The sequence below is a fragment of the Eulemur rufifrons genome, chromosome 8, assembly GCF_041146395.1.
Source record: "Eulemur rufifrons isolate Redbay chromosome 8, OSU_ERuf_1, whole genome shotgun sequence".
Lineage (NCBI taxonomy): Eukaryota > Metazoa > Chordata > Mammalia > Primates > Lemuridae > Eulemur > Eulemur rufifrons.
In genome coordinates this window covers 60,533,567-60,677,745 of record NC_090990.1, presented here as the reverse complement: position 1 = coordinate 60,677,745, position 144,179 = coordinate 60,533,567, and the positions used below count along the sequence as shown (strand labels likewise).

Genomic DNA, 144,179 nt, shown 5'->3' with positions numbered 1-144,179 from the left:
GTCAGAAAGAATTCATTTTTCTTATTTTCTATTAGCAGATTATTTGACAATTGAGCCTGGCTATTGAGGGCTGGAGATGGAGGGAAGTGCATAAAAATACAGTGTAGAAATGGTTCACCTTTATGTTGTGACAGTAAAGAAGGCAAGCTTCGAGACGATTTCTCTACTGATGCTCGTTTAATTCATGCAGAACCCATGTATTCAGCTTCTTTATTTGCCGGTTTGTTTCAAATGGTCCAATAATGTCGGAATAGTAACATCAAATCTTGCTGCTAATTCACACGTAGGTTGAGATGGATTCGCTTCCACTACAGCTTTCAGCTCATCATTATCCACCTTGGTCTCAGGTTGCCCATGTGGCTCATTTTCAAGATGAAAATCACCAGAATGGAGCTTCTCAAACCATCAACTTACTGTGCGTTCATTAGCCACATCCTTCCCAAACACTTCATTGATACTTCGAGCTGTCTGTGCTGCATTGGTTCCACGACAGAACTCAGATTCAAAAATAACTCGAATTTTTGACTTATCCGTGGTTTCACAAAAATTGCTCTAAAAACAATATTGAAAGATAATCACAAGCCACACCGTGCATTTGAAAGAATGAGAATGTATCTTCACAATTTAAAAAAAAAAAGTGTCAAAGTGAAATGTCAGAGATATCAACTGTCAAACTTAGTACTTGAGGAAATCGGACACTCCATACTTGATAACCTAATAGCTATGTACAAAATTACCCTAACATAACTATTCTTGTGAGAAGTACCAACTGCTTTTTGGACTCACCCTTTTGCCCATTTTGATTCCAACCCAGCTCTATCTCTATGTGCTAAGCTTTGGAGTTTATATTGACTTTCAATTATTTCACTTGAGTAATACTCCTAATTAGTGCAAGCACAAGTCCTTTATCGTCTCTGAAACACTGCCAAGCTTTGCTTTCCCCTCAGCAAAGGAAAACTTAATTAACATTTTGTTAATTTCTAAAAGTGTTTCAATTTGTCCTTCTCTAAGGTTTCCACCTGCTCTGAGAAAGGGGGAAAAATATTCATAGATAAAGAATACAGTAGATGAGGCATAAAAATTCACGTGGAACTAATCCAATTCTCAGCATGATTCAGAAAACCTAGACTGTTTTGGAAACTATTGTGGCAGGTTGTATATAAAGTATTAACCCATAAATAACAGGTGAGGGGAGGTGTGAGACAGCCTTGCAATCCCTGTAGGTCCCACCCCCACTTTAAACTAATCCTGGCATCTGCTGCCCTCAAAAAAGCTAGACCATACTTGAAATGCAAATAGAAACAAAAGAAGTTAATTTTTAGCTTTTAAGCTTCCAGAGCCAAGGACCCAGAATAAGCAATAAATTTGGAAGACTATTTAACTAGCCAATACTTCCATCCCTCCTCCACCCCACAATAGGAAGAGCAAAAAAAAAAAAAAACCTTTATAGATTAGAGGAGGTAACAAGAGTTTGGAGAAAAACAAAAGATGAGTCCTGTTCTTTGCCCAACCCTACCAGGACCTTGTAGCATGAAAGGGAGGTGGTTGTCCCCGTCAGCCTAAGGACATGAGACAGGCCTCTGTGAGAAGGCCCTCAGCCCTGCAAGTTCCCCTGCCACAGAGAGGAAAGGGAGACTACAGACAGGGCTGGAAAGAGCCCTGACTTGTTTCTCTGTTCTTGAGTGGCACAGCAGAGTGTCTGAAATTGCCATGCCCCAGACCCCAAGGGAGACACAGAAATTAGCAGAGAGAGAGAGAACTAGAACTCCAACGGTCCCACAGTGGGGTTGGCAGAGTTCTGAGATACTCCCAAGATTCCCAGCCCCTGGGGTCAGCCCTCAAGTGTATCAGGACTTTCAAATATAAGATTTTACAACAGTGATTAGGCTATCTTATATGGCAAAGGTGAAAGGAATTTGAAGACACGATTAAAGTGCCTAATCAGTTGACCTGAATTAATCAAAAAGGAGATTATCTAGGGTGGGTGTGACCTAATCAGGGGAGCCCTGAAATTGGGAGTGAGAAAGATTCTTCCACCGGCCTTGAACAAGCCAATGGCTGTGTTGTGAGAGGGCCCCCTCCCCCTACCCCCGCAAGGCCCTGAGGGCAGTCCTAGGAGCCCAGAGTGGTTCCTGACCAACAGCTAGCAAGAAGTGAGAATCTCAGTCATACAAATATAGGAAATAAGTTCTGCCGACAGCCCAAATGAGCTTAGAGGCAGATGCTTCCCCAGAACCTCCAGGTGAGACACAGCCTGACGACCCCTTGATTTCAGCCTTGTAAGACACTGAGCAGTGGACTCAGCTCAGCAGAGCCTGCACTTCTGACCCATAGAAATTGTCAGAAAATATATGGGTGTTGTTTTTTTTTTAAGCCACTGGGTTTGTGGTCATTTGTTAGGCAGCCATCGAAAACTAATACACACAGCCAGGAATAAGAATACAGAGAGGAGACCATGAGGCTAGGGGCAAGATGGGACTCTGTGGATACCAGCTTGGATGGGGACATGCAAGGCTCAGCAAGATGAGCACTTTCACAGGATACAGCAACAGAGACCTGGACACTTTTAATGAAGACTCAGAAATCTCCCACCTATTTGAGGTGGCATTTGTACCTCTCCCCAGAAACCCCAGAAACAAGAAAATTGGGAGGATAGTGTTAAAAACCCTAAAGTTAACTGAGTTTAAACATGAAATGTGTAAGAAAAATATCAGAAGTGCCTGAGTTTATTTCTAAGTGGTGGAATTAAGATTTCTGCCTCAGACAGCATAGAAGTTCAAGATAAAAAATTTTGTTATGGGAAGAGGGAGAGGTTTCATTTTTACATAGTCAAGTTTGGGATGTGAAATCCATTTCCGCCCCAGCATCTTCTACTGGAGTTTTGCATCAACAGGCAGGGCCACATTACAGAAACACAGAGCCAAGGGTAAAAGGTCTCTTTTCTCGCCAACATAGTTACCCTGTGGAAATCAATTTAAAATTAACATCCAGGGCAGCCTTAAAAAGTAGCCCCAGAGACTTTCAGAGTGAAATGGCAGAATAAAGCCAGAACACAGACACCTGCTCCACTCCAGACCTAACACAATGAACACCAAACAAATGTCAAGAACCAGGAGCACTCAAGGGAAGGGACACAACTCCAAGGCCATGATTGAAACAGTGACTGGACAAAGAAAAATAGGAAGATTCCAGGAATCAAGCTATGTTTCCTCCTCGGCGCTCTTGTCTCCCCTTCACCCACCCTCAATCCCCACTCCTCGAGCAATACATAGGACAAAAGGTGAGGCAACAAGGACCTGGGGAAGATTCACTAATCCTTCAGTGAGGCAAGAAGTACATGGAGAAGGAAGTAGCAGCCAGGAAGATGCCGAGATGATTCCTGACAAGAGAATCTTCTTCACTGTAAACTCACCGTTTTATTTTTTCTAGCCAAAAGAAAGTAAATGAAGATTCTACCCAAAATATATAAACAACATCAAAAATGTTATAAGAAAGATAAACAATTCAATATAAAGAAGGGTAAAATTCAGAAACAGATGGATGTTTCAAACAAGAAGAAACAAAAATTGCCAATAAATATATAAAAAGATGCTCAACCTCACCAGTAATCAGCAAAATGCATGAACAACACAACGGGATTTTATTTTACACCCGACAGACTGGCAAACATTAAAAGATGTAACAACAACAAGCATAGGCAAGGATGTGAAGGGCTGGGGGTTCTCCTAAACTGCCAGTGGGGACATAAATTATAAGCCCTGGAAAGCAATTCAGCAGTGTTTGGGATATTGGAGGCAACTGATCCCAGATTTGGATGTGCTGCTCTGATGCATTTACAGAATAGCCCTAAAGCTGCTAGTTTTGAGTGGGGCCAGAGCCACAGAACTCTGCAGGAGGTCTGAGCTTGGATGCACGCCACCCTTGTGACCAGTAAATCCAGGCGAAGTCCAAGTATCTGTGATAAACAGAGATGTGGTTTGGAGTCTTTGGCAAGCCCTAATAAAAGAATCACAGCAAAGACCCTTGGGGTCCTCCTCTGCTGATAATTTAACTTTCACCTTTTAAGAAACAGCTCCTGGGTTGCTAGTGGACCTAGCTGAAATAAAATGCTTGAACAAGACCCCAGCTACCCTTCATGAATGTGAATGAGGTGCTATGTGATCGGTTGTTCCAGTTATCTATTGCTGCATAACAAATCACCCTTAGTGGCTTAAGACTACAAGCCAGATAACAGAGTTGTCTATGCAACAGTCAGAAAGGAGAGATATACCCAAATGGTGATTTTTAAATCCCCTGATCGTTTTAAAATTACATTTGCAGACTTTAATAATTCAACTAGTGAGTACCTTCTACCTCACTTTGCAAATAATTTCCAGATCTTTATTGACTTAAATAGCTGTATCTATAAAGTGTAGGAATGGGGGACTGTAGGGACTACAGAAATAGACCGTAGTAAGAAGCAGATAAAGTATTTCCTGTATAAATCCTCACTTTCCCAGAATTACGATACTTGTGAACATTTTGGAATGCAGTTATTCTGAAATCATAATGTAAGCACAAGTTAGTGTTACTGTTTATTCTCAAGTGAATTCTTAGTAGGAAATCAACCTGACAAATCTTGGCTGCAGAGAGAGATGGCAAATACCTCTAGTTTCTGGTAAATACCATTACTCTTTCAGCTGTATCTTCCCCCAGACAATCACAGAGATGGGTCTCCTAAGAGTGCATTTTAAAGAAAAAGTGAATAGGATGACAATAACCAGAACTGAACTAATGACTGATCTTCCAGCTCCCGCAGAAGAGCAATGTACCTTCTTGTACACCAACATCCAGAGGGCACATTCGTGTTACACGTGTATAGCCAGACATTGCCAGGCAAGGTGAACAGAATAAACCAATTTACTCTATCTCTGAGTACACCCCCACCACCACCACAAAAAAAAAAAAAAAAAAAGAAAAAAAAATCTTGATGAGGAGATTTCCAGTTAAGATTTAGAATATTTACTTAGCCAAGTTCCAAAAAGGTTCCCAAATACAACAGAGCACTAGAATTTCCAGAGTAAGAAGTAATTCACTGCCATTCCTCCTATCCCATAAAATCAGCAGAAATTTTAATTATTTGGTAGGTAAATCTTATCCTGCTCTCAGTTACAACCAACAGAAGTTTCATAAAAACTGCACAGGCATGGTGGCTTGCACTTATAATCTCAGCTACTGGGGAGGCTGAGGCAGGAGGATCACTTGAGGGCAGGAGTTTGAGACCAGCCTGGGAAACATAGCAAGACTCTATCTCTAAAAAAATAAACAACCTGCAGTCCCAGCTACTCAGGAGGCTGAAGCAGGAGGATCGCTTGAGCCTCAGTGAGCTATGATCATACCATTGCACTCTAGCTTGTGTGACAGAGCGAGATCTCCAAAAAAATAAAATTTAAAAAAAAAGGAAGTTTCAGAAGAACTATTTCAGGTCACTAGCATCATTTAAATAATTTCTGCTTCAAGTCAATGAAAAGAAGGTCAAAGTTTCAGTTCCTGACAGGTCAAGCAGCATCCCTCTGTTCTTTGGGCAGTGTCTGGCTCTCCAGAGATCATCCCATAGGTACTATCAGAACCAATTTCATTATTATCCTTGCTTTGTTTCTTATCCCCTTTAAGGACCAGAAACAAGAGAGATTCAGAACCCATTCTTCACCATTAACCCACAACTTGCCTTCCTATTGTTAAACGTTTCATTTCATTCCTGGCTCAGGTGTAGCTTTCTGGAACTCTTTGCCTCTCATCCCTCTCCCAGAAGTATAAAATGACTGTCTCTCCTTCACTCTCAGATCCCTTCACCCTTTCTCTGCTTAGCACCACTGTGATAGCACTTACCACACTGTGTTATAATTATGGGGCTCCCTCTCTAGATTATAAACTCCCCTGTAAGCACTTTGGTAAACCCAGTGCTTAGCATGGAGCCTGCACATGGAAGCTTCCCAATCCATGTTTTTTGAATGAATAACCTGGCTTCCTGTCTGTAGCCCTGGATTATGCTTTTTAATTTAACTTCCAACCATACTTTCTTCCCCCAAGGTTGGGGCCTTTTGCTTAAACACTCGTCTGGGCTTCCATTAGCAGCCCGCCCCAGCTGCAGAGCCTTCTGATCAAGGTAGTGTGACATTCTACTGCTCCCTCCTGGCCACAGCCCATCTTGTTCCACCCAGTAACCCTTTCCTCCATCCCAAGTGAGAAATAAATCAGTGTCCTTGGACACGTAGGGACAAGACAAAATAGTGCAAATCTTTTTCTACTATTTGAAATACAATTCTAAGAAATGCTATCTGATCTGCCAAAGACCACATACACCACTGAGCACCCAGCAAGCAGCAGGCACCATGCTGTGCTTTACATGTATCATCTCACTTAATCCTGCCAATGCTATGAGGAAGAGATTATTGTCCCCATTTTTTTTATTATCAGAATATTATGGGGATACAAACATTTTGTACATGAATTGCCTTTATACAGTTTGAGTCAAAGTTATAAGTGTGTCCATCACCCAGATAATGTGCATTGTACCTGTTAGGCATGAATTTACCCATCCCCTCCTCCCCCATATTGTCCCCATTTTGAAGATGAGAAAACTAAGATTTAAAATTTATAGGCCGGGCGCGGTGGCTCACGCCTGTAATCCTAGCACTCTGGGAGGCCGAGGCGGGTGGATCGCTCAAGGTCAGGAGTTCGAGACCAGCCTGAGCAAGAGCGAGACCCCGTCTCTACTAAAAATAGAAAGAAATTATATGGACAACTAAAAATATATATAGAAAAATTAGCCGGGCATAGTGGCGCATGCCTGTAGTCCCAGCTACTCGGGAGGCTGAGGCAGTAGGATCGCTTAAGCCGAGGAGTCTGACGTTGCTGTGAGCTAAGCTGATGCCACGGCACTCACTCTAGCCTGGGCAACAAAGTGAGACTCTGTCTCAAAAAAAAAATAAATAAATAAAAATAAAAAATAAAATAAAATAAAATAAAATTTATGTAACTAACCAAAGATTACATAGCTAAGTAAATAATAGGGCTAGAATTCACACCCAGGTCTGCCTAACTCCAATGCAATGTCAATGCTATTTCCACTATACCGCTAAGCCATACTACAATGGTCCTGACATTGGCCTGTACCACGTATACCTCATGAACACACTTGAAACAATGAAAAACATATCTTCAAGACAGAAGACACCAAGACTAAGGAAAGGGTAAGCCTTGGAAAATATGAAAAAAATCTTTTGGTCAAAGGAATTTGATGACAGTTAAGACAGACATAGCAATGGAAAGTGTTGTAACTCTGGTTGAAAGATGGTGCAACTTTTTAATGAATCATACTAAGATTCAAATAATTAGGAAAATGAGACAGGCCTTCGTAAATAAAAATCTCTGACATATGTTTTTAAATACATATAACACTATGTGAACAGAGAATGCTACACAAAAACCAAGAGTTAATTATGAAATTGTAATCTTTTTTCCCACCCTGCTTTTTCAAGCACACAAACTGTCTCATTATTTGTTGTGAATATTAAATAACCCAGACCAGAAGTGACTAGCATGCAAATAACTGTGCAACACAAAATGTTCTCCTAAGATCAGATAACGGAACAAGATTAATCAGAGAAAGTATTTTCACTTGCAGATAATCTTCCACTACTTACCTAGAGAAAGTATTTAACTATTTCCTTGATCAAATGACAGATAATAGTACAAACAAAATTTACATGGGAGGGGGGGAATTATGTTTGAGAAAGAGCTGGAGTTTTAATATATAAATCTGTGCTCCTTAATCTAGCTTCAAGTTACCTATGATTCGCCTCCTCTCCCCCAACTCCCCTCCCCAACCATCTGACTGCCTTGATTTATTGCAAGCCATTAAAGAAAAAGTCCACTCATTCAAACATTCCAGACACACTAACCTTTGCATTCATCAAACATGCCAGCACTTTCCCATGTCAAACCCTTCACTCCATCTGCTTCAGTCTCCCCAACACATCCCTTGCTTAGCTGCCTCCTCATCCCTCAGGTCCCAGCCTAAGTGTGTCACTTCCGTGGAGAGGCCTTCCCCAACCGGGAACTGCCAAGCCAGTCTCCCAAGCTTTTCCCTCCTGCTGCATCCTTCTCTTTTCCTTCAAAGCCCTGGCCACTCTTTACAAAGACGAGTTTATTTGTTTAGCTCTCTCCCACACGAGCTCCATGAGGCTAGGAACCTTGCTATTTTGTTCACCATTGTTTATCCAGGATCTAGCACAGTGTTTAGCAGTTAGTAGGAGCTTGAAAATATTTGCTGAATGAATCAAATTGAATCAAAATACATAATATCCCTACACCCTTTACCAAGTAAGTCCTCAATCAAAAAACACCATCACTAAACGTTTTCCATGACATTGTGACTGATTCTTAAACAAGCCATCCAACCAGGTGTGGTGGCATGTGCCTGTAATCCCAGCTACTCAGGAGGCTGAGGCAGAAGGATCTTGAGCCCAAGAGTTTGAGGTTGCTGTGAGCTAAGCTGATGCCACAGCACTCGCTCTAGCACGAGACTCTGTCTCTAAATAAACAAACAAACCAACCATCCATTTCTAGTACTGCTCAGTGAGCTTCAATTAAGGTGGATTTTATTTAAAACTAAACCTTACTTCACTTTTCCTAGCAATATAAATTACCTTCTTTGATAAAATCTTAATAATTCTGATAATGATAATTGACTTTAATGCACATGCAACTTTTTTAGTGGTGCTTTACCTATTCTGAAGCTGAGGCTTAATGTGTTTTTGTAATTACTTTTGCAACAATATCAGAAAATTTATATCTGTCCATGTTCAGTTCACCCTTTTCCAAAGTTACCTTCTTCAAAGGAAAATTTATTTGTAGTTCAGTTTAGGTTGTACAACCACATCTACCATTTTTTGTTGCATTGTTTGCTGTTTTAGAACCATCTGATGCACTCGCAAGAGGATTTCATGAAACTTCTGCCCTTCATCCCCTTTATCCAACCCCTCACCAACCCCTGAGTTCTTACTTCCTAGATGTCTCTGAAATCCCTTCACTTTTCTCCATCGCTCTTGCTTCCACCATGGCCAGCATCCTCTCCTGGCTAGGAAGGACTGCATTCGCTCCTAAGCGTCTGCCTGCACCCATCCTGGCTCCCTCGACGCACTCTCCGAAGCCAGAATGTTCTTTCCAGGCTTGTAGCACTTTCCAGCCCCCACATGCTCTCCCTACCATGCAATCACACTGACCTCAGAGACGCCCAGACTGTGCACGCTCCCTCCCACCACAGGTCCTTCGCACATGCTGTTCCCTGGGCCAGAACATTCTTCTTCACCTCTTTGTCTAACTTTTCCTTGTCCTTCAGCTTTCAACACAAGCTTCTCTGCCTCAGGGAAGACACCCTGATCGACTAACCCAGCGGAGTCCCTATATCTCATTCAGGCTTGCAGAGGACCGTGTGCCTCTACTCCAGAGCACCCATCGCAGTTGTGCGGGTAAGTTACTTTCCCTAGTCCCTGCTCCCAACAAGGCTGTGAGCCCGTGAGACCAGGACCATGTCTATATGTGCTCACCTTCCTATCCCCAGCACTGAGCCCCTCAATAAAATATTTTGGGGAAGCTCTTATTACTCCCATTTTACTATTTCGCACAAAAGGAAACAGAGGCTCAGAGCTCAGAGAGGTTATATTATTTTCCCAATGCCACACTGCTCCTGACTAATACAGCTAAAATCCAAATCTAGGTCACATAAAATGCAAAATGGCATGAAAAATATGATGACATCTTTATTAGGAATACAAGCACAAGTGGGCTATAACTGGAGGGAAGTATGTAAATACCAGAAAAGTTACTTTAAGGTAATAAGATTATAAAGTGGGTTTTGGGTTTGTTTTTTTTTTTTTTTTTTTACTTTTTTCCAAAACATAAGAAGTTTGCCATTTTAAAACAGTCTAACGGCCATTCAGGGCCACTTTCCTCCATTCAGGAAAAGGGGGTGCACTCATGGGCAGAGCTGCCCACTCAGCAGTTGTCCTGCTGCGCTGCGCACTCTCCTCCCATCTGCTCTGAGCCCCCTGCAGGCCCCGGCTGAGCCACAGGCCCCTTGACAGGATGCGCTACTTCCAGGGGGTCTCAGCGGAGAGGACTGTGGGGCAGGCCACACATCCTTGTACTGCCCCCCTCCCTTCGTTCTCCACTGCACTGATAGATCAGTCTTTACTGACAGCTTAGATGGAGCCAAACAAAATTGTAAAGTGGGCGTGGATGTTCTTAACCCTATGCTAAATAAGGTTGTCATTGAAATCCATGGGGAAAGCATTAAAAAGTTAAAACTCTTCACAGTGGTGTCCGGCTGGTCACATCCTTGTTCTTGTTCCCCTGTCTTCACCAAGCCTCCAGCATTGGGTTCTCCACCTCCCCTTAGAAATAACCTCACTCTCCACCCAACGGGAACTGGTCAGACTCTAGAGTATATTGTCCAATTCCCCACATCCCTCCAGCTCTGTGTTGTCTGTGGGATACAGTGATCACTCAAGTGAACATTTCCCTAAGCCTGAGTTATTCACATTAGAATATCATCACTCGGGACTGCTTCAAGGCAGCTCAGGTAGGCTCTAGCAATCTCCCGTCTGATTTTTTGAAGATCTCCCCACCACTGTGAAAGGCAGTTGTGCTTCCTTGTGCTTCCTGACCAGCCAATGGTTAACTACCGGCTCAAACACAGATATATTCACCTGCCAGTAACAAATTATAAGCCTCAGGGCAAGTACAGCCCAAATCTCCACAAAGGAACACTAATGTTTTGCTTGTTGTATATAATCTGCACCTCTATCTGTCCCTGCTCACAACAAAGCAACTTGCACCATTGTGCAGAGTAGTGGCAATGCCCCTCTGTTCATCTCCTTACCTTCATCCTATGCCCCCGGGTTTACCAATGAACAAAACACACCTAAGAAACAAAAGCCATGAGGAAGCCACCTAATCCTTGTCAGTACTCTTTAGCTAAGCAAATCTTCAGCTGAAACCATGAAATGAAAGAATGTTAATTTACTTTATGGATCAAATTTTTGAGATAGGCATTCTCCCAAATTCATTAAATTACAGTTTAGCTGCATGTATAGACTCCTAAGTTAGCATCTGTTGTTTCCCCCTCAGCATTTTGAAGATACAATTTCATTTTCTTCTGACATTAATTAATGCTGATGAGAATCACCATCAGTTTAGCTGACCTTTTTAATAAGTCCTCTGTCTCTTCTCTCTATAAGACTTTAAGATTTTTCTTTGTCTTTGATCTATAAACTCTCCATAATGTTTCTAGATATAGATTTGGGTTTATTTATCTCAATCCAGACTAGATAGCCTCCTTTAATCTGAATATTTATATCTTTTTAATTCTGGAAAATTAATGGTCATTTTTCTTCAGATATTGCCTCACTCCTATTCTTCTTGATCCTATTAGAGACATGAAATAACTTTTCAGTCCAATCTCTTTCTCAGATTTTTCATCTCTTCTCTACACACTATATTCTGAGTGATTTTCTCAGATCAATCTTCCAATTTACTGATGTTATATTCAACTATGTTTAATGTATTGTTTAACCTAACTATTGGGTTTTTATTTCAATATCTCTACCTTTTATCTTTTATTTCCAGAAGTTTTGCTTGGTTATTTTTCTTATCTCCTGGTTCATTTTTTATACTCTCCTGTTCTTCTCCTGTGGGCTTTGCCTGTGGGCTTTTTAAAACCTTAAAAATATTAAATATACTAATTATAAAGTGCATTTTAGGTTATTCTATTATCTCCAGTTCCTGTGGTATTAATTCTCTTGTTAGTTGTATCTGCTGACTCCTCCTCATGGTGATTTCTTTCCTCTTGTGATTTGCAATTTTTTATCTGGAGCAAAAAGTTCCATGACCTCTGGTCATCTCTATAGGACAATTTTCCATTTTCCTCTGCTGGAATTCAGCTTCTATATCAGTGTATATATTAGTTTTTCAGCTTGGCATTCCACAAGAGTGATAAGGCAGGATGCTGCCCCTGCCTTTCCTGGGCCAGTGAGCCACACTGGTCTAGTCCCTCTGTGGGATGAACAGTTCTAGGAAGCTTCTTGCTCTATGTAGTGGCCCCAGACCTATTTCCCTACCTGGCACAGTCCTGAGACCTCACCTTCTGACTTTGTATGAGTATTAAAATTCCAAATCCCAGCCAAAAAGGGCTTTATCTGGCTTCACCATCCCCGAGGTCTACCTTAGCTTCACCTTGCCCTTCTGATTTTGAGTTTCTACTACATTTCTTACATCTGAGAATCTTCATTTATTTCTTTTAAGCTTGGCTCAGTTCTTTTTAAAAAAATTTTTAATAATTTTTAATTTATATTATATTTCTAGGTTTTAGAGTGAAATTTTCTTCCTTATCATATTATGCTATATTAGTCAAAAATTATTTCATAATTTCTGTACATGTGGAAAGAAAGACAATGTGAGGACTGACTGTTCTCAAAAAATAAATGTTTCCTATAGTTGGAATAAAATTTAGTGGAGACAGAAGGAACCACGACACATCCCTGAGCTAGCAGGTCCTGAGGGTCAGGTTGGACACCTTGCCGTTTATCACTGTCCAGCACAACTGAGGGATGTCGATCCAGACCTCTTGGCTGCCACAGAAGTAAATGTCCCATGGCCTGTGACATCCTCAGGACTATGAAATGGTGTTCTCAAAATGCTAGGGACTTTTACTAGCCTGTGTCATACAGGATTAGATCAAAAAAACAGAAGCCACACTAGATTTTTTGAGTGAGAAAAAGTTTGATACAGGGAAATAGAGGTTTACATGACCGTTGAAAAGTTGGGGATCAAAGGTCAGGAATGCCACCTCTGAACAACTCCAAGTACAGGGATTCCAGAGATACCTGCAACAACAAAATAGGCAAACCTCAGGAAGTTGCTGGAGGCTGCTGTGAGCCATCACCAGTAATGCCAGAAGGATGCTTAATAGCTGTGGGCACAGCCCACACCCGCCATCCATCAGCTGATGACTGCAGGCCTCTGTAAAATAATGGCGTCTCCTTCCCTCCACCTTGCAAATGTCAATGGAGTGCCTCTCATTAGCAGACTCTAACCAGAGCCATGTACTTAAGGGAGTCTGGAAAATGTGCTTTCCAGGATTGAGTTCCTGTTGTTGAGGAGAGATATTAGAAGGGGGAGGGTGGTACTGTCTACAACAATAAAGAACATATACTCTGGGAGGCCGAGGTGGGCGGATTGTTTGAGCTCAGGGGTTCAAGACCAGATTGAGCAAGATCAAGACCCCATCTCTACTAAAAAAATAGAAAGAAATATTCTGGACAACTAAAAATATATAGAAAAAAAAATTAGCCGGGTATGGTGGCATATGCCTGTAGTCCCAGCTACTCAGGAGGCTGAGGCAGGAGGATCGCCTGAGCCCAGGAGTTTGAGGTTGCTGTGAGCTAGGCTGACGCCACGGCACTCTAGCCCGGGCAACAGAGCAAGATTCTGTCTCCAAAAAAAAAAAAAAAAAAAAGAACATATAGCTCTACCCTTTATTGCACATATTGTGTGAGTGTGTGTGCGTGATCCCCCCACTCAACTCTCCAATGATACAATCAACCTATTTTCTGGGGTCATTTTAAAGTTGAATTCCATTGATCTATCCATTCCAGGACCTATAACATATCTTTTTGTTAATGTAATTTTATATTATATTTAAATTCTTAGAAGATAATACCTTATTTTTTCTTTTCACAATTTATCAGTTTTTTCATTTTAGTTTCCCAAGTGAATTAACTTGGTTTTTTAGATTTCTCAAAAAATTCAATTGTTTTATAAATTTAAATTATGATAAGCTCATAAATTAATTAATTAATTGGAATTATTTAGAATAATTTATATCTTCAAAGTTTTTAGTACTCCAGTCAAGGAATAATATATATTTCTTAATTATTGTTCTTCTTTCATTTTTCTCAGAAGAGTTTTTAATACATTTCATGCAAGTTCCACTTATTCCTTCAGATATTTTTATGTCTTCTAAAGTTCTTATGAGTGAGATGTTTTCTTCCATTACATTTTTTTGTCTAATTTTTAATAGGTATGTCTAGCCACTTTATTAAACTTTTACTCTCTAATCCTAATTGTTTATACCTTATTTCTTTTGGAATTTTTGGGTGTGCAATATCTTCTGAATATAATATTACCGAGTTCAGCATGATTTTTATTTTGGGTCTTATTGGATTATCCATAACTTCTAGAATAATGTTAAATTAAAAAATGGTAATTAGTAGGCATCCTTGTTTCATTTATAATTGTAATACTATCACCTCCAAAAATTTGGTGTCAAATAGTAAGATTAGGAAGCATTGCTCAAGGTTTTAAAATAGCAAAATGACACAGACATGTTTCTGTTGGGAAAAAAACAGGAATCTTTGTCTTTGCATGCAGATAGACCCAGTGAAAGAGCTTGGGCCTTGGAATCTGAGATACATGGATTCAAGCCTGAATTAATCTCTTTGTGGGATGCAGAATTCTAACATGACCCCCCAGTGACTCATGCCCTTTCCCCTCAGGTGTAGGAGGGACTTGCGAATATGATGGGATATCGTATGCTTAATCGGTTTATATTATAAGCCACAGTTGACCTTAAAAAAGAGAAATTATCTTTAGGGGGCCTGATCTAATCAGACGATCCTTAAAAAGGATGGGGCTTTTCCTAGCAAAAGGGATTTGAAGCATGAGAGGGATTAAACACAAGGGATAGTCTCTCTCACTGGCTTTGAATGTGGGGAAAGGCATGTGGAAAGCAATGTAGGCGGCTTCTAGGAGTTGAGAGTGGCCCTAGCTGACAGCCAGCGAGAACACAGAAATGCCAGGCCTATACCCATACGGAATTTAATTTAGCCAACACCAAGACTGATCTTGGAAGCAGACTCTTCCCCAGAGCCACCAGAAAAAATAATGCATCCTGGCCAACGCCCAGATTTCAGACTTGTGAGAACATGAGCAGAGAACTCAGTCACCTTGATCAGGCTTCTGACTTAACAGAACTGTGAGCTAATGAATGAGTGTTGTTTTAAGCTGCTAAGTTTGTGTGACTTATTATGCAGCAAAGAAAATTAATATACAATAGCTAAGTGAACTTGGATCTACTCCTTAACCTCTCCAAGCTTATGTATCTTCACATGTAAAATGGGGAGGGTAACCACATTGCAAGAGTGTGGTGGAGGCTAAGAGGTAATATAAGTAAAATGTATGCTATGGCTGCTACGGCATGTTGCATACAGGCCCTTACAAAGCCTATTCTTAAATATAAGAATAGCCAGGGTCACTAATGTTGACCGTACTAGGAGAATCTCCTCAGCTGAGAGAGAGGTGGCTATTCCACAGGGCCCCAGTGCTGTTCCCAAGGGTTCTACTTCTTGTGGCAGACAGAGTGGTGACCTCCCAAAAATGTCCACATCCTAATACTTGGAACTTGTGAATATGTTCGGTTACATGGCAAAGGGGAGTTATGTGGAATTAAGGTTGCTAATCAGCTGACTTTGAGATGTGGAGATTATCCTAGGTAATCTGGGTGGGCCCAATGCAATCACAAGGGCTCCTATAGTGGAAGCAGGAAGCAGAAGAGCAGGAAAGTCTGAAAAACCACAGCATGAGAATGATGTGCTCAAATGTCACTGGCTTTAAAGACTGAAGAGGTCATGAGCCAAGGAATGCCGGCAGCCCCTAAAAGCTGGAAAAGGCATGGAAATTGGTTCTCTCCTAGAGCCTCCAGAAAGGCATGAAGCCCTGCTGACTCCTTGATTTTAGCCCAGTGAAAATCACATCAGACTTGTGAACTATAGGACTATAAGATAAAAAATTAGTGCTGTGCTGTTTTAAGCCACTAAATTTTTGGTAATTTGCTGTAACAGCAACCGAAAACTAATCCACTTTTGCTATGTTGCTTGTTCATTCTCTGGCCTGAGAACTAATGCACTGCCTCCCACCCACGTTCAACCCCAGGCCCAGCATATCTGTGCATTGACACCCAGCAGCAAAGCGATGACATGGCTAGAGCACTTAAACAAGACTTGACCCAAATTTGGGGGATGACAGAAGCATTACCTTAACAGACTACCATAATTTACAAACCGACTTCTACTCCATAAATGTATTGTGTTAAGTGACATAATAGATGTTAAGTATTACACTGGCCTAGAGAAAGCAGTCAACAAATATTAGCTGTTATTATTATAGTGATTGTTTTTGTTGGTAATCCCCTCATCAAAAAGGGAGGCTTTGGCTATAAACACCTGAAGAAGCTATAGCAACTGATTGATCATGGTGACACAAACAAAAGAGATGGGTCTGATTTTGGATGTAGATGGCATAAAAGAATGTGAGGGGGGCCAGGCATGGTGGCTCACGCCTGTAATCCTACCACTCTGAGAGGCTGAGGCAGGAGGATCGCTTGAGATCAGGTGTTCGAGACCAGCCTGAGCGAGAGCAAGACCCCGTCTCTACTAAAAATAGAAAAAATTAGCCAGATGTGGTGGCATGCATCTGCAGTCTCAGCTACAAGGGAGGCTGAGGCAGGAGGATCACTTGAGCCCAGGAGTTTGAGGTTGCTGTGAGCTAGGCTGATGCCACAGCACTCTAGCCCAGCCAACAGAGCAAGACTCTGTCTCAAAAAAAAAAAAGAAGAAACGTCTGCAACACAAACCATAGCAATAGTGACACCAGCTTCATACAAGAAAACAGGCCAAATGGGAACTTAGTACACAAAATAAAAAGCACAAGTGAATTGTTCTTTCACAGATCTTTTCAGTTAACATGTATTTGCGTATAATGCTGTATCAAAAAATCACGTTAAAGAAAGATCTAGAGAAGAAAGATGGAAAGGAAAATACTTTATTAACAAAAATAATAACGGCTGACATCTACTGAACACTCATTCTGTGCCAGATTGTGTGCTAAATGCTTTGCAAGTAATATGAGCTAATTTGGGTCACAATTATTAAAATTAAGAAAATATTTAAATGGATAACATCCTCAATGCCCACAGTTCTTGCTTGTTAAAATGTTATTTTAATTCTTTTAGACTATGCCAAAGTATTTGGAATCAGAGTCTACTCATATCTACTAAGAAAAATTTAGGCTAGTTTTTATCCCACATATCAATTTTTACCAATTTTTAAGTGGAGATGCAAATCCACAAGGCTAACAATGTTGCTTGGAAACTATAAATCAGCAAAGAACAATACTCTGAACAGACATTGGGACCAAAACAATTTGACAAGTTCTGCAAAGACATAGTCCAGAACAGTTTGTATAACTGCATCAGGGCTAAAGGCTTCTCAAAACTCTCTCTAAATTCCCTCACCTTAGCTTCTTTTAGGTGGAGGAGCAGTCCCAAAATGATCATCTTCTATGGAATTCACAGTGTAAAAAGTCATGAAAAACAAGAATGGGGTATAATTATAAGAAAAATAAGAAAGCCTGAGAACAACCAGAAGGGCTTTGTGAATTTATGTTTATGACAGGAAAAACAGTGATAAAACCACTGGGGAGCAGAGGATATAACAGATCCATTCATTCATTCCTTAGGTAATAGCACAGATGCTAAGTACCAGGCATTATAGTAGATGATAAGAATGCAATAATAAATAACACACTGTCTCTGCTCTTGGGAAGCTTATATATCCCTCTCTCCATAACTGAAAAAAAACAAATACACAGAAAAATCAGTAACAATATGGAAGACTTAAGGAACACTATTGTGGCCTGAATTGTGTTCCCCCAGAAGATATGTTCAAATCCTAATCCCTGGTACCTGTAAATGTGACCTTATTTGGAAATACATTCTTTGTGGAAGTAACCAAGTTAAAATGAGGCCATACTGGATTAAGGGGGGTCCTAATACAGTGACTGGTGTCCTTATAAGAAGAGGGAAAGTTGGACAGAGACAGGAAGAATGCCACGTGACCATGGAGGCAGAGATTGACGTGATGCATCTTCCAGCTAAGAATTGCCAGCAACCACCGGAAGCTAAGAAAGAGGAAAGAAAGATCCTCCCCGAGAGCCTTCAGAAAGAGCACGGCCCTGCCATCACGTTGATTTTGAAATTCTAGCCTCCAGACCTGTGACAGAATAAATTTCTGTTGTTTTCAGCCACCCAGTTTGTGGCAATTTGTTACAGTAGCCCTAGGAAATTAATACAACTATCAGCCAATTTGTCCTCATTGACATTTATAGGGCACTCCGCCCAACCACAGCAGAAAACACTTTCTTTTCAAGTGTAAGGTATCAAGATATGGCCTATATCCTGGACCGTAAAACAAGCTTCAATAAATTTAAAGGGATTCAAGTCACACAAAGTATATTTCCTGACCACAAAGGAATTAAATTATAAATCAATAACAGAAGGACAGCTGGAAAATCCTCAAATATTTAAAAACTAAACAATACACTTTCAAATAACCCACAGATCAAAGAAGACTGAGAGAAAACATTTAGAAATCACATCTCTGATAAAGGTCTTGTATCTGGAATATATAAAAACTCTCAAAACTCAATAATAAGAAAAGAAAGTCAGGCGTGATGGCTTGTGCCTATAATCTCAGCTACTCAGGAAGCTGAGGTTGGGAGGATCTTTTGAGGCCAGAAGCTTGAGATTAGTGTGGGCAACACAAGGAGACCTCATCTTTTTTTAAAAAGAAAGAAAGAAAGAGAGAAAGAAAGGAAGGAAGAAAGAAAAAGAAAGAAAAAAGAAAGAAAGAAAGAAAGAAAGAGAAAGAAAGAGCGAGCGAGCAAGAAAGAAAGAAAGAAAGAAAGAAAGGAAGGAAGGAAGGAAGGAAATGGTCTATGAAAATACAAGGGGCAAAATATTTTAACAGAAACTTCACCAGAGAAGACATATGAATGGCAAATAAGCACATGAAAAAGTGCTCAGCATGATTAGTCATGAGAGAAATGCAAATTAAAATAACAGTGAAATACTACTACACTTGAAGAGCTAAAAATCAAAAGACTGACCAAACCAAGAGATAGTAAGTACGTGAAGGACCTGGAACTCTTATATACTATACTGCTCTTTGTAAATGGTACAATCACTTTGGGAAAAGGTTTGGCATTTTTTTTAAAAAGCTTGGCATACACCTAATATATGATCCAGCTATTCCACTCCAAGTTATTCACCCAAGAGAAATGAAAGCCTATGTCCACATGTACAAAGACTTGTACACAAATGTTCATGGTACTTTTACTTGTAAACGACCAAAGTCTGAAATAACCCAAATGTTTGCCAACAGGCGAATGAATAAGCAAAATGTGAAGTAACCATGCAATGTAATACTGCTCAGCAATAAAAGGGATAAACTATTGATACATACAATAATATGGATAAATCTCAAAATAATTATCCTGAGTGAGAGCAGTCAGTCAAAAAAGCATTAATGTTAGGTAGATAGTGAGGGATTCCAGGTCTCCTAGGGAGGAAATTGGGTGTTGCTGCAATTCACCACTCCCCTACCATGGGCTTTCAGAGAGCCTCATGGGATATCTGCATGGGCAGTAAGACTCAGGTCATGCAGCTCCCAACTGTCCAATCAAAGTGGTTCCATGGTGATGACTGAGCCACTAGGGAGGTCCCAATCTGGGCGCTATAAAACAAGATGCAGACCATAACCAAACTCCCTTCTTTTTTTTGCATCCTTCCTTTTGCTCTCTTTGCTGTGACAATGGGTCCAGTCGTCATCTGTGGCGTATGCATCATGCTTTGTAAACCTATATCTTGCTCTTGCACTATAATCCTATCTTCCTCTCCTCAATAAACCTCATTTTCATGCTTGCCTTACTTTGGCGTGCCTGGTTGTTCTCCAGCCATGAGCATGCCAAGAGTCGACATTTCATTGAAACCTGACATTAATCATACTGTATGATTCCATTTATATATATAAAAGTCTAGAAAATGCAAACCAATCTAAACTGACAGAGAACAGATCAGTGATTCCTGGGGACAAAGACCAGGAAGCAGAGAGAAAGAGAGGAGTAGGAGGGAGTGATTACCAAAGGGCATGAGGAAAACTTTTCTTCTTGTTAAAAGTAAAATAAGCTCAGGAAATAAAATTTAGCTCCTGTTTAATTTCCATACCAGATTTGGGAAAAGGCTTAAATAACTCCTCAGCCAGACCTATAGAGCCACCAGTGTGCAACACCAGCCTGGGAAAGCCATACGCATGATACTTCAGTACATGAGAACTGAAGTATGGACTGTGTCCAGCAAAAGCATGAGAGCTGGGCTGCCTGAGGCCTTGGGTTCCAGACTCACACCCCAGTGTGTCTGGAAGGCAGGACATGGAGTCAAAGATTATTCTCAAGTCTTAAGATTTAATGTTGTTTGCCCTGTTGGGTTTTGGACTTACTTGGGACCTCTTATTCCTTCCTTCCTTTGTTTTGTTTTCTTTTGGAATAGGAATGTCAATCCTATGCCTGTCCCACTATTGTATTTTGGAAGTGCATCACCTGTTTGATTTCACAAGCTCACATCTGGAGAGCAATTTGCCTTGAGTCTCACCCATATAGTGATTTAAATGAGACTCTGTACTTCAGGCTCTTGAGTTGATGCTGGAGTGGGTTAAGATCTTTTGGGGCTATTGGTATGGAATTAATGTAGTTTTGCATGTTAGAAGAGTGTGAATTTAGGTGGCCAGGGTGAAACACTACGGTTTGAATGTGCCCCCAAAGTTCATCTGTTGGAAACTTAATTCTCAATGCAACCGTGTTGAGGGGTGGAACCTTTAAGAGGTGATTAGATCATGAGGGCTCTCTCCTTATGAGTGAGTTAATGCTGTTATTAAAATGACTGGCAAGAGCAGGTTCTCTCTCTTCTGCTCTTCTGCCAAGTGAGGACACAGTGTTCATCCCCTGCTTGTCCTTCCACTTTCTGCCACGTGAAGATGCAGCAAGAAGTCCCTTACTAGATGCCATTGCCTTGATCTTGGACTTCCCAGTCTCCAGAACTGTGGTAAATAAATTTCTGTTCTTTGTAAATTACCCAGTCTGTGGTATTCTATTATAGCAGTCCAAACAGACTAAGACAGTGGACTTCCATGGGTTTGCTGAGCCCTGCCCATTCTTCAGCTCTCACACATTGAAGTCCCATGCCTGTGGCTTTCTCAGGCTGGAGTTGCACGCTGGTGGATCTTGGGGCAAGCCCCACTCCCACAGCTCCACTAGGCATTGCCCCAGTGGGAACTCCACCCCTGTGCCAGGTCTCTGCCTGGGGCCCATGGCGGTGCATGGTGTCCTTTGAAATCTCAGTGAGGTAGCCATGCCACCACAGCTCCTGCACTCTGTGCACCTGCAGAGTTAGCACCACATGGATGTCTGCAAGGCTCACCACTTTCATCCTCCAGAGCAGCAACCTGAGCCATACCTGGGCCCACTACGAGGAATGCTGTGCTGGAATGCTGGGAGCAGAGGCTTGAAGTGGCTCTAGGCAGCAAGCTCCAGGTCTCATGGGTGCCCTGGGCCTTTCCCTCCAAACCGTTCTGCCCTCAAGGCCCTGGCACTCTCGGTCTGTGATGAGTGTGACAGCCTCAAAGATCTCTGAAATACTTTCAGGGTCATTCTTCCATTGTCTTGATGAATAGCATTTGGTTTCCTTCTACCTATATGAATTTCCTTATCAAAAGGAAACTCTTTTCTATTTTTTTACATAGCCAGGCTGAGGAGTTTCCAAATCTTTACATTCTGCTTCCCTTTAGATTATAAATTCTGCCTTAAAATTGTTTCTTTCTTCTTACATTTTACTAAAGGCACAACCACACACACACACAAAAAAAAATCACAGATTGAATAATTTATAAAGGATAGAAATTTATTTCTCACAGTTCTGGAGGCTGAGAAGTCCAAGATCAAGGTGCCAGCATCTTGTGAGGGCCTTCTTGCTGCATACTCACATGGCATAAGGTGGAAGGGAAAAGGGGGGATGATCACTGTGTCATGATACAGCAAAAGAGCAGAAGAGAGTGAGCCCACTCCCATAGCCCCTTTTGTAGCAGCATTAATCTATTCATGAGGGTGGTGCCCTCATGACCTGAACACATCCCATTAAGCCCCACTTCCCAACATTCTCGCATTGGGGATTAAGTTTCTAACACATGAATTTGGGGGTATGCATTCAGACCATTGCAGTATGACTGGAGAGGAGTGTGTGAAGGGAGAAGCACTGGACAGCAAAGTCAGAGAAGTAGCAAGGTCCAGATGATAAGAGACCTCGTAGGCATTGTGAAGCCATTGGCTTTTACTCTGAGTGCATGGGGACTCTTCAATGTATTTTGAATAGAGAAGTGATATATTAAACTTCAAATGTGAAAGAATCACTCTGACTGCTGTGTTGAGAATAGACTATAATGTGGCTAGTACAGACACAGAAAAACCAATATGGAGGCTATTGCAGTAACCAGAAGGAAAGATGAGTGGGTTCTGTTCCAGAATAGCAACAGTGGAGGTAGTCAGCGAAGGTCAAATTCTAGGTACATTTTGGAGGTGGAGCCAACAGGATTTGCTCATGGGTTGCACGCGGAGTATGAAAGAGAGAAGTTGAGGTTGCCTCCAAAGTTTTTAGCCTGACCAACTACAAAAATGGAGGTGCCATCAACTGAGAAGAAAGCTGAGGATGAAACAGATTTATTAAGAAAAACCAGGAGTTCACTTTTAAACATAAATTGGGAGAGAGAGCTGGCCTGGGGATAACGATTTGGGAGTCATTGGCATATAGATGGTATTTTAAACCATGTGACTAGACAAGATCTCCAAGGGTGATTGTAGATAGAGAAGAGAAGCAAGGACTAAGAGAGCTTGACAACAATAAAGAGCTCAGAGAAAAAAGAAGGAGACAGAAAAGGGAGACTGAGAAGAAACAAATAAAGTAGGAAGAAAATGAAGAGATTGTGCTATCACGGAAGGCAAATAAAGAACATATTAATATATCATGGAGGAGGGTGAGATCCGCTGTGTCAAATGCTGCTGATGGGTCAAGTAAGATGAAGACTACGAATACACTATTGGATTTAGTCACGTGGAGGTCACTGGTGGCTTCAACTAGAGCATTTTCAGTAGACTTGGGGAATGGGGTCAGGGGGAAGCCTGATTGGAATGTGTTTAAAGGAATTTCTAGCTTTTGCTTAGGATCTAGAAAGCTGGAAAAAGCATTGCCAAAAAAGGAAAAAGAAGAATCTACAAAATCACAACGTTTCTTAAACTCATCAGAAAGCTGAGGTTGCAGAACAGCAATGAACTATTCCAAAATTTAGGGAAACAGAGGTGCCTTCAAGGAGAGAGGAGATGCAAGAACTTGCTCGCCTGAGGCAGATACTGGATGCTATATAAGCCAATAAGGATCCAGCTAAAATTTTTAACAAATTACTAGGTGCATACTGTGGGCCAGTATGAGAATACAGAAAACCTTGTAGGCACAAACACAATGGGGAACTTACAGACTCTTTTCCACAGACCTCACTGGGCTGGGAGCACAGAGGGAGACCTGAGAGAGACTTTCTCAGGTGCAGTCCTGAGTGGTGCAGTCCTGAGGAGGGAACAGCAGCCTCTGTGGAAAAGGCACAAAGCCCTGATTAGATCCTTCTACCTGTCTCCCTGACAGAAAGATGGAGGGAGAGTGTGGGAGCTTGTGATTAACTCAAACCGCTACAATGTAGGCCTAGCAAAAGGATAAGTATGCCCATTTCCAGACGTCTGCCTTTCAATCAGAAATTTTGACTTGAAGGAAAATGAAAACACAAATATAAAAATTTGTGGTATGCAGCTAAAACAGTATTTAGAAGGAAATTTGGAACATTAAATATGTTAGAAAATAAGAAAATTCTCAAATTAATGAGCAAAGTCTCTACCTTAAAAAAGTAGGAAAAAATAATGATCAAATTCAAAGCAAGCAGAAAGGAAGAAAGAATAAGGATAAGAGAAGAAATCAATAAAATTGAGAACAGAAAATTGATTTTAAAAATCCAAACACAAAAAGTTGATTCTCAGAAGACCAATAAAATTGATAAATTCCTAGCCAGACTGATCAAGAAAAGGAAAGAGAAAACAAAATTACAAAATATCAGGAATGAAAATGAAGACATCTCCTGTAGACCCTACAGAGAGTATAAGAATAAGAGACTATTATAAAAAAAAAAAACAAAATAAAATGGACAAATTTTACATCACACTGCCCAAGCTCACTTAAGAGAAAATAAATAGCCTGGTTAGTTCTACATCTACTGGACTCTGTCTACACTTGCTGTTCACTGTACTGGACTCTGTCTACACTTGATGTTCACTGTACCCGCGATGTTTTTCCCCAGATCTTTATATTCACCACCCAGTTCAAGGGTAATTAGGTCTTCTCTGACCCCTCTCACTAAAGTGGCCACCTTTCCCCTGTCACTAGATAGCACATACATTTGGTTTTATAGTCTTCAAAGTATTTATACCACACGAAATGATCTTGTTTGCTGTTTTATGGATTTGTTTATGGTCTGTTTCTTCACTTCGTCTTTTCAACAGTGGTATTCACAGGACTTAGCATAGTGCTCGAAATGTTGCAGGTTCTCAATAAATATTTTTGAATAAACAAAATGAATGGTACTTCACTAACGCAGTCATTTCCTATCAGTGGTTAATTTGTCTGGGCTAAAATGGATACATCTGGGGTGCAGACTTCAACAAGTCCAACCTCTAAAACTAAAACCAAAGCCAATGACTCTTTCTACTTTGTATTTATTCAGTTGTTCTCCTAGTCCCACCATCCAAAAGAATAAAGAAGTCAATTAAGTTCAACAAATCTGCAAGAAAACACCAACTGGGAAACAGAAACAAACAAAATATTCTTCTATTTAACTATCTAAGTGTAGCAGAAATATTTTTTCCTTCCTACTGCCCACTTATATATATTAATACATTTAATCATCATAAAAACCCAATGATTGGGTATTACTATAATTCCTGTTTTATAGATGAGGAAACTAAGGCACAGAGAGTTTAAGTCATGCAACTATTAATTGTACAGCCAGGTTCTAGAGACTGGGCTGCTAAGCACTGCCTATACTATGGGTAGATACCCTGCCTGAAAATCCACAGGCATTTTCCCATCTCACCCTTCCCTCCATCCTGCTTGACCAATCACCCAGCCTGAGGCAACTAAGAGGCAAGTACCTGGGAAGCATCCAAGAACCGAAGGGACATTAGAGCAAGTAGGAGAGAGATCCAGGATTTTCCCTAATGACCATAATGCAGATCGCTACATGAAATGGCCCCAAGTGTCTGCAACAACAAACTCCCTCCCTTTAAGAAGTTAGCTAAGTCAAATCAAGCAGAGGAACCATTCTAGAGTTGGACCAATCCCTGGTTAAAAGATGTAACTCAAAGCCAAAGTAAAGTGCTGCTTTTCTCCTATAATTGACTGGCAAAAGTAACATTGTTAATATTAGGTTGTGACACACCCCCTTCCAGAAAAAGGGTAGAGTCCTGGGGTTACATAAGGAAAGTGGATCCGCAGGAAACTCAGCAGATTGGGACATTTTGCCCAAAGCCCGGGGTTCCAGCCTCCTCATAGCAATTTGTAACAGGGAGTCGTCTGAGTTTCAATGTCAATGTCTCACACAGTTCTTATTTTACCTCCCAAGAGACCAAAAAAAAATCAGAAGAGTTTTTGTCTTTTTTTCTGCCAAGGTTGTTCCCTCAAATGAAAAACACAGCTTTGTCCAGCCAAGAGGACAAAAATTAACTTAAAAAAAAAAAAACAAGGAGGTCATCTGAAAAGCCTTATTCCTTGAGCAAATTATTTCAGGCATCTTGACTGCTAACACACAGTATATAGTCTCTTGAAAGCTCTAATAACTCTTCTACATCAGGCCCAAAAATATTGCCCTCATAGCCAACAGGCCTTCAGGGAAAGTCAATACCTCTGATGTTTTCTTGCAAAAAGAAATCTGCTCTTCACTGATGCCAAACACTTGTGTCTCTGACCTCAGTGGCTCTCAACATACAAGACCCCACCCCTTTCAATAGCAAACATTTTTCAACGCTCCTTTTACTGTCCTAAAATGGACTTCATAAAAAAAAAATTGTAACCTTCCTACACATATAATCTTTTAACAAAACAGTATAATATCCTACAATACAAAGAAGAAATGAAAAGAATGGGACTTATAATAAAATAACGTATATGCAAAGAGGCTCAGGCACAACAGTACCAGAAGACAGAGTGAAGGACTTGGTGCATCTACACAAAGAATTAGTGGGAATTTGACATCTACAAATACAGACTAATTTAGGTGTATTGTATTGGTGATTGGAATGCCAAAAGCAACGTGGCTATCAGGTAATGTGATTTTCTTAAATAGGGAAAACTCTTGATAAAATTCCAAACAAATCAAGTATACTCTTCCATCAATTTACATAGTAGTTGTAGTCATGGAAAATTCAGCCTGTTTTGAAAAAATGTAAAAAATACTATGAATGCATATGTTATTAGTTCTAGATTCATAATTATGAAGAAGTTTCCACTTACCTAAGTGATTGGAGAAGACTTCAAATTATGCAAAACTTGGAACAACTCTTCCTTGTGTGGGACTGTCCTACAAATTGCAACTTACTAGCAACCCTAGCCTTAGCCCACTAAATGCCTGTAGCACCCTCTCAAACAACAAAAAATATTCCCCCATTGTCCAAAATGCCCTCTAGGGGACAGTATCATTCCTATTAATGATAGGGCACTCTTTTATCTGTGTGATTAAGAAAACAAGCATATTTTAAAGGAGATCTCACTTCGAAGTTCAAGTTTTCAGACTTAGCTTTGACTTTAGTACATCTGAATCAGAAGTCTGGAAACAAGTCTGAGTTTTGGAGTCAGGCCTTGATTTAAATTTCAATTTCACCACTCAATTTACTCAATTTCACCTGGTGTCCTTGAACAAACCCTTGACCTCTCTAATTACCAGTTCTTCTCCTACAAAAGGGAAAAAATTACATCTTTATAGCAGGACCACAAATTTAACTTGCACTCAACTCAGTAATGTCTTCATTGTCCACAAACTAATCTGGCATCTCTCCCAAGCCCGCATTCACACTTAATGGGGAAAGAATTAACTGTATGTCCAATGCAGTTTAAATTTAATCCAATTTGATCATTAGAACAATCCCTTTGAGTAATGTTGGGAATCTCTAGGGGAAAAAAATATTTAAGCTCCCAGCTGGACTGGCTTCACGGGCATGAGACCTGTGCAGCTGCACAGGGCCCTGCACTCCAAAGGACCCCACACCTGGTCCAACGCTCTGCCGATACGATCTTGAAATTCTTAACTTTTGAACAATGGGCTTGAATTTTCATTTTGTACTGGGTCCAGCAAATTATGTAGCCAATACTGGCCTTCGACAGCCGCCTCCTTCTCCTGCTTCTCTCCTTAAAATGGCATCTGGATATCTGAAGAGAAGGAGTATTTATGGGTTCTCAGAGCACTGGGGTAAGAGTCTCCTGGCCCCATGTGGGGCATTAGCATGCATTGGGAAGTTACTACTGGCCACCAGGACAATGACCATTATTCACCTAGGGCTTCTTGCTGAGTTAGAACCTAGTAGCACCTCTGCATGATTGAGCTTCACCCCTGAGGTGTTGGCTGCAGACTGAGGAGTGATTGTTCTGACCCTCACTCAGTCTGCAGGCCTGGTAGTCCACCCTGCCTTGGTGAGGCAGAGTGGCAAAGGATACCTGGAAAGCCTACTAGCTCTTGTCACACCATCCATAAAACATGGAAACTGAGAGCAGCATAGGAAAACAAAGCCACAAGATCTCCTTCTGTCTGACCACGCGGCATGGCCAAGTTGTTGTGGTCATACCCCAGGCTGGTATAGGGGGCAGGACAAGAGATGTGCTTTCTAGGGCCCTCGATTCAGAAATGGGAAACAGCTCACCTCTCTGCCCTTGCTATTCTTACTCTCACTTTTGTAACACAGCTTCCTCTTTTCAAGCCAAGGGAAAAAATTAAAAGACACTTCTCGTCCTATTCCATTACACAATCTCCTTAGCTAAAAAAGGCAGGGAATGGGGAGGGGGTGGTTCTTTACTTTCCCTGTATCATATCCTCCTGCTTCCTGATGCTAACATGTAGTTAAGCTTTAAATATGTACAAGTGTGTCTTCTCTATATCATGGGGACCCTTCTGTGATCTGAGTTTTCTGGGCTCAGCTAGTAATGTGTGAAATGAGAAAAAAAACGAATTTAGCAAACCCTCTCTCTCTACAACACCTAAGAGATCAACATCTCACTTTCTCTTTCAATAAACCTCTTGATACCCCCTTAGAGGCCTGGGTTTTTTTTGCAAAAATAACTATATATATATAAATAAGAGGGAAAATAAAATGCATCCGTTTAATATTTGCAAAAATTTTAAGCCAAACTCAACCACAAAAAACAAAAAATTCAATTAAAAAGTGTGCTAAGGACTTAAATAGACATCTCGCCAAAGAAGAGATACAAATGTTAACAAGCATGTGAAGATGCTAAGCATCACTAGTCATTAAGGAAATGAAAATCAAAACCACAATGATCATACACTCATTAGGATAGCTATCATCAAAAGCACAGAAAATAACAAGTGTTGGCAAAAATGTGGAGATATTGGAATTTCTGTGCTTTGCTAGTGGGAATGTAAAATGGTGCAGACACTGTGAAAAACAATATGGCATTTTTTCACAAAATTAAACATAGAACTATCATATTTCCCTGCAATTCCACTTCTAGGTATATACCCAGAAGAATTGACAGCAGGGACTCAAAAGGTACTTGTGCAGCAATGTTCAGAGTAGCATTACTCACAATAGCCAAAAGCCGGAAACAGCCCAAATGTTCACCGACAGATGAACAGATAAGCAAAATGTGGTGTATTCATACAGTGGAATATTATTCAGCCTTAAAAGGGAATGAAATTCTGATATATGCTATACCATGAATTAACTTTGAAGACACTGTGCTAAGTTAAATAAGCCAGACACAAAAGTACAAATATTTTGTGATTCTACTTATATATAGCACCTAACATAGTCAGATTCATAGAGGAAGGAGGCAGAAATGGGGAGTTATTATTTAATGGGTACAGAGTTTCAGTTTGGGATGAGGGAAAAGTTCTGGTGATAGATAGTTGTGATGGTTGCACAACAACGGGAATACACTTAATGTCAGTCAACTGTACATTTAAAAATGGTTAAAATGGTAAACCTTATGTTATATATATTTTACCACAATAAAAACAAAGTCAGGGCAAGGGACGAGACGGTGGACTAGAAGCAGCCTGCACCCACTGCGCTAGGGATGCGCCTTCTTCACAAGAGCGTGGTAAAACACCAGAGAGGCTATGGGGGACATTCGGAGTGAAGGAGAAGGTGATAGGTGATTGATTCTGCAAGATCGGCAGGGACCTGGGGGAGGTATCCACACGTGGAAGGACAGGAGGAGAGAGCCCTGCGGCTCCACGCTCCCCCTGCAGGAACTGGGCGGAAGCTGCGAGGGGCCCCCCAGCACCCCCACAGACCTCTGGTCTGAGCAGGGAGCTGCTTGGAGTCTGTGCAGCAACACTGCACCGGAGAGGGGTATAGCATGGACCTGGTGGCCACTGTTTCCAGGTTACTGCAGCTGACGCCACTCAGAGCTCCAGGTCTGCAAGGGGCTCGGCTTGGCTCAGCCGCCTGCCTCCGTATCATCCCGACTAGGCCGGGGAAGGAGCGGGCAGAGCAGGTGCTCTCCGCTGCTGTGCCCTGTGACTGGGGGCCAAGCACCCCTCCACCCCAACAGGGTATTTGAGTAGACCCTGGCACCACACATGCCACCTGAGAAGCCATAGCAGGGACTGCATTTGCGGGACCTGGGCAGGGAGAGAGTCCCTGTCCAGCAGCCTCACCCCTGCGACCCCCATGCTGCCACTCCACCTCAAGGTTACCACCCTACTGTCTGATCCCATGGCCCTGCCTCCAGGTGACAGCTGTGCCTCCTAGGCTCCAGCACTTCCCCGTTCCCCCTCTGAGGCCCCAGCGCTCCTGCTAGGCCCCACAGCTCCACCTCTGATGCTTCAGGGCTCCTGTCGGGCCCCCAGGCGCCAACCCTGAGGCTTCATCACAGCTGCAGGGCCAGTGGCTCTGCCGGCCCCGCGGCTGTGCCCCTGAGGCTCCAGTTACCCCGTTGGGCCCACAGGCTCTGCCACCCAGGGGCTCACCACAGCCAGTGGGCCCACGGCTCCGCCCCCGGAGGCTCCCGTGCTGCTGTTGGGCAGCAGGCTCTGCCTCCAAAGCTCCACTGCGGAAGCAGGGCCGCGGCTCGGCGCCACCTTCCGTCCCGAGGCTCTAACCCTGAGGCACCGCCGCTGCTGCTGGAAGAGCAGCTCCACCCTTGAGGCTTCAGCACTTCCACCAGGTCCTGAGGCTCTGCCCCTGCAGCTCCTGCACTGCCAGAGCGCTCCCATCCCCAGCTAGGAGGCTCCCCACAGCCATCAAGCTTCATGGCCCGCCCCCGGGGCTCACAGTGGCCGCCTGAAGGGAACAACCCCGGGGCCCAACGGTCCACAAGCGACCCATCAACATCGAGCCACTATCACATCTGGACCTAGTTGGAGCAAACACAGCGTGGGCATCTACGACCACTGCCTAGACAGCCTCGCCCAGCTGTCACTATCATCTCCAGGGGGAGAGCCACATAGATCAGTACCTCCGAGAAGATCTTGCCCAGCCCCCAATTTGAGCTTCCAACAGTGGTGTGGGCAACAACCCACCACTCCACATAAACATCAGCAAGCATTGGCTTGAACTGTGATGGTCACAGGAAAATGGGATGAAACAGAACAGCCGCATTAAAGGCTCTCATTGAGCCTGCCCCTCTCCTGCTGGGTCAACCTTCCAAAGGAGGTCACAAAAGTGCTGTCTAGAAATCTCTCCTTCTTCTCACTAAATAGGAAAGTTCTCAGCAAAGGAGAACAAATGCCCTGCAAACCTATCTGTACTGAGCTGAGAGAAGAGGATTCACAGGAGAAGAAATCAGCAAAAGAACTCTGGCAACATGAAAAAACAAAACAGTTCAACACTCTCAAGGGATCACAATGGATTTACAGCAAAGGACTCCAATCAAAAGAAAATTGTCAAAATACCAGAAATGGAATTCAGAATATGGATGGAACATAAGATGAATAAAATTGAAGAGAAAGTTGAAAACCAACAAAAAAAAGCAAAAAAAAAAAAAACACTTCAGGTTATCAACAGAAAAATAAAAAATCACTAAAGAGCTGGAGAACGTAAGAAAGGATATGATAGAACTTAAAGGAATGAAAGAGTCATTTAGCGAATTTAAAAATATAGCAGAAAGCTTCAAAAACAGGCTAAACAAAGCAGAAGAAAGAATGTCAGAACTTGAAGACAAGGCTCTCGAACTAACCTAGTCAGTCAAAGATACAGAAAAGAAAGTAAGGGATAATGAACAATCACTCAGGAAATATGGGACTACGTGAAGTGAACTAATATATAAATTATACGTACCCATGAGAGAGAAGAAGAAAAAACAAAAAGTATGGAAAATCTATTCCAGGGGATCGTTGAGGAAAACTTCCCTGGTATCACCAGAGATTCAGTCCTTAGATCCAAACAACTTAGTAAGTATGTATGTTATAACAACTTAGTTATCACTTGAAACATAATACATATAAATTTTTTTAAGATAATGTTTTGTTTCACTCTTAACCACAGTAATGGGATATATGAACCTGTTGGGACTGCACAGCTTCTGATATCTTGAAATCAGGTGGGACACCACCACCCTCATCTCCTGTTCCACATCAATTTCCATGCAGTACTTGCTTTTTATTATAGAAATCTCCAAAATCCAGCTTTGTGAAGGTATGACAGCTTCAAAAGGAATGTATCAGTATAATGTTAACACTGCAAACTACATCAAGCTAGTAGTTTGTGTGATGGCCAACAGTCATAGGGTATAACTATGTTTCCCTCAAAATTTTAAAATGTCACACAACACCCTGTGAATTCACCATGGCATCCCAGGGCACCTCAGCCACAGGTTGAGAATGTGCTGTGGTAGATGGTTGGGGTAATGGCCCCCATGAATCATGCCTTCCTATACCCATGTACTTGCATAGCCCCCTCCACATTGACACGAGCCAATGTGACTTGCTTTGGCCAATGGAACATTTAGCAAATGTGACACAGGCAGAGAACTGAGGGGTATGTGCATTGGGATTTGCCCTCTCTCTCTGCTGGAAACCCTTCTGCCACCATGTATGTGACACTCAGGTAAGCCCTATGAACGATGAGACTTCGTGGAGAGAGGTCCCAGTCATCCCAGCTATCCCAGCTAAGACCCCAGACATGTTAGTGAGGCCAACTTAGACCATCCAGCTCCAGCCAAGCCAACCCAGACCGAAAGAACTGCTCACTGACCCACATAATCATGAAACACAATAAAACATTTTTTGTTTTAAGCCACTATGTTTTGGGTGTTTTTAGGCAGTAAAAACTAACTGGTACAATGTTAAAGATATTGAGCTTTACGCTTTAAGCTATGGGGAACCAATAAAAGAATCCATTTCTAAATTAAGTTGAATAAGAGTTATTAAATGAATGAATGCATATTCATTCAATTGTCCCCTTGGAGTTCTCTTAGAAATAGCTTGTGATTTCCAGTCTTACAGTCTCAGGAACAGATCCTAAACTCATCAACATTTCATTGTGAACTGGATTAGAAAATTTTACTTCATTTGTTTGGACCACATTTCCTAAAATTATCATGTCAATGATCATTAATCTGTAAGGAAGCCTGTTTGTAAAGGAAAATGTGAATTTTAATTTGCTTGTCAAAAAGTTGAATAGTAGTCTTATTGTAAGAATGTCCTGTTCAACCAGAGGTCAGATTGCTGACCACCATAACCACAGTTATGGCCAAAACCCAGCAGCAAACTCAGAAACAGATGGAAATGGCCTCACAGTGGCAGAGAGATGTCTGTCACAGGATGCTGGACCTTGATCTAATCAGAACCTTTCCCAACCAAATGCTTGCACAATATAGCAGGATTTCAAAAGAACAAGAATACATGGGTTCCAAGATGGAACGCTTTTCAGCAGGGGAAGTAGGCCAACAATCTAAAAAACACAGGCATGACCTTGAAAATACAACAACCGGGAGTGGCCCTTCAGGACTCCATGGTTTAATGACCTCAGAGAACATCACCACTCTATAGCACAATAAAATATTCCTTATAACGATAAGACTGAGTCATCAAGAAAATGTTAAATGTTTACTGAAATGAATTGAAAACACTTCAATAAGATTTCCATTAAAAATGATTAATAAAAATAGTTTAGGCTCTTAAAGTAGTAAATGCTAGCCATCTAGAAATTCAGATATGTGGAAAATTCCATTTCCCAGGAGCCATTGCAACTAATGATGTTTTTGGCATCTCCATAAATTGGAGGTTACTTTGTGCACCAGCTCACACTGACCTTGCTATGACTACTGCTTTATTCTCTTGAATGGAAGAATTCAACCACCTCTCAACAGCCCCAGGATGACTGAGGCACTGGCTCTCCTCAGACAGCAGCTTCAGCCTCCTGGGAAGGAGATAAGGAGACCAAATGAGGCAGTGGAGGAACATGACTCGTGTCTCATTTGGGCCCACAGGTGAGCTTCCTTCTGACCAGGTCAGGCTCTGCAGAGAAGCTGGGGGCAGGGGTGTATCCACAAACCACCAGGGGGCCTTGTCCTGTGAGTGGTGTCCATGTAAAGGAGGTGTCCAGCTGGGAAAAGCTGATCCAGTTCTAGACCTCTTACCTGTGACCAAGGTCCTGCTTACCTCCACCAAGGAAACTGCCTGAGAGACAAAAGAATAAGTAAGGTAAAGCACGCACCAGACACCATAAACATAGCAAACAGCTGCAAATACCGCCTATGCAGAGGAAAAAAGGTAATTAACCCATTTTTACTTCACTTTTAACAAAAGTATTACAGATGCTTCAGAAAATACAGATGAGAAAAGAAGGGAGAAAAAGAGAGAGGAAAAGAGCAAACTATACACATAGATAAGTGTGTTCATATGCAGACGCTGTGTTAGAATCCACTTTTCTTTATCAGCATATGCATCAATAGGATCATTTTGAATAACTACATCATATTTGGTTTCATAAACATATATTTTTAATCAATCCCAAGTTTTGAGATATCCAAATTTTGTTTTGTTATTACTTCTTGGGATGTTCAACACTAACTGAGCAGTAGAGGGGAGTTAGACAGATGGAAATCAAAATATCAAAAAAGTGTATTTTTTTTTTTTAATAAAAGCAGGATGGATGACATGACTCAGGTATGCAGTCCTAACATGGTACCTGGAATTAAACAGAGTTTTCAACACAGGCACAGGCAGAGTGGGAAAACTGCAGGCCTCCCCCATCACAGCTCCACTGGGCAGCGAGCCCACATAAGCACAAGCTCTCTACAGGCAGACAGATCCCAAAGTGGGAGGACTGGAAGGAGAGGATCCCTGACTCAGCAACTAAACAAGTTACTTCTTTTCCCTGGGAGAAAATTGTGAGGTGGGAGAGGTCCCAGAAGTATCACAGAAGTGGCTGTCTTTCCACACGGAAACAGGGTGCCAGACAAAAGAGGTTACCCACCCAATGTCATTCTGTAAACCAGGCTGCAGTAAATATCCTTTAATCTACAACTTTGTGCATTTGTCGTATTATTTTCTTAGAACAAATTTCTAGAAGTGGGATTCCAGAGTCAAAGATAAAAACATTTGTAAACCGTTTCCCACATACTATCAAATTGCAGAGAAAAACTACAGATTTATACTCCTAATAGCAATGGATGAAAGTGCCCATTTCTTCACAATCTGCTATTGCAATAGGTTAAAATGTTATCCCATTATTATCTCATTGTTTTGGTTTGCATTTCTTTACTAGTGAAATTTTTTCATATATTTATTGGCTGTTTTTATTTCTTCTTTACTGACTCCTTTGAAAATTCCTTGCCCATTTCTCTAGTGAGATTTTCATTTACTCTTATTCATTTGTACAAAAATATTTAAGCAAGTCACTCTTCTTAATCTCAGAATTGTGATGCATTGGGTGGCAGTTAGAATCATTAAGCCTAACAAAACATGACACTGATGTTGAGAGTGATCATTTCCATATTTATTAAAACTTTTACTTACACCAATGGAAGAATATATTGGAAAAAGAGACAGGTTTTTGGCAGAGGTCAATATCTACAGCTCACAGGAGTGCTTAGATTTAATATCTTCTCATATTAAATTATACTCTTGCATTTTTATTCCAAATTTTAAGTAATTGAATTATTGATTCAGAAATTTCCAATGTGAAAAAAATCCTTTATAGATGTACTTTATTTCCAGCATACTCAGTATATGGAAATATGAAATTTTAGAGGTAAAAAAAAAAGACCTCAGAGAGTAATTACTTGTTCTCTTTATTACAAGTCCATTATCAGAAACTTCAGGAATAAACTACTGACTGAGGGAAGGTAGACTGTTAAAATGATTGAACTCATATAGACATTATATAATTTACAGATAGCTGCCAGGATGTTGATCCAGAATTTGCCATGGATAGCACTTTTATATTTGTAAGTATTAAAACTGTTTATAAACAATATTCTTAAAGAACTTTTTATGGATTATTCAATAATATTTTTGTAAGAGGTCTTAAAGGATATTGAACAAATTCTAGCAAACAATGCCTTGACAAAAATGTCCTTAGTCATTCTTTCTACTAAAAGAATTTCCATTCTTAATGAAAACAATTATAGTTTAAAATCTACTAAACCATTAAATTTCAGAATTCTAAAATTCCTGCTATTATGCATCGTCTTTACATTTCTCAATAAGTATATCGGTGCCTCTTAGCTGCCTCATAATTCATTACCATTCATTAATTCAATAAACATTTTTAAGAACTTGCTAGCAAACATTATCAAGAACTTTGTGCCACATTTGGAGCTAAGAATACAAGGATAAATAAAAAGAGTTCCTACCCTCAAGAAAATACGCAGGCTGTCTGGAAAGTATCCAGCCACTGTTAATATAACAAGAACAGTTATGTGGCTGGATACTTTCTGGACAGCCCTCGTATGTTCTGGAGTTTATGGTCTAGTAGGGGAGATAGTCCCTAGCTAATTGTGATGGTTAATTTTTATGTGTTGACTTGGCTGGGTTAAGGGATGCACAGATAGCTGGTAAAACATTATTTCTGCATGTGTCTGTAAGAGTATTTTCAGAAGAGATTAGCATTTGAATCAGGAAGCTGAGTAAAGAAGATGCCCACACCAATTTAGACAGGGATCATCCAATACGGTGAGGGCCTGGACAGAATAAAAAGGTCTCTCTTTGAGCTGGGATATCCATCTTCTCCTGCCCTCAGACATCAGAGCTCCTGGTTCTCCAGCCTTTGGACCCTGGAACTTATACCAGTAACCCACTGATTCTCAGACCTTTGGCCTTAGACTAAATTATACCACTGCCTTTCCTCATTCTCCAGCTTGTAAATGGCATAACATGGGCCTTCTCAGACTCCATAATCACACAAACCAATCCCCATAATAAATCTCTATCTCTCTCTCTCTCTCCTGTTGGTTATGTTTCTGTGGAGAACTCTGACCAATACTTTATATAGTGGGGGAAATTAGGCAGGTAGCAGAAAAACAGAGTTCATGGTGATACAATCAAGCATTGACTGACAGCCCAAGGGAGCAGCCACTAACTGAGGCTGAGGGGTCTTCTAAGAAGAAGTGACAATGAGTCATTGAGACCTGCAGAATGAGCAGATTCTAGCCAGGGGAAGAAAGAAAGGGCATTCAGGTGTAAAGGCACAAAGGCAAGATGGGTAACCATGGGGAGCACTATGACAAGGAGTTTGGTTTAGTTGAAGCATAGAGTTGGGGTGGGGATAGGCAGTGGTGAGAGTTTGCACTAGAGAGGGAAGAATAATGATGTTTCCATATTTATTATTGAAAATTTAGCATATGCCAGCCACTATATTAAGTGCTTTATACTTCATTGAATCCTAACAAAAATTGATGAGGAAAGCATTATTCTTACCCCCGCTCCCCCATTTTACAGCTAAATAAACAGAATCCCAGTGAGATTAAATCACTTGTCCAAGGTCATATATTTTACAAGTGGCTAAGATAGAATTTCAACTTAGAAATTCCAATTCCAGAGTCTAGGCTCATCTGCTAATTATGAATGAATTTTATGCTATGCTAAGGAAGTTGAACTTTACCTTGAAGGCCATTGGGGCGCCAAGAAGGCTTTTAGGTAGGAGAATGACATGGTCAGTTTTCATTTTAAAGGATGGCCCAAATTACTGGCGGGGGGGGGGGGTTGGGGGTGGGGGCAGGGCAGGAAGGAGGGTCTAGCCCTGAGACAGGACCACCACATACATATCTGCATGTTGTATCCTGTACAACTCTAGGGAGGGCCATTAAATTGTGGTCTATGAATGGTGCTCCCTTGGTGTTGTGCAGTGCACAACCTACATGGCCATACTTAATGGCCTTGCAGGTTAGGAAGCTATTAGTCCATTTTTGTTGCTGTAACAGAATATCTGAAACTGGATAATTTATAAAGAAAAAAGGTTTGTTTAACTCAGTTCTGCATGCTAAGAAGGTCAAGGGCGCGGCCCTGGCTTCTAGTGAGGACTTTTGTGTTGAATCACAATGTGGCAGACAAGGTCAAAGGAGAAGGTGACACATGCAAAGAACAGAAAAGCTGAGGGGAGTCCTGGCTTCGTAACAACCCACTCTTCCAGAACTAATCCATTCCCACGAGAACTAATTCAGTCTCTGGAGCGTGAGAACTCATTCACTAGTGCCAGAAAAACACCACGCCATTTATGAGAGATCTGTGCCGATAACACAAACCCCTCCCACTAGACGCCCCCATCTCCCAATACCACCACACTGGGGATCAAATATTAACATGAGTTTTGATGGGGACAAACCATATCCAAACCACAGCATACTACTGTAAGCATAAATGTATGAATGCTTGGACTAAGGAAGGGCAATGGCAAAGAAGGGGTCATAATCCAGAGGTGTTAAGATGTAGAATCAACAGGAGGTGATGACTATTTGAGTGAAGATGGTAAAGCAAAGAGAGCAGTCAAAGATAAAGTGGTTCTATTTTGTATCAGTCTGGCTAAGTGGTAGCTACATTTTAAAATCCCCTTCCCTATTTACTTCTGGGTTAGGTTAGACCAAAAGAGAAACTTGTATGAGATTCAGAAAGTGAAGTGGACCAGCAGCCATTAAGCTCTGAAGGTCGTCGGGGTCATGGGTGATGAAAGAGAGACACAGGTGCTAGTAGGTGTCGGTCTGTCCTCAATCCTCTCCCCAACTCCATATCCTCTTCGGCCTCCACGTTCAGCTGTTCTTTTCATCGGCAAGCCCTGCTGACCAACAGCAACCCATGACCAGATGCCTACTGCAAACTCACGAGGCATCAGCTAGGAAGGGGCCACAGCCTCCCATAACTTCTACAACAGCCCCATTTGTGGTCCCTCCTGAGGAGATTCCCCTGGAGCTCTGACTAGTCTGCCAGGCCGGTGTTTCAGGAGGGCTACCAGTCACTCGTCCCTGATTCACCAACTCTCCTCTCTGAAGCCCTACTTTCCCAGTTCCTGATTCCAGCAGGCTTTTTTGTAACAATTAAAAAGATTATTCTAAAATTCATATGGAACTGCAAAGTAGCCAAAATGACTTTGAAAAAGAACAAAGTTGGAGGATTTTTCACCATTTGATTTCAAGACTTATTATAAAGGAATGTATAACAGAGCTGTGAGGATGGACAGCCAAATTATACAGGAACAAAACATTGGTAAAACTGTTGCCTTCGTTCTGGAGATGTTTATATCCAGATAAACTCCATGCCTACAGAATGTGCTGAAAATCCAAGCTCCACAAATATAAGCTGGACTTCTAACAACTTTTATGTATGCAAACAAATGCATTATAAATGAGACTTCTGTAAGAGAAAGGTGCTCAAAGACTCAGTACACTGGGTCACTGGTACTTGTAGCAGGATTTTCTGTTCTTTCTCATTCCCAGTCACTTTATGACAGCTTAATCTTTTTAAATCCTACTTTGGAGCATTTGAGCTTCTAAGAAGTACTTTGGATTACTGAAATTACAGACTTTGTTCTGAAATTTCTTTTTATAGCTCAAAAGGTATTATTTTATTGGTGCCTTCTTTCATCATGCCTTTAAATCTAAGGGTTACTGGTATTTGCTCTTAAAAAATTATGTCAGTATCTCTGAATTTTGTTCCCATACCAGTGTGGTTTTGTTACTTTATTGGCTTTGGGGAGTCTGGTAACATAACTAGATAGATTCTTGGGATATTACTAGCTTTAGTCTAGCTCATTTTAAAGTTTTCTGATTTTTTGGTATATCTGAGAACTTTCAAATAGATTTTGTGAATATTTTTTACACAACCAAGTTATGGAGTGATTTGTTCAGATGTGGGTATTTGTTCAGTGTGTCAAACTGAATTTCAGAAACCTATTCTTTCTACCTGCTAGCATATATTTTCTAAAAAGAATCCATTACCTTAGGGTTTAACAGAGAGAAAACATGTCCACTGTGCAGAACTGTGTTTTTGGACCACATAAACAAATGAAAGATGGAGCCACTTTATCACACCCTCAAAGATATTAAGTCCTATAAACTATTAAATCCACAAAACACTTAATTTCATTTGGTTATGGTGGCTATTGCTAGAAGCATGAGGATGGACTTTCAGTTCTATAAGTTCAGAAAAATGTCTCCAAACATTTTTAGAATATTAGCATATAAGTGTGTATTTCAACTGAGCATTTTTTTTAAGGTTTAAGTGAATGAAAAAGCACTGTCTTTTTAAAAATTGTAAGTAATGGTCAACCTAATGTGTATTTCAACAACATTTACTCTACCCAAATTACTCAACAAATGTTTGCAGTATAAAATTGTAAATGTATTTTTTTCTTAGGGTAACCAAAACAGCAATTGGATACTAGAACTAATGGTTTTAGAAGAATTCATTCAAGTATTCTTTTCTGACATTGTTTTCAGGATGAAAACATTTTTCATAGAATTTTAAGATACATCTTATCCAAAAGTAGAATTTTCTTTAGCATCAACTTTTATAATTTCCATTCTCAAAATTTTTTTAATTTTCATAAAATTTGTATTTTAATAACAGTCCCATATGCTATATTTTACCCATAACAATTGGATTCTTAAGTAAATAATAATTGACTGAGGATGTTGTATTTTAATATTGCATTATTCTCTGTAAAATGATTAACAATCTATGAGAATCAATCACTTGAATTTTTGAAAAACCTCAATGTCATTGCAAAAATTACATTAAAGGTAGCCTTTCCACCCAAACCTATTGGCCTCAAAGTAGCTACCATTAAATTGAGAAAGAAGGGCCTGGGGGCAAGGAGACAAATAAATAAGTGAGACTTGAGAATGACATCTAGACAAAACTTTGGATATATTTACCAGCATGTAGAACTGTCTGGAAGCCAACAAATCAGAAACTTTCTAAGTTTCTGCGTAAATTTTATGCCAAATAAACATGATCCCCACCTGAAAAAGCCTTTGGCTATTTGAGCAGCAGAGCAATCCTCAGGACCCCACACTTGCATAAACAGGAAGCCAGCTGTGAAAGCTGTATGGCTCTCAAGAAGAAAACACTCCCAAATGTCCTCTTCAGATGTGGCCATGGAGGACAGGACCTGAAGACCCTCCCAGGGGGTGGGCCAAGTGCCTCGGGCAAGGGAGTTCCTCCCAAAGAGCACAAGGAAGGAACTTGCCCACCCACGGGGTAGGAGACCTTCATAATGTCTGCTCACTAGGATTTTGTGAGTTCTAGGACCAGTAGTCACTGAGTGTCTTCCACTCTTCTCTTTTTTTTTTTTTTTTTTTTTTTTTTTGAGACAGAGTCTCACTCTGTTGCCCAGGCTAGAGTGAGTGCCGTGGCGTCAGCCTAGCTCACAACAACCTCAAACTCCTGGACTTAAGCAATCTTTCTGCCTCAGGCTCCTGAGTAGCTGGGACTACAGGCATACACCACCATGCCCGGCTAATTTTTTCTATATATATTTTTAGCTGTCCATATAATTTCTTTCTATTTTTAGTAGAGATGGGGTCTCGCTCTTGCTCAGGCTGGTCTTGAACTCCTGAGCTCAAACGATCCGCCCACCTCGGCCTCCCAGAGTGCTAGGATTACAGGCGTGAGCCACCGCGCCCGGCCCACTCTTCTCTTTTTTGAAAAAGTTTTTATCCCAATCATCCTTCCCCTGCTCCACCATTGCAAATTGAGAGAGGAGGGGATGAACAGCTTGTGTTTTTATTCACAGGTCACCACAAGAAGCCCCATCCAGACACCATGGAGAAGGTTGTGCATCATCTAGAGATCCTGAACTTTGTGCTGCTGCTGCACTGACTTTGTGGGTCCTTGGGCTGCTCTGAGGGTTTTTGGTTTTCCTCCCATGGGGAGAGGGTAAGTCTGTTCTGTGTAAGAGAGGAAGAATGGAATAGATCATTTGTGACCAGAAGTAAAGAGCATGGAAGAAACTGGTTAGCTGGTCCCCCAGAACCATTCCCGTTTTCTCCTGGGCACCCTGCTACACTCTGCTTCCCAGCCTCCCTTGCAGCTGGCATGCCATGTGTCTCCATCCTAACCAATGAAACGTGGGCACCAGGTCTGGTCTATTTAGCCTCTGACTCATGACCCTTCGTGCTCTCTCCCTCCAGCTGGCTAGACTGGAGATGACGAGGACAACCTTGGGAGCCACGGCGTGAAGACAGTGGAGCCACAGGACGGAGAAACCTGCATCACTGAAAACATGTGAAGAAAGGCCACACTCTCTAAGAGTGACTGCATTTGACTATAAGCTTTAATCATATTAAGCCTCTGAGATTTGGGAGTTTATCTGTTACCATCACTAGGTTTCCCTAATCTATACAGAAGCCGAAGGAACAGCACAGGGCAAGACGGAGGATTGAAATTCATGAAATAGCCTGAGGAGGCTGAAGAGTTCTCTCTGGCTGAAATGTAGATCTAAGGGAGAGAGTGGCAGAAGATGAGCTAAAACATTTCCTTTGGGCAAACTGCTGCAGGTCTTGATGCCATGTAAAAATTTGGGCTTTATTCTATAGAAAATGAGGGCCATCAAAAAATTATTTTTTCTTCAATTTAAAACCACTATAGTAAATGGTGCCAGTAATCTGCTTTTTCTAAAGCAATTAAGAATCCAAATTTTTCACACACTGTTGCTCCCCAAAATTGAGAATATGAAAAATGTAATCACCACGCTGACAACAGCTTTTGCAGTCTGTTAAAGCTGCAACTCATGTCAAAATGAATCCTGCCAAACATGTACCCGAATGTTTATAGCAGCACAATTCACAATAGCAAAGATGTGGAAACAACCCAAATGCCCATCAATACATGATTGGATTAGTAAGCTGTGGTATATGTATACCATGGAATATTACTCAGCTATAAGGAATAATGAAGATACAACATCTCTATGGTTCTCCTGGAGAGAGTTGGAACCCATTATATTAAGTGAAGTATCCCAAGAATGGAAAAACAAGCATCACATGTACTCACCAGAAAATTGGTTTCCCTGAACATCACCTAAATACACATCTAGGAACGACACCAATCGGATATCAGACTGAGGTGGGGGGTGGGGGAGGGGATGGGTGTATGCCTACACAATGAGTGCATTGCGCACCCTTTGGGGAATGGTCACGCTTGAAGGTGCTGGCTCGGGAAGGGGGGGGGGAGGGAGGGATATATACCTACATGATGGGTGCAACGCGCACTATCTGGGGAACAGACACGCCTGGAGCTCTGACTTGGGGAGAAAGGCGGTACATGGGCAACGTATGTAACCTGCAATTCTGTATCCCCCATAACAATAAGATGAAAAAAAAAACAAAAACAAAAACAAATAATAAAAAAAAATAATAAAATAAAAAAAAGAAAAAGAAAATTGAGAAATTCATAACCTTCAGAGAAAATCTCACGTTGTAAAATCTGGTTCTTTATGAAACTGGGGGCTGTGTGTGTGCATGCATGAGTGTGTATGTGTGTGTACACATGTGTGTGTGATATGTTTTCAGGTAATGAATGATATTCATGCAACAAAACAAGACTGAAATGGGGCTTCAATTAAAACCACATTTACACACCTCTGTGAGCTAGAGACTGCAAAACATTAAAAAAATAAAACCACATTTACCAAGCTCCTTCTATGTTACCAGTGTCCTGATAGGTGCCTGATAGGAAGATAAATAGATGATCAACCAGGACTTCAAATCACTCCCAGACTGATACAAGAGGTAGGCACACGAACAGGTTAACCAGGTTGCACCTGAACATATGCTATTATAAAAATAGGACTCACTAGATCTATGGGGGCTGGGAGAGAATCAGGGGTAACTGAACCTTCTTAGCTTGAATACTGAAGATCCTATTGATTGGATCCAAGCTACCTCTGCAGGCTGAAATTCCATTACTTTTCTTCACACAATTACTTGCTCTCATACCTCTGCTACAATTTTCCATCTGTGCTTTGCCCCGTGCCTGGAATTCTCTCCCTGCCCTATTGCCAGCCATTGATTATGGTGCCACTAATATCCCACCTGTGAAATCTTCCCTGGTTCCAGAGGGTTGTATTCTTTCCCTTCTTTATAATCCCATCATCTCTCTCTCAGGAAGTCACCACTCTCCACTTTACAGGATAGCTATTTTCTGACTTGCTGGTCTTGTCTGATCCCTACTCTAAACCGCAAGCCTCCTGAGGACAAAGAGTGTTTGTTTCTATTCCCTTTTTATATTTCCAGTACCAAGTATAGCAACTTATTTGTACATGATGGATATTCATTAAGCATTTTCCAGCCGGGCACAGCGTCTCACACTTGTAATCCCAGCACTTTGGTGGGCCAAGGCAGGAGGATCACTTGAGGCCGGGAGTTTGAGGTTGCAGTGAGCTATGCTCATGCCACTGTACTCTGGCCCAGGTGACAGAGCAAGTCCCTGTCTCTAAATAAATTTAATTTAATTTAATTTAAAAAATAAGTATATTCTGAGTGTTACAATTTTAAACCCAAAATCGACTGAGGACACTAACTCTACACACACTAGTCATCACTGTAACCCACTCTTTGATCCAGAGCTTAATTGTTGGGTGATCTACGACGTCTTCTCAGGGAAGGCAGACAATTCTGCAAGAGAGTCAGTGACGATGTACAAGGAAAGTAAAAATAGAGCTACACCCCTGGTTCCAAATAGTGCTTGGTTGTATCGCAAAAATCAAGACTGTCCAATGAGCCAATATCTTAGCTTACTGATTAGAAGAGATTGAAATCCCCAAGTCTTCTTTATTGCAAAACAACCTTTTTATAAAAGAATCTCTCTTAACTTTTAAAACACCATGTCAGCATTCTCTCTTACACAATCCAGCAAGGAGAAAATGGGCAGTTGCCTCCCTTTCTAATATCAATACCATTAGCAAATGATATTGACGTGGGGGCAGCTGGGTGGGAAGGCAATATTGACTATCTATAATGTTCCCACATTGGTGCCGTAAGAGAGTTGGAAGCTACAACACAGGGACAAATCAGCATTATTCAGTATAGGATGGTCAAAGCCAAAAGTAGAAAAGATCAATGTCTATAAAATATTAAAGTATACCAAATTTGTTTACTAAGATCTGGAATCTAATAAAGAAGGAGATATATGCTTGAAGTTTAAGTGGAGATGAATTTAGGGTAAATAAAGATATGCACTAGTTTTTTCTAAGTGGGGTAAACTTTGGATTTTTTGTTAACTAAAAGAGCAGACCAAAATGAAAATATAAATAAATCCATAGATAATGTCCCCATAAAGTTCATTGATAATAGATTTTTGTGGGAGTGGTCCCCAACGTGTTGGGTTCTGGCCTGGTGGCCACTGCAATTATTACAAGGAGATCTTAACTGCATACCCACATCAAGCCCTGTCTAGGGCTTGTACAAATGATGTGCCTAGCACGTACATACCACCATTTGACATGAATATGTACTCCACCAATGAGTAACAGAATCTCAGGAAAGTTGGCAGAGCCAGGCAGGCTAATCCAGCAGGGACACACTCCGTGGGAGAAGCTGTCCAAGAGAAGGAGAGGACTCTACTCCTCAGGGAGGCCCTTGATCCTTGGAGGGATCATGGTAGGAGCACCAGCTTTGAAAGGCCCTGAGTAAAAGGAAGAGAGAGGGATAGAGCCGGCGAGATGGTATAAGGCTGCCTGGAGGGCAGTGGAACCTCTCAGCACTTCAGGAAAATTACCATGCCACAAAATTCTGTATATGGTTAAATTTTATGTGGGAAATGGTTAAAGGATTGAGCTTCTGGTTGTGACAAAGGGGTCATTCCAGACAGTAAAATAGCAGTAAGAAAGCAAAACGTGAGGAATTAGAGTGGGAAACTCAAACACAAACAGCATTTTGCCTGTTACAGGCCCTGGAAATGGAGTTCAAGCCAACTTCCATCTGATCTTCAGGGGCATCGGGACCTTGAGTAATCCCTTAGTTTCTTAAATAAATTCTCTTAAAAATATTCCTGAATCCCTGGAAGACTTTTTTCCATTTATTTCCTCAGTTGATAGAATAAAAATAATTTTTACAACTATTACATGGAAAAAAAAAAAAACCTTTCATAATGGAAGAATTAAGAACCACTATGTTCAGAGCATTAGCCCATTATGGTTGATGTCAAGAGGAACAAGTTGTTCACCTCATCACAGAGGGAAGACTGACCTGAGTCCACTGCAGGACATTGTCTTTTTGAGAGCATTTACAGACCACCTCCCTACCCCATGGGCCATTGGATAAATAAGAATGCCGGCCACAGGAAGGCCCAGATTGGGTGTGAATGGCCAGAGCTTTCATCAAAGCTTCACTTTCCTTTCCTTGCTCTACCTAATTTAATCCTCACAACAACCCTATATGGTAGTTAATATTATTATCTCAATAATGAAGATGAAGAAACTGAAGCACAGAAATGACCACCATCACACAGCTAGTAAATGCAAATGTTACATACATTACATCCAAAAATGAACTTTTTCTCTCAACCTTTTCTTGTCCTCATAGTAACTTTTTATATACTTTACTAGTCTGAATTTAACACAAGGACTTTTTAGCCTCAAATATTTAAGAATCTACAATTCCCTTTATAGCAATTAGGGGTATCATTTACATTTGTCTCTCTTATTTTCAAACTTAGTAATTGAAAGTCTAATTTAAATCTAGACTGACAATTACTATGCCTTCAGGGAACGACTAAACTTACTAAGACACAGATTTGACATTAATTCTCTTAGAGTTATGCTCCTTTCTGATAAAAATCATACCTAAGTAAAGGTTATTATTTTTCACATTTACCATGTAGAGAAAGACAAGGGAAAAATGTCTGAGTGAGGGAAATGAGTACTGAGGAAGCGGAAAGGACAATTTAAATCAGGTGGTGATGATTATTAACAAAATTACAAACAGCCACTAATAAAATGCCTGGCGGAAAAAAAAAGAAATCAAACTTTAGGACTATGAGAATGATGTCTAGAACAATGATGTCTAGAGGGTTAGTTAGAGTTAGGAGAAGGTCTCAAAGCTAGGCTTCCCTGACAGCAGGAATCACATCTGTATGTCCCCAGCATAAGGTATAATGCAAACCTACATTATAAGTGCTCATTAAATTTTTTAAGCTGAAAAAGAATGGATATTTGTAGAAAAGTAATTTAGCAGAAGGAAATAAAACGAAAAAGAAAGGCATGTGATGTCCAGGCATGTGAGGCAGCTTGGTCACAGGTTTATTAGCAACAGAAGCTGAGATTCCAAGACCTTCTCTTTGGATTATCAATTGATAAGTTCCCAAAGCCTGATATACTTTCTTAGTTCAAGAAAGACTTGGGCTGGGCACGGTGGCTCACGCCTGTAATCCTAGCACTCTGGGAGGCTGAGGCGGGAGGATTGCTCGAAGTCAGGAGTTTGAGACCAGCCTGAGCAAGAGTGAGACCCTGTCTTTACTAAAAATAGAAAGAAATGATCTGGACAGCTAAAAATATATAGAAAAAAATTATCCAGGCATGGTGGCACATGCCTGTAGTCCCAACTACTTGGGAGGCTGAGGCAGGAGGATCGCTGGAGCCCAGGACTTTGAGGTTACTGTGAGCTAGGGTGATGCCACGGCACACTAGCCTGGCAACAGAGTGAGACGCTGTCTCAAAAAAAAAAAAAAAGAAAGAAAGAAAGAAATACTTACATTCTTCCCTATGACAATAGAATATATCAAAAATTGGATATTAAGAACCCCCATTACAATTTTTTTTCCTAAAAAGTTAGTAACTTTTCCAGGTTAATTAGGGAGAAATAATGTTCACATTCATTTCAAATTCTCCTTTTCTGATATTTCTTCCTACCACCTTTATACATTTGGGCTTTGTCTTTTAGCTTGAAAAATCTTTTTTGAAACATATATAGTAGGATTTATGTTAATCTCAGTTCTGATTAGAAATGCAAAGTCAGCTTCACTTTATGTGTAGCATTGTGGAACTCTGATGCATGCAGAGGTCAGACACTCCTTCAAAGCCATGAGAATTCTCACATATATATGGCAATACAAAACCTTTTCACTTCATATAGTACATTTTTTAGGAAGAACCCCAAAATTTCACAACAGATACCTGTATTAATAGAACATCAATTACGTAAAGCCTTTATCTCAAAACTTTTAGAGCAAGAGCATAACTGCTGACCCAGATCACAGGGTCAAAACCTTTGCAACTGGAAAAAGTGCCTTGAGATCCTTCAAATTCCAATATTCTATTTAAAAGCATCACCACAGCCAATTATGTGGACACAGAGTCAACTCACTAGGAAGCACATACAGAAAGGGAGACTTCATTAGGATTGAGGTGTGGGCAGAGAAGAATGAAAACAATTAACCCTGGTGTTAGATGTCATCCAATAATTTTTCTAACCAGTCTTACCGATGAAATTATAAAATCGTAGAAATTTAGGATTGGAAAAGGCATTAACATATCTAGATTTTAGGGCAAAACACTGCATCATATGCATGACTACTCATATTTTGTTAATGAATTTCTTATAAAGAAATAAAGTTTAATAAAGTGTATTTGGAGGAGAGTGAAGAAAGTCTGAATTGAGCACTTTTAAACATGCTGGCAATTTTATTTCCAACTTGAGGTAAAAAATGACTTGCCAAAAACCAAGGAACTATAGCATAAAACATTTAGGAAGACATTTATCTGGAAAATTCTGATAGTTTTTTAAAATGTTTAAGCATCTGTTCTGAAACTGATTTTAGGCCACTTAATGGAGAAAAAGACAAGATTAACAATCAAAAAGAAAAAAGCTGAAAAATATGGACACAACTTCTCTGTCAAATGGTGAAACTGTGGTCACAGATATGTGTCTCTGCTGGTCCTAGCGGAATCTGTCTCACTGGCATAGGTCAGCCACTTGATTTTTATTCTGACATTTCTCTATGGCTTTGTAGCCAGATTTCACAAGATGGTATCTTTTCCCCTAAAGTCCAAGACTTTGTTTAAATGATGAGTTCATAGACGCTAAACATTTCCCAAACTTGTTATCACTAGTCAGTCACTTGGTTCAATTATCTAAGCCCTTTCACTTAACACAGGACAGAAATGACCCTGATGAGACTTTCTGGAGAATAAGGCTGTGCGGTCTGCCTAGAAGAACCGGCTTTAAAAATTATGTCCTCCTTTAGCTCTACAAATGTGTCACTTATATCTCTGAGATAAAGCAAAGCCTGAAACAAAATACAACTGTCAACCATGTAACCTTGGTTTTCTGGGAGAGTCCAAATTCCAGGTACTTAAATATAGTATAAAGTGTCTAATAATAGAAGTTTGGTTAAATAAATTGTAATACATAAACAATGGGCAACCATACAGCCATTTAAAGGATGTTGTGGAAGAATATGAAATGGAAAATGTCTGTAATATGTGGTTAGATTAGAAGACAGGATACAAAACACAATTAGAGTACAATCCTGATTTCGTAGAAAAAAAGAGAGAGAGAGACAGGGAAACGACAGACGTATACCAAAATAATAATTGTAGTTATATTTGGGTGGTAAAATTACGAAAATTTTATTGTTACTTTGAACTTTTCCATATTTGCTAACTTTTCTATAAGAAGTGTTATTTTATTAAATAGATTAAAGATAATTGTAAAAAGAAAATACAGTCACTATCATTTATTCAGCAAAAGACATCCTGAAAAAGTGTAATAAAAGTTGCAATATTTTCTATAATCTTCAATATAAATAAGCATCTTTTGCATGGTCTTTGAATTTGTTCTCACCTATTCTTTCTGGTCAAATCTGTATTCTTTTGTATTGCTACATAACAATTTACCCCAAAATCAGCAGCTTAAAACCATACACATTTATTATCTCAGTTTCAATGGGAAATAAGTTGGAGCAGAGTTTATCTGGGTCCCCTGCTTCCTGGTGTCTTTGTCAAAGTGTTGATCCACGGTCTACAGTCTCATCTGAAGGTCTGACTATGGAAGGATCAACTGACCAAGCTCACTCAGTGATTGTTCACAGCAGTCAGTTCTTCATAGGCTGTTGGACAAACGACCTCAGTTTCTTGCTAGCTGGTGGCCAGAGGTTGCCGTCATTTTCTTAACAATGTACCTCTCCCACATGGCAGCTTGCTTCATCAAAGCATGCAAGCTGAGAAGACAACAGGAAGCGTGTGCTAGGAAGAGATTCTCTTGCTAGCAGAGAAGTCACAATATTTGATAACCTAATCACAGAAGTGACAATCTATCACCTTTGCCATAGTCTATGGGCTAGAGCCAAGTCATTAAGTCCAGCCCACACTCAGGAGAGAAGATTACACAAGGGCATGAATACCAGAAGATGGAGATCACTGGGGACCATCTTCAACGTCTGCCTTCCACATCATGCTTTCCCATTAGCCTTTTTGGCAATTTCTCTGCTATACCTTGGAATCAATTCTACTCTTTTATATCCTGTAATTTCTCTTCCTTCATAGTCTACAAATTCATACAAATAAATACAATAAAAATCAAGTTCTGAATGAGCATCATGCTACATTTGTAAATTAATTGATAAAATTTCAGCATGGTTGGGCATGATGGTTCATACCTGTAATCCCAGCGTTTTGGGAGGCAGAGGCTTGAGGCCAGGAGTTCAAGACCAACCTGGGCAACAAAGTGAGATTCCTGTCTCTACAAAAAATAAAAAAGCCAAGCATGGTAACACACACCTGTAGTCCTAGCTACTCAGGAGGCTAAGGCAGGAAGGATTGTTTGAGCCCAGGAGTTTGAGGTTACAGTGAGCTATGATCACACCACTGCACTCTAGCCTGTGTGGCAGAGCAAGACCCCTGTATCAAAAAAAAAAAAAAAAATTCAGCATGATGTCTTTATGCAACAGTTTCTATAAAACAGGAATTATCTCTTTCCAAAACAAAAAATTCACATTTCCTAACAATTTGCACATAGCATCATTTGGGAGCTGGGGCAAATTCCTCCACAGTTATTGAATTATTTAGGTTTTCTACCCATGTTGGATCAATTTGTATAGTTTTTTCCCAAAATATATATATATTTTAACTGCAGTTTATTCACAAGAATTCCTTCTTGAGTCAGGCAGATTGCTGCTGAACACTAGTTTTCAGTATATTTCAAAATTATTTAAATGGAAAGGCGGGAGAAGGCAATCAGGCATTTCTAGCTAGCTGCCATCATATTCAGAAACATCTCCATCAGCTTTTGAAAACTCAACGTCTGCCTGGCACTGTATCAGTAGTAATAATAAGTACATTTATTGAATATTAACTATGTTCTAGATACTGTGCTAAGTGCTTTAGGTATAATGTAATCTTTACAATAATTTCACAATAAGCAGGTATTATTAATCCCATTTAAGAGACGAGGAAATGAAATATTGAAGAAGTAATTTATCCAAACTGTAGGTGACAGAACTAGTTTTGTATCCAAGTCTATATGATTTCAACTCATTTCTTTAACTGTGATGCAATTTTGTCTTCCATTATGAGCCATTTTTCTCTGCCAATCTTCGATGTATTACTTAATTGATGTTTATAAACATTACCTATTTCTCTCACCTGTCACAGATGGTGAAAGAATCTGAACTGAAAAAGGAAAAAAAAAAAAAAAAGGAGTCTGACTCTATAAGACACAAAAGCCTTTACTACGATGTTGCAAGAGGCATAGGCTTGGGAAATCCTAGGCCTTTCCAAAAGCTGATAATGGTCTACATTTTACACCATTTTCTTGCCAAAATGAAATTCTAAGTGCAGGGCCTGTTCCATAGTACGTTAAATGATATGGCAATGATAGTAGCTCTTACACTGCTGCTTTTACGTCTTAGAGCCAAGATATTTATAGCAGCATGAATTTCTCAGTGTATGGGACACGTAAACATTACATTATCTACAGTTGTTAAAACAAAAATGAAGATATCTATTATGAGAATGACTGAACTAGTGCCTCAACAATCAATCAGGGGCAGAATTATACTAATTAAGAGTCAGTGATTAGAATAATTAAAAGAGAGTGAGTATTCATTTAGATCAGTTCTTAGAGTAAATAAAGGGAAATATTACTATCATTTAGCCTTGCTTGTGAAATCCAGCTTGGAAAGTAAATGTGTAATTTATTGGAAAGATGTTTTAGCATGGACAAGAGGGAGACAAAAAAGCCATTTAGATCAGTTAAAAGCCTATTAGTTCCTTAATATGATTTGTCTATATCCTTTGCATTGAGATATTCTTTAATAGTGAAGTTAGCTTAATAAAGTCATTTCAAGCGAACCACCATTTGCATAGGAACAAAGGGATTTTTTAAAGAAAAGTAGGAAAACTAGAACACTTCAGTCCCCCAATAAGGCAGGTAAAATACAACTGAAAAAAAAAACACAGTGGCTGGTTGCCACTCACTGAGTCCCATACTAAAAGCAGCCCTGATGTGGCCATTTCACCAGAGACGGAAATGCAGACAGAGTAGTGTACCAGCAAGTTGCCTCGTGCCACACAACTCAACAATCAATCTTTGAAATTCACTTGTACTACATGTCTTTGAGAATATCATCCTCTAATGTAGAAGATTTTGTCTTAAGGAAATCGTATCTGCTTGGGTGGTATTCTTCTATCCTATGTCCAATAGTTATCTTCACCAACTTTCATGTAAGCCTCAACAAAACATGTTAGCTAGTTCTTATTCATTTAAGCACCAATTTTACCTAAAAGTAGAAGCATGGCAGCATAAACAAAGGAAAAATAGTTTACCAATCTATATAAATATGTTCTAGCTATCTGCTTACTATCCATCATGCCAAAAACCAGCCTGGAGGGATGGATTTTTACCAATTTGGAAAATAAGTTTGGGTTGGTCTGATTTAAATATAGACTACTGGTAATGACAAAAAAAAAAAAAAGAAGAAAAAGTGTGGATTGGCATGTCCATCATCTATTTCAATCTCTTTGTGTTATCCTTCTTATACTATCATGGTCAAAAAGCTAAATTACCTCTCCGAGATTTCCTTGCAGCTATGAGTTCTGGATATGATTTGATTCTGCCAACAACGTGCACTCAACACTTGAATTCAAAACCAAGTTAATCACGACAGAGACAGGACATGGGGCATCTTTCATGCTGGTGCAGATAGATAGGAAGTAGTATGGACCCAGAGTTGGTACCAATTTAGCAGAAGCAACTTTGGCAGCCCAATTGGGCAGCAAGGCTTTGGAAATTCATTCTAGTGTCTGTCTCCTCAACTGAGAGTCTTCTCTGGAGTCCTTCAACAATTCTGAGGCCTTTTAGTAACCTAAACTAAATCCCTTTCCGCTTAAAACAGAGTGGATTCTGTTCTCTGTAACTGAATCCTGACTAACAAGATAGTTTACATAAAATTCAGTTTATAGGGCCCAGGAACAACGAGAGGTTGAAGACCATCAGGGGAGGCACACTCTCTCAAGGGCAATGAGACTGATGCTCAAAGTGGAGATTCTTTGTGCCCTCAAAAAGATGAGTCAGGCCAGGCGCGGTGGCTCACGCCTGTAATCCTAGCACTCTGGGAGGCTGAAGCAGGAGGATCGCTCAAGGTCAGGAGTTTGAGACCAGCCTGAGCAACAGTGAGACCCCGTCTCTGCTAAAAATAGAAAGAAATGATTTGGACAGGTATAAATAAGAAAAAAATTAGCTGGGCATGGTGGCACATGCCTGTAGTCCCAGCTACTCGGGAAGCTGAGGCAGAAGGATCGCTTGAGCCCAGAAGTTCAAGGCTGCAGTAAGCTATGATGGGGCTACTGCTCTCCAGCCTGGGCAACAGAGCAAGACTCTGTCTCAAAAAAACAAAAAAAAGAAAGAAAGAAAATGAAGCACATAGATAGGTCCCCATGACTGTCAATCAGGAGAACATGATCTCTCACAGGCTACTAAAATCCACGTTCAACATTTGGTTGGGATATTTGGTTCTAATTAGGAGGAACATGCCATATCTAATAACACACTGTGGACAGAGAAAACAAATGTCAGTGTGAAAATGAACCACAAATCAGCTATGTTAATAAATCTAACAATAATTTCATGTGTGACATTCACCACCTAACTGTCCATGCTACTCCTGAAACCAATTACTAAGCTCCAGAGATAATGAAATCCTTATAATCAAAGCAACGTGAAGAATTCAGACATTTAAACTAAGATAATGCTTACAACACTGCTTTTCAGTAGGCGTAGTGAAGGAAAATTCTCTAGAAGCCACGGATTCCCTTCAGCCTCCCCTTTGCTTTTACATGTCTGCTATTCCAGAGATAACATTCTGAACTGAGGGCATTGATCTGTGATTCAGCTGCTTCTCTCATGGGCAACTCAACCTCATACAGCAGCAGGAAATCGTCCATATAGCCCCTGGACCAAGAGCAGGCAAGTATGGTCTGTATTTTTATAATTACAGGAAACTATAAATATTCCAACTTTAAAAACTCTTGTTTCTAACAAATGTCATTTAACTATAGCAATGAGTATCCCAAGTAACATCAGGTGATAATGGAGCTAATACACACTCAATAAGAAGAAAATTTCCACAGTATCATAGCTCAAAAATATTAGTGAATTACTTAAATGTGAAAAATATCAGAAAGAAGAAATAGTTCAACTGACAGCTGTTGAAACAGTAATATATGAACCAATGCCTGGCCATAATTCTATCTCAATGGAAAAGTCTTTTCCTAATGTGAATTATCTACATAATATGGATTGCTAGATGCAAAGAAGTTCAATTTGCTTTATTTATTCAAGCAAAGAACAATTTAATTCACAATCAACTGTTTGCATGAACCTCATTTGAAAGTTTTGAAGTCATGAATAGGGTTTTAAAGTTTTTAATGTGCCTATTTAATTTTATGCTTGGTATGAAGTCATCTATAACTTTCACAGGGTATTAACCATAATCACCTCCGCAGCACTTCAGTGTGAGTGAGAGCACTTCGCCTCTCAGGTCCAGAGGAACCTCAGCTGGTTTGGTCGAACTAGTCATTCACTTTGAATATCCTCTGGGACCACGTGATATAATCCCCACGGTTCGGCAAAGAAGCTATCTGGGTATCAAAGACACTTTCGCTGTCATGGGCTATCCTTACTGGGATCACAGATGAGCTCAAAAATCAGACTGGACAAAGCAGAATGGATACAAGAATGTAACAAATACCCGACTGGCTATTCAGGTTCTCAAAAGAAGGAAGTAGACTTGAGGTAGCAGCCAGGGCAAGCAATGCCACCTACTGGTCAGCCAAGGTAGAAAAAAGGAAGAGCCTAGTGAATTCACTTCTGTCATACTGGGCGACCTGGGGCTGTGAGAGTGGGAGATCCCCTTCTAATCAGTGAAATAAACATTAGATCACCTGGAGGAAACTTTCTGAAATATAGCTAATTCATTTTAAAAGATTAAACCAAATCTATTTGCTATGTTTATCAAGAAAGTTGAGAAGGAGAATCACAAACATACTCCATAGAATTTTAGAATGATCACTCTCTAAAATGCCACTGTCTTGCCACTTTCAGTCTACCTACTTCAGAATTTCCCTGGACCTCATTTAAATTGGAATTCAATAAACATGCTCCCATTACAAATGAATATTTGATTCTCTGGGAAGGAACATGATTGATCTCATTTTTTTTTAAATCAACACAATTACAAATAGACTTATTTTGAGTTTAATATTGAGGGAAGTCTCACAAGTATTCCTTATTCATTATCTTACAAGTTAATATGTTGAAATTGACTGGTTTTCTGTATAGGAAGGGATTGAGCTGGAAATATATTAAGGAAATTTATAGTCATTTCTATAAATTCACCCCTTCGGCATACAAATTAGAGTTTTAGTCCAGAAATGGGCCTTCTGAAGCAATATAACTTTCCAATTCATTCCTCAGAACTTAAATATCTCAGAGTTTTAAAAGTGGTTAATAATAAGATTCCATGGTCCATAAAACCTCAAATGCTAACGCCATTTTCAAACAGGAAATGGCACACAAGGCATTTGATAACAAGCTGTTACTTTCTTAAAATTTCTCTTTCATACTATCAAAAAAACAAAAAGCCTAAAGAACACAGCAATTTCCCTTAATAGTTTTCTGAGGTATAAACTAAACAATAATGACTCCAGAAAGCAAAATACTCACAGGACCCTTAAAGGATTCTATGGCCAGCCTTCATCCTGATTCTCCAAAAAAAAAACTCAGGACCTTTATAGTAGTAATCTTTTTTTTTCCTTTTAGAAATACTGACAAGAATTTATTATTCCAGTGACAATGTTTTTAAATATTCCAGATTTAATAATTACTAATTTTATTTTTTTTACCTAAAGAACCACTAAAATCCTTCAGCATATGGTTTCCAACCTAAAATCTATCACTTAGCTATTTAAATCTACTTCCTGGCCTGACCTCTGCGAAGCTGTTCCCTCACTCCGGCTGAAGAGAGCAGTCATTTGAATCTATAACCTTGCTCTCCAGGCTTTAATCCTCTACATAATTTTCTTTGGTTGAGTGACTAGTACATTTTACATTGTTCTGGTAAAATATTAACAGAATCAGCTTTGGAGAGAGCTCAGGACTTAAACTCAAAACTGAGTTCAAATCTTGCCTTTGCCATTAACAAAATATATGCCCTAGAGCAAGTGATTTAATTTCTCTGGGCCTGTCTCTTCATCTTTAAAGTGGGGGTAATCATTACCTACCTCAAGAAGTTGCTAAAAATTGGGTGAGGTGATCCATTTCCTGTGACTAAGCACAAAGTAAATATTCAACAATTATTTGCTGAAGTTTCTCATCAATAATTGTTTTAAGTGTTTAATATACACCAGGCTATATGCTAAGTGCTGGCGATACAATAGTGAGAAAGACAGAAACAATCCCATCCCAAGAAACATATTAAAGTGGAAAATAACATAAAATAAAATTATATAGGACAGGGCGCAGTGGCTCACACCTGTAACCCTAGCACTCCGGGAGGCCAAGTCAGAAAGACTGCTTGAGGTCAGGAGTTTGAGACCAGCCTGAGCAAGAGTGAGATCCATCTCTACAAAAACTAGAAAACTTAGCTGGACGTAGTGGCCCATGCCTGTAGTCCCAGCTACCCGAGAGGCTAAGGCAGGAGGATCACTTGAGCCCAGGAGTTTGAGGTCACAGTGAGCTACCATGATGCCACTGCACTCTAGCTAGGGCAACAGAGCAAGACTCCGTCTCAAAAAAAAAGCATACAAATAAAGTCATTACTAATAGCCATGTGTTATGATGGAAACAAACAAGGGCTGAGATGGAGAATACAGAGAATAAGGGAGGGAAAAGGTGAAGAATGGCTTCTCCAAAGGAGTGGCATTTAAATTAACCACAGCGAGGCCCAGCGGCAGGCATCTGTAGTCCCAGCTACTCCAGAGGGTAAGCAAGCGGGGAGGATCACTCAAACCCAGGACTTCAAGTCCTGCCTGGGCAACATAGTGAGGCCTCGTCTTTAAACATAAATAAACAAAATAATATAAAATAATAGCCAAAGGATGACAAGGATCTGGCTGTACAGATAGGAGGAAGAATGCTCAAGGCAGAGAAAATAACAAGCAAAAAAAGCTCTGAGAAAGATGAGACCATAGAAGTGAAAAAAAGTTCAATGTAACCACAGCACAGAGCTAGGGCGAGTGTGAAATGAAGTGGGCAGGGCTTCAGAGGCCACTAAAGGAACTTGAAGGAGAGTGATGTGATCCCATTAATGTGTAGCAGGAAGGGTCACTCTCTCATGTCCCAACCAGGAGTCTCATGCTAGTTCAGGCCAGCCTCCCCAGGTACAGATGCGAAGGTTTCTCCCACCATTCCACCAGGAGAAGAGGGACTACTTCTCCTTTCTAAGGCTTATGCATATGGGTCATATCATTGCAAAAAAAGTGTCTGGGAGTGGGGCATCCACACATATAAGCCAGAAAGGTTTGGGTTGATGGGGTGACACTCCTGATGGGCAATAATGAACAAATCCTCACCAAACACTGATGATAGGAACAAGCAGGAGATGGGAAGTGCTGGTGCTATGAATGCTTTAAGTCTCCAGTCAGTGAGTCAAGCTTCTGCAAGGGGCTTGGGTGCTTGTGATGGTTAATTTTATGTCAACTTCACTGGGCTAAGGGATGCCCAGGTAGCTGGTAAACATTATTTCTGGGTGTGTCTTGGAGGGTGTTTCCAGAAGAGATCAGCACGTGAATCGATGAACTGAGTAAACCAAATGACCCTTCCCAATGTGGTTGGGCAGCACTCAACCTATTCAGGGCCTGAAAAGAACAAAAAAGGCATAGAAAGGCAAATTCTTTCTCTCTGCTTGATCTGGGACACCCCTCTTCTCCTGCCCTTGGACACTGGTGCTCCTGGTTCTCAGACTTTGAGACTTAGGCCAGGACTTACACCATCACCCTACTCCACCTTCATCCTATGACTCAAACTCAGTTTCACCACCTGCTTTCCTGATTCTCCAGGCTGTGGATGACAGTTTGTGGGACTTCTCAGCCTCCATAACAATGCTAGCCAATTCCTATATATCTCCATCCTATTGTTTCTGTTTCTGTGGAGACCCTAAATGCAGTGCTCAAACACCTTCTCCACTGTGGTCACTGTGGGTCTAAATGCCTCTGTGCCATGCTAAGAGATCAGGAATCTTGGGAAAGCTTTTGTTCCTGTCTATCTAAACACTCCATCTGGCTACAAGGTGCCTGTGGGAAAATGAGGCACAGTCCTCCTCTGCTTGGACCTCTGAAGACACTGCTCTCTCCCCATCCCAAGGACACACATGCTTCTTTATGCCTTTAGTCTACACCTGTGAAATTCTCCCTTTGCCTTTTCCATCCTCCTAGCTCTCTCACAGCAGACTCTGTGGGCCCTTTAGTAGCAGAAGTTGAATAATCCAAAAACTAGTGCCCCTTCCCTCAGAGACAGAAAGGGCTTAATGTCAAATTCTTGCAGAAAATAAAGAAATGAGACATTTACATTCTCGCTTAGAAAAAAAAGCTGTACCCTCATGTCCCACCACAGACATCTTTAGAGCACGCTCATCCTGCGTAAACTCCAAATTGCAGGAGGGCCGGAGTGGGGGCAGAGGAGCAGCCCAGAGCCTGCCGCAGCAGCTCAGATGAGGCACGAGGGTGTGGACTCAAGAGGTGACAGCAAAACCAGGAAGAAATACAGATATTGGGGAGATATTTTTGGAAATAGGATGAAAAGGACTTGCTGGTGAATTTGACGGGGCAGGTGAAGGAGCAGTGAGGGGAAGTGTGATGCCACTTCTTGTCAGAGAAAATTGAGGAAAACAAGACTTTTAAGAAAAATGTAGGCCGGGTGCGGTGGCTCACGCCTGTAATCCTAGCACTCTGGGAGGCCGAGGCGGGTGGATCGCTCGAGGTCAGGAGTTCGAGACCAGCCTGAGCAAGAGCGAGACCCCGTCTCTACTAAAAATAGAAAGAAATTATCTGGCCAACTAAAATATATATAGAAAAAATTAGCCGGGCATGGTGGCGCATGCTTGTAGTCCCAGCTACTCGGGAGGCTGAGGCAGTAGGATTGCTTAAGCCCAGGAGTCTGAGGTTGCTGTGAGCTAGGCTGACGCCACGGCACTCACTCTAGCCCGGGCAACAAAGCGACACTCTGTCTCAAAAAAAAAAAAAAAAAAAGAAAAGAAAAATGTAAAGTTTCTTCCTGAACATGTTAAAGTTTCAAGACACCAAGTGGAGATGTCAAGGAAGAAGTTGAATATCTGAGTTTGGAGCTCAGAAGAGAGGTCTGAACTGTAGATATAAATTTAGGAGTCATAAAAATAAAGATGTTTAAAGCCACAGAAACAGATGAGTCACCCAGGAAAAATGGGTAGAGTCAGGGGTAGGAACCCAGAGGCCTGAGGAACCCCACAATGGAGGCTGGATGAGAAGACAGAGCCGGTAAAGGAAGGAATAAGAGGAGGGAAGGGCACTGCAAGAATAAGGCCACAACTGTCCTTCTCCCAAAGCTAAAATATCACAGGGTTCTTCCACCTGTCCTTCAATTTGCAGGATTTCCTCACTTTCCCCCAGTGCCACTGCGGAAGAGGTCATATTTTGTTTTATGGGGAAGAAAGTTTCTGGTTTATTTCATTTTTATGTTTCTGTTTACTTTTCACTGAAAAGCTATTAAAATTAAAATTAAAACAAATCAAATTATGTATATAATAACCGATCTGAACCACAAGGGGGTAGAAATGCTAACTTTTAGGGAAACCACTTTTCCAAGGCTGAATTAATTCATCAGATCTATAACTTTTAAAAATCATAAACATTATTCCCCACATATTTTTAGATGACACATAAGATAAAGCATAAATCGTGTTCAGTACTCTACCCTCTACACGAAGGGACGCTTGCTAAAAGAAAATCTATACAAGGAGAATTCAAGAAGCTTTTTTATAAGCTTAGCTCTTCCCTAAGCAGAACCACAGCACCCACTGAAGTTACTGTCATTGAGAGAGGCCAATCTTCTTATCATGCATGTCAATTCCACTCAATTAAAAGCAAAAAACGTTCTTTAAAAACCATAGTTTCAGAGGATCCTCATCTGCAAAACTGTAAGATAAAATACCTAACAACGGTAAGTAAATAGCTTATATTTACTTATATCATCAGTAAGCATCAAACACTGCATGTAAACTGAAGCAAAACCATCACATGGGTTAACCCACAGTGCGTCAATCAAGAAGTCTACTTCGTTAAGGTAACAAACCTTTCCAGCATACCAAGTTATATTTAGAAAATAAGCTACTTTGTAAAATTAAGAAAAATCCCATCATAAGTAGCTTTTTCCCACACTACCTGATGTTCATGTTAGCACTTATCTAATTGTATTAGAAATCACTTTCATGTCTCTGCCTACTTGAGAGATCATAAGTTCTTGGAGTCTTACCTATCTTTCCACCCTAATGCCAGGCCAGAGCCTTCAGAGACCTCAAAGGAAAGGTCCATGATTCACCTAGAGGATGTGTCAAAATGCAGATTGCTAGGCCTCACCCCCAAACGTATGGAATCACCATGGTTTCTGTAATGATTTCCAACAGCGCTATCAAGAAGATAATAAATACAAAGGACATAACTACCTAAGAGCTATGGGTTGGTATTTCTTCTACTTCTTAACTCACACAATTGTTTGAAAACTACTCCATAAAATTTGATGAATGAAAAAATAAAGGAGAAAGTGTCACCCTGAGTAAACCTTCATCTTGTAACAGAAACAGCTTATGACTTTTATCTTAGATCATTATGGCAGGTCCATGCATTTCCACTGAATCAAAGCAAATAATTTTGGGATTTTAAGGCAGAGAGACCTTATTATACCTTGTACAAAATACATTAAGAAAAAATATACCAAAGATATGTTAAAAACATAAAGCCCTAAACAATACCTTGAGTTATTCCTGTCATTTATTTAAACAATATTAAAAAGTCTAAAATTATTAAACCCAACTTTTTTATGACAAAAATACCCATCATTTTGTTTCATGAAAAGGTATATAAGAAATATAAAATTATAACTTTACAAATAATTCACTTTTTGATCAACACATAACTAAATATGTATATCTGTAAGTAGAAATATAGTAATACATTTTAGAGCAGTATCAAAATATAATTTACACCTTCATATATTTATTAATAGATCCCCAAATTTCAAATTTAAACAAAATATTTTAAAGTAATGCTATGATTTTTACAAAAAAGAAAACCTCTTTTTTTCCAAAAAAAATGTAGAATGTCTTACCTATATATAGTCCATACTATTGCATGGCAAAAATGGTTCAAAATATAAAATGTTTACTCAAAACTACCTTTAGAAAATAGTCTTTAATTTCTTATTTTTTTTACCTCTTGAAAAATATCTATGGCTATACTTAAATCTTATGAAGACCAATGTCTCCAATTGAAATAAAGATGTCATATTCAATTTTCACCCTCCTAGCAAATAATAACCATGAGTCATTTCTTAGAACTAGGTTTTCAGGTAATAGGGTAGGGACAGACTGTGCTATTTTGTACACTTCACAACTTTAGAAACATTTTATAACCATGATATGTGTAAGAACTTGTAATTACTCTATCTCCATCAATCCGTGTCAAGAAGATAATAAACGTGCATTTCGCACAGGGCACTAATACTTGGGTCTGTGAGTTGAATAGCATCTCCTATCTCTGTATTCACTAATAGCTTGGGTAAAACACTTAAATGTTCTTCTAACCTGGTACCTTCACCAGAGTAATAGCAACGCTATTGGTATATTTTTAGAGATATCAGAGAGTGAAAGGGCCATTATATGATCAATCTTTTACATCTTTGGTTGATAACTGTGCTCTACTTAGAAGAACCATTATGTTGATAACTCCATTTTGCTGATGAAATTCATTTTGCTATTATGCTAGACAGGCAATGATAACTGAAGGAGACCAGCGAGTCTTTAGGTGTGATAAAGATCTAGTAATAAATAACAGGGAACTAAATAAAGTGTGATTTACTTGGAAAATGTCTATTTGCTAAAGTTACCAGGGGAAATATTGCATATATCATTTGAAAAAAATAAATTATCTCTCTTTAGTTAATTATCAGTCACATTATAATATTGGATACAGCAGCTCCAGAGGTTAACTGATTACTGCTTTTATAATTGAATTCTTAAGGAGTTTCACATCTTAAAATTATATAATTATATTTTTGAAACACCACAGAAACCCAAAATGTACCTATTTGTAATTATCAGAATGTGTACATCTGATCAGGACCCAGCTATGTTCAAAGCCCCAATGAGCCCAATTTTCAATTATTATCTGCATTTCCTACCACAATCTAAAACAACACATTGTATGTGCTCTTAGTAGTGGCCACTGAAAGAAGATGCTGTTTTCAATGGAAGGAAATCAAGAACAAATAAATTAATCATCCCTCACTGGGGAAAAAGAAAAAAAAACATAGAACAAGGGAAAATAACAGAGGCCTGAAAACATCTGACAGTGCCAATAAAATGGAATGTTTAAAAAAATGATGTGTCTCATAGCAGCAGCAAAGTACTCCACACTTATAGATTATGGGACTACACTAAAAACAGACCATTTTTGTGCACTGAGAGTTACAAAAAGGCACAAAGTTCACAAATAGATGCATTTTCAGGTATAGGAACAAAATGGCACAAAGAAACTGACCTTATAATTAGTTTAGCAATAAAGATGATAGATAAGGACATTTCAAGGGAAAACCTACTACAGGTAATATATAAAGCACTTGGGTCCAGCTGAAGCCCTTAGTAATGACAGTGCTCCACTGAATGCTGACAGACAAGAATAGTTACAGCTATGCATGGATATTGGCACCTTACACACAAAATTCTAGAAAGATCATTGTGAATATGACATTCCATAAATCACAGGGAATCAGCACCATGTTGCAGTTCAGCCTTTATGCAAGCCCAGAAAGGAAGAAGAAACTGATATCCATCAATAATAAACAATGACTCATTTAAAATCTAATATCTAGTGCCAAAAAATTAATTTTGTTGTTGTTTAAACTGTCTTTATGGGCCTCCTAAGTCAGCCAATAACTTTCCTATCCCTAAAAATATAGTCTCCTTTTTGATGTCTTTCCAAAAGAAGCGGTATTAAGAATAAATATTTTGGAATCTCCAAAAGAAATTCACTAAACAAGTACCAACAAATTACAACCTGAGGGGATTCTATTTTCAAGTGATGAGCAAGGGCAATGGGACAATCTTTGTTACACATTAATGACTTAAACAGCTTCTCTACAGGTTTCAAAATAATCGGACAAAGAATATCAGCTTCACAGCATTAAACTTATGGCAAAGGGGAGTGGATGGCAGTAAAAGCAAAGTTTTCCCCAGAAAACAACAGAGTTATCTAAGCAATAGCCCAGCATGAAAAGGGAACTACTTCTGATTTCCCAGACTATGTCCCTCACAGGTGATTATTTCTGATTACCATGGCAGCACACAGCATTTTTCATCTAACACTTGAGAAGAATGCTTGGTCACACCACGCTCTGCCTTATTAAATGATCTATGTTGCAACCATTCATTTCCATTTCTCTTACATCTGTAAAATGTCATATAAGAATGATAAGACAGTCATTTACCCTCAATTTTCTCAAGCATGTAAGGTTTAGAGGGAATGTGCTAGAACTCTAAAATAATAGGCCAATATATTTTCTCAATTCTCCCATCCTCCTTTATTTCCACTTGGAGGAAATCTATTTCTGATAGTATCTCCTCTAAAGTTTAGGGGCAGAAAAAGGCTGCTGTTTAACCCCAAAAAATTTTGTCTCAAACATAGTTATTTTGAGTAAATATCTTTCAAAAGATAAATTCTATAAAGGACATAAAACGTTCCCTGGAGTGCTTATAAACGGTAACATGAAAGTAGCTATGAGTGAAAAAAAGAAATACTGTTTTAAGAACCAAAAAAAAGAAGTCAAATGCAAGTGGTTCTACCCTACCTGCCTCTTCTTCACCCTTCTTCCACAGATCAACCACGCACACACACAGCACAGTAGATTTCAACCACAAGTTTTAAGAGCAATTACAAAAATGCAAAGAAAATCTTTCAATCCTTATTTTACAAAGAGAGAACGCGGGCCTTAGAGATCAACAGGCCATAAGAATCTTCCTTCCCTTACTCAGTGAGTCAAAAAAAAAAAACAAACAAACAACGCTTCTAGACCCGTGGGAGGCATAATTCACATTGTATTTCCTGAACTTGTCCTGTTCAAACCAGTATAACAAAATGAAGATGCTATGAGGTAAATCATACTCCAATTCTAATTTTCATTACATTGAGATTTTGCAAAAGAAATAGAAAGCTATTGCAATCAACTACTTACATGTGGGAAACAAAGCATGGGAGTTAATGAGGAGCAAAATCATCTCTCTAGAAATACTTCTTAAAACTTTTTTAAAACTTTTGAAGGAATATTAAAAGTGATCATATTTTAGGAATTTATTTCAAGAATACTACATAAGCAGCTGCATTAAAAAGTTCCCAGAAATCAAAATTATATTTCAAAGAATGTATTCATACACATACAATTAAACCAGAGTTCATACAGTGTCCAAAAGCAGATCTTACAGGGCTTTTTTAAAAATAAAAACAATGGCTCATTTCTTCAGAGGCGGATCATCCACGTCATAATCATCCTCGTCTGGCATCTCCAATGGCTCCCCAAAGATCAAAGACAAATTCATCTGGGAATGCAAAGTCTCCAAGAGTTTCGTTGAGTGCCGTACAAAATTCATCTGGATTACCTTTGTCCTTTCCAGCTTCAAACATTGTGGTAGCTGTCAAAAATAATTTTTAAAAATTAACGATTAATGGAGATAGCATCAGGGGACTGTGAAAAATGGCACTAGGAAAATTACTTTCCAGAAGTCACATGCATATGTATCATATATTTCTAGTGCAAATTAAAACAGTAAGATACCCCTCTTACATATCAAAGTAGTAGAGATATTTTTCAACAATCTGTCCACTGCACTCAGGTTTGCAGCTGCCACCCTTGCCCTCTACCCGACCTTGAGGCCCATCATTTGGGAACCTCGGGCATTCCTGTGGGTCAAACAAGATCCCCTGAGAGAAAGCCCTATGGCTAACACTGGCAGGAAACTTAGAGTACTTCCCTCATCTCCCTATAGTCACTAGCTCTCTCTGCCTCCTCCTCCCACTGCCAACTATGATAGAGTCTAGTCCTCCCTCCCCAAAGGAAAAAAAAGACAAAGGATGACAGCTTGCAAGAGAGCAATAAAGCTAGGAAGAAGGAGAGGAAGACATATCCACCCACGGAATCAAGGTACCTTTTCTGAGCTCCTCTCCCGATTAGGACAGAAAGTGAAGGTGGTACCCTTGCTGTTTTTCTAGTAAGTTGCCTAGGCCCCATATTCTATGTCTGGGAACCGGCATCTTCAAGAGTACACATTCCCATTGGACTTGCCCCTAGGTGGCTGGGAGCCCATGAGCTTCAGCTGGTTTTTGCTCAGCTCCCTATAAGCACCAACAACCAGAAAGAGACAGTATGAATGTGACTTGGGATTTGGATGAAGAACTTCCAGGTGAAAGGGAAACACCAAATCCCAAGAGAAATGCTCCAGCCTCTCCTTTCCTCCCAGGTTAAGAATGAGCTAATCAAAGCTCATAGGATTTCCCTTAATAGGCCACAAGATTTGGTCTTTCAGCTAAATCCACCAGGGCTCCTGAGAGCAGACAAGAGCTGTTTCTCTTCCCAGTGGTTCAGTACTAACACAAGGCAGCCTAGGAAGAAAGGGAGAGATGTGGCCCTCAGAAGGGCCCCATGATCAAAGCAGAAGTGGGGTGCAGGTGGAGTGACCTGGTACAGGGAACAAAGTTCTAGTAAGGTGAGCAGGGCTTCCACCTCGCCAGGCAGTCTTGTGTGGGGCGGGACAGTACAGATGTGGTGAGGAGGATATGGGGGCAGGAAAGAAGGATAGCAGTCCGAGTGATGAGAGATTGGTGACATGGAAATTGATCACATGAGTCTATATATCAAGAACAATGGGAATCAGGTTTGTCACTGCTAGAGAAGGATAAATAGGGAAAGGGAAAAAACAAGAATAAACCCTACAGAATTGGAATTGCAGATATCAGTGGAAATATATATATATTCAACTGAGAGATTCCAAAAATATAAATGCATGCATACACACACACAAACACATACACACACACACACACACACACACACACATTTCTCAGTCCTGGAAGCATGACACCACAAGAGTAATGAGAACATAAGAAACTCAGAACTTGCTTCTTTTTTTTTTTTTTTTAATTTTTTTTTTTAATTTTTTTTTTTTTTTTTTTGAGACAGAGTCTCACTCTGTTGCCCAGGCTAGAGTGAGTGCCGTGGCGTTAGCCTAGCTCACAGCAACCTCAAACTCCTGAGCTCAAGCGATCCTCCTGTCTCAGCCTCCCGAGTAGCTGGGACTACAGGCATGCACCACCATGCCCGGCTAATTTTTTCTATATATATATTTTTAGCTGTCCATATAATTTCTTTCTATTTTTAGTAGAGATGGGGTCTCGCTCTTGCTCAGGCTGGTCTCGAACTCCTGAGCTCAAACGATCCGCCCACCTCGGCCTCCCAGAGTGCTAGGATTACAGGCGTGAGCCACCGCGCCCGGCCAGAACTTGCTTCTTAAATATCATTCCCCACTAAAAAGAATGAGAGTTCCTTGGAGAAGTGCTTGATTCGAAGGCTGGAGCAGGCAAAGCACAATATGAACCAAGAGCATCTTGTACCAGAAAGAAAGTATTAAAAAAAAAAAATGATAGGAACATGTGAAAAGGACACACAAGTCAGAGGGCAAAAGCTCCCATTGACCAAATCAGGGATAACTTTAGCATCAAAATAAGTAGTAACGGTAACAGATTATATAACTCCATTGAATAAAATATGAAACCATGACTCCATAATGAAATAAATGATTAATTGATTGATTAAAGATAGATAAGAGAAAGAACTAAAGAAAGAAACTGATTCATGAGGAACAGTTTATTTACATAGTTTCAAAACATCTCCCCACAAAACACTTATTAAGGAGAATAACTTTACAATATAGAAGCCTAGCAAACAAGTGAAACATTAATAAGAGAACATTAATCAAAGTGAACATTAATAAGAGAACAAATCAAAAATCTGTGCCTCCTGATAAGATGTAATGAAAATAATACAACACCACATTTATGTTATTCCTGACAAAGAAGTGTGAAAACTTGAATGTAATTATGGAAAAAAAATTAGACAAACCAAAATTGAGGAAGATTCTGGGGGAAAAAAAAAACGTGACTTATACCCTCCAAGAACATCAAGATCATGAAAATCAAGTAAAGAACAGGGAACTATGGCTTGCAATCTCTGGTTTTGGTTCCTAGTCACAAAATAAGAAAAATGCTCTTCAAGATTCCCATACTCTAACCTTACAGTCCAAAATGTACAAGCTCACTCATTCTGGCACAGCAGAAAAGTGAAGAAAACCCCAAAGCTCAATACAGTCCCAGAGCTGATCAGACTTCCATAGTTCTACATGTTCTACCTCCACTACCATGGCTGCTATTACTAGTAATAATTACTAGTGATCATTACTAAGAATGATAATGGCTACAGCTATTATTTGTGATGTGACAGAAACATATTATTTAATCTGATCCCATGGCAACCTTGTAAGGTTGTATTATACCCCTTTTAAAGACATGGAAATTAAGGCTCACAAAGAAATTAAGAATAGAGCATGCACTTGAACATGTGATAAATTTTTGCTAATGCATTAAATATAAACATAGCTTTTAAACATCCTTACAGGAAAAATAAATGGTACAATTTTATACTTTTTGATGAAACATTATATCTCCAATTTAAGAGAAAAGCAAAAGAAACTTTAGCAAAATCAAGTACTTTTTAGAAAGTTATAGCATATTAACATAAGACAGATATTAAAATGAGTTTTATCTGTTGACTATAATAGAGCTGCAATAATATTTAATACCTGACTACAATCTGGCAAAAAATATTCCATTAAAAGAGAATTTTTATACCCCATATAGCAGCTAAGGTCTGACCTCTAGTGGCAATTTTTCATTACTACCACTGAACTATTTTTACATTATTTTAATAACAAACCTATTTTGATGATGTAGGTCAACATATAGTTTCCACTAAGTTTTTAAATATGTAAGCAGAACTTTTAGATATAAAATATTACTACGTGGTTAAAAATTTTGGTATCAAAGTCCCAGAATTACAATTACCCTGATTTGATCACTATATGTTATATGCTTGTATCAAAATATAACATGTACTCCATGAATATGTACAATTATTATGTATTGGCCGGGTGCAGTGGCTCATGCCTGTAATCCTAGCACTCTGGGAGGCTGAGGTGGGAGGATCACTTGAGGTCAGGAGTTCGAGACCAGCCTGAGCAAGAGTGAGACCCCGTCTCTACTAAAAATAGAAAGAAATTATCTGGACAACTAAAAAAATATATGTAGAAAAAATTAGCCAGGCATGGTGGCACATGCCTGTAGTCCCAGCTACTCGGGGGGCTGATGCAAAAGGATTGCTTGAGCCCGGGAGTTTGAGGTTGCTGTGAGCTAGTCTGACGCCACAGCACTCTAGCCTGGGCAACAGAGTGAGACTCTGTCTCAAAAAAAAAAAAAAAAAATATTATGTATCAATAAAAAATTTAAAAAAAAAGAAAATCCAGACACTGAAGAGATTTGCAACAATGTAAAACAAAATCATTATTTTCACTAGATCAGTTTTTGTATTAAAAAAATGCAATGTTTTAAAGCTATGTTATTTATATTAACATTTAATTGATTATTATTTAAGTAAAGTAATAAATAAATATTTTTTAATTTCTCAAAAAAAAAAGTCCTAGAATTAAATCTTTTTTTTTTTTTTTTTTTTTTTTGAGACAGAGTCTCGCTCTGTTGCCCGGGCTAGAGTGAGTGCCGTGGCGTCAGCCTAGCTCACAGCAACCTCAAACGCCTGGGCTCAAGCAATCCTTCTGCCTCAGCCTCCAGAGTAACTGGGACTACAGGCATGCGCCACCATGCTCAGATAATTTTTTCTATACATATTTTAGTTGGCCAGATAATTTCTTTCTATTTTTAGTAGAGACGGGGTCTCGCTCTTGCTCAGGCTGTCTCGAACTCCTGACCTCGAGCGATCCACCCGCCTCGGCCTCCCAGAGTGCTACGATTACAGGCGTCAGCCACCGCGCCCGGCCCTAGAATTAAATCTTAGCTGTTAATTTGTTAGGTAACTTTGGGCAAGTTACCAGACTTCTCTGACTCTCACTTTTCAAATCTATAAAATGGCAAATAGTAGGATTTAGATAAAGATTAATCAGCCCCATTGTTAATTTCACCATGAAATCTGTAACTTGACCTCATTCTATGGGGAAGATCTTCAGCACTTACCTTCACTAAGACTTTTCATAAATATTAATATCAACCCATTTCCAACAAGTCACATGAGTCAAACATCAAATCACAGCCAATTTAGAATATAATCTCTAATGAAAATCTATTTCCAAAATTTCATTGGCTTTATCTGAGAAGGATGACTTTGTATAGTGTTTGTTGTTTTGAATTTTTTGAAAAAAAAGAAAGTGATCCTAGGAAGAAATGTAATTATCTCTATTAAAACACCATTAGTGTATACTTTTTCAGTAGTTATAAAAGACTGTATAGGAAAAATGGAAACTATCATTCAGATTTCCTTTCCACATATCTCTGGATCTCTTAATAAATTAGAAATCCTAATTTTATTAAGAATGAAAAAAAGAAAACTAAACACTGATGAAAGAAATCGTAGATGGCATAAACAAATAGAAAAACATCCCATGCTTATGGATTGGAAGAATCAATATCATTAAAATGACCATACTGTCCAAAGTAATCTACAAATTCAATGCAACTCCTATCAAAATATCAACATCGTTTTTCACAGAATTAGGAAAGGCAATTCTAAAGTTCATATGGAACCAAAAAAGAGCCCAATAGCCAAAGCAATCCTATGTGAAAACAACAAAGCTGGAAGCATCACATTACCTGACTTCAAATTATGCTACAAGGCAAGAGTGACCAAAACAGCATGGTGCTGGTATAAATATAGATGTATAGATCAATGGAACAGAATAGAAAACCCAGAAATAAAGCCACCAACCTACAGCCAACTGATATTCAACAAAAACATACACTGGGAAAAGGACACTCTATTCTCTAAATGGTGCTGGGAAACTGGATAGCCATATGCAGAAGAATGAAACTGGACCCCTATCTCTGACTATATATAAAAATTAACTAAAGATGTATTAAAGACTTATATGTGGCCAGGCATTGTGGCTCACACCTGTAATCCCAGCACTTTGGAGGCTGAGGTAGGAGGATCACTTGAGGATAGGAGTTTGAGACCAGTCTGGGCCACATAGCAAAACCCTGTCTCTAATAAAAAATTTAAAAATTAGCCAGGTGTGGTGGCACACATCTACAGTCCCAGCTACTCAGGAGGCTAAGGCAGGAGGATCACTTGAGCCCAGGAATTCAAAGTTACAGTGAGCTATGATCACACCATTGCACTCCAGGCTGGGTGACACAGTGAAACCCTATCTCCAAAAAGGGGCGGGGGGAGACTTAAATGTAATACCTAAAACTATAAAAATTCTAGACGAATACCTAGAAAAATTCTTCTGGACATTGACCTAGGCAAAGACTTCATCACTAAGACCTCAAAAGCAAATGTAACAAAAACAAAAATAGACAAATAGGATGTAACTAAAAAGCATCTGCACAGTAAAAGAAATAATCAATGGAGTGAAGAGACAGCTTACAGAATGGGAGAAAATATTTGCAAACTATGCAAAGGGCTAATATCCAGAATCTACAAGGAATGCAGGTAACTCAAAAATAAATAAATAAATAACCCTATTAAAAAGTGGGCAAAGGACATAGACTTTTTTCAAAAAAAGACCTACGAATGGCCAGAAAGTATATGAAAAAATGCTCAACATCACTAATCATCAGAGAAAGGCAAATTAAAACCACAATGAGATACCATCTTACATCAGTCAAAATGGCTGTTATTAAAAAGTCAAAAAATAACAGATGTTGGCAAGGATGCGGAGAAAAGGGAACACTGATACACTGTTGGTGGGAATGTAAATTAGTACAACCTCTATGGAAAACAGTATGGAGATTCCTCAAAGAACTAAAAATAGAACTACCATTCGATCCAGCAATCCCACTACTGGGTATTTACCCAAAGGAAAAGAAATTTTTATATCAAAAATATACCTGCACTGGTATGTACATTGCAGCACTATTCACAAAAGTAGACATGGAATCCACTTAAGTGTCCATCAGTGGATGTTTGGAAAGAGAAAATGTCACAAACACACACACACCATTGAATACTACTCAGCCACAAAAAAGAATGAAATGGACAAAACTGGGGGCCATTATCTTAAGAGAAATAACTAGAAGCAGAAAGTCAAATACTATATATTCTCACTTATAAGTGGGAGCTAAACAATGGGAACACATGGACATAGAGAATGGAATAATAGACACTGGAGACTTAGGAGAGTGGGAGATGGGAGAAGAATGAGAAATTACTTAATGAGTACAATATACACTATTTGGATAATGACTACACTAAAATGTATCAAAAACAAAAATAGACAGATAGGATTTCACCACTGCGCAATATATCCATGTAATGAAACTGCACTTGTAAACCTTAAATTTATACAAATAAAAAATATATATACACAAAACTGAAAAAAAAATTTTTAAATAGAAGGGCTTAAGGGAATAGGCTCATTCCCATTTTGCTCTTCTGCCTTCTGCCATGTAAGGACACAGTAGGAGGACCCTCATCACATACTGAGTACTGGCACCTTGATCTTGGACTTCCCAGCCTACAGAACTGTGAGAAATGAATTTCTGTTGTTTATTTTTTAAAAATAATAACAATGAACATCCCATAATCCTTTTTGAGGATAATGTTTTATGTCATTTATTGTCATATCACTTTTTGTAATTTTTTATTTTTTTATTTTTTATTTTTTTGAGACAGAGTCTTGCTCTGCTGCCCCAGAATAGATCATCACCGCTCACTGTAACCTGAAACTCCTCGGCTGGAGTGATGCTCCTGCCTCAGCCTCCTGAGTAGGTGGGTCTAGAGTAGCTGGGACTACAGATGCATACCTCTACTCTCAGCTAAGTTTTCTATTTTTAGTAGAGACAGGGTCTTGCTCCTGCTCAGGCTGGTCTCAAACTCCTGAGTTTAAGCAGTCCTCCCACCGAGGCATCCCAGAGTGCTAGCTAGGATTACAGGCGTGAGCCACAACACCCGGCCTATAATTTTTTGTAATATATGTTTACATTAACAAGTCCAGAATAATGTGATATCCATGTAATTCACATTAATAATGAACATTTCTAGGCCAGGTGCGGTGGCTCACGCCTGTAATCCTAGCACTCTGGGAGGCCAAGGCGGGTGGATTGCTCGAGGTTAAGAGTTCGAGACCAGCCTGAGCAAGAGCGAGACCTCGTCTCTACTAAAAATAGAAAGAAATTATCTTGCCAACTAAAAATATATATAGAAAAAATTAGCTGGGCATGGTGGCTCATGCCTGTAGTCCCAGCTACTCGGGAGGCTGAGGCAGTAAGATCGCTTAAGCCCAGGAGTTTGAGGTTGCTGTGAGCTAGGCTGACGCCACGGCACTCACTCTAGCCCAGGCAACAGAGCGAGATTCTGTCTCAAAAAAAAAAAAAAAAAAAAAAGAATGAACATTTCTGAAAGCTAAGAAATATTAGGAATACATACAAGTAAATGTATTTATTTGTATGTTAAATAAATGCCACATTTGTGATTTATATTTCATGCTAATCAGATCTGAATAATGAAAGAAATTCCCAATTTACCAATGGTTAACATTCTTCAAATAATTATTTTTCTTACATTTTACCTCCCTAGGTGACTAATCACATTGCTAATCATGTGTAATAATAATGACTTTTCATGCCATTTGGAAGAATTTGCTATAGATGATTAATTAACCTTACAAAGGAATTGCTAGTTAATTTACATGGAAATTGTCAGGAGTGTTTAGTGCCCTGAATTTCTCAGAGTAAAAGAAAATTGATTTTTAAAAAATTGTTGGCTGGGCACACTGGCTCACGCCTGTAATCCCGGCACTCTGAGAGGCTGAGGTGGGAAGATCACTTGAGGCCAGGAGTACAAGGTCAGCCTGAGCAAGAGCGAGACCCTCTCTCCACCAAAAGTAGAAAAAATTAGCCAGAAGAATACAAAGGAAAAATAGAAAAATTAGCCAGCTGTGGTGGCGCATGCCTATAGTCCCAGCAACTCAGGAGGCTGAGGCAGGAGGATCACTCGAGCCCAGGAGTTTTAGAGTGCAGTGAGCTATGATGATGTCACTGCATTCTAGCCAGGGCAACAGAGTGAGACACTATCTCAAAAAAAAAAAAAAAAAAAAAGAAAAAGAAAGAAGGAAGGGAGGGAGGGAAGGAGGGAGGGAGGAAAGAGAGAGAGAGAGAGAAAGAAAGAAGGAAAGAAAGAAAATTATTTCTTAATTCATTTATAATTATTTATACTATTGTCTACCACTCTACCCTGTATACTTGTATATTTTAATAACAAAAAGGCAAACTAATTTATTTAACTATTAACTATTCTCAATTTATAATTAAGTAACTGTAAGGCCTGTATCCAAACTTAAGTTCTGAAGTTGAGAACTGTTTTAAGTTCCCACCTTTGAAAATTGCAGTTCTCCTGAATTTGAGTTCAAGATCCAGCAATTATTTGGATCAGAATTCCACTATTTTCATAGAGTACATGGGGATGCATTAAAATCTTTGTTATAGTCTGTCTTGCCACCAGGAAACATGATATATTTTCTTACCTTCTTTTAAGTGAAGCTCAGGGAAAAACTGCCTTTACATACATATTGCACATGCATTGATGAATTTGTATTTATGAAATGTATCAATTTTATTGCATTTGTGATATTATAAGGACAGAATGTCTAACTCTTTAGGACCACTAATTATTCTATATTATTTGTGTGTCTACCACATTTTCTGAGCTTTCTTATGATTTTTCCAGTTGAGCCTAATGTTGTTCCAGGTTAATTGCATCACATGCAAATATCATTAACTTTTGGCTTATTTTTCAAAAGTTCATATCTTTTTGGTTCTGGTCCTGTTTACTATGATTACGTGGCTACTGCTTCCAGGAAAATGCTGAATAAAATACTTTTTACTTGGAAGAAAAAAAAAAAAAGAAAATCCAGCAATTGATATATTAGTTCCTGAATCTTCTAATAGTCATACAGTTACGCTCTTTGAAAACTTCTCAGCTGAAAAGAAATGTACTATATTACTTTGCCAGTAAATACTACCTAGTTAAGTAAAGGGTACTACCATTCCTAAATCCTATTTACCCTCATTTGCATATGCATTTGCACACCCGTCACAGACCCATGTCACGTACGCAAACCCTGATATTTTTCCAAAGGCAAAAGAATTGAGGAGAGAAATTGTAAGACCCTGGTTTTCAGCTTTAACTTCTTGTCTGCTTAGAGCAAAAATTTATTACATGCAAATTTTTTATTTTTCTTCAAGGAGCAAGAAATAGAGTACAAATGTTTTTCAGTTACAGACATCATCTGTACATTCAGTATAGAAATTCTAAATTTCAAGCAGGTAAGAAAAAATAAGAACAGATTCTGTTAAATAAAATTTACAGGAGGCCATTGGTTTGGACAGAGCTCCTGCACGAGGCCCAACAGACCAAACCGAAAGGGAGTCACTCATGCTGAAGTTCCACTCACCAAGCCACAACTAAATTGTTTACCTGACCTAAGAAATCAGGAGAGAGATCATAGCCAAATCCCCAAACAGGGCAGTCTTAGCTGGCATAAGGAAGTCCCCTCTGCTTTAACCTTTATAAGTAAGGAAATCAACCTTAAAATGGCCGCTTTTTGGTCTCTGTTTCTGCTTTTTTCAGCAGTTTTTTGTCTATAAAGCCAAACTCCTCTGCTCAGCTCATCAGAACACCCATTCTATTTTATAGAACAGACTGTTGCCTGATTCTAGAATTGCAAATAAAAGACAATTAAGATCTTCACACTAAATTGGTTCTAAATCTTGTCTTTTGAAAATTCCAAAAGGAAAATGCAAGATGAGTGGAAATAGAAAAGAGAAGGATGAATGAGCTTCAAATACTCTACCTGGTAGCAGGTAAACAAAACAATCAAGTCCTTGACTTTAAAAAATGTATTAAGTGCCTGATTCAGACACATGCTCACAAATGCATGCAGGCACAAACTCTTCCCCTGGGGTATATATTTACTCTTTTCCCCACCCAGCATCCCACTTTCCCTTCTTAAGGGAACGGATATCTTGCTTCTACACGGGAAGGGCCAGGCCTTTCATACCCTTGACGCTTGTATTTCAGGCTTACGCTCAGCCCCAGAGGTAGGGGATTTGACCCAGGCCCAACCATCCTCCAGGCCTCAGGGATTGGCTCACTTCAGCCAACCAGAAAAATCGGAGACAATCCTGGGCATTTTGTATGAATGACTTAAGGGAGGCCCTCCCTCCTTCCCATAGTCCTTGATGCCAAGAGGATGTAGAGGGTGGAGCGATGGCAGTCCTTTTGGCTCCATGAGGGAAGGGCCTGAAGCCACCAGGGAGGGATACTATGAAGGCCTAAAATGAAACTAGAATTGAGAGAAAAGAAACCACATCCTGATAACAGCATGAGAACTCTGGATCTAGCCATTCTTGATGCCAAGATCTATCTCAGGACTTTTCAGTTATAAGAACCAATAAATTTCTCCTTTTTTCCTTAAACCTGTTGGAGTTAGGGTTTTTTGTTTCATTTTGGTTTTAGTTTTTGTCATTTGTAACCAATAGAGTATTCACTGATAAATCAAGACCCTGACAGCCTAATGATGACATAAAAAATACACAGAAATTTAATTGCTCAAATGCCCCTATTAGACATATGCCAAATGTGTCTTTTCTTCGTATTTCTGATTCATTGTTTCATAGGATTTCAGTAGCTCTATTAAATGGTGCATAGTTTTAATATCATAATAAATATATAATTTAATCAGTATAAATTTGATGTATCCAATAACAATGCTTTTCATATGTGTCATTTATAAAATTCTTTTCAGATATATTTTTTAAATCCATAAAACATGACTGGAAAAGATATTATTATTCACAGTTTATAGACTAAGAACTAACCAAAATTTTTAAATGTTGACTTGGCCCTAAGACCTCGTAGCTAGTAAGTGATAAGTATTAGATCTTTTTTCATTATTCTTTATTATCTTATCTTATGTTCATTATTCTTTTCATCACTCCACAAATACTTTTTACCTTGAAAAGTATAATTGTCTGTAAGTGCAAACAAGACATAAGTAAGTATTAAGTTCCATCAAAGTAAGAGGTATAAGACTTGTTAAAATAGTATAATCTTACCTAAATCAATATCTCGAATTCCCATGTACAATTCAAGAAGATCATCAATCTTTTCAATTGCCTTTGCTTTGGCTTCAGAAGGCTTTATCAAAGAAGAGAGAAATAACATAATACATTACATTTGTATTGAAATTTCATGATTGTTGGGGCATATGTAAGGGGAAATCTGATGTGCAGCCAGGTCATAGTTGTAGACTTCAGCTAATTTTAATGGAAGTAGATCTTCTACAATGTGCTCGGTAACTAAATACAAATCAATACAATGAATACTTATATTTAGTGTCAGCATTAAGTGTTATGGATTCAAAACAGGAACACAGTCCTTAAGCAGCTAACAATCTAAACATGAGGACAGATGGGAAAATAAATAATTGTGTAACAATTTTTAAAGGATAAAAAAGGTACAGAAGCATCACAAGGGAGGAAGCAAGTTTATTTCTCTAATAGTCATGGAAGATTTCTGAAAGAAGGTGACTTAACAACTGTGTTTTCAAAGATGAACAAGAGATAAGCAGGAGAGGGTACTTCAAGCAGAAGGCAATAGATTGGCAAAGTCTACGTGAGGTCACACAGTCTGAAAGAAGATGACAGCATGTCAGAGGGGCTGCAAGAAGTCCCATGTGACTGGAGAACACAGTGACAAACATGACTAGATCTGAAGGGGTCCTTTGTGCCATGAAGAAGATTTTGGTCTCTATTGTGCAGGCCAGCATCTCTGAACTTTTGATGGCTCACCCTAATAGTAAAACATTTCTGAACATATATCCTTATTATTTGTTTTAATTTTACTGTACCATTTATAAGTTATACACATATATTACCATATTGATATATTATGTACTTTACAAAAATATCCTAAAAAAGGGAAATTTTAAATTGGTTTCCCTGATCATCACCTAAATACAAATCTGGGAACGACACCAATCGGATATCAGACTGAGGTGGGGGGTGGGGGAGGGGATGGGGGTATGCCTACACAATGAGTGCATTGCGCACCGTTTGGGGAGTGGTAACACTTGAAGGTGCTGACTCGGGAAGGGGGGGGTGGGGAAGGGAGGGATATATACCTACACGATGGGTGCAACGCGCACGACCTGGGGAACGGACACGCCTGGAGCACTGACTTGGGGGGAAAGGCGGTACAGGAGCAACGTATGTAACCTGCAATTCTGTATCCCTCATAACAAGATGAAATAAAAAAATAAATAAATAATAAAAAGAAAAAAAAAAGGAAATTTTATAAAAATGAGATAATGATGAAATCATTTTTTTTTTTTTTTTTGGGTAGAGATGGAGTCACACTATGTTGCCCAAACTAGTCTCAAACTCCTGGCCTCAAAAGATCCTCCTGTCTTGGCCTCTCAAAGTGCTGAGATTGCAGGTATGAGCCACCATACCTGGCCTGAAGTAGTATTTTCAAAATACTTTTTGTGTTAAGTATTAATGGTACCAAAACATATTTGTTCTTCCTAAAACTATTATTAAAAGTTTCAGTAAAAAACATGATAAGTCTTAATATTCTTTTTTTTTTCTTGTGAAAAGAGAGTGTCTTTTTTTTTTTTTTATTTCAGCTCATTATGGGGGTACAAAAGTTCAGGTTATATATATTGCCCATGCCCCTCCATCCCTCCGAGTCTGAGCTTCAAGAGTGTCCATTCCCTAGACAGTGCACATTGCACTCATCATGTAGGTATGCACCCATCCCCTCCCCCCACCCCCATCCCCCCCCCCCAGTCAGAACTTCAAGCCTGACCATTCCCCAGACAGTGCGCATCGCACTCATCAAGTAGGTATACACCCATCCCTTCCCCCTAGCCCCCTAAATTTTTGGTTTACTATTGGATAAATTCTGGTTCTAAGTTCAGATTATTTTAAAACTTGGTTTTAAATGGCTTCATAGCTTAAAAAAAGGAATTCCCCAAAGATGTTAAATACTCAATTCTAGGTGCAAATGTAGAATTCGTGATTAGAGTGTAAGAATTTTCACATTTTCACTTTTAATACTGTTATAAATGCATACTGCTTTGTAGTCTCAAAATTTATTAAAATCATGCATTTTATAGCAAATGAAAATTTATTTCCTTGAGGATATTAGTACAACTTTCTCACATTTTTATTTACAAGAACTAAGCCTTAAAAACAATAACAGAGACGACATGTTGTTCTTGCCTTCATTATAGTGTATTTTGAATTGTCTGTGTAAAGCAACTGGCTATGCAAAGTAACTTAGGTGGGTTTTTTTGTTTGTTTGTTTTTTTAAAGCAGAGTCTCGCTCTGTTGCCCTGGACAGAGTGCACTGGCGTCATCCTAGCTCACAGTAACCTCCAATTCCTGGGCTCAAGTGATCCTCCTGCCTCAGCCTCCCAAGTAGCTGGGACTACAGGCATGCACCACCACACCCGGCTACTTTTTTCTATTTTTTTTTTTTCTAGTTGTCCAGGTAATTTCTTTCTATTTTTAGTAGAGACGGGGTCTCGCTGTTGCTGAGGCTGGTTTCAAACTCCTGACCTCAAGCAATCCTCCCACCTCAGCCTCCCAGAGTGCGAGGATTACAGGCATGAGCCACCACACCTGGCCATAACTTAGGTATTAACCTTTGTATCTGTATCTATCCAGTCATCTTGTAAGTGATGGTCACAAGTGTCAGTATGCTCATACACAAATGGCCACCAATATTTCACCATTCGAATAGCTCCTATTAGCTATTGATGAGCTCTTGATCTATCACCTCCTCTCCATCCACATTCTGTTTGCCTGGGTTCCAGCCTCACTTTTTCTGATTTACAGAGGTTTCTTAATTTGTCTCCCTGCCTGCAGTCTTCAGGTTCTCAAATCCATCCTGCCCAACACCCATCCTCTAGAACCAAGGGATTTTTCTAAAACACAAAACTGATTGTGTTGCTCCCCTTGCAATTCCTAAATGGCTCTCTCATGATCCCCAGGCCCTTCACCTCCTAACCCCAGCCTAATCACTCCCAACCAGGTACTCCCAGCACCCCACACCCCAATCTCTTGGATGACTTACAAGGTCCCCAAACCCATCATTGTTTCATGCCTAGAACACTCTTCTTCTTCTCATTTTGAACCAACTCACTCATTTCTTCTGGAAGGAAACTCTCCCTGACCTCCTATCTTTCCCTAATCCCTGGTAACAGTTGATGAGTCCCTTCTTTGTGACACTGTGTATCCTGTACATACTTTCTTTAACCCTATCCTGCTGGTTTATAAGAGCTTCTTTTCATGCCTCTCTCCCTTTAAAGGAGAAACAAGGCCTTTATGTATCTTCATATCATCAGCATCTAGACTGTGCCTGTCTCAACAAGCACACATTGAATGGAGTATGAGGTATGCGAGTGCAGTAACTTACAGTTTTCAGCATTTGTGCTAGGTTATAAGGGAATGATTTGTTCCAAATCCTATAAATCCTTTAACTCCTTAAGTGTTTGAAATTAGATTGTAGGTCATTTGTATCAGATTTAATATTAGCACCAAACCAGCTTTTTCCCTTCATTATGAGCTATTTTTAATTGCCCTATTTAATTAAACAGGCTATGAAAATAGGAATGGATTTTTAGATGTTTACCTTTGAATGAATCTTTCCTATGTCCCGAGATAGACCTTAAGCTACTCTTTTTCATCCCAGCAACTTATATATAGCTTATGTTTACTTAAGTAAGTATTTATGAATGATGCTATTAGAACACGTAGACCCTGCTTCCTTTGTGAGCTGCTTAAAGGTCTGCCCATTTTTCCTCACAGCCTTGAGAAAAGGCAGAGGTAACCTTCTCCTGGCTCCCCACAGCTGGCTCCTTCCCTCTGTTCTTCAGGCCCGTAATCCTAGCACTCAGGGAGGCTGTGGAGGGAGGATTGCTTGAGGTTAGGAGTTCGAGACCAGCCTCAGCAAGAGTGAGACCCTATCTCACTAAAAACAGAAAGAAATTAGCTGGGCAACTAAAATAGAAAAAAAAAAAAATTAGCCAGGCATGGTGACACACACCTGTAGTCCCAGCTACTCGGGAGGCTGAGGCAGGAGGATTGCTTGAGCCCAGGAGTTACAGGTTGCTGTGAGCTAGGCTGATGCCACGGCACTCTAGCCTGGGCAACAGAGCGAGACTCTGTCTCAAAAAAAAGAAAGAAAGAAAGAAAGAGAGAGAGAAAGAAAAGAAAAGAAAGGGCATGGAAGAGTGGGCAGTAGGAGGGGTGGAGGAATTTCTGTTTATACAGGACACACAGAAAAGGCCTTTGAGGCGAGGTGATATGTAGTCAGAAACCTGACGCAGGCAAAGGAGCCATGCAGATAAACGGGCAAAGCATTCAGGCAAGAAAACAGCAGTGCAGAGACCCTGGGGTGGGGATACAACTGCAGCATTTGGGGACAGTGAGGAGACTGATGTGGCTGAAGCAGAGGAAGCCAGGCAGGAGTGGTAGGAGGTGAGATCAGAGAAGAAATGCGGGGTCATGTTGGTCTCTCTGAGGAATTTAGCTTTTATTCTGAATGGCATGGGAAGCCACAGGAGGGTTGTGAACAGAAAAGAAACATAATCTCACTTGTATTTTTAAAGGATGGTTCTGGCTGCTGCTGAGCACAGATGGAAAGAGGGCAAGGAGGAACATGAGGAGAGTAAACAGACGGTGACTGCAACATGCAGGGTAAGACGATGGTGCCTCAGGCCATGGTAGGGGGCAGAGGAAGCGAGTGGATGTTGGATTCTGGTCTCTTGTTGAGGTAGATCCACCAGGATTTGCTGATGGAAGGGATGTGGGATGAGAAAGAGAAGAGTCAAAGATGAGTACAAAATGTTTTACCTGAGGAGTGGAGTTTATAAATATAATCTTTTATTATCAAAATCTTCTTAAGTATCTTTACTCCTACAGGTGGCTCTGAGACAATTTCTTTTCAGTTTTTGAGATAGTCCAGATGTCTACAGATTCTAGAAAAGTCATCTGCAGGCAGCTGAGAATTTCTCTAAGTCACAATCTCTTCTCACACACTTAGTTCCTGTATTTCCTCCTTAAATGCCTTCAGTAATTTCCATATTGTTCAAATAAACAATGAACTAAAAGTCCATGTTGTAATTAAAAAGAATGGCATTTTATTTAACTTTGTCATTTTGCCTTTATTTCCAGCTCTAATAAACATGAATATCTATACATTTCCAAGCAGAATAGGAAGTAAATGAACATAACATACCACTTCTTCTACGGTGGCAGGACCTTTTGATCTCAGGCGAAGAGTTTCCCTTCCGGTACCAACTTTTTCTGCTGATGATTTTCCAGCTTTTGACCTTGGCCCTATATCTGTAAACACACAATGAATGGGGTAAGGTACATATATTCAGGAAGAATCCCAACAGATTGCTGTGAAAGCTACTGTAGTTCTTATCACAAAACTATAGGTAGAGATTGATAAAAAGCATGCCTTCTTATAGAATTTCTCAAACTAAAATAAATTCACCCACCATCCATTATTCTCATGTGGGAGTCTGTATGAGAGAGTTCTGACCACAAAAAGAAAAGGGAACATGCGAAATGTACAGATAGGAAAGACTCAGTAAGAAGTGAGGCTGGGATTTAAAACCAGGTCTTATGGATACAGACTACATTCCAAAGTCTGTATGTTTTCCTCAACAACCCTCCAGCCCCAGACCTCTTGGAAGCACGAGTGATAAAATCAGAGATGACATGCCAGGAGAAGCAGATTCCTAAAGGAAAAACGCCTGGGAGGAGGTTCCAAGGAAGGAATTCCCCACCGACAGCAAGGACAAAAACAGGGAGTTAGAGTCCACGTGAAGCCACTCCTTTCTTTATGCTTGTTTTTTCTGTTGTGTTTTATTCTGGTTTTTGTTTTTTCAATGCACCGAGGGTCACCCCCCAATACCAAGCAGTAACATAAATGAGTGACAGGAAGGCTGGGGACCGAGGATAACGGAAGGGGTGTGCCCTATCCAGGCCAGTCCCACAACCTACTACCCTGCGGGAATGTTGGCCCTGCACAGCCAGGTCTACTTTTTTGCAAAGAAACTGGATTTTCAGAGTCTTTTATGAATCTCTTGATTTTTAAGTTTTTTAAGTTTAGGCAATTAAGTCAAACTTTTAGAAACAACATATTGGCAAAAATAAAAGAGAACTGTGGGTCAGATTCCAACCACAGGCCACCAATTTACAACCTCTAGAAACATCCCTAGTCTCTTAACTGAGGACTCTATGTGGCAGCAGTTTGGGGCAAGGCAAGGAAGGGGTGAGTGGGGAGGGGGATGCTACACCAAAGAACTGGAGACACCTGAGCTCCCGTGAGGAGGCACAGCACAGGTGGGGGAAATAAGAGTAGATGGTGAGGTCTATGCAAAGCTCTCAAGACACAGACATCGAGTGGCCCACACGAATGCATTCTTGCTTACTTAGAACCTAGAAAAATTCTCATCTTCAGCCAAGTACCTCTTTGCTATTGGGAATCTATGCCAAAGTGATCAAGGATTTTTCATATTAATTTTAACCTACATTCACGGACAGATTCACCAAAACATTAAGTTTTCCTCTGAGAATGAAATTATTAAAAATTATCATGCAATGAGTACACCAGCTCCCCCTAAGCAAAAACCTATAAATGGTGGCTGATGAGTTTTGGGAATACCCAAATGCTACTCCTGGTGACCGAATGGATTCTCAGGAGACTAGACCTGTGTCAGCAAGCCTCCAGCATTGGCCTGGCCAGTTACATTGTGTCCTGAGGGAAAAAAGGATTCTCATGTGCTCAGCATAGAGTTTCAAAAAGACTGCCCAGAGAAAAAGATTAAGTCGATCTGTCATCAGCAAGGTCCAGGATTCTGTACCGCCCCACAGTGTGAGTGCTGCCAGCCCGAGTCACACATATCCCTAAAGTGGTGAGGACAGCCACAGCTTAACAGTACTAACATTAAGATAAGCAGCCCCACCCCACACACAGACCCCACCCACTGAGAGCTCACCAAGCAATCTGCTCTTTATAATTTGTCCTCTTATATAAATTTCCTACAGGGTGGAAAATGAACAAGCCCATCTAACACCTGTGTTTGTGCCCACCGCTACATATACATTTCTATAATGATTGTAAAGTAATATATTGGCATTCTGACTTACCAACAAATGCCTCTTATAAGTTTGGTGAATATGATATAGCCCTGAAAAAATGAACAACTCTGATACATTGAAAACAAATAAAAAACCTTTCTGAGACTTACAAAGCTAAGCACCCAGCCTCTGGAATGTAGGGGCTTCATAAAGGCACTGTCGTCCTGCTTGAGAAGTCAGCCGGCCTCCCTAGACAACCTCTCTACCTCACCTTGCTCCTACCTGCAACACTGGCAGACAGAAGGGCAAAATACGTAGCACGGAAGACTTTTTATTAATAAATTTTGTTAGAGCAGTTTTAGGTTCACAGCAAAACTGAGAAGAAAGTACACAGAGTTCCCATATGGCCCATGTCCCCACACATGCGCAGCCTGCCCCACTGTCAACCTCCCATACCGCGGTGGGACACTAGTTACAACTGATGAACCTACGCTCACACGTCATTATTGCCCGAAGTCCATAGTTTACATTAGGGTTCACTTCTGGTGTTGTATATTCTTACGGGTTTGAAGAAATATATAATAATATATATTCACTAGTAGAGTATCGCACACAATACTATTACCACCCTAAAAATCCTCTGTAATCCACCTATTCACCTCAGATTTTTTTTTATCATTATGTATTTGCCAAGCCGTCTTCTCAAAAGTGGCACCTCAAAACTAACCACTTGGTGGCACCAAAGCAAAAGTTAAATTTTAAGGTCTGGTCTTAGACCAGCCTCCAGAAAGACAGTTTTCACCTCTAAGGAAACAGAAGCCATGTTTCTCTATGATCTGATGATTTAGGTACAGAAATCAACTTGTTTATACATGAAAACAGGCAGGATAGTACTGTTTACCCACAGGGGGAGAAAACAGGTTTAGTGTTTTGAAACGTTTTGAAAATCATGACTATTTAATAGTCTGGCCTACTTTTGGGGTGCTGGCCTGTCTAAGCATGCCTGACCAACCAGGCCAAGCCCTAAATCAGTCACTTCGCAGGAATGGATGTGGTTTATACAGTAGACTCTGGTAATCAGCCTGCAGCTAACCGATTCACTAGCCTCTGCCCCCCACCAAACGTACTGGTCACTTAGGGCCCAGGACACTCAGCTTGTGGGTGCCTTTGCTGCTCCCATGGTGGAGTTGCACATTACCTAGAAAGAGTCATGTTTATTCCCAAACCTTTTTGTGGCAATTGTATCTGTCACTCTAATTATGTGCTTTAATTTAAAAGTATATGAGCTGATGAAATGAGTGTAAAATAAGGAGTTATTACTGCTATGAAAAATAGGTTGACTGCTTTGGAAAGACTCCATGAGGGTGAGTTGCAAAAAAAAAAAGAAAAGAAAAGAAAAGAAAATTAGGTGTAGGCAAGACTCCTCTAGGAGATTAGGAAAAATATCTTTAAACATCTCTCATTTCATATAAATGGGTATTTTTAATGAAAGAAAATCCATAGATATGCATTAAAGTTGTGATTATATAAGAAAGACCATAGAACTCCAATTTGTGGTCTCTACTCAAAGAAAAGGCCTTTTGCATTAAGAGTTTTTTAAATGCGTATTTCTGTTTTAAATTAAAATATTTATACATACATGTATCATTCTTTATGAGACCCCATTTAACTGACACTTTTTTTTTTTTTTTGAGACAAAGTCTCGCTCTGTTGCCCAGGCTAGAGTGCAGTGATGTCATCATAGTTCACTACAACCTCAAAGTCCTGGGTTCAAGCGGTCCTCTTGCCTCAGCCTCCCAAGTAGCTAGGACCACAGGTGTGTGCCACAACATCTGGCTCATTTTTCTGTTTTTCTGTTTTGTTTTGTTTTTTTTTTTTTTTGGTAGACAGGATCTCACTATGTTGCTCAGGTTAGTCTCGAACTTCTGGCCTTATGCAATCCTCCCACCTAGGCCTCCCAAAGTGCTAGGATTGCAGGCATGAGCCATTGCACCTGACTTGACACTCTTCAGTAAACAGGTGAATCCCTAGTCTCTGCTATATGGTGAAGCTCAGGAAGAGAGATGGGGAAATGGAGAAGGCAGAAAGGTATTTGTCCCATCCCAAAAGCCTGTGCCTGAGCCCTAGGGAAAGAAGAGGTGCTGAAAGAAATGAAAAGCTCTGTTTTCAGCAGGAACACATGCAACATAGTTTAGATCCTCAACTGATGAAGGATTGATCCAGTGGGGAGCCTGGGTATTCTCCCCACTTCTGCACAGAACAAGCCTTGTTCTGGTCCCATGAGGGCCCTCGCTGGACTGCAGCATCACCATCAGAGCACAGGCGGAGACCAGGATTCCAACATGAGGTGTGCACACATGGACACAGCTGTCTGTAAGGTGCTCAGTGAACAAGAGCAGGCCCAAAGATGCCCAGAGGAAAGAACAGAATGCTCAGGATACAAAGAAGGCCAACAAGGTGCGTAACAGGACCACTTCTTTTGAGCACATGTAAAACCCTTGGAAACATCTAGAAATAGTTGTAAATGGTATATTGCAGTGGGCTGAGGGTGTGTGAGAAAAGGCGGTGAGAGAAAAATAAATCAGTGGCATTTTGGTGACAGGTAGGAAACAAACCAACCACTTTCAGTTCTAAACAGTGAGATAAAAGTTCTTCTAATATTTCCCATCAGGTTCCAGCCAAAAGTAAGACCCCTTTCATTTTCCAGACTTCTCAAAAACATTATCTGGCCCTTTAAAAACATCCTGCAAGGACTTTACTACTGAGGTCTGATGATGTCTACCTTCACGCTCAGTTTCAAACACAGTGTGATAATGCCTGTGAGTAATGTGCTCAGCTGCATTCTGATCATTTGACATCTAATGGCTTTCCTAGGAGAAAATTAATAACTTAATCTATACTGTTATCCATAGTGTCGTGGTTAAGAATGTATACTCTAGAATCAGAGCACCGGAGTTAAAACTCCAGCTCCTCTGTTTACAAATCGTGTGACCTTGAAGAATATGTCCCTACCTGTACAGTGAGAGCAACACCCATTTACAGTGTTGTGCTGAGCACTCGAAAGGCTGCTATAGGAAAGGTGCTTGCCCGGTGGCCTGGATCACAGTAATAGAGTGCTGCTACTGGAGTATATAATTTGTTTCTACTGGTGTGTTTCAACCTGGAGAGAGAGAAATCTGCTCTTCCACTCCCTCTCTAAAAAAACCACTTATATCAGTTTTCTCTCTGAAAATAAGAAACATGCCAAGGTCCCTCTTCAAATGTTCAGAAAGTTGTCACTTCAAATACCAGGAGCAAAGGACTCTTTTTTATTCTATTTCTCTCTTCTACAAAACAATCTCTTGTCAATTTAGGAGAGAGTTGAAACAACCAATGGCCCTCCCATCACTCCAACCAGATTCTCCAAAGTGGATGAGTTTAAGCCCAACCCCTCACGAAGCACTCAGGACTCAATGCCCTCCGGTATCCATTTCATTGGTGGCAGGACTTAAAGGGAAGAGGAAGAAGAAGGATCAACTGAGGGGCCAGAGAATACAGAGTAAAATCTGTGGACTCTGAGGTCTCTTTGTCTCCCCTTCCCACCTCAATATCCCCTATTTTGTTATTAAAGTCATGCGACACCATGTGGGCAAGTGACAGACATATCACCACGCCATCCTGGAGAAGTAAACATATAGCCCACTCCCCTAACAGCCTGTGTCGGGTGAACTCCACTACCTCATCAAGTTCACCAATCGATTCCTGTAATTCCATCTCTGAAGTTACACAGCATCAAGAGAGACATCAAAAGAGTGAGCCAGCTGGCAACTCAAGCAGGACTTTGCAGGATGTGTACACCAATAATCTTCAACATCACAGGCCCAGAAATGCTTATATTTGCAGTGTTCCCAGAGCTGATCTACGTATCAGGAATCAATTCTCACCAACCAAGGTCACAAAGAACAGATGTCATCAAATCTGCTTATTGATCCATAGGGAGAGATGGTATCAAAGGTCCAAGTGAACTCCCATGCTTCATTCTTAAGAGCCTGAAACTTCCTGGAGAAAGTGATTTCTAAGCAGAGACCCAACCATCAGGGGTAAAGACAGCAAGACTAATGGGGAAGAAGGGAGGGGAGGAGAAAGTGTTCCAGACTGTAGTTCAGCAAGTTCAAAGGCCCCAAAAGCAATGAGTGGAGAGTTTACATTTCAGAGTCCCTCCTAACTGGGTGCCTCTCAGTTCACAAGTTCTGTACCCCTCCCAGGAATGATTCACCTAGAATTTTCTTCCCACTGAGTACCTGAAAGTTGAGTGTGCATGGCACCAGAGCAAAGGCCTTGGGCATGAAGGACAATTCTCTTAGGCCACGGTTGCAAACAGGTAGTTCACAAATATGTAGTACACAGACATATTTGTTGGATGTGCAGTGTTTTCAGATTTTTTTAATCAGTTGCCATCTTTTTAAAAATTGTGTGGCTTCTTATAAAAACTCAAATTTTAGGTTCTCTTGGAGACTGACATTTCTATAAAGCAGCAATAGTTAGGGTCAACAGCTTTACTCAAGGTCTGGAGCTCTCTGCCCTCATTTTCAGATAATCTCTCAAGGTGGAGGAGTTCCCTCTATAGATGGCTACAGGCAAGCATTATATGCTGTTTCTCACATTGGTGTTATTAAAGAAATTTTATTTCAAAGGAATACACACATACACAATACTCATTTAGGGAGAGTGATGCAAATAACCTGGGGAAAGTCAATTTAAAGATAACGGCTTTTTTAACCAAGTATTTAATATATCCCAGGTAACAAAAATTCTTTATATGCTCTTATGTATTCCAATAGGTATTGTTATTATCCTAATTTTATTATTGAACTCAAGGCTTGAAGAAGTGAGATGATTTCACCAGGGTCACAGACAACTGGTAAGTGGGCAGAGCTAGAATAAAAAGGCCAGGCAGGTCTACCCCAGAGACACTACGTGATTTTGCATTCTACTAAAAGTCATGGGTCGCCATTGGTAACAGACATTAGGTTGTCTTAGTACCCATTGGTCGTTTAAGGATCGCTGTGGTTCAGGAGAAGCTGACTCCTCCCAGCTTCGGACATGGGACACATGAATGGACCAAGCCAACCAATTCCCTTCATCACAGTGATTATTTCAGAGGTGAGCATGTGACAAAAGTCATGTAGGTCAGAATAAATCTCAAGACTTCTGCTAAAAATTCTGAGACAAGGACATTCCCCTTTTCTGCTCTGTGTGAATAAGGAAGCAGATGGTCCCAGCAATTGCTGATTGCTATCTTGGGACACAATGTGGAGCTAACCTTCTAAGGATACTGAATGATGGAGTTGATACGTCAAACAGAGCAGAGAGCAAATGAGTCAAATGAGTCCTAGTCACATTGTACACGCCCTACATAGAGCTTTGCTAATGCCAGCATCACTCACGGGCTGTTGATTTATAAGATTCCCTTTTCTGCTTAAGCCAGTTTAGTAGGGTTTTCCACCATCTCCAACTGAAAGGCACCTCACAGATACAGAATTCTGTCCAGTGAAGCAACCCATCTAAAAAGACCTTCCAATGCTTGGACATACACAATGGCACTGTCTGTAACAGACCACATGCTTTCTACCCCACATCCACCCCCAACGTACACACACATTTCTCAGAATAATTGACATAAAATCTAGCTGTGTCCCAGAATTTAAAATTTTAACTGTGCATTCCCTTTTCCTATGTGTCCTTCTCTCCAAAATTTCTCAGAATTCTTCAGAATAGGCTTAAAAAAAAATACAGCTAATAGAGTGCTGGGACAGTTCAAAAGCAAGGAAACGGAGATACATACTGATGCCACCTGCATGAAGGTGTCAGTTGTCTATGGGATCAAAAGGGCTGCCGACACATGAATGAACCCCACAAGAACACAAAGTTCACTCTTAACTGTTCCTTTGATGAGACAGAACAGTGCATGTCATGTCAGGTATCAGAAATACAATACCTGTGCCCAAAATCTTCTTGTTCTTTAGTTAAAGAGTAATTTAAGAAAACCCCAACTCTGTTTTTATAACTCCCTAAAACAGCAAGCAAAAGTTAATGTGCATCTCTGGGGAGAAAGTTCATAGCTAATCCAGGAGAGTCTGTGTTACAACAAAAAATTATAAACTTAAGGAAAATTTCCAATTTAAGGAAGTAAAGGATAATTCTTTTTTTAAAAAAAGTAATTAAAATATTTTTACTCTTTTACTCATTTTACTCTACAATAAGTATTATTTATCATAGGAATTCAAGAAAAAAAATTATCATGGAAATTCAAGAAGTAAAAATTATCATGGAAATTCAAGAAGTAAAAATTATCATGGGAATTCAAGAAATAAAAGTAATTGTTCACGTTTATTACTGATTTGTTACACACATTTCCCCCTAAACTTTAAAAAGTTAAGTAGTTAACAGATACTGCCAATTTAAAGAGTTGATACAACATAATATTCTACCACATTTTCTCACTATTGAACTATTATAAATAGTCTTTTATTATACATAGTTCAAGTCAAGAAAATTGCTTAATGAGGAGAATCATAGAGTTGAAAATTGTAAAGCCACTATATGTAGAATGATTAAGTTTCTTCTATTTCTTGGAATTCTAGCCTTATTTTTAAAATAATTGTTTCCTGGTTATGAAAGTTAATGTTTTGTTTATATTTAAAATTTGGAAAACACAAAAAGCCTAAAGAAATAAAAGTTATCCATATACTCATCACCTAACAATAACCACTGTTAACATTTGACAATCAGCAAGTCATTTTTCTTCTACACTTAAGGATAGTTTTTATAAAATTGGGGTATTACTACATATTGTTTTTTTAATCTGCCTTTTCAATGTTGTGGAATATTAACTTTGAGAGCACAATGCCTAACAGTTCATAATCAAAAATTTTCAACTATGTAGCCTAATGTTTTTATATAGTAATTTGTGATTTTGTGAGGTAGTTATTACTACTTTATGTTGCCGATAAGGAAACAGAGATTCAGACTTTTTTTCCTTTCTCTTTTTAGAGACCAGGTCTTGCTCTGTTGCCCAGACTGGAGTGCAGTCGCGTGATCATAGCTCACTGCAGCCTCGAACTCCTGGGCTCCAACAATCCTCTTGTCTCAGCCTCCCAAATAGCTGGGACTACATGTATGCACCACTATGCCCAGCTGATTTTTTTTTTTATAGAGATGGGATCTCGCTATGTTGACCAGGCTGGTCTTGAACTCCTGACCTCAACCAATCCTCCCACCTCGGCCTTCCAAAGTGCTGGGACTATAGGCATAAGCCACCATGCCCAGCCTGCCTTTTCACTTAATATATCATAAGCAGATAATTCCATTTGTATTGAAAAACGTTTAACTTTTCCTGAAAACATACTCGGATTATAATTTTGAGCATAACTTATTATGTACATTTCCCTATAATTATATGACAATTCCCATTGTGAAAATACTCTCTATGGGTGTGATGGCTAACACCTGTAATCCTAACACTCTGGGAGGCCGAAGAGGGAGGATCCCTTGAGGTCAGGAGTTTGAGACCAGCCTGAGCGAGAGTGAGATCCTATCTCTACAAAAAAATAGAAAAATTAGCCGGGTGTGGTGGCACACGACTATAGTCCCAGCTACTCGGGAGGCTGAGGCAGCAGGATCACTTGAGCCCAGGAGTTTGAGGTTGCAGTGAGCTGTTATGAGGCCACTGCACTCTATCCAGGACAACAGAGCGAGACTCTGTCTCAAAAAAAACTCTCTGGCAGAATATATATTATTTGTATAATTGCTGTTCTGCTAATAAGTTATATTATATTCATACTATTTAGTCAGATTAAAGAAGCCACTTATATTTTAGCATCATCTTTGACCCCGTCATTTCACATTGCTATTTTAATTACTAAGCTTAAAAATAGTTGAAAACTATTATCTCCCTTTTCTTCATGGTTGTTATTAATTCCAAATGCTCCTTAAAAAACATTATGTTCTAAGAAATTAATCACTATAAATAGAGTAAATGTCTTGAAAAATACAGCTTACAAAGTTTTTAGTATTATAGATTATAATAATTTCACTTTTCTCAGATTAAAAATGTGAGCATTTAATAAAACATATTAAAATGAGAGTTTACAACTAGAGTGGAAAGAGTTCATATTTCGATAACCAGCTGGGCCTTTACTGTGGTAACATATTTATCAGTTACACTCAGCATTCGTCTAACACATCTACCCACCCCACAGAAGGGATCTTGGCTCTTCATTCATCTTCTCCCATAGTATCTTTGTGGCAAATGCCAAACCAATGTCTAGCTAGATATGAGAAGACGAACCAACTCTACAACACAAAAAGATGATTGGTGACATGTTCCATCCCCCAGAATTTGTCATTGTGAGTACTTTAAACCTCTGCCCCAAATACATGAAGGAATACCACTGTCAGATAAAAATGTAATACACCTAAAACTGAACTTCTCTCCCTAACTATCCTCCAAACCATTTCTGTATCCCAGCTGCCTCATTTCCAATTATAGCATCATTATTATCACAGGCTCCTAGGATAGAAATCTTGAGCGTGACATTTGCTTCTGAATCTTCTCTCCTTTCCCCTTTAACTAAGTGTCACCAATCCACCTCCTAACCCCATTTTTTCCCCACAATACTGCTCAGGCTTTTTTCTTTCCTTTGAATTCCCACTGCTGTCCCCACTCCCAGCATGGATCATTTTTCTTCCTAACCTGTTACAACAGCCTCTTACATGGTTTCGCCTCTAGTCAAACATAGCCACGTTGGTGTTCCAGGCTTACTTTCCAACAGTCTGTTACATCATGTCATTTTTTGGTTCAAATATGTAAATGATTCCCTATTACCATCTAAAACAAGCTCAGGTTCCCTGCCTAGTTTTCAGAGCTCTTCTTAACATGGCTCTGAGCTGCTTGTGCAGCCTGATTTGTACAATTTGCAAGGCTAGGCTCTTCCCTGTCCTGAACACCTCTCACAGGAAACCCTCCTTTCCTTGTCTATACTTTCCTTCCCATCCTCCAAGGCCAAGTTCAAGTGCAATCTTTTCCAGGAATCCTTCTCACCTAGTCCATCCTACTCATATCCTTTCCTCCTCTGAACATCCATCTGAATTTCTGTAGTGGCTTTTAAAGTTTACTTCACAACTCTGGATAAAAGAAATGTCAAATTGAATTTGACTTTGAACCTCCCTCCACCTTCCATGCCAGAGCTGTGGTGAGAAATTCAGTCTTGGTTTTGTTTTCGAAGCCTCTTTCCCTCCCATGATCCAGAGAGCTGATGTCATACTCGGGTCATCATAGGCCCCACCCTGAGGCTCCATATCCAAGTCAATGTGTCCACTTGCAGGCCAAACCCAAGGTGCAGAAGGTCTTTCAACTTAGTGAGGCCATAGTGTTTAAAGCTCAAATATCCCTATGCCTTTCTATCAGACGTCCTGTCACCTCTCACAAGAATGGGACACTAGTCCCTGATATTGGAGAGACCTGCCATAAGCTATCTGCCCCATGGCTTTCTCTTTGAAGAAGTCCCTTTCCAATCTTACCACTTCTCCCTGCTCCCATCACTGTCTAAGTTTTAGAACACCTCCCAAGAAAGCCTCCAGCTAAATTGTACTTTAAATCTGTATTATAGCACATACCATAGTGTACATTATATTCCGAAGAGGCAGTAACACATTAATGTTAAGACCATAAGCCCCAGGAGCAAACAGGACTGGACTGCTTTGCCCACAAGAATTATTTAACTGCCCAAAGCCTCAGTTTATTTATCTGGAGAGCCCTCACAGGCATGGCATGAGGATTAAATCAGGCAGTAGTCCTAGGAGCAATGGCTTATACTTATCTAAGACTGTTCCCAGCTAAGGACATTACATATATTGACTCATTTCATTCTCACAATATTTTATGGATAAGTAAACAGGCACAAAGGAATTAAGTAACAACCAAGATTACATAGCTAATAAGCAACAGAGAAAGGACTCAAACCCAAGCAGTTTGGCTCAGAGTCTATGCTCTTTATCACTACACTCTATTGCATTCAATAATGGTAGCTATTATTGTTAACAGAATTACTTTATTCTTAATATATCTGCCTCTTTATGTAAACCGTAAGTTTCCTGAAGACCGCAAACATGCTGGCTCACCCGTACAGTTGTCAGAGAGCTGGCTCTGGAGGCTGACCGCATGGCTTAGGAGCCTGCCTCCCCTGCTCACTAGCTCTAGCTTTGGGCAAATTGCTTTATGTTTTAGGGTGGTTGTGAGGACTAAATTATTTCCTACTTAAAAAGTACTTATCTTTTCAAAGAACCAACTGTTTGTTTCATTGATCTTTTGTATTGTTTTTTATTTTCCATTTCGTGTTTAGCTCTGCTCTGACCTTAGTTATTTCTTTTCTTCTGCTGGCTTTGGGTTTGGTTTGCTCTTCCTTTTCTAGTTCCATTAGATTGATAATTTGTGATCTTTCTGTCTTTTTGATGTAGGCATTTAAGACTATGAATTTTACCCTTGGGACTGCTATGCTGAATCCCATAGATTTTGGGGGCTTGATTAAATTAAAAGCTCTGCACAGCTAAGGAAATAAGCAACAGAGCAAATAGACAACCTACAGAATGGGAGAAAATATTCACATGTTACACATCCAATAAAGGGCTGATAACTACAATCCACAAAGAACTCAAGCAACTCAGCAAGAAAAAAAATAACCCCATTAAAAAGTAGGCAAAAGAAATGAATAGAAGCTTTTCAAAAGAAGATAGACAAATGGCCAATAAACATATGAAAAAATGCTCAAGGTCACTGACCATCAGGGAAATGCAAATTAAAACCACAATGAGATATTACCTTATCCCAGTTAAAATGGCTCTTATTAAAGTCCAAAAACAATAGATGCTGGCATGGATCCAGAAAGAAAGGAACATTTATATACTGTTGGTGGAACTGCAAATTAGTACAACCTCTATGGAAAACAGTATGGAAATTCCTCAAAGAACTAAAAGTAGACCTATCATTTGATCCAGCAATCCCACCACCGGGTATTTACCCAAAGGAAAAGGAGTCATTTTAGCAAAAAGACACCTGCACTTGAATGTTTACTGCAGCACAATTCACAATTGCAAGGATGTGGAATCAGCCCAAGTTCCCATCAATTCATGAGTGGATTAACAAAATGTGGTACATGTATACCATGGAATACTACTCAGCCAAGAGGAAGGATGAATTAAGGCCTTTGGCAACAATCTGGATGGAACTAGAGACCATTATCCTTAAGTAAAGTATCTAATGAATGGGAAAACAAACACCACATGCACATGTACCCGCTATTAAACTGGAACGAACCAATGAGCACACATGCACACAGAGGGAAGTAAAACTCAATGGAAATCAAGCAGGGGAATTGGGGGAGGTGGGGATGGGTGAAAACCTACCTAACAGGTACAACGAACACTATCTGGGTGATGGGCACACTTGTGTAATCCTGACTCAAGTATAATAAAATTGATACATGTAACCAAAACATTTGTACCCCCCATAATATCTTAAAATTTTTAAAAAGTACTTAGAAAAGCAAATGGCCACTACTATGACGGTATACTGATATATTTCATTATTTGATATAAGACGTGACATATCTGTCTTCCCAGAATCTGGAACAATGTCAGAGCTCTCAAAAAATACTCTCTAATCACCAACTTACCACATTGTTCTTCCTACTTCATGTGGGTTTATCTTGTTTCTAAAATTACACTTAAAGAAAAGGCAACACCTTAATAATAACACTAATAATAATAGTTAACTTTTATTGAAGACTTGCTATGCACCAGGGACTGTTCTATGATATTTTTCATGTGTTTAATCATTTAATCCTCATAACAGCCCAATGTGGTCCACACAGCTTCACTCTGGTCTGAAGAAACCAAGGTGCCAAAAGGTTAAGTAACTTACCCAATGTCATTTATCACATAGCCAGTACCTGGCAGAGCCTAATACTCAAACTACTGCACTTTGTTGGGTTTTTTTTTTTTTGTAACTTTTCATATTCCCTGGTATATTTTATAGAATTCAGTATATATGAGAAGGTACCAAAAGCATTTGTTGATTGAAATTTTTTTCTTAGAATAGCATGAATAATAAAAAATTTTAAATGTTTGAATGTCTATCGAAAAAGTCAAAATCTAAAAGCCACAGTTTATCTCAACATCAAATAGGCTTAGCCTTTGAAATGAGTGTATCAGTTAAGCTGAATCACGAAGATGAGGTCCTACTTTTCCAGCTGTGAATGACTCAAAGGACTAAGATGTACTTCACATACTTAACATCCTATTCTGATGGATACATAGCACAGAAATGATGCCTCTAAAATAAGACATAACCCAGAGATCTGTTACAAAATCTAACCCCAAAACAAAGATTATAAATGTTTTAGGAAGTAAGCTTTTCCTTTCAACTCGCTTTCTGATTTTAAGGACAGAAATATTCAGGCCTCCTTTCACAAACCCCTTTCCATAAAGGGTAAGAATCACAAGTTGGAGAAATTTTCCAGGATAAATGAAGTTGAAACTCATTTAACTAAAACTGAATTAAAGCTTCATAGATTTAATATGTATGTTTCTGCAATTTAAAGACCTCATAGGAAAACAAACCAGTTAGACTGGTCTGGTTGTAGAGTCATTTAAATGGAAGAATGGATTTTCATAGCCTTGGGAAAATCTAGGTTTACAGAGCAAACTCTGCAGGGCTGAGCTCATCATGAAGACATGTTCCTTTTCATTGGCAAAAAGGGAAAGGAAGTGAGCCATGCCCTAAAAAACACCACTAGAGACATTCCAGCCGATACTTGATAAGGACTGGGAATGCTGCCATCAACTCATGGCTGGAAGAAGGAAAATTTGGATCAGAGAGCAGCTGACCAGGAGAAATCATGTTAGGTATGGGAAAGATTTCCCATTAAACTACAAACTTTCAACAAGAGAGTCATTTAAACCAGTGGTTTTCAATTTTTTTTTTTTTTTTTTTGCTGTGACCCACAGAAATATATACATTATATGGTGACCCATAAATATATATAAACGTACATATAAACTGAAACACATGTATTTGTAACTGAAACAATACTTAACCTTACTATGTACAAAGCACTATAATATTTCCAATTCTATTCTACTTTGTGTTCTAAACACACTAGTTGAGAAAAACAGTGTCTTAAATTCTGACCAGCACAGGAGATTCTGGGGATATATCTTATAATGGCCATTCTTCCTCCCAGAGTCACCTCGGGAAAGCTGCAATGGAGCATCTGTGCTTGAGACAAGTGACTTGATCTTAAATACTTGGATAAAGGCCACCCAGAAGGCTGTCTCCTCCACGTCTGGCCATTCCTCACTATGCAGCTTCTCCTCTTTCTGTCCCTTAAATGATGATTTGTTCCCCTCAACAGCTGTGTTTGATCCTTTTATCACTCGCAGTCTATTTCCATGGCTTTCCCTAATTGAAGGACAATTGCTCATCTACTCCATTCACTTCAATTCTCAGCGCTCATCTACCTCTTATATATTTCCCACTGAATTGTCCCACAGATTTCAAACTCATTATGTCCAAAATTGTATTTATAATCTCTCTTCCCTATCACCTCACCCAGACCTATTTCTTTTCCAGCTTTCATTGTCTCGAAAAATGGCACCTACCCATCTTTTCAGATTCAACTCAATTCCCTTCTTTGGGAAGCTTTTCCTGAACTCCTTAGATACTTGACGCCTCCCACTTTTATACCTCCAGTACATTATGGCACCTCTAACACCCTTTATTGAACTTATTTCTTTTCATACTCATCTCTCTTCACTAGATATGAGCCTCTAGATCTAGATTTTATTTATGCACCAAGCATATAGTATGGTGATAGTACACAGTAGGCTCTCAATAAATGGTGACTATTATTATCTAGAGCAACTAGGACCCTAAGACCAGCATACACTAATTGCTCCATTAAGTGTCTGCTGCATGAAAATATAACCAGTATATTCTTGCCATCTATCCAAGGTCAGAGGACTGCTAAAGTATTAATACCAGTATCTTCCAGATTGTTAGGAAGCCCAAGATCTACTTCCGTAGTCAAAGAAATGTAATTTTTTTTTTTTTCGGCCTGTTGGCCTCTGTGTTACTTTGCTAGGGCTGCCATAAAAAAGTACCACAGATGGGGTGCTTAAACAATAGAAATTTATTTTCTCACAGTTCTGGAAGCTAGAAGTCCAAGATCAAGGTGTCCCCAAGGTTGATTTTTTTTTCTGAGGCCTTTCTCCTTGGCTTATAAATAGATGGCTATCTTCACATTCAAATGCCATTCTCCCTGTATATGTGTCTGTGTCCAAATTTCCTCTTCTGATAAATATACCAGACATGTTGGATTACAGCCCAGCCTGAAGACTTCACTTTAACCAGTTACCTCTGTTAAAGAGCCTATCTCCAAATACAGTCACATTCTAAGATACTGGTGATTAGGACTTCAACATATGAATTTTGAAGGACACAATTCAAGCCATAACAGCCTCCTATTAGACTGTGAGCTCCTCAAAAGGCAGCAGCTATATAGCTTAGTCTTCCTTCTTAGTATGTGGTGTGCCTAGCAGAATACCTGGAACAAAGGAGATTCTCAATAAATAATTTGTGAGATACATAAATGAAGGATCTTTCCAGAAGTATAGTAGATGGTTGTCCCCTCCAAATCTGGTGTAGGCAACAAGAAAAATGTGGCCTTGCTCTTTCCTGAAAGAAAGTTTGATGTCATCGTCTCTAGATAGTCCATTGCCAAACAGCTATTTACGTGGCACCCAACACATAGCAGAAAAATAAAACCTGTAAGGCCAGATACCCCAAATCATTGACAATACCCTTCTCTCTGTTCCATTCCAATACTCCCAGACCGACAGCTGTCATACATAGTTACAGTCAGATTCAAAGTCAAGAGAAAAATAACACTGCTCTGCTTGCAGAACAAGGTATACCAGCTTAGAAGAAATAGTAAAATGGACATCTGCTACTTTTTTCCTACCCACAAGGAAACTTCCCCCTTACTGCTCTGTGTGATTTCAGTAGGCCTATCAATCACGCAGCCTGCCTCCCCCACTATCAAGATGGACACATGACCTAATTACTTCCCTCCTCTCTCCCAGGAATTTGAATCCTGAGTAGAGTGATATGAAGATAGAAAATAATTGCAGGGAGTCGATTAAGCCAGTGCCATGAAGGGTTCCTGGTACAAACATCCCTGAAAAACCCTTGGTTCCTGATCTTCCCAAGACTTGATTGACTCTACCTGGTAGAATCCTACCTAGTATCTTCCAGTAAATGCCTTTTCCTTAAATTGGACAGCTTATTCTACAGCTCTTCGAGAATCCTGACACATAATGGCCCCTGCAAGTGAGATGTGGCCAGTGGTGGACCTAAAATATGGAAATGAGAGCAGGCAGTGAGGAGTCTCCTACCCACTACAAAGTAGTTGTGCTCACAATCCTTGGTATGCCATTGCTAAGCAGCCAGCAATGCTACTTCCTCTTGTATTGGGGGATATAGTGCACAAACCACTCCAGGCTAAATCTTTAGGGAAATTGGTAAGAAAAAGTCAAAATAGTGGAGTGTGTGGCCATCTCGGACAGCTTTTGGTAAGACCCTAGAAATGACTTAGTTATAGGCAGGGTGGCCTGTCTGAATGCAGAGAAAATTCTCTCTCACTAAGACTGGGCTTTCTCCTGCTAGGAATCCAAGGTGACAGCAAGTCAGATAATCATGAAGGACTGTGAAAACTGGATTCTTGGCCCTGAGTCAATGATAATGCTAGAAAACACAGAAGAAAGGAAGGAAACATAGCAAAAGATAAGATTTGTACCAAGAGAATTGGGGTAAGCCTGACCCCCCCCCCTTACCTCCTGATATATTCTCCTTCCCTGGTAAAGAGCGAATCACTAGGATGAAGCCACAGAATGAGGAACAAACTCAGAGGCAAAAAGAAGCAAAATTAAGAGCTGGAGGACGGGCAGAGCAGCAAAGCTTACTTCTAAGAGAGAAACCCCCAGTCCAGTGCCCAGAGTCAAGGATCAACCCCCAGAGTGAAAAAGGCACATAGACCAGCAGCTTGAGTTAAATTTCAATAAAGCCTTGGAAAATAAAAACCTCTCATTGCTTCAAAATCAATCTCTAGGTATTCTAAGCCACAGCAGCACCAGAATTTATACCCCAAATAGGTAAATCCTACCCAAGGTGCTTCTCAAATGTGTCCATGGATTTTGTGAGGGAACAGAGAGCAGGTTCAATACTTAGCTAGGTACATAAGGTAGTGAAGTATATCAACTATTAATACTACATATGTGTCTAACATTGAAGGGCAAACTTTAATCATGGAACAATAGTAGCTAAATACAATGAACTCTATAACAATCAAGGCTATCACAACCTAGCATTCACATTAAGGCGTATCAGTAACTTTCTACAAAGACACAGGCTCCAAAAGATTTAGATGGAAACAACAGGAAAAAAAATAGGAAAAGATTAACTCTGGAAAACAGATTAGGTGATGGAGATAAATGTACGAAAAAATTATACTCCTTGAGTTGCATTAAGAATGGCTTTGATTTACAAAGAGTTTAAATCAAATAAGAATATTTATCTCAAACCACCTACACCCTATCAGTTTATTCACCACGCTAACTGGGGAGTTGGTCACCCAATGAAACCATTTCAAACGGAGCTGCTGGATAGAACCCTGAGTGCTGCGTGCCTTCCTCTGTGAGAAGTGAGCTCCGCTGCTGCAGTGTGCCAGGCTGAACCACGGTCCCTACAGCAGTGGCTCCTAGCGTGGTCCACCACCCCCCCGCCCCCCCGGAGCAGCACTGCCATGAGGCATCCTTTTCTTATACCTTCTGTGGAACTGTCTCCCCCAAGTAATATAACTTACTCTGCATTTCTATTAAATGGCACAGAATCACAAGGGAGCAGAGAAAAATTTCTAATTCCATGTGGCTGGGATCTGTCACTTACTTGCTAAAGGAGAGAAAATGTAATTCCCCAGACCCAGTGTATCCTCCCATCATTTTCATTAACCACCCTGAGAAAATAGCCTTAGAGCCACATGGGAAGGAATATTTAGGTTCTGTGGGCACAGGAAAGAACACAGGGTAGGTGGGGCCATGATGAGCAAGGGCAAGCCTGGGATGATTCTGCTAGAGATATTTTAACACTGATGAACACTAGGCTTTCGTTGGCTTATTAAAATAGTGCTGTGTAGTGAGAGAGAAGCTGGCACATTTTCCCGTAGATGAGATGGCCCTGAGGGTTTGAACAACAGTTGGAATACAGCTGCCATGGCTACAGCCAAGCAAGTACAGATGTCATACCAAAGTGGAAATAATTTCATACCATCCCATGGTGCTAAATTCAAAATGCCAAAGGAAAAAAAGTACTGGTGAAAGAGTTCTTTAAAATAGACTAGATAACTATTTTAAATATCAGTTCTGTGTGTAACTAAAATTTTTGCTGCTGAGGTCAACAAGCAACAGTTATTACAGTTTAAAGAGCTCAATCAAAAATCTTACTGCTCAGCAAAAGGAAAACAATACAATGTGCTGTTCTCAGAGATTGGAAGAGCCACATCAAATTCAGTCACTAGACATTAGACTTTGTAATTCCACATGTTTGGAAAATGTCCTTTTACAAAGCAACATTTTTCTTTTTTCTGGCTTCAGTAGTTTTTTTCCTTATAAGTAGTGCTGTATAACATTTACTATGTTCTTAACTGACATGTTAGATAAGAAGATATACTAAAAGCACATGCCACCACATCTTAGTATTCATTTCGTTTAGAAAGATAAACAAGGAAAAGGCAACGTTACACACACACACACCCAACTTACCAAATTCCTTCTTAGGTTCTACTAACTTCATGGTAAAGAGTTCCTCTTTTTTTAATTCCTTTAACTTCTTAGCAACATCATAGTGACGCTTCCCAACAACACTTTCTCCATTTATAGATTCAATATGATCCCCAACACAAATGGTTTTAACTGAGTCAATAGTGCCACCATCTTTAATTCTCTGAAAGAAAATTAATGATAACATAATACAAAAAGAATTGCATAACATTACTTTTCATGCTTTTGAGACATTATATACAACATACTGACCTATTAACAATGAAGTTTACGCTCAGTTAGAGATGGAAGATGAAAAAGGACCACCATCTTACCTTCAGCCCTTCTTCATCTTCCTTATTATTCAGAATTCAGCACTGTCACAGTCAGCACCTCCTCTGGGAAGCTTTTCCTGACAATCCCCAACCCACTCCCCTCCCCGCCAAAAATGGGCAAGATGCCATTCTTATGCTCCTACAGTACCTTTTGCTATATATGCTGAACCCTAAGCTTAGCACTTCACATTCACTGTTTCATTTGATTCCAACCACCTTTATGAGACTCTCATGTCATAGATCAGGAAGACTGAGACTTAGGAAGATCAAGTCATTTGCCAGATTCAACACAGCACAGTGCAACTGTTCATTGATTCCTCACTCTCCATTACTAAGCTGCAATATCCTTGGTGACAGAGATGGTCTTATCACCATTGTATGTCCTGTGCCTAGCACAATGCCTGCACAGAAAAGTCCCTCCATAAATGATTGTTGAAACATTTCAGCATGAAGCCCATCACATAAGAATAGCCTGAGGTTTTTCAATTGGCTACATTTAGTTACAAATGCAAAGACTCAAAGAATGGTATGATCTTAGCTAGGAAGACCCATACCTAATAAGAGACAAGTATGGTTACCATTTCAGAAGTCAGTAAAGGTGATTTTATATTACTGTTTTTCATTTATGTATTTTAAATGAGGAGAACATAGGAGAAACTTCAAGCTGCTCTTTCTTAAATCTATCTTACGTCTCTATAATACATCTATAGTATAGAGTCTCAAAATGAGATCTAAGATGGCACCAAGAATTTCTGAAAGAATTTTTGGGAGAGAGTTCCAGAAAACTCTACAGGGGTAACAGCCCTACAAAGGATGTACATAGTTCCTTCACAGTAATAAGGAGAAGGGCAAAATGAAGGCCACAACCTGCCTCAGGAGTCATAAATCCATCATGGGAATGATAGGATAGAAATTTTAGGAGTTGCTGCTATTATGTAATAAAAGCATGTGTATTCCCCACCCTTGCCAGGTAGAAGCGTCTTCTGAATCAGCAGGGTGATTGATCACTGGGTCCAAGAGCTAAAAGAAAACTGATCTCATGTACCCCCAGCATCTCCATAATATTATCATCTGGGAAGAAAAGAAAAAAGAAAAAAGAAAAAGCTAGAAAGGACTAGCCTGGCAAGGTTGAGCATTTTTAATCTTTAAATTGTATTACTATATACCAAAACTTACATTAGATTTTTTTTTTTTACCCCCAAATGTTAAGAATATTGCTATGTTCATTGTGGCAAAGGTTACTTTGTAGCAAGTGTTAACATACTATATACAAATGATACAATAATGTCAGTTTAAACAGAGCTCATTATTTGTCATTACAAATAGTTAATTACAAACCAAAGAACCCAGGCCGGGCGCGGTGGCTCACGCCTGTAATCCTAGCACTCTGGGAGGCTGAGGCGGGTGGCTTGCTCGAGGTCAGGAGTTCGAGACCAGCCTGAGCAAGAGTGAGACCCTCGTCTCTACTAAAACTAGAAAAAAATTATCTGGCCAACTAAAATATATATAGAAAAAAAATTAGCCGGGCATGGTGGCACATGCCTGTAGTCCCAGCTACCCGGGAGGCTGAGGCAGAAGGATTGCTTAAGCCCAGGAGTTTGAGGTTGCTGTGAGCTAGGCTGACGCCACGGCACTCACTCTAGCCCGGGCAACAGAGCAAGACTCTGTCTCGGAAAAAAAACACTTAAAAAAAAAAAGAATCCAGAAATTTCATAATCTACTTGACATTGTTTTATTAGAAACCCACACTAGCCTAATATAGCGAACAGAAACAATGGTAACCACAGCACACCACTCAGTACAACGTAGAGTTTCTAAACTGTCGTAGAAAAATAAACAAAATTAAACAAATGACTAGAGTCTAAAGAAGAAAAAAAAACACTATTAAATATTCTGTTACATAACCATTCTTAAGCCATTAGAGAATTCAAAAATCTGTATTTAACTGACTTTTTTTATTTTTAGAATTTTTATTCCAACTTATTTCTTGGTACATCTTGTGCCTATTTTTTTCCTTTGATCGACTATGCCATATAAATTTCAGCGTCCCCCTACATATCATTTGTAGTTTTTAAAGACTTATTGTTCTAATTTTATTAAAAATAAGCATTATATAAAAATTAAATGAAAGACTTTAAAGACATGTATGAATCCTACCAGTGAATTAAAAGTCAGAGTGACAGAAATCTAGGGTTGCCCAGGCCTGTGAGTAGCCACGAAGGTCCGCAGAGGGAGGAAAGGCAGTTACCAGAAGTCAGAGGAGGCAGCAGGGTGAGAATCCAGGTGGCCAAGAGAAAAGTCAAAGCATATGTAATTAACAGAAGCAGCAGATAAGGACCTGGGATGAAGAGACAGGAAAACCAATATAAGAAACTTGGAGATGAAAACCAGAAGATGAACGAGATATAGAAGCAAAGTTGGAGACACAGATTACATATTTTGTGGGTTACCTGAGCCTTCTAAGTGAGTAGAATAAAGAATGAGGTAATAGTGGAGACAAGTTTCTGAAATATAATTTACATTAATAATCATATAACAACTTGATAATTAATATTGCTAAAAGTGCTAGTCAGACCCAAAAGACTAAGAAGGAAAAAAGAGAAGCATTAATGCTATACTTATATTTCCTGAGTAACTTATACTATTTTCTATAACACTTAGGATCTTTCTCTCATCTAGCTTTGGAGTTTGGTGCTGCAAAAGGCAGATAAGACTTTTTTTTTTTTGGAAGATGGGATTTACAACATTATTAAACATAGAGGTTTCCAAACATTTTAGATTATATCTTCCATTATGTTCATATCATATATTCAGAGAATTCTGCCTTCTCATCACAGGTGTCAGCAGAGCTCCGGGGTGGTGTCCCACCCTCCCCAAAATCTTAAGCAGCAGGCTTAAGGCTGTTTGAGCTGCGTGTCCCACCACCATGCTCAGCAACTTTGAGATCTGTGCTGGATCCTTTCAATACTGTCCTCAAATCTTGCCCATAATAATAAACATTCATAAAACAATTATAAATAGTTATCTCATTTAGTCCTCACAATAAAACTAGGAAAGGAATATTTATTTTTCCATTTAATGAATGAAGAAATCAAAGCACAATGATTACATGGCTTGGCCCAGATAATAACTAAAGAGAATTGGGTATCAAATAGAGGTGGTATACTTACAAAAATTAAAAATTTTTAAAAGAAAAAAATGGGATATAGAATCCAAGGTTTTCTGACCACAAGTGCTGAGTTTTGGGTTATAAATGTCCAAAATTATCTATGACCTTTTAACTCTGAAATTTTTTTGACAACCCCTGTCTTTTCACTTTCTAACTCCTTACTTCTACTAAAGCTGTTACTCATCAATATCATGGCCTCCAGATCCCACATATCACCTATTTTCTCAAATCATCACTTCTATTCTGGCTTTATAGGCCTCTGCTCAGACCTTAGCTTCCATCCTAGAATCCTCTGTCATCTGGACTTCCTACATTGCCCGGCTTGCTGATTCTTAGTTTGGGCAATTGAATAAGCAAAATATTAGAAATATACGATATGAATACCATATTTATCTGAATAATGATCACTCTAGAATGTGACAAATTTGGCGCCAATAAAGTAAAATATGCCAAATCATAAAGATCTACAAGAGGTATTCCGAGAATGACTGTTTTGTGATTATTCATAAACTATTTCAATTCAAAATGAATTTGATTGTTTTTTTTTTTTTATGTAACCTCATTTTCTTTTTCTTTGTTTTTATTTGTTTGTTTGTTTGTTTGTTTGAGACAGAGTCTCACTCTGTCACCCTGGATAGAGTACAGTGGCATCATTGTAGCTCACTGCAACCTCAGACTCCTGGCCTCAAGAGATCCTCCTGCCTCAGCCTCCCTCCCAAGTAGCTGGAACTACAGGCGCACACCACTATGCCCAGCTAATTTTTCTATTTTCAGTAGAGACGGGGTCTTGCTCTTGCTTAGACTGGTCTCGAATTCCTGAGTTCAAGCAATCCTGACTCAGCCTCCAAGACCCTGTCAACACCAAATATTTAAAAAAATTAGCCAGGCACAATGGCACATGCCTGTAATCCCAGCTACTCAGGAGGCTGAGGCAGGAGGATCACTTGAGCCCAGGAGTTTGAGGTTACAGTGAGCTGTGATTAGGCCACTACACTCTAGCCTGGCTAACAGAGGGAGACCCTGTCTCAAAATAAATAAAAAACAAAATCACGGATGTTTAAGTCTGTTGTCTTTTCACTTGAAAAGTTTCATCTGTGAGAACAATGCAAAACTATAAATGCATTTTTCTGTCATTGATCTCTCACCTAATTATGTAACAATTATTGCTATCATTACTAAAGTATTAGCTATCAATTATGAGCATTGTCAGGCATTTTATATGTGTCATTATATTTACACCCCAAATAACCCCTATAAAATAGGTGCTAATATTCTAATTTGGGAGAAGGCTCAGAAAGGTTTAATGCCTTGCCCAAGGTCACACAGCTGGTAAATAAGTGGTTTGGCCAAGACTGAACGCAGCTCATGCTCCTATGCATCACACTGCACCACCTCCCTAATCACAAAATCCTTCCCCTGGTCTGAATCCCCACCACACTGTCCTACTCTGACTTCCATCTACTCTTATTGCCAGCCACTGTTAAAAGCATATCAAGTGCTTACTGCAGCAGCACACACACCAAAATTGTAACCATACAGAGAAGATTAGCATGGTCCCTGCACAAATGACATGCAAACGCATGAAACATTCCACTTTTTTCTGCTTATCTTGGCAAAAAGAAACACAGGAAGGATAAGATAGCAATTAATGAAACTGGTTACCTCTAAGGAGTAGGGGAAGGGAGTAACGGGCTAGAAGGGTTAGGAGAAGGAGTGGCACATCTCTGAAGGTACCTTTAATATAGTTTTGACTTTTTGAATCATGTTAATATCTTACATATTCAGAAAATAAAATTAAATCAACATGGATGAGGAAAAAACTACAACAGAAGCAGATGGACTCAACAGTATTTTAAATGAATAACTGTCACCCATGGTGGGGGTTAGAGGGCAGGAGCAAACCATTCAGTACTTTGATTCTACATATACATTTAGTCTAAAGACAAAATGAAGTCCATACAAATTCTGAACTCTTAATAGGTTTATTTTTCATAGTATTATGGATATAGCAATTCTAAAAAACTATTTTGTATATATTGTATGACCAAGCAAATGAGTAAATATTTTAATGATTTTTGAAGAATATATTTTGAAGGGGAAGCCAAGGAAGAACCCTGTGGGGCATGATGAGCATTAGAGGCACAGTTATGAATTTATAATTTCTAATAAATATGTTTTCTAATCCTACCATTGAAAAGACCTAGAAATAATGACACTCCAGTGGCAATGAATAAGCACAATTAACATCAAAACTTGATTTTGAGACATTAACTCTTGTCAAAAAAACATCGGAGCTCTTAGAGCAATGTTGATTCCAGGCCTGGGGAAAAATAAGATCTAATATGAGTCTAGAACATCTTGCATCAGAAAGAAAGAAACTGGCCGGGCGCGGTGGCTCACGCCTGTAATCCTAGCACTCTGGGAGGCCGAGGCAGGTGGGTCGCTCGAGGTCAGGAGTTCGAGACTAGCCTGAGCAAGATCGAGACCCCGTCTCTACTAAAAATAGAAAGAAATTATCTGGCCAACTAAAAATATACAGAGAAAAAAATTAGCCGGGCATGGTGGCACATGCCTGTAGTCCCAGCTACTGGGGAGGCTGAGGCAGTAGGATTGCTTAAGCCCAGGAGTTTGAGGTTGCTGCGAGCTAGGCTGACGCCACGGCACTCACTCTAGCCTGGGCAACAGAGCAAGACTCTGTCTCAAAAAAAAAAAAAAAAGAAAGAAAGAAACTGCTCAATAAAATGATGGGAACCATGTCAAAAGGACACAGGACTCAGCTTAAAGGGATTCCTGCAGGCCAACTCTCAGGAAATTTGAGCATCTAGATAAACGATAGTAACAGATTATAACCCACTGAGTAAAATATGAAATTATGTGTCCACCTTGATAATAAGGCGCAGGAGTTTTTTTCTATTTTCTAAGAAATATATAAGGAGTAATAAAATTAGGAAAATCATTTTGCAACCATTATAGACAAGACTCATCAACAGATGGCAAATCTCTGGTGTGCAAGTAAGAAAACAGGATATTTTCACAGTATCAAAGTATCTCTCCACAATTACTTACTACAAAGGAAAATATAATAACTGCAGTGAAAAAGGCGAATGGACACTATCTTAGACAAGTGACGAAAATTAATGTGAAAAATAATGAGACAAATCAACATCACGTAAATTCTGATGTGGTGCAGTGAGACGGACACAGCATTACTGACATAATTTTCCTGCTAAAAATGCACAACCTATTTCTCAACATGAGGAAATACCACAAAAACTCAAATTAAGGGACATCTTGTAAAAGACTTAGGAGCTGTTCTAGGTTAAAGTAGATTAAAAAGTGAAATGCATGATCCTGGGTTGGACCTGTACCAGGGGAAAATAACAGACACTGGCAGAACTGCAATATGGACTATAGTTTAAAAGTATTTTATCAATGTTAGATTTTCTGAATTTCATGACTGGACTGTAGTTATGTATAGGAGAACATCCTTGTTCTTAGTAATTACACTCTGAAGTATTAAGGGGTAAGGGTATGCGTATATGAGAGAGAACAATAAAGCAAATGTGGCAAATGGTAAGGTTGGAGATTTGGGTAAATGATGTACAAGAGTTCTTTGTATTATTATTGCAGTCTTCCCATAAGTATTAAATTATCCCCTCCCCAATTTTTAAAATACTTTATCAACCATATACACATATGATATGCATCTAAGTTGAGCTGTAAGTTGACAGATTATGCTCTACTTTCTTCTTTGCTTCCATGTTCTATGTCCCCACAGGGCTAGTGACTAGTACTCTGAGGCAGGCAAATGTTTGACAAGTCATTAAAATAAAAAATAGAAGTACAAGCTCCAAACGTCAGAGGCTAAGATCTAAAAAATCCACACATGTTTGCAAAACTTCCAAGTCCTTCTCTGCTGCATGTGCCTCATGTCCTGAGCTTCCCTTGGATAATCCCACATGACTTTCTCAACTCACAGATTTTCCATTTGGTCACCCACTCAGCCTCCAGCACAGTCATATCTTTCACAGAGCTAAAAATAGCCATTCTATCAAGTGGGAAGTTAAAGTACCATTTACAGTTAAGAAGATAACTTCCCCAAGACTATTTCTTTAATGATGACAATGCATCAGCAAATCAGGATTTGGACAAAATAAAGGCATAACAACATGCTCTGTTGCATGAAGTCTACAAATAATTCTTAGCTCAGTGACTAGGAATGCCAGCTCTGAAGTTAGACCTCTTGCATTCAAACCTTGAATTTGTCGAGCTGTATAACTTTGGGCAAGCTACTTAACCTTCCTGATTCCTGTAGGCCAAATCTCAGGAAATGTGAGCATCCAAATAAATGACAGTGACATCCTGATCCTGTTTCTACATCTGTAAAATATAGGTTGCCAATAGTACCAACCCATAGATGAATCTCACAGACATCACATTGAGCTAAAGAAGCTAGAAAAAGGCCAGGCACAGTGGCTTATGCCTATAATCCTAGTACTCTGGGAGGCCGAGGTGGGAGGATTGCTTGAGCTCAGGAGTTCAAGACCAGCCTGAGCAAAAACAAGAACCCCCATTTCCACTAAAAATACAAAAATTAGCCAGGCCTGGTGGTGCGCACTTGTAGTCCCAGCTACTCGGGAGGTTGAGGCAGGGGGATCAATTGAGCCCAGGAGTTTGAGGTTGCAGCCAGCTAGGATGACACCACTGCACTCTACCCAGGGAAACAGAGTAAGACTCTGTCTCAAAAAAAAAAAAGTCAGAAATAGTAGAGTACATGATGCATATTATATGAGGTTCAAGAACAAGCAAATGGTATCCAAGGTCAGAATAGTGGCTACTTTTGTGGAAGAAGAGTATTAACTGGGAAGGGACACAAGGAAGCCTTCTGGATGGCAAAAATGCAACCTCCCTTGATGTTTACATACTCACCACCTGCTTATGTAAGTGTGAGAATGTAAACATCCATTAAGCTGTACATTAAAAATGTGTTACCGCAAAAAAAGTAAATTTGAAAAAAATAAAACAAAATAGAATTGTTGTGAGGATTAAATGGGCACATATATGCAAAGAGCCTAGTTCATGGTAAGCATTCAATATGAATCAGCTGTTATTATTACAATGACTTATTACAAAAATAGAATTATTATTTTTAAGAGATGTGTCTACCTTTCTTTTTACCACTCCTCAATTCTTATAATTTCATACAATTTCAAACTGTTCTCTTTCCTTTGCAACTCGATATTACTCTCTTTGTATTTAAATAAAGGAATTACAGTCACCCCATCCCTGGGTATTCATGGGGGATTGGTTCCAGGACCTCCTATGAATACCAAAATGCACAGATGCTCAAGTCCCTGATGTAAAATGGTGCAGTATTTGCATATAACCTATGCCCTCTCTCCTATACACTTTAAATCATCTCTAAGTTACGTATAATATCTTATAAAACATAAACACTATGTAAATAGTTGTTATACCGTATTGTTTAGAAATAATGACAAAAGTAAAAGTCTTACATGTTCACTACAGACAATTTTTTAAAAAATATCTTCGATCTGCAGTTGACTGAATCCACTATGGAACCCACGGATACAGAGGGCAAATTATATATAGTTCAGAAAATTCTGAAGAGCATTTTTAAAGAAATAAGGTAGCCAGAAGTATGTGCAGTTGGAAGTAACACTAACTCAATGGCAATCAGCCTGAAAGACATCAGATGTTAGAACTACAGACCTGGGAAAGCTTACATGGATAATGAGTAGGCACGAATGCCAGACTTTCCTTTTCAGTTAGTTCTAAATTCTACATAAGTTTAAACTAAAAGGAAGAAATTCTAGGAAATGGTAAACAAACAAAAAAATAATAATGATATCTTCCGATATTTTTAAAGTGAAAGTGAAACATCACCAATTCATGCATCCCTGCAGAGCCAGCTCTCACTCTGAAGATCATTTCTAAATTCCTTTGACCTAGTAGATTTTCTTAAATGTTATCCACAATTAGGTCACACTGTTAATTTTTAAAATTTACCTTTATAAAAGCATAGCCAACACCATTGTCTGTAATGGTGAGACCAAGTGAATCATCAGATTTATACACATTCACTTCTTTTTTGATTCCTTTCACGTGGGCAAAGATCAAATCTTGCAGTCCTATTTGTCCTCCCAGGAGTCTTTCCATGTCAACTTTAGGCGTGTTTAAAGTACAATATAAGATCTGCAAAGAAAAAGAAATATTTTAGGTCAGTTTCTATCATGACTACATTCTGTCATTAATTTATTCATAAATATTTGAGTGAAACTGTCCTCAATCTAAAAGGCTACATCACAGTCTGACCAACACAGCAATACCCCATCTCTACAAAAAAATAGAAAATTAACTGGGCATGGTGGCACATGCCTGTAATCCCAGATATTCAGGAGGCTGAGGCAGGAGGATCACTTGAGCCCAGGAGTTTGAAGTTGCAGGGAGCTATGATGATGCCACAGCACCCTAGCCTGGGGAACAGAGTGAGACCATGTCTCAAAAATAAATAAATAAATAAATAAAAATAAAACAATTAAATGTTACATCATAAAATGTGTTTTTATGTTGGCTGGATAGAATCTGGCAATTTACATTCATTATCTCATGTAATCCTCACAATAATTTTATAAACTACATTTTTATCCCTATATTGCAAAAGAGGATATCAAGGGTTGGCAAGATTAAGTAATTTGCCTAAGGTCACATAGACAGTATTTGTCAGAGCCAAGGACTTGAGTTCATATCTTACCAACTTCAAAGTGTTCACAGAGGTTTAAACTATGTGGCCTATCCTTTGCAATGCTCAACTCAAAGGTTATATTCCCAAAGGTCTGCATGATGGCATATACTGCATGATGTGTACACTACAATGAAAATATAGGCAAACCTATAAGCCTATATTTGAAAACTGGTAAATACTTTTTCTATTAAGAGATAGGATCTCGCTCCATCTCCCAGGCTGGAATGCAGTGGCACAATGATAGCTCACTGTAACCTCAAACTCCTGGGCTCAAGGGATCCTCCTGCCTCAGCAGGAGGCAGAATAGGTAGGACAACAGGCATGAGCCACCATGCCCAGCCCATTTTTTTTAATGTGGAAATTTTGATTTATCTTGAATTCTAGTCCTTAAAAAAAGCAATTTAATTAGTGAACGAGGTGTTAAAATGAAAGCGTTTTAGAGCTAAAATGGACCTTAAAGACTAATTCATCTAAACCCTTAATTTAAAAAAAGAGGGAACTGAGGTCTGGAGAGGCTAAAACAACTTGCCCAAATTCACATGATGGTAGAAAAAGAACAAAAAAGAAACTGAACAGTGAAAAGTTGTGTGGAGATTTTAAAGAGATTTTTTATGCTTGCCTTCAAAAATATGGCTCATTTTACTAAAATGTGCAGTGCTACTCCTAATTTTGTCAATCATAATCTAAGTAATTTGCAGAGCCCAAATCATAGTAGATAAGGAAGATTGAGAACATGTCATTGGTTAAAAAATTAAGCTCAATAACATTTAGTGAGTACATTCTATGTACCAAACCAAAGAAGGGCATTTTAATATGCTGTTTTAAGCCAAAATGGCTAAAAGTAATTTTTCTTAAGTTTTTTTTTTTTGATTATCAAGCAATGTTTACCACAGATATTGCTGGCCTTTCCTCCACCTGAGCCTTACTTCAGCCCTCACTCTCTCAGCTCTCTCCCGGTATCCCTAGTTTTACACCAATCCTAATTCCCACCCAAACCTTAAGCCTTGACACATCCATAATCCTCATGAGGCTCAAAACCAGGGTGCAATTACAACTTATTGCATGGCTTTTTAGGCCATGTCAAAACGTGTCTAAATTAGAAGAGCTTCATAAAATAAAACTTTCTCTGCTATACAATTAAAGGTTCAGAGTGGTCAGCCAAGGTCAGACCAGATCTTTAGAGGTGTGTCATGGGGCACAAAATAATGAAAGCCTTCAGGGGAAGGCTTTCATCCTTTTTCAACCCAGGCTTTGGTAAGCCTTTAAGTTAACCCCTTATGTTCCTGGCTAGGGCAAAATACATTCAGCTTTGTAGATAGTAAATTTTTACAAATATTGTCTATCGTAAAAACTGTGATATTCCCAGGGGGAAAAAAGTCAATTGAGCCAAGATTGGCACCTAACTCTGATTCAAAATAATTAGCTCACTGACAAAAATTATGATGAATGGGTAGAGGGAGAAGGGACTACACATAGAAAACAGCTTTTCTGATTATTCTTCTCAAAACAATGAGAAATAAGTAGAAGAAATAACAGTTTTCTCCTTGGTTTTTTTCCCTTGTGCATCTGTCAATGGTATTCATAGTGGATCCCAAACACCACTGATATAAAAGCAGCTTCCCAGTGAGATAGGAAATAAAACTTTCAAACACAATGATGGGGTAACAGGATAGAGTTCCTGTTAAAGATTTTCTTAAAAAAGGAAATCAATCTCACACAAACTGAACTAATTACTAAGCCACTTCCTTTGCTTCCTTTCTTTCAACTTTTCACATGCTTCATCACTGCAGAGCAAATACTAGATTTCCTGTAGGTAGAACTCTTTTCCATCATGCTTCCTCCCCTGCAGAATAGCATTCCACTCCAGGCAGCCAAAAGTTGGCAGGCAAGGCATTTTTTTTTTTTTTTTTTCCTGGAAGGAGTGGAGCCAACTATATCTTTCACTGAATGGAGCTCCATAGGAAGTCATGCTGCAAACCTGCAGGAATGTGATGGCCTCTGGGAGGTGGAGTAAGAACAGCAGGTCACTAGGGCTCCATGATATCACAGGAGAATAAGATCAGTTCTTCAGGGAAGAATAAGCACCTACCACGCACACAATATCAATGCACAACTATCAGCAAATATATCTCTAAGGATATGATAAAAGTCTAGACATTCAAACACATCCTCAAGGATACTGTATTTTGAACTGCAAAATAATAAAGTGATATGCTACCTTCTAAATGATGCAAAAGTCCTGCTCATTCATCCATTCATCAAAAGTCATGAATATATAAATCAAAAGGAACCTCAAGTACATACTGTGAACTTTCCCACCCTCATTCATACAGTTCCCTCAATCCAAAATCTAAAATGGCTGTCCACTGTCCCCACACCACCCAAATGCCCTTGTCTATTAAGACCCTGCTCTAATGTGACAGCCCAGGTGGAGTCAATCACTCTTTCCACTTTGCTCACATAGTATAAATCTAGTACCTCATTTGAGTATCTGAGTCACCTTGCCTTGAAGTCCAATTGGCTTAACACACCTATTTGTCACTCTCACTCTGTTAAGAGAAAGATCTTAGTCATCATTGTCTGTCCCACAATGTCTAACATAGTGCCTCTCTCAGTTTATATCTGAATGGCATTTACAAAGCACATTCACTTACCTCATTCAATGCAGTATACCCATATACTAGCTCTTATTATCCATATTTTATAAATCAGAAAATTAACTTTATCCAATTAACACAACTAGTAAATGTTTAAGAAAATATGATGGATTCAACATGAGAAAGCTGACTTTTTTAAAAAAAAGAATAAAAAAAACAAGAAAATTAACAGGGAAGTGATCATATTATCAATGTTCCTCTAAGAAATATTTGCTTCCAGAGTCTAAGTATGTTAGATAACAGGCAGTAAAATGCAGTACTTAACATTGTGGGGGGAGGGGAGGTTTGTTTGTTTTTTTACACTCTTTGGTGGACAAACAAAACTAAATAAAAAGCAAACTTATGGTGCCAAGGTATTATGCAACATAAGGAAAATGATTGATTCACTAAATATAACCTTAAGGATTCATTTTACAACAAAAAAACATCATCAACACCTTCCGGGGTATCTACATTTGGTGCTTTTATGCCATCATTGCCTATTTCCATAAGATTGATGGAGTACTCATTCCATTTTCTAGAGCATCACTGCCCAACAGAAATACACTGTGAGCCACGTAATTTTACATTTTCTAATAGTCACACTAACAAAAGTAAAAATAGGTGAAATTAATTTAATGTACACAGTCCAATTATATAACCCAGTATATCCAAAATACTATCATTTCAACATATAATCAACATAAAAATTAATAGGATAGCTTACATTTTTGTATTAGGTTTTTAAGATCTAGTATGTATTTACCCTTATATCTTATTTCTATCTGGACTAATCACCCACATTTAAAGTTCTTGGTACCCATTTTTGGCTAGTGCCTACAATATTGGGCAGCTCAGTTCTAGCATTTCGTGTCTTTATCAATTTTATACTTTTATTTTTCCCATTTCTATAATATCTGCTCATATTGTTGCCTTGGCCAAATATGCCATAACTTGAACCCAACTTCTGTGTCTGTCAAAGTCTTCCCCATACAATGATGCCTAGCTAATTTTTTCTATTATTGCCCTAGGGTAAAATTATTTCTTTATCTTATATATACCTAATAGACTTCACACATCTCCTGTGGGACTACCACCACATACTGCTTTGTAAACTTTCAGGAAGCAGGGATTTTATCTCACTATCTTATTTATCTTATTGGGTCCCTATCACTATACTTTATCTATAGGGAGAGATTGATTAATCGAAGGAGAAAGCTATTCCCCTTTGGGTCCAGTGATGAGGGAGGGCTTTGAATTGTTACTATTGTGTTGGACATCAATATCTATAGTATCTATATCCTTTCTCCCTAATTTTCCTTTGGAAACTTTTCTTCCCCATTTTGAGTCACATGGTAGCTTGGATATGAGTGACGCCCTCCTCAGTCCCATTGGGAATGAATCATGATTAGGTTTAAATCATTTAATGATTGATTCATATTCCAATTTAGGTAAGCTAAATCCAAGAAAGAATTTGTTGGGTTTTCTGGGGAAAGAAACTTCTTCTCTTTTCCACAGAAGCTACTGGAAAGGTGGCTCGCTCTTTTTCTCTCTCTAAATTAAGTGAAGTCTAAAACTACTCCAGTTATCACTGTAAACATTAGAGGAGTGGGCCTGAGAACAACGCTGACACAAAGAGCCTCTGGATCCAGACTTACCCCAAAATAGTCAGTAGTGGGCACTGGGAGTTGTCCACTCTTTTCCCCTCCTAACGCTATCCCCAGATATCTATACATCCCATGTGCTTTGGCGCTGCGGTCCCCAACCCCTGTCCCCTGCCAGGAACCTGGCCACACAGCAGGAGGACAGGAAAGCCCCACCTGCACCCACAGCCGCGTCAATCAGCCCGGCAGCAGATCCTCACAGGCGCCGAACCGCACTGCGCAGGCGCGCGAGGGATCAGGTTGGCTCCCGGTGAAAATCCAACGCCTGATGATCTGAGGTGGAGCCCAGGCGTCCGTGCCCCACCCCCACTCCCACCCCCAACCCTGGAAAAACTGTCTTCCAGGAAACCAGTCCCTGATGTCTAAAAGGTAGGGGAATCACTGCTTCGGAGGAAAATTATTCCTATTCCCTGTTAAAGGCATAAAGCTGAAGTAGTCTCAGTGGTGGTTTAGCGGTAGGCATGTGGCCCAGTGCTGGACAGTAACACACAGGAGGAAGATGTCCATGAAGCTTCTGGGAAAGATTTTTTACTCCTAATAAAAAAACGCAGAGAATCACTTTCTTCCCCTGAATGTTGCCTTATCTGTGTGTGATCTAGAAACTTCCATCACCACCTTACTGCCAGCCAAGGAAAATATCAATGCCAAGAATGGCAAAGCAAAAAGATGGGATAAACCTAAGTCCTGATGACACTGGTGAGTTGCTCTGTTAACCAACTCGGAGCCCACTCTTCCTATTTTATGTAAAATAAGTTATCTTGCTTTAGCCAGTTTGAGTAAGTAGTTCTGTTATATGCAGCTGAAACACCCCACCTGATGTATAGTATTCTATTCTAGAATGTTTAGTTACAGGACCCAATAAATTTCATCAAGACATTCTGGGTTGGATTTTCTGTTGCTTTCAACTAAAAGATTCCTAATTGATAGAAACATTATACCTTATATATACATAACTCTTCATAGTTTAAAAGTTCTTTCTGCCTACTATCTCATTTGATCTTTAAAAACAACTCTGTGAAGTATATAGTGAGTTTTGTTTCTTTCAATGCACTAAGGTATTATGGCATCCTAATTTCATATTCTATCTCCTCTAACAAAAATTTTAGACAGGGCTTCTTTCTTACTTCCGATATCAGCAAAATAAATCTCTAGAGTGGAGCTATCTCATCCTTGTAATGGTTGTTAAGTAGAAAAGCAATAAAAGGAAAGACAAGAGAAGAAAGTAATGCATTAAGAGATAACAATCCTGAACCTAGTCCCAATTCCATACCCTTCAATCTTCAATCTCAGTGAGTTTAGTCAAGTCATATGACCTCCTTAATCCTCATGTAATTGTGGCATCTGTAAATCTTGATCTACATCAAACAGTTGTTACAAAAATTCAATAAGAAACTATATATAAAAGTACTTCTTAAACTAAAAAGCTCTATTTAAATATAAAAATATATTATTTATATTATTAATAGTTTTTATTATTATTCCTGGAATATGGATGCTTCTTAAATAATGATATTTACACCTATGCTTGATAGCTTCTTAAACTGCATGAATTTTCCTGAATATATCAGATTTTGCTCCTTTTTAATATAACCAGTATAGATTGCATTTCTCCCCATAAACTTTGTTATCATTTGACTTTTTTGTCATTGAAGAACAACACATAGACAGTAGTATTTTTACTGCTCATTTATATTTCAATTGCTATTTTCTTTAGTATTTTCAAATTCTTACCACATAGTTACGATTATTCATCATTGAAATTCAACATGGCTAGGATGATAAAAGTTGGAATTGTTGCACAGGGCCATTAATATAAATTAATATTGCTTTTTCTCTTGTGGCACCATTATATACTCCACGAATGTGTTTTGTGAATAATGTTAAATAAATCATTTGTCATTACTGCTTCAAAAGATATTCTGGTCCACAAATAGGTTAACAAATCTCTCCCAAAACACGTCAAATTCATGTTTAAAACTCCAGGAAGTCCACTTCCAACTTTCTTTTGTTTAATGCCTTCCTTAAACAGGAACTGAGCTGGCCAAAGATTCTACATGTTCCAAAGCTCTCTGAAAGAAATTATGGGCTTATGTAATTGGAATTACATTATTTGTGGATATGATTTTAAACGTAAGCAACTGGAATAATTACCTTTTGTGGTTATCTAAAGTAGCAGTATTACTAAATATTTTTATATGACTACTTTCCTACATTTCAATCGTCTAAGAACTTTGCTTACTTTTTACACTTATCTCAAACATTATAGAAATATCAGCCAATGTCATTATAGAAAATAAAGAGAAAATACATAATAATAAATCTAGTAATTAAACCACACTTTTTTTTTTTTTTTTTTGAGTCAGGGTCTTGCTCTGTTGCCCAAGCTAAAGTACAGTAACATCATCATAGCTCACTGCAGCCTCAAACTCCTGGGCTTAAGCAACTCTCTTGCCCCAGCCTACCTCGTAGCTGAGACTATAGGTGTGCGCCACCACGCCCAGCTAATTTTTCTATTTTTTGCAGAGACAAGGTCTCGCTATGTTGCACAGGCTAGTCTCGAATTCCTGTCCTCAAGTGATTCTCCTGCCTTGGCCTCCCAAAGTGCTAGGATAACAGATGTAAGCCACTGTACCCAGCCTAAACCATACTTTTATCAGGAGTTAATATTACATATTTACATATAAGAAAACCACTTGGATTATGTTTCCTTTGTTGGTGACTAAGGTTTTATCTGGACTGTTCTTATCATCTAAGTCTCAAAGGAAAAAAATTATTATTTTACCCCCATCTAGTTAATGGTCCTTAAAATGGCAAGAATTAGAAACAACCTGAAACTAAGAACAAAATAATTATTGGGAAGAAAAGATTACCCACCTACCCTGAACAGAAAGGATCAGCTTTAGCCAAGCCACAGGGACAGAATTACATCACTCAAAACTCTTCCAAAAAGCTCTGTGTGTCTTTTTATTCTTTTTTTTTTTTCCTCTCCCAATCACGCACGTTGACTTTAAAGCTTTGTGTGTCTTATGCTACCTAACTCCCCTTGCCAAAAATATTTAGTAAATGTGTTGTGTCAAGGAACTTTTAGAATTCAAACTATTCTTCGATTATATTCATAGACTGGAGCAACTGCTCATCCCTCTGAGTTGTACACAGTTTGGATACTGGTTCCCACTTCCAGTGATATACTGTACTGCGAATGCAAAGGAGCTAGGGAGATGAAGGTCAGCAGGGATTCTTTTTCATTTTATCAATATTAAGGTCCAAGAAACATTGATTACCTGTGCATACCAGCTATTTTCATAAGTTACCTCACCGAATTCTTACAACTCTGTATGAGAGATATCATTATACCATTTTTTACAGCTTAGAAAATAAACGCTTACTGGGAGATAATGGCTTGTGTAGGGTCATAGAAGTATTAGGTCATTAAATATGAAATGTCTGATTTCAAATCAAATGTGTAGTTTATTAGATCTCAAACAAGAAGCAGTATGATTAATCGAAGTATGTGCCTACACTATCAACACAGTTTTGCCATCTTAACAGTAGGTTATTTATGCCAGCAGTGAAGAAGTGTGGAGAGCAAGTGGCAATGAAATTGTGAAAGGTGTTTTCCACATATTGTTGAGAATTGAATATTTTGTCTTGCAAGAAGTGGTGCAAAGCCTGGAAGAAGTGGTAGTTGGTGCAAGGTCTGGTGAATACAGTGGATGACAGACAGTTTCCAAGTCCCACTTCTGCAGTTTGAGCAGCGTTTGTGCGCTGTGTGGCTAAGCGTTATCTTGCAAGAGGATTGGCCTGTCTCTATTGACCAATCTCGGCTGCTTAATCGCAAGCATCCTCATCCTTTGATCCAATTGGTTGCATTACATCTGCTGTAATCCGCATCAATTACATCCACTGGAATCGATTGACCAGGTTTCATGAAGCTGTAGTGGATAATACCAGCACTAAACCACCAAATAGACACCATTAGCTTTTTTTGATGAATATTCAGTTTTGGCCTGAGTTTCAGCACTTTATTCTTATTCAACCGTTGTGCTAAATGCTTGTGATTGTCAAAAAGAATCCATTTTTCATCACACATAACAATACAGTACAGAAATGTCTTGTGTTTATGTCGTGACAGCAAAGAAAGGCAAGCTTCGAGGCAATTTCTGTGCTGACACTCTTAATTCATGCGATACCCATCTATCCAGCTTCTTTACCTTGCCCATTGGTTTCAAATGGTCCATTATTGTTGGAATAGTAACATTAAACCTTGCTGCTAATTCACGGGTAGGTTGAGATGGATTCACTTCCACTACAGCTTTCAGCTCATCATTATCGACCTTGGCCTCAGGTCCCCGTGTGGCTCCTTTTCAAAATTAAAATAACCAGAATGGAACTTCTCAAACCATCAATGTACAGTGTATTCATCCACATCTTTCCCAAACACTTTGTTGATATTAATATTTCGAGCTGTCTATGCTGCATTGGTTCCACAATGGAACTCATATTTGAAAATAACATGAATTTTTGACTTATCCATAGTTTCACAAAAATTGCTCTAAAAAAAATTTGAAAGATAATCACAAGCCAAAACACACGTTTGAAAGACCGAGGATGTACCTTCATAATAAAAATAAAACAAGAAGTGTCAAAGTGAAATGTCAGAGATATCAACTGTCAAACTTAGTACTTAAAGAAATCAGACATTTCATACTTAATAACCTAATAGTATTTGGTACAGCTGGGACTCCAACCTTGGTTGTCCAACTCCAACCTCTTTTCCCCGCAATGCCTGACACCTATTATCTGCAAAGGGACATCTAATTTACTGGTCACTGCCTAAAGCATTAGCTCAACTAATCCTCGCAAGTCCAGTCATGAAGACAAATATCAATATGCCCTGAGCAGAGGAGAAAACCAGTTCAGACTTGTTAAATAATTTGTCTAAAGTTATATAGCTAGTGAATGACAAAGTCAAAACTAGAATTCAGACTCTTGGGCTTTTTCTAACCCATGATACGATAGCTGTCATGTAAATATAAACTCAGTTTTGAATTAAAAACTCCTAGAAGACACAGAGACTATACAGTTTTATAGTCTATATGAAACCATATACAGTGTGCTTATTTAATAAAACACCTACTTCCTAAAAGGAGTAAGACAGCTTGCAAAAAGGAGCCATTTGTAATTGGACTTTAAAAGCCAAACATTAGATGGTTTAATAAATATCAAACTAGCAATAATATATTATTGTTTAATCTGAATTACTATAAGTAATTTTTAAATTTCTTCCTGTTAATTTTAAAATTGACAAGTTATATTCAGTGTTTGTATTATAAACACAGTCATTTAAAATTTCATGCTTATTATTTTCCCAGTATAATACATGCATTAAATTTCTAAGATTTATTTTAAAATATACATCATTTTATATATACAGTGCCTTTGCCTTCACCTTGTCAATAGCTACAGTCATCTAGAAACAAGTTTCACAGATTGGAAGATAAAATTGGCAACAAGACAGATATTTAGAAACATGACACTGTATGCTCTATTTAGACCTTCATGAGGATATTGTATAAAGCCCTGCCTTGAACTGTGTAGAACTTTCTATAAATGATTCACTTCTAAATTAGCTGCCCTGGGTCAGCAGTGGCAAGCCTTAAATAAAAGGTGAATCACCCTTTGTACTCTTTCTTCTTCTCCAGGACAATTGCTTTTTTTTTTTTCCCCCAGTATTTTTAAGGAGTAAAATAATATGTCAAAAAGAATTCTATTCAAAAAAATTAGAAAGACAGTCAAATTCACATTTCAAATCAACTGACTTCCTAGAATAACCAAAAGAATTTTCTATTTTTTTTACTAATGAACTCTGATAAAGGCAACTATGTATATAAGAAAATCAAAATTCCAAAGCAATCCTTGAAGCACAAGAAAAAGTTAAAAGAATAGGGATAGGTTTTAGTCTTGCCTTTGTGGACATTACACAGACACTAAACCAACAAGATAAATCAAATATGTATAACTATATATATCATCCCCTCCCACACTATTCTTACAGTCAGAGGAGATATCTGAGCTTATCCTAGTCTAATAATGCCGCAAGGTTACATGCCAATTTGAAAGACATCATAAATCACTGCTATTCCCCCTCGTCAGGTGCAGTTGCAAATTCTCCAGCTTTCTGAATCACGTATCTTCCTAAAAGCCTCCACTTGTTCGACTCTAAAGTTGGAAGAGAACCTAACTAGGCAAGAAGAGACTATAACAGGAGACATTTTACAGCCTGGAACAGTAGAATGTTTATAAAACATAATGATTATAAATGAAAATTATTAGAAAAGAGACTTGTGAATTAAACTTTCCAGTTTACCAAACAAATATATAAATATAATTTGCAAACGATACCCACTAGATCTCAAAAGGATCCTTAAACAAAACTTTCAAATGTTTTTGGCAGAAGGCTCACGTAGCACTGTGTTGATGTTGGCCCAGGAGGCTGACTTCTAACCCTTACAGTGAAATGTCTAAGGAGCATGCGAATATTTAAGAACCACCCAAATGAATCGTGGAAAACTGGAAAGCAAGCCTGGTGAGCCACTCAGGTGTCCAGAAGGAGCAATGGGGGAAGACAGTCTAATCCTCACTATTCCCTAGAACAAAAATTCTGACAGAAAGAGATGAGCACTTTATGGGGAAAATATTGGCCACTTGAGAAATTTTGTCAAACATCTTTAGAGAGAGAAAATATGAATTGATTTTTATTCAAAACTAGGACATTAGGACACCTGAAAGACATCAGGAAAATGTACTATCAGGTTCCCTGGATGAGGGTGACAAAGAACTCAGAAGAGCGGAGTGAAGGCAAACTCACTAGCCAGCTTAGATACTTAAATTACTGATGAGGAAGTTTGTGAGCATGAGAAAATGCACCTACGAGTAGGGCTGGTGTGACTGAACACACAGGGGAGGTGAGCCGTGAATCCGGAGGGTGCGTGCAGGTTCCTCCAAGCTCAGGGTTGCTCACTTTTGAACCCAGGGATACACAGCCCAAGAAACTGAGAACGGGAAAAGGTGGAGAAGAGCTGCCAAGAATAGAATTCTGTCACAGACTTGGAGACATCACGGCTCAGCCCTGGCTGAAAGACTGACCTTTGCTCGGAGCTGTTTATTATAGCTCCTCCTCCCCGCTCTCACTGAGCAGCTTCTCCCCACCCTCTGCTGCCAACATTACTGCCACTGCTGCCCGCCAGACTCCCTGCCCGCCAGACTCCCGGTGTCCGGGCAGGCAGAGCACTTAGGGTAGAGAGGGAGAGGGCCAAGCAGGGCCAAAGAAGCTGACAGGCTACCCTGGGGCTCCATCATCGACTCCCAGAATGTGTCACCAAGCCAGAGCCAGGACGAGAAGTACCAGTCTCCTGGCTCCAGGCTCGGTGCTGACACTGAGCCCTCACTACTTGCTTCTATTTTTATGACCACACCAGTCCCCCTGCCATTCCTCCCCAAATACCTATAAGGTGAAACCTTTTTTATTGCCCAGGAAAGGGCTTATGTATTGTTAGTACTTAATTAGCAAGGATATGATAAACTTTCTCACATCATATTTTTTTTCTTTCTCCTTTTCTAGCAGGCAATTTGGTATAATTAAGATAACTCCAGGTCCCAGTTTATCCCTGTTGTCCCAGAGTAAATATAAATACCGTCCCTTTCATTCCATGAAGTATCTGAGTTTGGAATATAAATTATATGGTCACTTTTTTTTTTTTTCCTTTTAGAGATAGACTCTTGCTCTATTGCCCAGGCTGGAGCGCAGTGGCCTGATCACAGCTCACTGTAACCTCAAACTCCTGGTCTCATGCAATCTTCCCAAGCAGCTGGGACTGCAGGCCTGCCAACAGGCCCAGCTGATTTTTTTTTTTTTTTGCAAAGAATATATCTCACTAGGTTACCCAGGATGGTCTCAAACTCCTGGCCTCAAGCTATCCTCCTGCCTCAGCCTCCCAAAGTATTGGGATTACAGGCATGAGCCACCATGCCCAGCCTGCTCACCTATTTATAATGCATTTCCTATTAAGCTGATCAAATAAGCATGTTCCCATTTCCGAATGCTGGGACAAAGACAGCATGAGATCAAAGAAAATCATATGATGTAGATGTTAGGGAAAGGCAGTCGCAGAGCTCCTCTTCTATCCCTTGGCGTTGAAGTAATCTTCCCCACATCCCCCAATCCTGGGCTTCTTGGGAGTAAATATAAGCACCCATGACTTGAACACAATCACCAAGATTCTAGGAGACTTAAAGAGTGTGGAGAAAGTTGGAAATTAGCTCTAAATGTTCTGTGGTGGAAGTGAACAGAAGAGAATTATATGCTGAGACAAATTCTGTCACAGGCATTCTCTATGTCTAAAAATATGACACAAAGAAATATTAATACATATATTAATAAAAAGTTATGTTTGGTTTAGCAGAATAAGCATTGACAAATGCAATACAAAACAATTCTGAGTAAAATGGCATATTTATTATTTCTCAAGTTTAACTGATAATAGTCAACTTTGTTGACTGAAATAGTTTATTAGGTTTATACTAAAGTCTATTGAAGCACCCCTCAGAGGAGTCCAGATTAGTTACTATAATAAAATTCCACACTGAGATGGTTTAGTTTGAAGATCATGTATAGAAATAGGGTTTTAAAAGATCCATTAAAAGTCCATCATGCTAATTTAACAGGGAAAATTTAATAGATTGCTGTTGGATAGCTTCCACTAAATTAACATAGGAGAATTATAACCAAAGCCCTACCTGCTATCATTAAGAAATAAACAAAAACTGTAATAATGTATTAGTTACAAACAGAAATCAGTGGCATCCTTAGTGAATTTAAACGTTTATCTAAAACAAAATTTAGTAAAACATTTGGTTCTTATAATTCATTGGTTCTTATATTTGGTCTCAGCATTAGCTAATGCATCTCATTCATTGTATGAGTATACTAATTTGGAATATTGTAAGGGTAAACCATTCCCATTCCCTTACTTCTCAGAATACTCATGGATATCATATTTTCTCCTTATTCCTCTGGTGGCAGGCTCTTCTGCAAGGGTGGCTGGCCCAAAGGAAGTTGTTCTATTTCTATGGGTCCAGTTAGGGAAGCAATTTTGATTTTTTTTCATTGTATCCTTCCTCTTAATATAACCTTTATCAGCAATAACGGATATATTTTGTTTCTCTGTATGCTGACCTTTTCACCTTGCTTCAATTTGTTCAGGATCCAGGCAGGGTCAGACACTCTTTATTGGGTTCCCTCAAGAAACCTAACCTAGAGCATTCTGTCACTGAGTCGGCCATTCTGTCCTCATCTTTCCTAATGGAGAGTCTTTCTTTTTTTTTTTTTTTCTCCCCTCGAAGTCATTGATTCTGGTCCTCTGAGAAATAACTCAAAATTCATTATTAATAAATTCTATGCTGTTAGCAAGAAAAATGACAAGTGAACATAGATTAGCTCACATTTAATAAGATTTTTAAAAATAAGCTTTTTAATTAGATAATCTAAACTTTTTATTATGATTCCAATTCTATGATCTTTGACAATAAAGTATAGATAGAAGAGGTGAGATTTGATTTCACATTAAAGGAGTATATTAGATGGGCCATCTATTTGTATTTATAAATGTCATGTCTTAGGATCATGTGTTCAATTATTTGGATCACCCACAAAGGCAAATTTTGAGGAGTTTAATTTAACCTAATTTCAAAATGGCATCTCCTCTGAGATAGGGATTCGTAAGACTGTCATGTACAGCCAGCAGCTATTTCCCTTCGCTTCTGTGGAAGTAGAAAATTAGACTCCTTGAATTTGTGAAAACAGGAGAACCTCAATAATTTAACCTGGTTTGTATCATGAGAGAAAATTGCTAAGCTTCGTGCTTAGAGTCTCCTCTGATATAGTTTAAAGAAACTTCTGCAAGTGGGTTAAGAGTTGTCCTTTATGCAGCTGTGGTAATGGAATGAAAATTGCTTATCTTGGGAACAATGACTATGTCATCCTTATATTATCTGTACTCTACTTAAATAGTTTACGCTGCTGTAGGGGTAGGAAGGTGCATTGTTATGTTTCCTTCTTGCCACCATCATTTCCTATAAGCACTGAGTATGCAGTGCAAGAAAAGCAAATGGCATCGCATTTTTTATTTTAAATTTTCATTACATTTTTATTACCCATGTAACATAATGTCACTGAAGAAAAAATAAAATACATATGTAAAGACAAAAAATAGACTTTTAAGTTTGTTTTCTTTATTTTCCAGGTTTAGGCAAAGGTTGGGAGAAGGAAAATTGTACAGGTCTAGAGTAGAAAAATGATAATGAAAAATTGCAAAAATAAGGGTCATCGAAAATCTTTTTTGAGGGAAGGAACACTAACACTGAACCATGTTCTGGTCACTTAACACACTATTTCACTTAATTCTCACAACAATCCTATAAGGTAGGTATTTTATTTGTACATATTACCAGCAAGAAAAAATGGAGGCTAGAAAGTGGCATCTCTACAAATCAAACCCAGGACAGGCCACCCTACCCTGAAACTCACCTCCCCATCTGACTGAACCTGAAGCCTGTGCTTTCCTACCATGCCACCCTGAGTTCCCAGCTGCCTGAGGACCCTTTAAACCTGTTAAATAGCCACAGCAACATGTGACACTTCAGGATATTACAAAAGCTTGGAACATCACAAATTTAACAAACCAACCTCATGTTTCACTCTGTATAATTACAGACCTACAAGATCGATTCTAAAAGTATAAAACAAATAGGTGGTCTTCCTCCTTGTTTTCCTTTCTTGTTGCTTTCTCCCCTTTTTTCTTTCCTCCTAATTTCACAGTGTAGAGCAATTACTTAACCTCTAACAACCAGGTGTCCGATAAGGTTAAGCATCACTTGTGTAATGGAAAGAGTGAGGGCTTTGGAGCCAGACAGACCTAGGGGTCAAAGACATCCATTTAGGCTGTATAATTTGAGTAATTTACCTTTATTTGAGCTCCAGGTGCCTCATCTATAGATTGCAATAAGTTCTGGGAGTTCTGGTAGGAATTACCATTTCAGTTAAGATAGCAGAGGTTAAGTGGTGATCGGTATTCGACAATAATTCCCTTCTCCTTAATTCTCAAGATATGCTTCCCCTTCTCCACACACCTTTACTTAGAGGCAGGAAAATCAAGATAGGAAGGGGAAAGTCCAAGGAATACAGAAGTAACAGGAATCATGACCTAACCACACCCAGAACACACTGCTAGTATCAAATGTGAGCAGTTTCAGGAGGTTAAATTAAGGCTCTGACCGTGGATCATAAAGGACATAGTATTAACACCAATCATACAACTACTGCTACACTAATGAAGTACACAGAGGTGTAAACTGGATACAGAATTATTATTTCCTCAGCCCTGTTATTGTGTATCCCTTTAAGGCCACTTTAACACTGTAACTTAAGAACCTGAGACTTTTACAGACCAAGATACAGATCTTGGATTTTAGCCATCAAAAAAAAAAAAAAAGAAAAGAAAAAAAGGTTAGAACTGTCACTCTACATGTGCTTTGATTTATCTCCAGGGAGATTTTTATACACATAGCAAATATATTTCTGAATGCCTGAGTTCTTAAGTTTCTTAGCCACTACTTACAGACGGTCAGAAATGTTTCTAAAAAGCAAACATTCTATCACTGAAAAGCTCTTAAGTCCCTTCTTGCCTTTCATTTAGCCATATAAGCCATAGGACCTTCCTGGGATTAGTCATGGCCAAGCTTCAACTTCTTATTCCTCATTTTAATCAACAAAACCTCAGAATCCTCAGCACACCCCAAACAGCAGGACTGGAGTTTCTAAGATGAGTGAGGAAGGCCTGTTTCTTGGATCCGAACCCAGAGAAGCAGTGACAGCCATCCACCTTCAGCAAGCATCTCTAGCCCAAAGGTATTTGTTAATTAATTACTGCTCTCTGAATGAGTAGTTCCAAGGAACACCTTTGTTTATCTCAGGTGATGGAGGTTCATCCTAAGGAGACCCAGGGAAGCAGAGGAAGCAGAGGAAGCACAGGAAACCTTTTCAGGAATTAGGTAGGCTTCTTAGAAATTATTAAAATTTGGTGCAGCACCAAAGACACAGTAGCAGCTCTCCTGGCACAAAGGACGCCCTCGTGGCCCTCTGAAACTCTTCAAGGATACCAGTGACTGCCATTCCTGGGCCTCAGTGTCTCCTTCTTAGATCTATTTCTCTTCTTCTCCCACTACCAACCACATAGCACAGAGGTACAGTATGCTCCTCATAAGGTTAAAAAAAGTGCATGGGGGTATACCCACATAGATATGCACATGTCTACAGATACACACATTTATAAATTCAGAGCATTTTTCCAGAAAGAGAGCCAAGAAAGTGGTCATAGCAGGTACTTCTGGGTTTGGGGTGACATGACCCCCATTTTTTGAATTTTTATCATATATATGTATATATCTATATATATATATAACTTTTCAATTAAAATAATGTCATTTACTATGTAGCTCCACTGTCTTATGCTTTGTAGAGTAATTTTTGCTAGTAACGCCAGTGAATGAAACACAAAAGCAGAAATCTCTTTCCTTTGGTGGCCTCTGGGCAAACACTATGTATACCCTCATTGACTGACAGCCAACAGGTGGATGGGAAGAGGAGGATCCGAGAGGAGAGTTGCAGTTAACACTGACATAAAGTCAACAGATGAGATAGGTTAGATTAGGAACAGATCTTATGAACTGATTACAGCTATCCTACCTATATCCTATACCTATAAAGCTTTGAGGCAACTACAAAAGAACTTGTGTGATAGCACCCTCCCAAATTTCCAAGCATTATATTTGATGTCATAAAAGCAAAAAAGATGCCTTAGCTTCCAAAAATTTCTTATTTCAAGTTTGTATTATTATGCCTTACTGAATTACATTCATAGAATTCTATTTTCCAAAATTCCTCATTAAGTTCAAAAACACTTCATCTTGATTTTATTTATCTCTAATTGACAGTGCTATTAGTACTTTAGTTTTAAGTCTCTATCCAGCACTTTTCTAATAAGAAAGAAGTGATCTCTAAATGACGATTTAACACATTAACTGCCATGTGAGTTGTATTTAACTCACGCTAGTTTTGAGTCTGGGGCCTTGTGAAACGTATGTAACTCACATGTCTGTTTACCTCTACCCTTATGAACTATTTTTCAAGTAGCATATAACTCATGTACAGAAAACAATAAAAAAATAACAAATTTTTCATTAAATTGGAAAGGATCATTTTGTTTTCAAAGTTTTTACGCTATTTTCATAATAAGACACTGTGGCCCCAGGGAAAAAATTCTTTTTTCTAGTGTGGCAGTCAATGTGTTACATACACGTGAGTCTCTACCATTTGAAGGATTTCTATAGTCCATCCACTAGCAAAACACTGTCATAGTACCCTTTTTATGTCCCTCAATACTTTGTGCATAAAGATGATACTCAAATATTTTTAATTGAATACATAAGCTCCAGAGGAACATTCAGGCTGGAAAGGAACTTGGATCTCTTCATTTAATCCAGTGGCTCCCAAACACACATCTACCGATGGATGACAGGCCAGCTGTCTAAAGATATCAGAGAAGCTTTTAAAAATTACAACATTCTCAGGCCCTAGTCCAAATCTGTAAGGGTGAGGCCTGTGTTCTTTAAAAAGATCACCAGAGCTGAGATGCAACCGGCTTTGGGAACCACTAGTCTAGTCTACCCAGCCCATATAACCTATGAAGAAACTGAAGCCCAATGAGGTCGTGGGAGACTTGCCCAAAGTTGGATAGTGAGGGGAACAGAACAGCAAAAGTATCCGAGGACAAGGATGAAATGGAAACTATCTGGCAGAGTTCTTCAGTATGAGATGACAGAGATAAGCATTCACTAATCAGAATGTTATTAATTATCAGAGAACCTTTTTAATCACACAATAACTGATGAATAGCTTTTGAAAAAAAATCAGCATTTTAAAAATTATATACCTTGGAATATTGGTCCAAGGAGTGTTATGCAGGAAAAAAAGAGAGAGTTCTATGGCCACTTAGTATGGGAAATGATAAATACAAAAATTCTTGGATTTTTTTAACTTTTAGTGGATTTCTCAAAGCCTTTAATACATACTATGAACTTACAAGATACATTTCCCAAAATTATTTGACAACTGAAGGCATTTTTCTATAGTTCTAGCCAAAAATTCAGAGAGCTGTAAAAAGACACACAGTTGCTTCACTGTATAGACAACTAAAACAAAGAATATAGAAGGGACTTTGCAAAATGGGCTAGAGACTATTCCAGAAGAAATACTGACAATATTGTAAAAGGTAAGACTTACCTGTTTTCCGTGTTGATTTTATTCATTCAATCAATAAAAAATTTTAACTATACTTTTGATATTGTCTCATTACAAAAAAAATCAATCTTCAGGCAATTAAGCATTAATATACAGCTATCAATTTATAGGAAATATAATGATAGACTACAGGAATGCAATCAATAAAAAACTGAAAAATTATACAGGATAAAAGATCTGGCTTCTTCAACAAATACACTGGAAAAGGGAAAAAAAAAACAAGCTGAAGGGTAAATCGATAGATTAAGAGAGACTCAAAGACATATTCCAAAGAACTCTAAATTAGGGTCTTTAGGAAAGGATACTTAAGTGACAAAACTGTAAAGAAAAGTGGGGGTCATTACCATAAAAGTCAAAGATAGTGGTTACTCTTGGGGGAGGCAGGTGGAAGGGGGCACATGGAAGGTTCTCTTGTGGCTAGTAAGGTCTAACTCCTGACGCAGGTGTGGTTACAAGTGTGTTCAGCTTATCCATTAAGTTGTACATATGTTTTATGTGCTTCTTTCTACCTCATTATATTTAATAATAAAAACTTTTTTAATGGGGATAAAAAGAAACGTTGGCAAATGTTGGTAACTGTTGAAGATGGGCACATGGGAGTTAATTACCTTATCCTCTTGCTTTCGCATAAAGTTTCTGTAATAAAAAGTTTAAATTTTTTAAAAATAGTTTTACTGCATACTAACTGGCAGTCCCTGCCCAGAGCAGCTCTCAATCTTATGGAAGAGACAAACATTAAAGCAACAGTGTCTGATAAGCGTTATGGAAACTCAGAGGAAAGACACAGAACCCAGTCCTGAGGTGGCAGGAAGGCTCTGGGTAGTGACTCTCCAGTCCTGCAGCACAAGTAGGAGTTAACAGGGAAAGAGTGGGGGGAAAATTTCCAGATAGAAGGAAGAACAATGCATAAAAGGCATTGAGAACTGCCAACAGTTTCATGTTCGAGACAGACCATGGAAGGTATCTTCCATTTACATTCCCCTAATTCAAGACGTTTCAGAATACCTGTCATGTCCACAGTCCTCTCCTTGAGGTATACTTTTGATATTGAGCCCAGGAGTTTGAGGTTGCTGTGAGCTAGGCTGACGCCACAGCACTCTAGCACGGGCAACAGAGCGAGACTCTGTCTCAGCAAAAAAAAGAAAAAGAAAAAGAAAAAAAGAAAGTAGAGAGGCAAAGAAACACAAAGACATAGGGATTCAAGGTAATAAGGGCCTGGGAGGAGCAAAGTCAAGAGGATGAGAAAAGAGAATCAGTCAAGAGCAGAATAAGGAGGAGGGAAGAAGGTAGGGAGGGAGCGAGTAAGGGGCAGGGGCAGAGAGACAGGCTGAGATGGAGGGTAAAGGACAACTAGACCTGGTCTCCAAAGTTCTCCAAAGTCTAGAGCTACTGCCTTAACTTGGACCGGATGAACAATATTCCAACTGTCCACAGAAACTGTGCAGATGTAGCTGTCCTGAGCTTACTTCCCTATATATTTTAATAATAAATACTGCTATAGACTGAATGTGTCCCCCCGAAATTCATACATTGAAATCCTAAACCCCAAGGTGATAGTATTTAGAGGTAGAGATAGTATTTAGAGCCTTTGAGAGGTGACTGGGTTATGAGGGTGGAGCCCTCATGAATGGGATTAGTATCCTTATGAAAAAAAAAAAAAGCCCCAGGGAGCTCCCTCACCCCTTCTGTCACATGGGGATGCAACAAGGCAGCGGCTGTCTATAAACCAGAAAGTGGGCCCTCACCAGACACCAAATCCGCTGACACTTTGATCTAGGACCTACAGCCTCCAGAACTGTGAAAACTTTCTGTTGTTTACTGGCACCTCAGGCTATGGTAGTTACAGCAGCCAAACAGACACAGGCATGCATAGAAATTGCCCAAGGTAACCTAAGTTCCTCCATTGCTTGCAACCAGCAGACAGCCTTCCACTCCACACAGGACTGCTGGAATGGGAGGAGCAGGGGAGGGAAGGTGAAGGAGGCAGCCATCGGCCTGCAGGGCAGCAGGAGCTTGAACAGGAGCCTACCCCTGCCCAGGGGTTCGAACTTTATCCTTGGGTGGTTAACACACCTACTTCAGGGGACTTCCAGTACAAGAATAAACAGTCATATCGTACCTTCTTGATAACAGTGAGGTCTATAAGGCAGCTGGGTGGATTCTCTTCCCACGTCTCAAAATGAGTCATGTTTTTCTTGCTTGATTTTTCATAAAAATGATGCTGATGCTCATGAGAGGATATTAAGCATACATAATGATTATATTTATAACTTTTCAGATGGTACTGTGTAAATCCAGAAGATACCGTTATATTCCTTTTAAACCAAATATTTATAAAGAAAACAGAACGAATGGTTGATTGTGCTTCTACTTTATAAAACACACGTCAGGGTTCATTGCCTCTTTTGAAAAACATTTGAGTTATTCTTATCGCCTACAGAGCGAAATCTGTACAACTTCAAGGACATCTGTAGTCTCATGACTTATCTATATCTGCAGTTTCAATCTCCTACTATATCTACCTTCTACCTTTATTTAGCAAATCTTTATGGAGCAGCCTAACCATCCAGCAACTCAGGGAACAAGATTTAAAAAGAAAAAAGTCCCATCCTTCAGGAAGGGAGAGTAGTAACTGAAGTCAATTTAGTGTGCAAATGTTAACAATCATGCCTTAGTGGTTATCTAGATTAGTGAATCCACAGGGAAGGCTCCTTGGAGGAATGACAGTTGAGACTAGAAAGGTGAGTAGGAGCTATTGGAACAAAGAAATAAGAACAGCATGAGAAATGAGGAATGAAACAGTTAAATACCCTTGAATGTAAAGGGGACTGTTAAGAGATGAGATTGGAGCAGGAGGCACAGGAGAGGACTCAAGCGACAGGCAGGAATATGAGACATTGGCTGGTGGGGGTTATTTGTAACTATCTGGGAGCCTTGGAAGTTTTTAAAAAGATTGGTATGATCAGAGCATCAAAATACTAAAATAGAGAATGGGCAGAGTCAGGGAAGCCAAATTCAGGGTGCCTCTTTAGAATTTGCATTGTAATCATCCCACAGTGACAACTGACAATTGTCAATACCCCCCAGCCAAAGACCACCAGGAATTCTCACCTGCAGTTTACTGCTCCTTGCAACTAGGGTGATAGTGCTCCATGGGAAACTCTGGGGGTCTCAGGAAGAGGTGTTAGAAAGGAGTTGGGCAGGTGCTAGGTGATTTGGGGGAGGGTTTGAAGCAGAGGTTTGCTCTGGATACAGTGCTGTCAGAAAGTGAGGATAATTCTATGACCAAGTATCTTAATAAACCTATGTATAAAGGTGGAAGAAATGATCACAGTCACAGAGTAGTCTTACCCGAGGCTGATGCAATTGTTTATGTGCAACAGAACACCAAGGCCTACCTATGAGGGCTAGGCCAGCTCCCAGGTGTCAGGGACTGCTCTCCTCTTTCTGACACTTTTTCTACTCGATTTTAGTGGGCTTACTTCATAGTCCTCAGAGCTTGGTAGTTAAATTCACACCAAATTCCCAATTCCTTCATTGTTGTGGGGTTTTCTTGTGTATTTTTCCTGGGTGGAGGGGACTATATGCAAGTCAGTAAACCCCATTTTGCTCTCTTCTTCCCAGCTTCCCACTTCTGAGCCAGAAAGACAACAGTTCCGCTTGCCAGTTATCTGCATTGCTGGGAAATGATAAAGCCTGCAGAGCACGTCCTCTAGAAATGCCACCTAAATACAGAATATTGACTTTCATCAGAGCTCAGTGCTGCTATCAGCAAGTTGAGAAAAGACACCGGTTTCTGGGAAGCCTCACAAGCCAGCGCCCCATATGCTCTAACTCATTTAGGAGTTGACTTTGCTTGCAAACACAGTGTCAAGTTTTATAATTTCTGAGACGGACATGTTAATTAGCTTCACCGTAATAATAATTTCACTATGTACATGTATATCAAAACATCATCTTGTATCTGTTAAATACATACAACTTAAAACTTTTTTTTTAAAGATGAATGGTGTTCGTCATTGGCCCCCCCATCAACGCTAGTCTCTTTCCTCACAGTACAACATAAAATTAACCCCAACTTACCAGTATTGTAACCAGCACTAAAGCTGTAAAGATACAGGGTGTTAAGCAGTGAATTTGTGAGGATTCTTTTATTCAAGGAATATTTTTTGAGCTCCAACTGTTTCAGATACAGTCCAGGCCCTTGGGGCTACATCAGTAAATAAAAAAGACAAAAATCCTTGCCTTTGTGGAGTTCATATTGGGGGAGTGGAGAAGACCATAAAATAACTTAAATATACATAGGATGTTAGTATGCTGTGGAAAAAATTAAGCAGAGAAGGGAAGAGGGGGTGCTATACTTCTAGACCGGATGATCTAGCCTCACCAAGAAGATGACATCTGAGCAGACGTCGGGAAAGCATTCTGCAGGAAGAGGTTCCGGCAGAGACAACAACCAGCAAAAAAGCCTTAAGGCTCCTGAGGTTCAGGGCATAGCCAGGAGGCCAGACTGGCTGGAGCAGAAGGAACTATGATTTTAGAGAGGTAACAGGGCTATAGCCTATCATAGGATTTTGACTTTTGTTCCAAGTGAGATGGGAAGCCATGGAGGGTTTTGAGCTGAGAATGAGAAACAAACTGTATCTCATTGGAGACAGCAACTTTTGAGGAGTTTTGCTATAAAGAAGAAATGAATGGGGTAGTAGCATAGGGGATGGGAACAGGTGTCACAAGAAGGTTGGTCTGTTTGATTTAAGAGAAATAATAGCACGCTTGTAGGTATACAGTTTGAAATTAAAAATCACAATTCTTGTCTTTTCTGCTTCTCAAGTACACTGCTTTATTTAACTGCTTTATGTATCAAGAGAAAATGAGTTAGTGAATGATTCATTCATTCAGTGAACTATTTGGTATCTAATATCATGCACATACTACTATAACCACGTCAAAGGAAACAATTTCTGAATTCTATAAAGAAACTAAGTCTGAGTTTCCAGTTCTGGACATGTAAAGCTTCTAACTACACACTGATTTATTTATTTCTTATAAAGTTTTCACATTCATTATCTTTTCCTACCATCTTTCCACATAATAGAGAATTAAGTAATAAAAACATGTCATGGCACAAACTACTTGCCAAACAATTACAGTAGTCAAATATTCAAAATGCCCCTTCAACAAAATTTAGGACTATAGCTCAAGGGCTATTACATAACCTGAACATTTTAAAAGATGGCATTAAACTTCCTAAAAAAAATCCCTGCATTTACGTTATAAGTTAGCTGTTCCTTAGATGAGATTAATTTACAGGTACTGTTTTTCTTTTTGCTGAATTGTTCATTTAGTTGTTTTGAAAAAAGACAACAGATACAAGGGCTTTTTGTATAATTGGCCATCTGTTTCAACTTAATAATCACAATAAACTGCACCCTGCCCAGAGTTGATAACAAATCTTAAGTGATTCATAGGCTTCATTAGCTTCTTTCTTCAGGGATCATGAAATACTAGCTGAAATCTACAACAGCATCTTTTTGAAGCGATAAATATTTTTTTGGTTGAGACTGAGGCTTTAATTGGAAGAAAAAAAAATCTGCTTAAAAAAGAAGTTTTTCCGGGTTTGTATTTGGTATTTGAATGCAGTTACCAAGAATCTCCCAGCTGCTGTGTAACAGACTTGGATCCAGGGAAACTGAATTCAAATCCTGGCTCCACCACATATCAGCCTGTTTAATTTTGCAGAGTCTCACTTAGCTCAACTATAAAATGAAGAGAATTCTGGTGTGGCTGGAATGACTACACTGTAGGCTTCCATGCCTAGCACGGTTGTGGGCACATTATGGGCCCCCACTAAGTTTGCCTGTGTCTGCTCCACCTGACATCAAGTCCTTTCCTTTTCTCCCCTCAGTAGAGAGTGTACAGCTCTTCACATAGTGCTATTTATATCCTTACAGCCACCTCTCTGGAGAAAGGGTGGGACTTACCTTTTCACTCCTATGAAGAGGGGGGACATTTTGTTTTGTCCCCACTAACATCTCAAAAGTTACTTATACCTTATTATTGGGAAAACTGCTTGCTGGGGGAATGAGAAAGGAAACAGAATCTCCCTGGTATTCATCTGATTTTAATAAGTTACTTCTGTTTCAAAGTGAACTAGTGAGATACTTTGATATAATATACTATCATGACCAATACTTTATCCTAAAAATACTTAACTGTTTTTATTTTATTTTATTTTATTTTATTTTATTTATTTTTTTTTTTTGAGACAGAGTCTCACTCTGTTGCCCGGGCTAGAGTGAGAGCCGTGGCATCAGCCTAGCTCACAGCAACCTCAAACTCCTGGGCTTAAGTGATCCTACTGCCTCAGCCTCCCGAGTAGCTGGGACTACAGGCATTCGCCACCATGCCCGGCTAATTTTTTGTATATATATATTTTAGTTGTCCATATAATTTCTGTCTATTTTTAGTAGAGACGGGGTCTCGCTCTTGCTCAGGCTGGTCTCGAACTCATGACCTCCAGCGATCCACCCGCCTCGGCCTCCCAGAGTGCTAGGATTACAGGCGTGAGCCACCGCGCCCGGCCTCTTAACTCTTTTTAATACAGATGGAAAGCTTTCATTAATGTTGGTTACATGCAAAAGGATGCTAATATACATATATAGGGGTCATGAAAATTCATTTGTGAACTTTGATATAACACATCAAAACAGCTTGTGTTTATAATCTTGGAATTTTATCTTACAAGTCAGCGCACTGAAAATGTTGAACATGGCTACCCAGCTCTTGCAGAGAGACTCTGGAAAACTTAGGAAGCAATGTAGCTTCATGGAATTTGGAGTCAGGAAAAAAAATAACAAACTGAGTTCGGATCCAGGCTCTGCCACTTGCTAGGTGTAATTCTGAAAAGTTCTGAACCTGAAAGCCTCAGTTACCTCTCTGTGAAGCAGAGATATTAATAATATTTACTTGCTAAGGATTGGATTGAATAAAATCGTGTATCTTGAGCTCAGAATAATGTCATATATAATGATGAGGAAAACTGTTAATGCAAAGTAAAAAATGCTCTTTGACTTATCAAGGGGCTACATTTCAATAAATACATCATTAGGCAAAAATATCATAAGTTGAAAATGCATTTAATACCCCAGTAAACCCACAGTAAAGTATTAATAGAAAAATCTTAAATTGAACATATTGGGGAGCATCTGTAACTAAAACTGGAATTCCTGGTTACAGGAGAGACATTTAAAGTTGTCAGTTGAGTATGCTAATGGGCTCACTAGCTTAGACATCAGAAGATCCAAATGTAAATAACAACCCAGCTTTTTCTTGCTAGTTCTATTACCTTAGCCAAGGCACAATCACTTGGCACCTCAGCCTCCCATTTAACTGTTAGGTATTAATAATATTAGTTACAATTATCAAGCACTGGCCATATACCATGCAATCTGATAGGTTTACATAAGAACCCCAGTATTCACAACACCCTTCAAGATAGGTATTCTTATTTCTATTTTATAGGTGGCTGAAACTAAGATAAGTTAGACTTGTTCAAGGCCACACAGCTAGCTAGTAAATGGTAGAATCTGGCTCCACATCCAAGTTTATTGTATTTAATCTGCCACCCACCTCCCCTAGAGAAGATTTTAAAAAAATTATTCCTGTGAAAGTGCTTTTTGAACTGAAAATTACCATACAAACATAAAATGTTATTCATATCCTATACCAATATAAATAATTCACAAATGGGTTTGCGATTTGCCCCTTGGTGCCTGGGAACCCTGAAAAAAAAGGGTTATACTTTTGGCTCTCTTTCATCTCCTCTTGGAATTTTGCCTTGACCTCAATTTCCCTTGAACAGACCTGACAGACAACTAAAGAACAGGCATCCAGAGGCCCCGCTCCGCTCCAGCACTCCAGGGCAGCTCTCTGCACTCCTGGGAGTCCAGGGCAACAAAATCACGTGCTTTTCCTAGAAATGTGGACAAAATATTTCTTGAGCTAACTTCCCACACCTACACTTGCAGTTCACATGGGTCAGCACAAATCAAGTAGTCACATAAATGTCCGTATAAACTAGTGCTTTCGAGATCGTGCCTATACCAAACTCCAGTTCCAGGCCCACGCACAATCTAATTAAGGGAAACTTCAGTCTCTTTTTAGCATATGTTGTAAAAGTTACAGCTGATCTCCCCCACGAAAATTTTGTTGACTAGTCTCATGGGATTAAGTATGATTCTCTAGGTTACCCACCCTTGGAATAACTGCCCAGCTTTTTAAAATTCATGGAAATACCACCAAAGGGTTTCCGGATGTTGATGTTGGAAATGACAGATGAGGGGCAAAGTGGGCCTCGGTTTGGTATCACCTGGACGGCACAATTCCCCACCCCCCACCCCCGCCCCTTAATTTAGGGAGATGCCCAACGTGACCCTCTCACGCCTGCGGAGGAAACAGGAGAGTAAAGTCCAGATGAGGTGGAGGGTGTCTGCCGGGCCAGATCTCGACTCTGGGGAGTTGTTCACGCCCCGAACGACTAAATCTGAGACGTCTGGAGCAAAGGCATTTGCATGCGGAAGAAAGGTTGCCTCGCCCCCAGTTTCCCAAAGGCCGGATCTCTGAGGATGTGGCTTTCTGTGCTCCTGGTACTTACCTTTTCCCTTCCCAGTAAGGCTCGCTCACTTCCCCCGGGACGCTCCCGCAGGACTCTCCCCTGCATCCGACCAGGCTCAGGGAAGCGCCGCACAACGAGCCTGGGCCAATTTAAGCCGGCGCGTCGGAGAGACGGGGAGAGGGAGGGAGAGGCTGCGCCCCTGGCCCCTTACCTCCGACGGCGAGATCTCAAACACGCCCGCGATTTTGGCGTAGAGCTCCTGGATGCTAGAGAAATCCTCCACCCGGCCCGTGGGGCTGCCGTGCGCCAGCTGCGTGTGGAAGACCAGCCTGCGCGCGGGAGCCGGGGGGCCGGGGACGCTCCCGCCGCCCGCGTCCGTCTGCTCGCCCTCCACCAGCGGGGCGGTCTCCTTGGACTTCTTCTTCTTCTTTCCCCGCAGCCCCAGGGGCATCTTGCCTGGCCGAGAGTGCGGGCCCACCTACGCTGCCGGCTGCCACCGCCTCCGCCCCCGCCTCGCGCCTCGGACTTTGCGCCCGGGTCCGGTGCAGGTAAATGTCGCCGCTGAACCAATGGCAGTGGCGCTTCCGCCTGGAGCGCCGAGCCGGGGCTCCCTCCTCCACCTGAAGGAGACGGCACCTGGACGGAGGCAGCCGGCCTCCCTCCCTTGAGGGGGATCTGGGAGAAGGAGAGTTATGCAGAGTCCCTCATCTCATCTCCAGGTTATGCCTCCTTCTTGTGAAAAATGACTGGACTTCCCTGAAAGCCCGGGGATGCCGAAAGTACAGAACGTTTCGCCTTGGAGTGCAAGCACGCTGACCCTTCTGTGCTTTTCATAAATTCCTGGTAGGCACTGACACACAATTCGGCCACAGGACTTCAAGTCAGCACGTCTGGGCTTTTGGGGACAGAGATTTAAGCAGAAGTCAACCACCGTCTGCCTTCTCTGGGTCTTACACGCTGCAGGGCAGAATTGGAAGAGTCACATAACCTTGAGATTGGTGCCGGGTTCAAGTCATAGTCAAACAAACTCAGCACCTCTCAGTATTTTTTCCTGGGCAGCTTTCTCTCCCAACGTTCGGTGCTCTTCCCAAGTCATTTGCCCCACCTCTGCCCTTCTCTGTCTCCGGTGAGGACCTTCCCTCGTATTCCACGGAGAAAACAGGTCCTTTGGTGTGAAGTGTGGGCGCACTCAATTCCCCACTTCCTGCCTGTAACTCCACCCAGCTCCCTTCTCCAGGCTTGGAAGAAGTCTCTTTTTATTTGATCCTTGATCTGCTCTCTCCACGCAAGGATCTCTATTTTTAAGCTACCTCCCCAGCTGGTGCCACCGATGGTCAACATTGTTGCGTAGTTTCAAGTCCTCCATCTTTGCAGTCCCATCTGGCTATGTTTTTCACAACAAAGCAAAAGTCTTGAATTAATAGCTGCATTTCCTCACTTCGCCCCTTGCTCTTGGACTCACTGTGATCAGACTTTGCCCTGCACTCCACTGAAATTGCACTTACTATGGTCGGCACTTCTTAATCACCAAACGTAACTGTTTTCAGTCTTTATCTTACTTGATTTTTTTTTTTTTTTTAATAGACACAGGGTCTCACTCTGTAGCCCAGGCTAGAGGGCAGTGGCCTGATCGTAGCTCATTGCAGCCTGGAACTCCTGAGTTCAAGGGATCCTCTCACTTCAGCCATCCAAGAAGCTGGGACTACAGGTGCCCACCACCACTCCCAGATATTTTTTTTTACATTTTGTAAAGACAGGTCTCACTATGCTGTTCAGGCTGGTCTCAAATTCCTGGCCTCAAGCAATCCTCTCAGCTCAGCCTCCCATCTGACTGCATTAATCATTTTATTCTTAAATTTTACCTCTCTTTTGGCTTCCTTACCACCCCCCCCCCACCCAACCGCTACTGCCCAGGAACTGTGTTCACTAAGGCTGTTTTTCCTCAGCCATCTTCTGTGTTTGCATATTCTCCCTGAATGACCACATCTACTATCTTGGTTTCACAATGTTGACTTCCAAATTTATATCTCCAGCTCATTCGACCAGAAAGACAATTACTGCAGGAAATTCACAACTGAGATTGTACAAAACTGACCTCATAATTTCTCCTGAATGTATGTTTTCTTTTTACTCCTAATGTCAGCGAATAGGACCACCATGCATTCAATGGCCCAGACCAGACACTGTTGAGTCATGGTCGTACTAGGTTTTTTCCCTTTCCCTCACCTCTCACATCAACGCGGTCCTGAAAATCCATGTGTCTCAAATTAAGGTTAGCAGATGCACTGGGGGAGGAAAGAGGAGTCTATGAATTCTTTAGGATAACTTTAAATTTTTTGTTTTATGTTTCTGTGACTTAGAAAAGTAATATAAACATATTCTGGTTCATCTAGAAAAGTAATATAAACATATCCCTAAAAATGGGTTACTGCCACAGGATCTCAGGGCTCGAATTTGCCTTTAGGTTATGATTGCTATGGCACCAAATAGTATTACTTTAATTGTCTTGTGCTAATGAGAAAAGAGTAGGAAAAAAACCTAATAAGCAAATGATGCATTCCCATCCAGTAAAGGCCAAATGGCTTCACAATGCATTATATGAATAAAGAGCTCACAGAAATTTGATTAAAGAAAAGTAGAAGGAGAAATGAGTCACTGTAGGGTCCATAACAGCTATGTTATCAATATTGGGAACATAGGAGGGAACACAGGAGGATGTGAAATTAAGAAAAAATTCAAAGAGAAGAATGACTTTGAGTTGTGTCAAATAAAATATCAAATGATGAGGGCCTAAGTGTTGACATAGGGTGGAAAGATTGGATTCTATAACCTTTTGAGTTTCTTTAATTTCTAAATCCTATTTTTGCTTACCTAGAAAGTGAAAGTTTGCCTCAAGGCCTATATCAAGTTCACCTGTGCTGTGCAATCTCACTTAAGTAATCAACTGTGTTGGGTATGATTGCAGCAGTAAACAGATGGTACACTCAAATAAAGGTATTTGGTGATGGTTTAATAAAGAGACTGGGCAGTGTTAGTCAGGGTAGGTATAACTCTAACATATAGTACCCCAGGGCTGTTTCTATCCCCAAATCCAAAGGATGAGGAATTAGAAAGTTCTGTAGAGAAAATCACCGTAAGAAGAGATATGACATTTCCTTGAACATCCTCCCAGAAGCAACCTGTAAGAAAAGCACCTGGGAAAATTAATAGCCTGACCCAATATTACCCTTAGACCCAGGCAGAAGGGGCTCCTGCTCTGGCCCTCCCTCAGCTGCACAGCATCCTACAAGATAGGGGGTCCACAACGCCAAGGGGGCATGGCCACTCAGGATTCATACCCTCCTTTCTAGACTGTGTTCTGGATTACACAGGATCCTGGATTTCCCTGCCCAAGTGGCCCCCAACCTGTCTCCAGAATCTGCATAGGCTTTTCCAGGGTCCATTTAGCCAGCATCCCTATGCCTGAGGGGTGGCTAAGGAGCAGCTCTTTGCCAGGGTAAAGCGGGGATGTGAGGAGGGTGAGGAGCACAGGACAGAGCTGGGCAGAAAAAGAATGTGGTAGGCTGCAGGCAGAGGCCTGTTTCTCACCGTGTCCGTATATTCCAGTGTGGAACTCTGACAAATTAGAAAACCCTAAATTTGAACCTGGCCTTTCAGGTTATTATAAAGACATATTGGCCAAAATAGGAGCATAGAATATATATTATTTGACAGTTCATTTATAAGCAATTAGTTTTAAACAGTTAAGCATATGGTATCTGGCCTGCATTTGTGTTCTTGCCCCAGGTCCCACAAATGTGTCTACCTTGACCTTATTCTCCTCCCACCCTCAGATTACCTACCTAGACTCAACATTGAACTAGACCAGAGGGCAGAGGGAAAGGAGTCTCCAGGAGAGATGAGAAAGGTAGCGGTGAGCTGGAGAGAGAAATGGGAGCTAGCTGGCACACCAGCCCACTTAATTCCTTATTTTCCTGAATTCTTAATACATAGCCGTTGTACTAAAAACAGTTCTTTAAAACAAAATTTTGTGTTTGCATATATGCTGACTTTTTTCACATAGAGTAAGTTGTGAAATCCAACTAGACGGTTCCTGGATGGTGGAAACCATGTTTCTTATTCCTCTTTGGTATCCTGTCCAGATTCTCCCATAATGTTACATATGTAATAGATATCAGTAAATATGATTGGATAAAACTGGTTAGCCTTTGTTACTATTAATACCTAAGATAAATGAATTAAATATAATTAATTAAAAGCATTAGGTCTTCACTTTACATCTAGGCTTAGAGTTCAACCCATGTTTTCAATCTATAATATTTCTATTCAGTAGCATTTGGGGTTTCTAACTACCTTAAAGTATCAACTATAAAATCAAATATTAATATAAGTGAGACATTTAAAAAATTCTAGAATTGGCAGGGCATGGTGGCTCACATCTATATCTCTGCACTTTGGGAGGGCAAGGCAGGAGTATCACTTGAGGCCAGGAGTTTGAGACTATTGTGGGCAAACATAGCCAGACTCTGTCTCTACAAAAAAATTCAAAAATTAGCCAGGCATGGGGGCAGGAGTCTGTAGTCCCAGCTATTTGGGAGGCTGAGGTGGAAGGATTGCTTGATCCCAGGAGTTCAAAGCTGCAGTGAGCTATGGATCATGCCACTATACTCCCACATGGGTGACAGAGCAAGACCTCATTCCTTAAAAAAAAAAAAAAAAACTAGAATAAAACTAACCTAACCTTATGTAT

General features: G+C 39.6%; 1 protein-coding gene, 1 non-coding gene and 1 pseudogene across 2 annotated transcripts; 2 read left to right on the top strand and 1 right to left on the bottom strand.

Moving 5' to 3' along the window:
- The first annotated feature begins 38,407 nt into the window (after positions 1-38,407).
- On the top strand, positions 38,408-39,790 carry LOC138390299 (E3 ubiquitin-protein ligase RNFT1 pseudogene; annotated as a pseudogene).
- Positions 39,791-64,822: 25,032 nt separating this feature from the next.
- Positions 64,823-139,915, bottom strand: GIPC2 (GIPC PDZ domain containing family member 2). Its single transcript, XM_069478113.1, has 6 exons — positions 139,641-139,915; positions 111,364-111,549; positions 101,833-102,013; positions 82,064-82,170; positions 76,873-76,954; positions 64,823-65,111 (listed from the first exon to the last, which is right to left on the bottom strand). Exons 1-6 carry the CDS (start codon positions 139,878-139,880, stop codon positions 64,966-64,968), a joined length of 942 nt encoding a protein of 313 aa, XP_069334214.1. The 5' UTR covers positions 139,881-139,915; the 3' UTR covers positions 64,823-64,965.
- LOC138391066 (U6 spliceosomal RNA) lies at positions 106,829-106,933 on the top strand. Its single transcript, XR_011234707.1, has one exon. It is a non-coding gene; the product is annotated as a U6 spliceosomal RNA (small nuclear RNA).
- Positions 139,916-144,179: the final 4,264 nt, after the last annotated feature.

What these genes read in the sequence shown, in the direction of transcription:
- GIPC2 (XM_069478113.1), bottom strand. Translation starts at nt 139,880, where the DNA reads ATGCCCCTGGGGCTGCGGGGAAAGAAGAAGAAGAAGTCCAAGGAGACC. An exon ending in TTGGCTATGCTTTTATAAAG is followed by an intron (nt 102,014 to 111,363) that starts GTAAATTTTAAA and finishes ATTTTCTTTCAG; the next exon opens with AGAATTAAAGATGGTGGCAC. An exon ending in AATTCGAGATATTGATTTAG is followed by an intron (nt 65,112 to 76,872) that starts GTAAGATTATAC and finishes TATTTTTGACAG; the next exon opens with CTACCACAATGTTTGAAGCT.